This window comes from Anolis carolinensis, chromosome 1 (assembly GCF_035594765.1).
Source record: "Anolis carolinensis isolate JA03-04 chromosome 1, rAnoCar3.1.pri, whole genome shotgun sequence".
Lineage (NCBI taxonomy): Eukaryota > Metazoa > Chordata > Lepidosauria > Squamata > Dactyloidae > Anolis > Anolis carolinensis.
Genome location: NC_085841.1, coordinates 103,605,964 through 103,750,142, shown reverse-complemented (window position 1 = coordinate 103,750,142; position 144,179 = coordinate 103,605,964). Strand labels below are relative to the sequence as shown.

Sequence of the window (144,179 nt, the reverse complement as noted above, 5' to 3'; positions counted from 1 at the left end):
GCTGATGACCCAAAATGTAGACTGTGCAAGGAAGCTGACGAAAACATTGATCATATCCTCAGCTGCTGTAAGAAAATTGCACAGACAGACTACAAACAGAGGCACAACTATGTGGCTCAAATGATTCATTGGAACTTATGCCTCAAGTACCACCATGTTTAACTTGGAGTCCTCGTGGACAACAAGTTAAACATGAGCCAACAATGTGATGCGGCTGCTAAAAAAGCCAATGGGATTCTGGCCTGCATCAATAGGGGAATAGCGTCTAGATCCAGGGAAGTTATGCTCCCCCTCTATTCTGCCTTGGTCAGACCACACCTGGAATACTGTGTCCAATTTTGGGCACCACAGTTGAAGGGAGATGTTGACAAACTGGAAAGCGTCCAGAGGAGGGCGACTAAAATGATTAAGGGTCTGGAGAACAAGCCCTATGAGGAGCGGCTTAAAGAGCTGGGCATGTTTAGCCTGCAGAAGAGAAGGCTGAGAGGAGACATGATAGCCATGTACAAATACGTGAAGGGAAGTCATAGGGAAGAGGGAGCAAGCTTGTTTTCTGCTGCCCTGCAGACTAGGACACGGAACAATGGCTTCAAACTACAGGAAAGGAGATTCCACTTGAACATCAGGAAGAACTTCCTCACTGTGAGAGCTGTTCGACAGTGGAACTCTCTCCCCGTGGCCGTGGTGGAGGCTCCTTCCTTGGAGGCTTTTAAGCAGAGGCTGGATGGCCATCTGTCGGGGGTGCTTTGAATGCGATTTCCTGCTTCTTAGCAGGGGGTTGGACTAGATGGCCCATGTGGTCTCTTCCAACTCTACTATTCTATGATTCTATGATTCTATGACCTGCCAGCAGCAAAGAACTGATGGGATCACAAACCTGCAAAAGAACTGGAGAATGAGCATGCAAAGATACTGTGGGACTTCCGAATCCAGACTGACAAAGTTCTGAAACACAACACACCAGACATCACAGTTGTGGAAAAGAAAAAGGTTTGGATCATTGATGTTGCCATCCCAGGTGACAGTCGCATTGAAGAAAAACAACAGGAAAAACTCAGCCGCTATCAGGATCTCAAGATTGAACTTCAAAGACTATGGCAGAAACCAATGCAGGTGGTCCCGGTGGTGATGGGCACACTGGGTGCCGTGCCAAAAGATCTCAGCTGGCATTTGGAAACAATAGACATTGACAAAATTACGATCTGTCAACTGCAAAAGGCCACCCTACTGGGATCTGCACGCATCATCCGAAAATACATCACACAGTCCTAGACACTTGGGAAGTGTTCGACTTGTGATTTTGTGATACAAAATCCAGCATATCTATCTTGTTTGCTGTGTCATAATAAAATAATAATAAAATAATAATAATAATAATAATAATAATAATAATAATAATAATGATGATGATAATTTATTTATTTATATCCCATCCTACCTCTCTGAGGAAACTCAGGGCAGTTTCCAACAAAAACCGGCAAACATTCAATACTGCAATTAACTAAACAAAAACAAATAGGCAAACCAACTGAAACCCAGAAATAAGTCCACATCTATAACAAAGAAACAACAGATTATAACATAACCAATCTACCATTACACATCTGACATTAAAATGAAACACAAATCTAACCAGATTTAAAATACATTTTAAAATATTATTTTAAAAAAAATATTTTTATTTTTAAGCAGCCAACAGAGCCAGGGTGTGATGCCATTTCTGATTGATGATAACTATCTACAGTATTCTAATCCTCCTCCTCTATAGACTCAAGAGAACATGCATGCATTTTAGCTGTTTTTAAAAGAGAGTAGGGAGGAGGGCATTTTTATTTCTTTAGAAAGAGAGTTCCAGAGGTAAGGACAATCATGGAGAAGGCCCCTTCTCTCATTCCCACCAGCTGCACTTGAGATGGGGGTGGGACTGAGAGCAGGCCCTCCTCCACTGTCCATAGTGCCCAAACTGGTCTGTATGTGGAGATACAGTTAGCCAAATAGTCTGGGTTCAAACCATTTAGGGCTTTAATGGTAAGGACTAGCACTTTCTATTTATCCCAGAAGCAGATCAGCAGCCAGTGGAGCTGCCACAACATGGGAGTGGTTCTTTCCCTGTATGGCACTTTAGTTAGTAATCTGGCTGCCAATCTCTGGACCAGTTGAAGCTTACAAACTATCTTCAAAGTCAGCTCCACATAGAAAGCAATGCAGTAGTCCAAACTGGATGTAACTAAGGCATGGACTACCATGGCCAAATCTGACATCTCAAGTTATAGGCACAGCTGACACAGAAGTTTTAATTGTGCGAAGGCGCTCCTGTCCACTGCCAACACCTGAGGTTCCAGGGTTAGCAATGAATCCAGGATCACCCCCAAGCTGCGAACCTGTGTCTTCAGGGGGAGTGTAACACCATCCAACACAGACAATATGCCTATACCCTGACCTTCCAACTGACCAGGAGAACATCTGTTTTGTCTGGATTTAATCTCAACTTGTTAACCCTCACCCAGTCCAGTACCGATGAAAGGCACCGGTTCAGGTGTTGAGTGGAAAGGAGTAATAGAGCTGGGTTTCATCTGCATATATTTGACACCATATTCCACAACTCTGGATGATCTCACTCAGCGGTTTCATGTAGATGTTGAACAGCATGGGGGACAAGATGGAACCCTGAGTGACCCCACAGACCACCAGCCAGGGAGTCAAACACCCAGCACCACTTTCTGGGTCTGACCCTCCAGGAAGGACCAGAGCCACTGTAAACAGTACCACCTAGCCCTATCCCTGAGAGATGATCCAGAAGGATACCATGGTCGATGATATCGAATGCCGCTGAGAGGTCCAGGAAAACCAATAGGGATATACTTCCTCTGTCTAGTTCTCTTCATAGATCATCTGCCAAGGTGATCAATGCTGTCTCTGTTCTGTAGCCGGGCCTGAAACCAGATTGAAATGGATCCAGATAATCGGTTTCATCCAAGAAGCTTTGGAGCTGGAAGGCCACCACCTTCTCTTGTCCAGAAAGAGGAGATTTGATACCAGTCACTAGTTGTTCAGTCGAATGGGATCCAGTACCGGTTTCTTTAATAAAGGTCTTACTACTGCCTCCTTGAAGCTAACTGGCATTATGCCTCTTACACCAGCACCTTCACTCATTCTACCAATCCCCCTCTGGCCGATTTAATTAACCAGGATGGGCAAGGGTCCAGAGGACAGGTGGTCGCCATCATTTCTCCCAAGATCTTGTCCACATTATCTGGTTGAACAAGCTGAAAATAATCCATTAAAATAGGACAGGCAGATGTTTCAGTTACATCCACGGAGACTGTGTTAATACTGGTGCCTAAGTAGGAATGGACCTGAGCAACTTTATCTTCAAAAAACCTAGCAAACTCTTCACAATGAGCAGTCGATTGGGCAGGGATCCCTGGCTGAGTAGGATTTAAAAGTCCTCTGACCACTTGAAACAGCTTTCTTGGGCGATTCTTTGCAGATGCAGATTCTTTGCAGATGCCCAATTCAAGATGCCTATAAAAAAATTAAACTGTAAACATTTTAGATCCAGGCTCCTAACTCGCGTCAGGAAAGTAAAACTTGCTTTTTCTCAGCCTCATTGTAAATGCAAACAGTGGATGGATTCTACTCTTGTGCTGTGACATGGCATAAATTTTAAAAGCCTATTTTTCCCCCTGAAAGGGTAGAGGTGTCTCTGAAAGTTAATTACTTATGCTTTCTGCAAACTGACAGGTAGGGTTTCATAGCCAGGAGCTGATGTGAATATGCTTCTGACATTTAATCACAGGGCTAATAGAGATAAGTGGGAATATGCATCATTAAGACAACCAAATTACAAACAACAATTATGATTACCAAAGTTAGCACTTAGGATTGCTTTCCTGGGAGGTTTGGCAGTAGATTTTTTTCCCACCGCTATTCATTTAAGAAAGACTGCATTCCTAGCAAGGAGGCTCTTTAGTTGGTCTTTGCTTTTATCGTATGACCCCTGCTTTTAAAAGCTTGTGGCTTAATTACTTGTTAGGTTATGGCAAATTCAGTGAATTTAATTCAGTTTGAACGTTTTGTTCCCACACTATTCATCAGGATCAAAAATGTGCAAGCAAGGCTGTTAAAGAAGAGAGAGGGAGCACTCACTAGTTCAGTGGCAGATAAAAAAAATAGGGACAGCATGAACAACTCAAGTTTGTATGTATATTTTATACAGATGCATATAACAACACTTGACAGATGACAATTTGTCTCTGAATGTAGGAAATGACTTTACTGTAGAACTTGGAAAAGTTAGCTTCTTGGACTTCTACTAAAAATATCTGGAGTCCAACAAGGCCCCTGGCTTGTCTCACTGCTTGCCCACTGCAACAAAAAATGTGCTGGTATGTTGACTACTCACCTACTCACTCAGTCAAATGGGCAAGTAAGTGACAGAGGCAGCCAAGAGCAGCAGTCACCAAGCATGGCATTACAGCAAATGAAGCCTGCTGTTCCTTTAGGTACTATCATTGCTTACTCACTCAATTGAGCCAGCAAAACAAACAAAATAACCAGCCACTAGCAATTTCCTGTCTGTATTTGTGCACCAGGGGAAAGGTAAGGATTGCTGCTCCCAGTATTTGTGTTACAGTTCTGAGGGGGTAATCCAGGGAATGTTCCCACTCACTGTGGAAGAGTGAGCATATCCGGTCAGTCAGTGGTGGCTGTTACTCCATGTGGCCCTTCAGCGCATGATGTACCCTTAGTTGCTTTCCAAACATGATACTTTTCAACATTATATTGGACTAGATCAGTAGTTTCCAAACAGTATTTCAATAAACTAGGACCATTTAATAAGGGCTTGTCTCTATTACCAAACAGTAACAACTAATGATGTTCCACTGATGGAATTGCTTTCATTAGAAAAATCTAGTAATTTCTGGAAACTCTTAAAACACCATCAAAATCTTGTGTCAAGAGCTGTGGAAAGTTCTGGAGCATTTTCAGGGCGGTACAGAAGAAAGGAGAGCATATTAATGGGAAAGTGATTCAACATCAATTGCATTCCAAATTTTGTAGGAGGTATTGAAGGTATTGAACATTTAATAACTCCTTCAATAACTCCTTCAAGGTTTGGTCTAAAATTTAGAGCAGATTCAAATCCCATTGAATTGAAGGTCATCACAGATAGGAAGAAAGTGATCTTGAACGAGCAGGTATTTGGTAGCAGGATATTAGATTCATGTCTATATTATTAAAAACATTACACATACCTTTAGGTTTACATTATGAAATGCATGTCATTCAGCATTCTTCCCCCAATGGCCAAAGTCAAAGGATGTTGGTTTATAACAATATGGTATAATCTCTTACTATCAGATCTTTGAAATGTTCCCTCCAAAACCATCAGTCCTCAAGGCATAAAGTCATGCGGGCTGGAGAATTCAGCAGGTCTAGACCAAGTTAGAAACTTTCCCACACTCTGGGTACCATAACAATATGCTCATATTTACATCTTTTCTGCATATAATAAAAAGCCCAAATGAAGTTGTGAGCCATTGTAGTTGGAACAAGTTAACATAATACAGTACATAAATGCTATTGTGGATTGATTTCATGTGGGCACTCAATTTGATATGGGTCTGAAAAGGGAAAAATGAACAAGCAGCAGGGAACAGCTTGTCTTTCTCTTCTGTATTTATAATTTATTTTAAAATGTGTATCTGTAAATCACCACACCTGCTGACTCAAAGTTAGTGGGCACCAAGAAAACTACCACTCCCTGAAAAAATTAAGTTTTCCATGATACTCCTGAATTTCACATTATAAAAATTTATTTACTTTATTTCTACCCCGCTCTTCTAACCCACGGGAGGCTCAGAGCAACTTACAAGTTTTGGCAAAAATTCAATGCCAATGCTATACAATAAACACAAAACTCAATAACATGTAAATTAAAATTAAAGCCAACTAAAATATGTAACCAAATATAACAGTATGCTTTCTTGTATTTTTAAAAGACCACAAATCACTATAATCTACTTGCAGCATGACTGCTTTAATATACAATTCAGAGAACGTACTATTTCACTGAGTGCTTTTCTACATAGGCCTTGACCCTGAGCAATAATCATCACAAAAACTGTCCACATTCTCATATTATTAGGAGTCATATCAGCCATGCATCATTTTAAACAAACATTGACTTTATGCATCAACAGCACTCTATGCAGTATTTTTGAAAGCAAACAGAGCTCAAGATGAAAAAAGTAGCTTTTTTTCTACAACTTCTGAAGTAGAATAGATATATCTGGATCTCATTGGTGCCATGGGAATGCTGGGCGATTTGCATCTTTTTTGCTGTCACACAAATGTTAATCCAGCCATTTCAAAAGAGCATGCCAAACAGTCAGTCTACTGAAAGAGCAATGAAGATAAGCTGCACAACATACTTTTGTCTCTGGGTTTCTTACACAATATTTGCTTTCTTTTCAGATCAGAAATCCTGAAGCAAGTCACAGCACTTCCAATGTGCAAGGATATGTTATTGCACAAACTGCCAAGAAGTATTGCAAATGTAGGAGCCCTTCATTCCATATAATGAAGATACCAAAGTTGCACACAGGAATTGGACACACTGCCAGTCTACATGAAGCTTACGTTACCACTGGACTCAACTCTATTCCATAAGAGGGCTCCAGCAGTCACTCCATTCCCAAGAGGTAGGGCTGTCCCACCATAGAGCTCTGTAACACCACTCATTGTACTTCTTCCCCTCGGCCTCATGATGCATTAATTGTAAACCTATGCACTGATTATAAAAATCTGTCATTGAATTATTAAGGAAGGTAGCAGTGGTGGGTTCGTAAATGATTGTGGAGATTTATTCTGGATGCACATGATCTTTCGCAGTGAAAACATACATTTCCGGATGGGAGGTGGTCGCAAAAAGGGCTTGCTTGAGACACCTTCCTCTTGGTGCATTTCTCCCTTTTGCCCTCTATTCATGTTTCTTCAAAATCCATTGCACTGTTGGTAACAGCTGACCTCCAGTTAAAGCGTTCAGGAGTCAGGGCTTCCCAGTTCTCTGTGTTTATTCCACATTTAAAGGCTAGCCCATCTTTAAATTTATTTTGCTGTCCACCAACATTCCATTTCCCAACATACTGTACATGTAGCTTTATAGGAATTGAATATTATAATTTAGCAACCAAATCCTCCCCTGCATGTTCTGCAGTCCCCTTAGTGTGATCAGATGTCTGGGTTCAATGGTCCCGGAGCAAATGGCTGTGACAGAGAGATAGTTCAAAATTTTCTTTCAATAATATAGATAATGCAGACCCAGAATCCTTTCTATTATATACAGGCAGTCCCCAAGTTACGAACAAGATAGATTCTGTAACTTTGTTCTTAAGCTGAATTTGTATTTAAGTCGGAATAGGTACATTTATTAAGTGTAGCTCCAGCCATATATATGTGGTGTTTGTTTTCTGTTTGTGCCCCTGTTCAGAAGATTTCACCTCACTTTCTGCCCCTGTGATAATTGAATTTTGAAAAATATGGCTTGTGTGGAAACAAGAATTGGTGATAGAGTTTCAGTGGAAACACCTTTTTCCCCATGATAACTCTTTCAGAAGTAAATTTCCCTTCGTAGGGAAGACAGGAAAGCTTTGAAAAGATCATGATGCTGGGGAAAATGGAAGGAAAAAGGAAGATAGGCCAACCAAGGGCAAGATGGATAGTATCCTTGAAGTGACTGGCCTGAACTTGAAAGAACTGGGGGCGGTGACGGCTGACAGGGAGCTCTGATGTGGACTGGTCTATGAGGTCGTGAAGAGTTGAAAACCTCTGTGTGAATGAAGAAGAAGGGGTAGATATCTTTCACTTGCTGTTGTCTCACCCCCATTCTTAACTATGAGTTGTTTGTAAGTTGGATGTTTGTATTTCAGGGATTGACTGTATATGGGCACTTGCCCTTTTTATAATTGTTGAACAATTATAGTTTGTTATGCAAAATCCTTGTTTCAACAAGCTTCTTAGAAAGGCAAGTGGAGGTTTCCTCGTCAATTTAGTATCTCATTACAGTAGAGCATGGATCCACTTTAAATCCATTTGCTGCCTCCTGCAGATTTCTGGGGTTTATAGTTTAAGGAGACCCAGGACTTCTCTGGCTGAACAATTTAAAGGCTTCTCCCTAAACTACAAACCCCAGAATTCTGCAGGAGGCAGCAACCGGATTTAAAGTGGATCCATTTTTTAGTGTGAGTGGTCAAAGGAAGGGGCAACCATTTGTACCTGCCATCTGAGTTGGATGGACTTGCCACTTCATCACATAACTTAACTTCCACTGAGTTCTACACTTAAAATCTGGTATTCCACTGGGTTCACCACATTTGTTTTTATTAAAGTGCAGTTTTTGAGTCTTTTAAACATTGAGGGCAGTATGTTTTTCCAACGTATCAGGAAGAGGTGAGGAAATTAATTTTTCTCAAAACTCCAGATGTTTTGGCAAATTTCTAATGAAATAGCATTCATTGCTCTCAGGTTAGGATCACCCAATTTGTGAGAGGAGAAATTGGGGAGGAGTCAAAATAAACTTTTTGGGCAATTTTCTTTTGCTCCCCAAGAAGGAAGGTTTGGTTGTAAGCTACCTCATAATGCTTCTACTTTGCAAAAAAAAAAAATAGCCTTTTATGGTACTTTTATTCTTTCCTTCCATGATTTGTTTGTGTCCTGTGTTGGGAAGGCCAGTGCTGTTGCCTTTCCAAATGGGTTTCCCTCCCATCCCTTTTCTCTCTCCCCCTCCCTGCTATTGGGAATTGTGGAGTTGCAGTCCAAAACACCACCAGAACCTCTGCTGTTGCCGTTCCAAGTGGGTGTCCTTCCCATCCTTTTTCTTTCCCTGCTGTTGGGAATTGTGGGAGTAGCAGTCCAAAACACCACCAGAACCTCTGCTGTTGCCGTTCCAAATGGGTTTCCCTCCCATCCCTTTTCTCTCTCCCCCTCTCTGTTAGTGGAAATTGTGGGAGTTGAAGTACCAAAAAGCATGGAGAGTGATGGTGGGCGGGGCCAAATGTCTGCAGTGTGGAAACCTCTTCATTGAAAAATATGCAAGACAACTGAGTGCACTAAACAATGTGATTAAAAGATAGGGAAAAACTCAATTTTATTATGAAATGGAGTTAGACTAAATTTTCCTCTTCTGAACACTTCTGAATACTTCCCAACATAATCTGATGAAGTCCCTGAAACAGACCCGGATTATATAAATGATCAAAATTAATATAAACTATATTGAAAAAAATTATAGGATAAATTATACATACTATGTTTATTTATTATTTGTATTGGTTTATATACCATCTTTCTCCAAAGATGGAATTCAAGATGGTTTCATATATATGAATGCTAAAAAGAGCAAAAGCATAGGTGGAATATTGATACCACATCAAATAATGGCAGTCTGGGAATAGATCAGGGGGGAACACAGGAAATAAATCCCAAAACAAAGTTAGTACACAAATATGTAACAGAGAAATAAAAAAGTAAAGAAAAATATAAATCCTTTGTAATGTACAACCATTACCCAGACAGTTTTAATGACAAATTTTTAACTTGTATCTTATGTTTAATCTCTGTTTTGTGTATTTTAATATGTATTTGTGGAACTATGTGTATTTTAAAGAATGTTTTAGGTGAATATGTGTTTTTCCAATGTTGCAACCTGCCACGAGCTGTGAGGGAGGCGGGTAAGAAATAAAAATTATTATTATTACTATAACTCTAAAACAGAAAGAAAATGTGATGCTACAGCAAAGTCACAATAAAATTACATTGCCATATCTATATAATACTTTGCTGTGTTTTTTTTACTTCAAGGCACAATAAGTTTTTAAAGACCAGATGCATTTCAATGCACATCTTCAATAGTATGACACATACGACACATTTACACTTGCTTTTGATGACAAGTTGATATCACCTTAATCTTGCTGCAATATTCTATTTTTGTTGAGTGTTTAATGCTATAATTTCTGTTACACTTTTTGTATTTGTTTTCTCATTTATTTCTTGAATTGCTGTTTCATGTGCTAAGATTGCTGGCTCAATTGCTAACGTCAACTATATGCCCCAAAACCTCCTGACTTTTTCACCTTGTCTATTTCCACTCCCCTGCCCCAAATCTATCACGTTCAGTGTTAACAGACACTTTATTTTTCTATTGACAGCACATTCCACTGCAAAAAGATCAGAAAATTGAAGTTTTAGAAGGCTCCACTCTGTATGCAAATACCAGCCAACCAAGAAAATCATTATATGAGACATATACGAGCTGCTGAATTCTCTTCAAAAGAGGTGAACAAGACCCAAATAAGATGTGCATTGTTGAGTAAGAAGAGCGTACATCTCAGGATTGTAGGAAATAGAACCCACATGTTGCACCTTTATCCCTATTAAACCTTTAAGCTAATGGAGGTCAGTGTCAGAAGAATGAAGAAAACATAGAGCAACCTTTCAAACTCCAAACTTAAATTATTTTAATAGGATCATTCTCAAATACAGGGGCAAGCCACCGGAAGCCTTCCGGTGGCGCGAGCATGGCGACAGGTCGGGTTCGCTAAGGGCTCTTGGCGATCCAACCGCGAGGGGAGGATCTGGTAGAGTGTCAGCTCCCTCTCACCCCCACTGATCGAGTTGGGGGGAGACGCCAACACCGCTTGACTTTCGAAGGCCCCAAAGAGCTTCGACCCTCAAGGGCGAGGATCGAGTGGGTCCGAAAGCGGCGGCCGGCGGATCGCCCCGCGGGAAGCGAGCTAGACTCGCATCTACTGCCAGCCACTCGCACCAGCCAAGACGGACAGAATTAAGAAGAGGGAGGTAGGTGACCACCCCCCGCTGGAATAGTAATCCGGGATCGAGATTGCTTCTCTTCCATGCCAGTAGAGGACCAAGTAGTCTAAGTACTTGTAGTTTAAGATAAACCTCCGCTAGCGACACCTAGAAGGTGCGGCAAAGACGCAGGTCACACGGAAGAAGCGGAGTAAGGATTAAGCTGAATAACGATACCCAACATACAAATAAGTAGAGAGCATAATAAGGATTGTGATTTGCTGACCTTGGCCGCCATGCTGGTGGGGATTGTTATGTCTACGAGCCGCTTCTTGTAAACAATCTGTGAAGGAAGAGCCCCGGCAGGCGGAGCTAACAGAGACCGGAAGAGGGAGAAAGGTTCGCGCTGGGAACGCCAGGGAAGGGCGCTGCTTTGTGGAGGGAAGTAATTTAGTAACACACAACCTGGCAGCAGCTGCCGGAGGACAGTCTAAGGAGGAGCCAGCGAAAGGAAAGGAAAGAGTGCTGTTATCCTAATAGAGCATCGTATCAGCCTAAAAGAACACCGCGGGCGGCAACACCAAGCAAGGGGTAAGGAAACAAACAAACTAGACGGTTGCGGAGAAGGCAAAGCGTAACCCCTAGAGTATTGTTAATCTGAATTGAACCCGAAGAGTCCCACCCCGGCGGTATTAGGCCAAGGCAGGCTAGGGTATTAACTGAATTAAATTAAATGAACTCAAAGGCGGTGATTCGACGGGATGGGTGCAATGTACTAAATGAACTTAATTGGAACTAATCTCATGGGAATCACTGGAAAGCCCTGGTATCAATTGCTAAGGATTTGTATGAATGATTTTCTGCTGTAACCCATAGGAGCCGCGGACAGAGAAGGTTACGCAGTGTCCGGACTCAAGACTCCTTTTACATTGTGTCCAAAGGAGCATAGGGAATATTAATTTCATATCAAATCCAAAAAGGAAATAAAACGCCAGTCGACACCCCTCTAACCCCCAGCATCTCCCAAAGGGAACTGAGGGGCTGGTGGGGGGATTGAAGGAGATATAAGGTTGAGGCTCATTCAAACCCACCCGTCACAACTACTACACTTAGGCAGAACAGCAGCTAAGACTAAAATTAACAACCACAGTCAACACACCAACTCAGATAGGAGATCTTGACTGCTCACTGGACTTCGCTGACTTCGCTGACAAACTGATAAGATGGCGATGTCAAAATGGAAATCGGAGAAAGAAGTCAAGGATATGAAAATCATCCCGAACACTCGTAGAGGATCTTTACCGGACGAAGGATATATGAAGGATATTTTACGGGAGGTACAGAAAATTTCTGAAAAGCAGGATTTACTTCAAAGAGAAGTACAAGCTATGGCCAGGAAACAAGAACAGCAAAACAGGACACTTCAAGAGGAAATGTCTGAAATGAAAAGAGAACTGAGAGAGGAGATTGGATCAATGAAAAAAGTATCCTTGAAAAATTCAAATGATATAAATGATTTGAGATTGGAAAATAGGAAAATTGACAAAATCCAAACAAAATTACAAAACAAAATTGACAATCTAGAGGAGAAAAATAAGAAGTTAGAGAAAATTCAAGAAAAAATGGAGTTTCGGGAGCTAGAATACCAACTGAAATACAGGAACGTCCAGGAGGAGGTGAATGAAAATACTGGGTGGGTGATAACCCAGCTAACGGCAAAGCTGCTGAACTGCACTGAACAGGAAGCATGTGGACAAATAGACCGGGTCTACAGAATCCAAACTAACTATACAAAAAAAATAGAGCAATTAAAGATGTGGTAGTACACTTCTTAAAGAAAAGTACAAGGGACGAAGTCCTGAGGAGAAGTGTCACTAACCCAGTGACATATAAGGATAGGAGATTAGTGGTTTTGAAAGAAATCCCAAAATCTATTATGAATAGAAGGAAAAAATATTACTTCCTGACGGATGTGTTAAAGTCGATGCAAATAAGGTACAGATGGGATAAATTCGAGGGTTTGATGGCAACATACAAAGAGGAAAAGATATGGATATCTACAGAAGAAGAGGCGAAGGAATTTTATAAAACTCTGAAGGGAGACATGATCCCTGGTAAACAAACCCCACAAATAGAGTCGGGGAAATACCCCACCTCATCAAAGAAAAGAAGATTCTTTTCTCCGAGAAGCGAGGAATCAGTAATAGCCCAGCTGGAAATGGCTACGGATCAAGACAATGAAGACTTGGAGGTTGGAAGGGCCCTGGAAGACGTCGCAGACAACCCCAATGATGAGTAAAGTTAGTCTTTCTTGTTATTCCAGTAATGTGAACGGGCTGAACTTACCCAGTAAACGAAAAAGTTTATTTAACAAATTACGGAAAGGGAAATACAGTGTCATAGCCCTGCAGGAGACACATATTGACCAAAATCATACAAAATATTTGGAAAACACTCAGTTGGGGAAGGTCTTTGTATCAGCGGATGTACAGAAAAAAAGAGGGGTAGCGTTATATATAGACTGTAATATTAAAGCAGAAGAACAGTTCAAAGATAAAGAGGGCAGGGTAATTGCAGCCAGGTTAGATACAGAGGGGGAAAAAACCCTAGTTGTTAATATTTATGCCCCCAACGGGCCGAAATTTAAATTCATCAAAGGTTTAAAAGACAACATTAACAAAACGGAGTTTGATCACCTAATATTATTTGGTGACTTTAATGGGGTGGTGGACAAGATGATGGATAAAACTTTTAAGACAAAGAACAGCAAAGCAGCTAGTTCCCTACCAAAAAACTTTCTGGCGCTGATGGAGGAGTATGATCTGGTAGACTCGTGGAGAGAATACAATCGTGATGTAAAAGATTACACGTATTATTCTAGTAGACACCAGGCGTGGTCTAGAATAGACATGATCTGGTGTTCTAGATCAATTTTAGTAAAGATAAATAAGATCCAAATTCTCGCCAGAGACTTATCTGACCACTGCCCTCTAATCTTAGAAATTAATAGGAGATATACGACTAGGAAGTGGAGACTAGATGGAAACCTCATAAAGCAAGAAGAGGATATTATCAAAATTAAGGCCATGACCAAGGAATACTTTAAACTTAACAATACCGTTGGGATGAAACCACAAATAGTTTGGGATGCTTATAAAGCGGTGGCAAGAGGTTTTTTGATAAAACTAAAAGCAGAAAAGAGGAAACAGAAGGAAGCACTCTGGAATAAGTTAATTAAAGATATAGAGACAAAAGAAAAAGAATTAAAAGCCAACCCTAAAAATCTAAAAACTAAAAGAGGCTTAGAATTGCTAGTGAGACAAAAAAAAAGCTGGGAGTTGGATAAGCTGGCTAGGCAGATGAGATGGATTAAACAAAACAATTTTGAGAACGCAAACAAACCGGGGAAGTGGTTAGCAAGATTAGTGAGGAAAAAGAAATATAGCCAGCAGATCACTAAAATTAAAGCACATGATAGGGTTATCCTGTCAGACGAACAAATTAGAGAAGAGTTCAAAATTTTCTATGGGAAATTATATACCAAAGACTCAATAGAAGTAGGGAACATAACGGAATATCTAGGGAACCAAAAATTAGACAAAATCACAGACGAACAAAGATTATATTTGAACAGAGACATCTCAGAGACGGAAATAATTGAGGTTATTAAGAAATTGGTTAACAACAAAGCTCCAGGGCCAGACGGCTTTATATCAGAATTTTACAAGTTACAACAAGAGGAAGTGATCCATTCGTTGAAAATAATAATGAACCAAGCCCTCCATAACAAGATTATCCCTGACTCTTGGAAGGAAGCAACAATTATAATGATCCCAAAAGAAGGATCAGATCAAACGGAGGTGAAAAATTTCAGACCCATCTCTTTATTGAACAATGATTACAAAATTTTTGCGAAAATCATGGCCAACAGATTAAAAGACTTTTTAGAAGGATGGATAGGAGAAGAACAAACTGGTTTTCTTCCCTGTAGGAATATAAAGGACAATGTTAGGGTCATTATCGATTCAATTGAATATTACGAACAAAACAGCCAGAAAGAGGTGGGCCTTCTCTCATTGGACGCGGAGAAGGCCTTCGACAATCTTAATTGGGATTTTTTTAAATTGGTAATTCGGGAATTAGATATGGGATATTATTTTCAAAATGGAATTGAAAGCATTTATAATGATCAATGGGCTAAAATTCAAATTAATGGGCAAGAGACGGGGAGAATTACAATTAGCAAGGGTACTAGACAGGGTTGCCCCCTGTCACCCTTAATTTTCATCATGGCTCTGGAAATTTTGCTAAAAGCAATTAAAAAAGATGACAATCTCCAAGGGATTAGGATCGACAGGCAGAATTATAAATATCGAGCTTTCGCGGATGACCTAATATGTATTGTAGATAGTCCGAGACAAAATATTAAAAATTGGCTCAGGAAAATTGAGGAGTTTGGGGCAGTGGCGGGTTTTAGAATAAACAAAAATAAAACGGTGATTCTTACGAAAAACATATCAAAAGAAAATCAAGATGTGCTAAGAGCCATTTCAGGTCTTGAAACGCCGTCAAAGATCAAATATCTGGGAATTTGGCTCTCCGCAAAGAATAATCAATTATTGCATTTAAATTATATAACAAAATGGAAGGAAATCATGCAAGACTTAGGGAAATGGGGAAATCTAAAAAAACTCTCGCTGATGGGCAGAATAGCGATTATAAAAATGAATATCCTCCCCAAATTAATATATCTGTTCCAAAATATCCCGATTATTAGGAAGGCAACAATTTTTAAGGGCTGGCAAAAGGAGATTACAAAATTCATATGGGGGAAAAAGAGGCCGAGGATAAAATATTCGACTATGATATTACCTAATTCGCAAGGGGGTTTTGGCCTTCCAGATTTAAAAATTATACCATGAAGCCTGTGCGCTTCATTGGGTAAAAGATTGGATCAAATTAGAGAAAATTAAAATTTTGACTCTGGAAGGACATGACCTGAGAAGGGGCTGGCACAGTTATCTATGGTATGACAAAATAAAAGTTGAAAAAAATTTTGGGAATCATTTTATAAGATCTACACTATTTAGAACCTGGGATAAATATAAAAACCGTTTCCACACAAAAACACCTCTCTGGCTCTCCCCAGTAGAAGCACATCATAGAAGGCTTTTGGGATGGACCAACTGGCCCACCTATAAAGAAATCTTAAGTATTATACCAAATGCCAAAGACAATCCCCAATTGAGGGATTTAACAGAGATCCAATCTACATATAAAAATGTCTCGTGGTACCAATTTTTGCAAATCAAAGAGGCATTTAAAGTAGATAGAACGACAGGTTTTGATACAGACCCGAACTTTTGGGACAAGTTTCTTCAAATAGACAAGAAGAATATCTCAATACTATATAAGAAATTATTAACGTGGGCCACTGAAACAGAAGAAATAACCAGCTCTATGATCCAGTGGGCTCAAAACATAGGCAGACCAATATACCAGCACGAATGGGAATCGATTTGGAGAAGGAAAATGAAATTTACTTATTCAACAGACATGAAAGAAAATTGGTTAAAAGTTATTCACAAGTGGTATTTGACCCCAAAAAAATTAGGCTTTATGTATAGGAACGTTAGTAATAAGTGTTGGAGATGTAAAGATCAAACAGGCTCCTACCACCATATGTGGTGGAGCTGTAGAAAAATACAAAAATTCTGGGCGAACATTTTAGGGGAATGTAATATAATTTTAAAAACTAACTTTGAATTTAAGGCAGAGCTTCTCCTGTTAGGGCTTTATGACCCTCAGACTAAAATCAATAATAACACAGACAAATTGTTTACCTTTTTTATTACGGCAGCCAGAATGGTGCTAGCAAAAGAATGGAAATCCGCTAAAGCCCCTTCTAAAGAATCTTGGATAGACAAAGTGTTGGACATAAAGGATATGGACTACTTAACTCTGGTGATCAGAAGAAGCAATGGGAAGTTAACAAAGGCAACAGACTGGTCATGCTTCGAGGATTACTTGAAGTCAAGAAAATGAATATGATGTGGTATAAGAAGAATAATGTTTGAAGTCAGCTGGAAGTCAATCCCCCCCTTGCACCCCAATGTACTTTTCCCTTTACGTCCCCGTCTACCCTTCCCCTCACCTTCTACCACCCCCCTCCCTACCCCCCATTCTTTCCTCCCCCCTCCACACTTTCCTAATCCATTTTATTGTTATTTTCAAAATCTAATAAAAATTATTAAACCGTGAAATACAGGGGCAAGCTACATGTTGGAAGGTCTCCAGCAGGTTCTTTTTTTAGTTTTTTATTGAATTTTATAATCATAACAGTAATACTTCCCTTTCTTTAATATTTTTAACATTTGCCTTCCAAATCTTCTTGTATTTTTCTCCTCCCTCCCTCTCACAGGTACCTCCCAATTGTCCACAAAAAAATTGAAACATATAATGGGGGGTTTCTTTGCCATTGAAACCTGACCCATCAATGAACTGCTATATCCTCCCTAAATCAACAAGATTCACAGTATCTCCATATCTGGGACCCAGATTCTGGGTGGAATTTGAAAGAACGTGTCCCATGGAGATCACCTTCTCCAAGCATATAATTTAGTAGATAGTAGTAGTTCCACTTTCCTTCATATTGACTGTTTCCAAAGACCATATGCTTGTGAAGGATCTCTGCATCACATCTACATTAAAATGGAAGGTTTCTGCTACTTGGTGCCTTTAATAGTATTGCTTCTCACCCATGTCATACAAGTCACTTACTTGGGGAGATAAATAGGCAGAAATATTAATGAGTTGTGGAATAAGCAGATCATTCTGGGGGTTGGCAAGAAGTGGTCTGCTGAAGTGGGCAATTGAAAGATTTTCTTGATACCTGCCACGTATCCAGGAATCATGTTTTACCACACCTGCACAGAGAGAAGATATAGTCTTCCTACTTGTCAAATTCCTGATGTGAGTACAAGATGCTTTGCATCAGAGGAAGGGTCATGAAAAGATAAAAGGAAATGTACAATCATGCATGCCATATTGATAGAACAGGTAACTAAAAGTTCTTTTACTGCTTTCTCCTAGTCGTGTCAGCTTTACTGCTCTGTCAGGCTTGACTTTGCCTTCTCCTAGATATCTCTCCCACCATTGCCTTCTTCTCTCTTTTAGTCACATGACACTAAACATCTAATGATGATATCAAACAGTAGTTTCCACCATGACATGTTCCTGAAGTTTTAATAGATAATTTTGTTTTATGCATCTTCATGTTGTTTATGATTTATGGCAATGCTAAGGCAAGCCTATCACATGATTTTCCTGCAATCACTTTTTCAAAGGGAGCCTGTTATTACCTTTCTTTGATGCTGAAAGAATGTGATTTGCCCAAGATGACCCAATGGAGAGTAGATTTGAGCCCTGGGTCCCCAGAGTCCTAGTCCAACACTTAAATTGTGTAAGTTTTGCCAATTGTTAGTTTATACCTCATATTTACACACACACACACATATACACAATACTGTGACAAACTTCATAATTTTGGAATTACTAATGTATTTAGCATTTCTTGTATTTAATGCATTTTAATGATATAACTTTGGATTTCACATGTTTACTCATTAAGAGCTCTTCAGATTTAAAAGAGGATACATCCACATTGACAACATAAAATATTGTTGGAATTTTTCAGATTTTTTCCGTCTAAATATCTTTTACAACTTATATTTTATTTGAGTTGGTTCTCGCAGAAGCAGAGGCAGCAGGAGGACATTTTTGCTCCCTGGCTTCAGGTAGGATTTGGCTAAGATTTGGCTAAGATTTTAAACTGAGTGTGGGCTTGGCTCCTGTGGTCAAAGTCTAACTGTTGTGTGACTGTTGTGTTGAAAGAGAGCCAGGTACTTAAGTTGATTGACAGCAGGCATTGTCTCCTGTTAATTGAGTTTCTGGGAAAGGCACCTTTACTAACTATCCTTTGCAGTACATACAGGAAACAAAGCAACATAAACAAATACACAAAGAGGTGGTTTGTTGCAGTCTGCACATAAAGTGCGTGCATATTACTTAACTGTACAAAGATCCCACTTGGCCACCACGCTCACCAAGAGATGCAACAAAAGCAAAACATTCCCATCACATGCACCAGCTGTGGCATGTTCCGCTTTTTCACACAAAAACTAGACAACTACATCTGCTCCAAATGCAAACAGATGACTCTGATGGAGCAGAGGATCCAACAGCTTGAGCACCATATTAAGACCCTTAAGGACATTCAGGCACTCGAGCTCTTCTTGGACACTGCACAACACACTGCTGTAGATCTGCAGCCTGCATCACACCAACACCACCAAGACCATGATCAGGAACCTTATGGGGAGATCAACTCAAAGGTAGACAACCATCAGGCTTGGAAGGAGGTCACCCATAGAAGGAGACGCAGGACCAGGCAGCCTCCGCAGAACTCCTCTGCTCAGCTGCATTTACACAACAGATTTGAAATTCTTACATCATTAACATACAATCAGGAAACACATCTTGTGGAGGACCACAGTTTCTTAGATACCACTCAGTGGACCACCCTGGATCAATGCGCAGGGGATAGCCCTGACGGGGACAGTGCATCACCACAGTCACACTTATGTAATCATGCAAATGCTCCATCCCCAATCATAGACCAGGAGCAACAGGAACATCCTTGGGAGAGTAATGGGCTCTCGGATGTATCTCAATGGATTGTCATTGATGAATGCACTGGGGATGTTGAGGAGGAGGACAACACTTTACACCTACATGATTCACTTCAACAGGAACACTCTTCAGGGGACATACACACTGTCTTGCACAAAAGGGACCCTGTCAATCCTCAAAGGAAACAGGTCTTGGTAGTAGGTGACTCCCTCCTTAGAGGAACGGAAGCCATCATTTCCAGACCGGATGGGATGGCTCGAGAAACATGCTGCCTCCCGGGGGCAAAAATACACCATATCACTCAGAGGCTCAGCAGGCTCCTAAAGCCCCATCACCCTCCCCACCTTATGTTGATTCATGTAGGTACCAATGACACCGCTAGGCATACTTTTCAAAAGATCACAAATGATTTTCGAGCTCTGGGAACAAAGCTAAAACTGTATAATGTACATGTGATCTTTTCGTCCCTCCTCCCCATTGTAGGACACGGCTCTACAAGGGCCGGAAAAATAGTACAGGTCAATAACTGGCTCAGAAAATGGTGTCAAGAGGAGCATTTTGGCTTCCTTGGCCATGGTCTACTCTTCCAAGAGGATGGACTACTGGCAAGCAATGGGGTGCATCTCACACAAGTAGGAAAACATCTTTTTGCACACAGACTCACAAACCTCATCAGGCGCACTTTAAACTAGATCCACTGGGGGAGGGGAACAACAGCCTGGCGAACACTATATTACCCACGACCACAGGGAACCGCCGAAAGGCTAAACGGAGGGCTGCACAAACACAGCAAGGACCAAGTACAGAGAGCACAATAATCCCAAATAAACAGTTCGAGGGGAGGTCACAGGGGCTTACATGTCTTTACACTAATGCTCAGAGCATGGGAAATAAGCAAGATGAACTCCAACTCCTAGCACAGCACCACACATACGATGTCATAGGCATCACTGAAACCTGGTGGGATGACTCCCATCACTGGAATTTAACCATTGAGGGCTATAACCTCTTTCACAGAAATAGAACAAAGGGGAGAGGAGGGGGAGTAGCTTTATATGTCAAAAACAGTTACGTTGCAGAAGAAATGCAAGACTGTAATCCGGGAAACCAGCTTGAAAGCATCTGGATAAGAATCAAGGGAACCGGGACTCAAAAAGATCTTGTCGTGGGTGTCTACTACAGACCTCTGAGTCAGGATGAAGGACTTGATGAAGCCTTCTGTCAACAGCTGACCAAACAGGCACAAAGAAGAGATATAGTAGTCATGGGCGATTTCAATTATCCCGATATCTGCTGGAAAACAAACTCAGCCAAGAGTACAAAGTCCAACAAATTCCTCACTTGCCTTGCAGATAATTTTATGGTCCAGAAGGTAGAAGAGGCAACAAGGGGATCAGCAACTCTTGATCTAATCTTAACAAATGTGGAAGACCTGATCAATACAGTTGAAGTGGTTGGATCCTTAGGGGCAAGTGACCATGTGCTCCTGCAGTTTGCAATACAAAGGAATGCTGAAACTAAGACAAGTCAAACACGCATTCTGGACTTTAAGAGAGCTGACTTCCAAAAAATGAAGGAATTACTGAGCGGCATTCCATGGACGCCGATATTAAAAAACAAGGGAGTTAAGGATGGATGGGAGTTTTTCAAAAGTGAAATACTCAAGGCGCAAATGCAAACAGTGTCAACAAAGAAGAAAAATAAGACAAGTGCAAAGAAGCCAGAATGGATGTCTAAAGAAGTTCTAACTGAGCTAAAGCTCAAAAGTGACATGCACAAGAAGTGGTAAAGGGAAATCACCAAAGAAGAATTCAAACGTATAGCCAACACCTGTAGGGAAAAGGTTCGCAAGGCTAAAGCGCAAAATGAGCTCAGGCTTGCCAGGGACATAAAAAACAACAAAAAAGGCTTTTTTGCTTACGTTGGTAGAAAAAGGAAGAAAAAGGAGGCGATAGGGCCATTGCAAGGAGAAGATGGGGTGATGGCGACAGGAGACAGGGAAAAGGCAGAACTACTTAATGCCTTCTTTGCCTCGGTCTTCTCACAAAAAGAAAGCCATCTTCAACCTCAGCAACATGGAATGGACGAAGGATTGGGGGAAATCCAACCCCAAATAGGGAAACAAGTTGTCCAGGAACACCTGGCCACTCTAAACGAATTCAAGTCCCCAGGGCCAGATCAGCTACATCCAAGAGTACTGAAGGAACTAGCGGAAGTTATTTCAGAACCACTGGCAATTATCTTCGAGAGTTCTTGGAGAACGGGAGAAGTTCCAGCAGATTGGAGGAGGGCGAATGTGGTCCCTATTTTCAAGAAGGGAAAAAAGAACGACCCGAACAATTACCGTCCGGTCAGCCTCACATCAATACCAGGCAAAATTCTGGAAAAGATCTTTAAGGAAGTGGTCTGCGAACACTTAGAAACAAATGCAGTCATTGCTAATAGTCAACACAGATTTACCAAAAACAAGTCATGCCAGACTAATCTGATCTCTTTTTTTGATAGAGTTACGAGTTGGGTCGATACAGGGAATGCTGTGGATGTAGCGTACCTGGATTTCAGTAAGGCCTTCGACAAAGTCCCCCACGACCTTCTGGCAAACAAACTAGTAAAATGTGGGCTAGACAAAACTACGGTTAGGTGGATCTGTAATTGGCTAAGCGAACGAACCCAAAGGGTGCTCACCAATGCGTCGTCTTCATCATGGAAAGAAGTGACAAGTGGAGTGCCGCAGGGCTCCGTCCTGGGCCCGGTTCTGTTCAACATCTTTATTAACGACTTAGACGAAGGGTTAGAAGGCACGATCATCAAGTTTTCAGACGACACAAAACTGGGAGGGATAGCTAACACTCCAGAAGACAGGAGCAGACTTCAAAACGATCTTGACAGACTAGAGAGATGGGCCAAAACTAACAAAATGAAGTTCAACAGGGACAAATGCAAGATACTTCACTTCGGCAGAAAAAATGGAAATCAAAGATACAGAATGGGGGACGCCTGGCTTGACAGCAGTGTGTGCGAAAAAGACCTTGGAGTCCTTGTGGACAACAAGTTAAACATGAGCCAACAATGTGATGCGGCTGCTAAAAAAGCCAATGGGATTCTGGCCTGCATCAATAGGGGAATAGCGTCTAGATCCAGGGAAGTTATGCTCCCCCTCTATTCTGCCTTGGTCAGACCACACCTGGAATACTGTGTCCAATTTTGGGCACCACAGTTGAAGGGAGATGTTGACAAGCTGGAAAGCGTCCAGAGGAGGGCGACTAAAATGATTAAGGGTCTGGAGAACAAGCCCTATGAGGAGCGGCTTAAAGAGCTGGGCATGTTTAGCCTGCAGAAGAGAAGGCTGAGAGGAGACATGATAGCCATGTACAAATACGTGAAGGGAAGTCATAGGGAGGAGGGAGCAAGCTTGTTTTCTGCTGCCCTGCAGACTAGGACACGGAACAATGGCTTCAAACTACAGGAAAGGAGATTCCACCTGAACATCAGGAAGAACTTCCTCACTGTGAGAGCTGTTCGACAGTGGAACTCTCTCCCCGGGGCCGTGGTGGAGGCTCCTTCTTTGGAGGCTTTTAAGCAGAGGCTGGATGGCCATCTGTCGGGGGTGCTTTGAATGCGATTTCCTGCTTCTTAGCAGGGGGTTGGACTGGATGGCCCATGTGGTCTCTTCCAACTCTACTATTCTATGATTCTATGATTCTAAGACACAAAGAGTCTTAACAAAAAGAAATGAGTTGCACTAGCAATTGATTCTCCTTTAAGGACTATGTATATAGCAACCAGAGCCGGCCCTAGGTATTTTTCAAGTGTAGGCAAACAGAATTTTGGCACACACACACCCAAACCAATCACTGAAAAATAAAAGTGTTGGATAAGTGAAAATGTTTGATAATAAGGAGGGATTAAGGAAAAGCCTATTAAACATCAAATTACATTAAGATTTTACAAATTAAGCACTAAAGCATGTTTTACAACAAATCAACAAAAAAAGCAGTTCAATACCTTGCGAGGCAGGCTGCAGGAGACAGGAGTTGCCTCGATGGCGCCCCCAACAAGATGGCGCCACAGGCAACTGCCTAGTTGGCCTGGTGGTTGAACCACCTCTGATAGCAACTTATGTCATTAAGCAGTCATGTCCTGCCTGTACAGCCATTACCATTTGTAGGAGATCAGGAGAAAAGAGTCTGAGGGACAGAAGCACCAAGGTATTGGTTTCATTGCAGCGCCAATTTCTATATGTACTCCAGTCGATGCCTACTAATTTTTTCAAATGCAGGCTTTATGGCTTTTGTGCCAACCTACAGTTCAAAATATGAAAATGTGAGTAGATCAATAGGTACTGCTCTAGCAGGAAAGTAATGGTGCTCCTTGCAGTCATGACCTTGGAGGTGTCTACAGACAACGCCGACTCTTTGGCTTAGAAATGGAGATGAGCACCAACCCCCAGGGTCTGGCACAACTAAATGTCAGGGGAAATGTTTACCTTTACTATGAGGAGTGCACCTAAATAAACAGGTTGACATTACAATTATAATCAATTAATTAAAATCATTATGTGTATTCCCTGTGATTAGATTCTGTTGGTATTTTTCTTCACAAATATTTTTATTTCAGTGTACAGCACAACTCCCATATCCAATCCAAGAACATCCATGCATAATTGACACTGTGGATAATGGTGAGCCCTATAGTTTGACTACAATTGGGCTCCAGTATAATAGTACTGGAGGTCCTACGACTTCATCCTACAGGATAAATGAAGCATTTGGGATTGTTGGTTTTCCCTTAAGCTTCGCAAAACCCTGTTTGGAAATAAAACAGATTATTTTCTTACCTCCATCACACCTTTTCTCCACTTTCTTTAGGATTTATCCATTTGATTTGCCATTACACTGTAGAGATTTGTTTCCTCACATTCTCCCTCCAGGAATTGGATTATTTATCATTTTTTATTTTAAAAAATCACTCCAAATCATAGGAAGTGTTCTTAAATTAACCCTGATTTTTCGCCAAGCCTCTGCATTGTCAGTTAGAGAAATTGGCATTTCGACTCCTCCCACACACGGCTTCATCATTTTATTCATCCAATGCTTTTGGAGCAGAACAAACAACTCCTCATATGTATGCTTGCCCACAATGTCCTGCCTCATGCACGGAGGAGAAATTGTTTAAAGCTACGGACAATGCGATTGCTGTTGCCCGTTTTTGGTCTAAAACTATTTAGTTGCTTGTGATTTCCTTTTTTTCCCATCATTTTAAAATGTATTTGTTATGCAATGCTTTTGACACGAAATAAATAAATAAATAAATCATTTTATTTACAAATAGGCAATAGGGATTCAAATCACATGGTTTAAAGGACACCGTGGGTTGCCGTTTCTTAAATGTGTAGAAATACTGATTTTACTGTATAGGATGAAGTACCTAGAGAAGTCCACAAACAATTCCAGAGTTGTTGTTTTTGTTTTGATATCTGCATATATAAACCTTGGATATCTGTATTTAAACTCATTGCTAACATATTGGTACTTTCCTAAACTAGCATTTACGTGTTTGCAGTACAAAAAGGATGGAGATGTCTGTTTCTCAACCATTCTGCACTCAAAACTCTGTTTATTCCTGTTTCTGGAGGAAGAGGAGGATTTGATAACATTCTTAACTTATTATCTCCCACCGAATAGTGTATGTGTATGTTGGAATATAGGAGTCTTTGAGGAAAAGCTTGCTTTAAGGTATAAGAGAACTGAATAGCTTACAGCTTGAATGCAAATTCTCTCCACAGTTTTCCCACAGTTCTGCTGTATTTATTGTGCTAATAACAAATGATAGTCTTTAGGAGGAAAAAAAATCTTCCTCTTTTTAGTTCTTACTTCTAACCATGACAGCAGTTTCTTGTTTGAATATGTTATTAGCCTCTTCACTACCATAGAAAACAATTACATTTTATTACAGTAACGAAGTCTTCTATATTTCACACAGTACTCAGACAGATGCCTTCTGCAACAGTAAATACATCATGGCATTTTCCTGCTGTAGCTTGTAAAGGAGAAAATATTTCCTCAAGACTGTTCTAATCCAGCACTTAAACAGGCAACGTGTACACATGTACACGAAATGTGAGGTGCTTAAAATATGCAGCAGTGACAACCCTAAATCTTACCTTACAATTTCATGTCATTTCACATGTGAATCTGAAGCTATTTTAAAAACTTTATACTTTTCATATATTTTAGAAGATTTCTGCCTCACCTTTCAGCCCTGCCCAAGGTGACTTTCCAATTAAAGCTGCAAAAATATAATTTAAAACATCAACATAAGCAATAAATAATTGAAACAAGAGCAAGGGAAAGACTATAGGGTCAGTGTGTTGTGTGTGTCCTTGCACGTGCACTGGTGTGTGTGTGTGTGAGCAACTCAGAGGAAGCTTGCCAAAGTCTCCCTCTAAAATATAGCCTTCAGCAATTGGGATTCTCTGACCGTTCAACTTCCATATTACTAACCAGAACTAAATCTGTTTAATTTCCAAAACGAGATAGGTAATCGGGCCTTTCAGTATGTATATAATAATAATAGTACTAATACTAATAATAGTATTACCCACTTCTCCCTGCGGCTCAAGGTGGGATACAACATCATTAAAATAAGAGATAAAACTATTAAAAGACATACAACAAGATACACAAAGTTAAAATACAAGTTAAAATTAAAATCCACTAATAAAATCCAGATTAAAATTAATAATTTAAAATTGACAGGGCAGACCTGCCAGAAGAGATGGGTCTTCAATTGTGTCTTGAATTATGCCATATATACTTATGTATAAAGACTTCATCCCACAAGGGGGGGAAGTGTGTGGAATCTTCTTTGCATGACGTTCCATGTTGTTCCATCTGTCAAGAAGACAGAGAATCCACTCACCCACACTACACAGGATTGCCTCCTCCCGTTTCTGGCTCAACAATCCACTTCATTTCCCATCACATAGGTGGGTGTGGCTCCCTTCTCCCTCCTGCCTTCTTGTAGGTAAGGCAGTTTTTAAAAAGAAATACAAATGGATCCAGTTAGATCCTCTCCCTCTTGTTTCATCAAAAGTGAGAGATAGAGGGTCCCAGATCCAGTCAACTCCATATATATATTTATTTTTTAAAAAGAATGTCTTGCCTCCAGGCTAGGTCTGGAGCTTTTGCTTCTTCCTCCTATCTCCTTGGAAAAAAGAGAGAGAAAGCCCCAGATCCAATTCCTCCTTGGTGGCAAGAGTTTTTAAAAAGAAATACAAAGGGATCTGGCTGTGTCTGGGGCTTTCCCTCTTTTACATCTGAGAAGGCAGGAGGGAGAAGAGATTGTCCCAGACCCAATCAGCTGTAATGCACATGAAGAAAGGAAAAATACCTATGGGGGGGGGGGGGGACTATTATGCGGTGCCAACGACAATGCGGTAAATTACTATAAACCACTTATTTCAATGGGACTCACGCCATCTTTAAACGACTAATTGCAACAGAAGGAGCATCAAGGGACATTAGCAGACTGCCCACACTGAAACTTCACAAAATAAAGTATAAACTGACAAATCCACCTCTTCCCATCCCAAGGAAAAATACCCATTTTAAAACATTTCCCACTTCTAAAATCTGTGGAGAGGGAATCCCACAGGCAACCCATGGAATGGGCCGTTCATCATTTGATGAGAGCTGTGGGATTCCTTTTTTTTTTTTTTTTTTTGGTCTGGTGGCGTCCTAAGTCGACCTCATATATAAGTTGAGGGCAGGTTTAGAGGCCACAATTGTGGATTTTTATATGACCAGTGGATAAATTGAAAGTCATTCCACTGAGAGGGATACATCCTTGAAGACAGCCATCTCTGGCCATTACTACTGCCATTTTCCCAAGCAGGCATTCACAGTGGTCAAAAACAGCAGAGAGACTAGAGGTTGTAGGTACTTCTTTTGGAATTTTTTTAGAATTCTCCAAGGACAGACTAAGCTCTCATCTTTCACAACTTTACTTAGAGATGGCTAGAAAGAGTGACTCTACAACAGAAAGGAAAGCTGACCCAGAAGCAATCTGAGTGATATGACCACCTCAGGCAGCAGATTTGGAAGTCACCCAAAAGCAACAACTTGTTGATTATTTAACATAATATGCTTTTTATTACTGGAATTGGGAAAGCATATGCGATCTTCCTGCCTCAACTTCCAGAAAAAAAATAATAACCTATGTGCCGTGCCTTTGACACTGAGCAGCAGGTAGATACAGCTGGATCTTGACTGCAATCATCATACCCACAGAACCAATGGCCCTTGTGGTCTCTTCCAACTTTACAATTCTATAATTCCAAGATTCTATACATACTCCAGTGTTAAAGGGATAGAACTAACTAAAATATATCTATTCTTTTGTGGCAACTGTTTTTAGATTAGTTAAAAGCAGATCCACACAGCAGAGCCTGAAAAAGATAGCTTTAGACAATAGCTCCTGGAATCTCCTGGTTGACATAGTCAATAACAATACTGACCAAAAGGATTCTGAATGAAAAAATAATAATCTGTCCTCATCTTTATCACACATATTGTTTCTCTTACATATAGGATTCCAAAACATTGAGGGTGATAGCCATGTCAAAGCAACAAAGTGCTAATATTAAGTTGCCCAGTCATTCATGGAGTGTTCCCAACTTCATGATGCAGATGCATAGGAATTATCAAATCATTGATGGGAAGTATCAGATCAAGGGCCTGCAGTTCATGCCAAACAAGGTTTATAGCCTTTAATGTGCAGCACATCTCCTTTAAAATCTGATTCTTGTGAATAATCTATACCTCCCTAACTTCTGGTCCAAAACATATGCTTTCTAGAAACTTACAGATGCCTACACACCAAAACCTACATTTTAGAAAGAATTTACAGCTAAGGATTTTAGGCCACCTAACCATATCAGTCCTATGTGGCTGTATGCATGCACACACATTGAAATTTACCTTTAAGCAGGTTTCTTTTCAATGTTCGGATGCACATCTCAATGCTGAAATTTTCACCTGGAGGTGCAATGAAACAAGAAATGCTAAAGGGTGTTGAAATTGCATTGGAAATTATAGTAATGGAGCTTCAAGAAAGCGGTGTCTTCCTCCCGCAATTATTCTGCGCCTTACATGGCAAGGCTGTCAACAAGACTGGCCTCTTCAAATTGTCATGCAAAAAGTCTGATTATTACTGGTTTCCCCTCACTGGCATTGAAGGGGGACAGGGAAAGACAAAGCTGTCAAACATCCTTTCTTTATTATTGTCATTTACCTTGGATTCAGACACTTTGCAGAGTGAGTAAAGATTAACAAACAGAAACAGCTGGCCTGTTCCATCACTCTTTCTTGAAGGTGAAGAGAATGGCAACCTTGATAAAACTTTGCTTTACAACTCAGAGGGAAACATGTCGGCTAACAACATTCTTAACTAAGGTAGGAGGGAAAGTGTCTCCATTGCTTCCTTTTGAAAGGCTACCACTGGCATCTACTGGCACGAGTTGAACATCTCTTATCTGGACTTCCAAAATCTGAAATAGTTCAAAACTGCTCACATGGGTGGCTGAGATAGTGGCACTTTTGCTATCTCAATGCATACAAACTTTGTTTAATGCCCCACATTATTACAAATATTGTGCATAAAATTGCTTTCAGACTATGTATGTGAGATATTTATGAAACATAAATGAATTTCGTGTTTAAACTTGGACCCAGTCTCAAAGATAGTCATTGTATATGAATATGCAAATAAAGGCAGTGTTCCCTCGCTACTTCACAGTTCACTTTTTGTGGACTCACTGTTTCTTGGTTTTTCTTGTGGTCCAAGGCACTCTCAGAATGCCTTGGACCATAATGCTTTCCAATCAAAAGTGGTATCTATCTATCTATCTATCTATCTATCTATCTATCTATCAAACTGTAACTAATCAAACTACTCAAAGCAACTCACAAAGGACTAGGCCATGGTGGCGCCTGCCTTTCGCGCATGCGCTCTCACCCCACCCCCTCTTCCAAGTCCTCCATGTGTCCCATCATGGAGTGGCCCGGCTGGAGCGGCATTCCTTCTGCCCTGGCTGCAGGAGCAGAGGCAGCCAGAGCAACATGGAGAAAGGGGAGCCGCTACTGGACGCCAACGGGAGGGAGGGCGTGGCAGGAGCTGGCAGGTAGGGAAGGCTTCACTGGCTCCCCAGGACAGGTGAGTTAATGCCAGATACCAAGGCTCAGGAATCCTGGGTGTTGCAGGTTCACAGCCTTCTCTGCCAAATTGCTAGGGCCCGCCTTACCAAACTAAAACAACTACAGTGCAAAATGGACTTGTGAAGGGGAGAAATGCCACCTAACTACTAAAATAATGCATTAATATTAAAATAAATATAGTGTCCCTACTTCACAGATTTTCACTTTTCGCAGGTGGTCCTGGAACATAACCCCCGTGATAAGTGAGGGAACACTCTATTCCAAGAGCCAAAGAAGTCTGAAATCCAAAATATTTACGATTCCCAGGGATTTCAGATAAGGGATAGTCTGCTTCTATAAAGTATATGGAATGATTTAAGGATGTTTCAAGCCATGATAAGTCACAGTTCTTGCTCTGGGGTGGTGGTGGGGGGTGATAGATTAAAGCTGGGCATTCTTATAAAATGCTGAACTGCTTAAGAAGGACCTATTCTTCTCATAAAGAACTAGGTTCATCATCTCATAGCCTTCCCATAAAGGACTATGTTCTCACTGCATAGTCTTCATGCTTCATTGTTCAAGGAGAAAAAAGAACATCTAATCTATTTATTTATGATAGTCACATTTGAAAAGTGTGTTTATCTTATGCAAGCAAGGCAGAGAGGGTGGGTGGGAGGGAAGGGTAGCGATGCCGCATGTCTACATCGGGCACCTCAGCAACCAAGCCCACAAGCGGAACATGGAGCCCTTCAAGGGTTATGGGAAGATCGTCGAGGTCGACCTCAAGAACGGGTATGGCTTTCTTGAGTTTGGTGATGTGTGTGATGCTGATGATGCTGTTCATGAGCTAAATGGCAAAGATCTTTGTGGGGATCATGTAATTGTTGAGCACACCTGGGGCCCTCGTTGCGACAGCAGTTATAGTTCTGGACGCAGTGGATATGGTTATAGAAGAAGTGGAAGAGACAAGAACGGGCCTCCAACCCATACTGAATACAGATTGATTGATGAAAATCTGACAGGCTGTTGCAATTGGCAGGACTTGAAGGATTACATGCATCAAGCAGGTGAAGTGACTTATGCTGACGCACACAACGGCAGGAAAAATGAAGGTGTGATTGAGTTCAAATCCTATTCTGACATGAAAAGAGCCCTTGAAAATCTGGATGGGACAGAAGTAAATGGTAGAAAAGTAAGACTAGTTGAAGATATGCCTGAGTCCAGGCGCCGCCGGTCCTATTCCAGAAGTCGAACTCATTCAAGGTCTCGCTCTTGAAGCAGGTAAAAAGGTAAAGGTTTCCCCTGACATTAAGTCCAGTCATGTCTGACTCTGGGGGTTGGTGCTGATCTTCATTTCTAAGCCGAAGAGCCAGCGTTGTCCGTAGACACCTCCATGGTCATGTGGACGGCATGACTGCATGGAGCGCCATTACCTTCCCGCCAGAGCGGTACCTATTGATCTACTCACATTGGCATGCTAGGTTGGCAGAAGCTGGAGCTAACAGCGGTCGCTCACTCTGCTCCTGGGATTTGAACCTGCGACCTTTTGGTCTGCAAGTTCAGCAGCTCAGTGCTTTAACACACTTCGCCACCGGGGTTCCTCTTGAAGCAGACACTCTCGTAAAAGCAGGAGTCATAGTGGCAGTACCAAAAGCAGTCATTTGAAAAGCAGATCATGATCCAGAAAAGCTTTGAAAAACCTGGTTTTTCTGAGCCACCTTTGACTGAGATGAACAGTTGACTGAGTCCCTACCTGTTGCTACATCCTAGTCTTTTGCACCTTATCACGGACGTTTGCGATTAGTTCTCCTAATTCATTGCACAATTACAATTTTATTCTTCTCCCCCAAGACTGAGGACTGAAGTGCCATGATATCGCCTGTTTCAATGGCCATGCTTTTGCTGTGAAGCTGTGTTGTGGTCTGTGGATTTCATATATTGATTTGTTGTGATTGTTATGCGTTTTGCATGTTGTACAGTGCTCCCTCGCTAATCCGCGGTTTGGGTTCCGTGGATTCGCTGTATCGCAAATTTTTCCATCCGGCCCTCCCTCCCTTTGCAGACACAAAAGGGCCCAGTTTAAGTCACGTGACCCAGCCCGCACTTCCTCCTCAGCTGCCTGCAGGCAGCGCCAGTAGGCCCTGCCTGCACCTCATCACCCCAGGAACAACAAGGAAGACAGAACAGTATGTTTAAAGAGGAAAAGAGGGAGGGAGGCTATATTTATTGGAAAAAAAATAGTGCCGCTATATCGCGGTTTTGCACTTTTCGTGGGCAAACCTGGAACCTAACCCCATGAAAAGTGAGGGGACACTGTATTTTATATTGTGTATTTTTATACTGCTGTATTTTATTGTATGTTGTTGGGCTTGGTCCCCATGTGAGCTGCCCCGAGTCCCCTCGGGGAGATATGGTGGGATACAAAAATAAAGTAGCAGTAGTAGTAGTTGTTGTTGTTGTTGTGTCATTTCTGGTTGCTTAGCCCTGCTTAGCCCTGCCTTATACAGAATAAATGATGTGATTTAAGTCCTATCTATTAAAGAGACACAGAAGAAGAGGGGGATTTTAAAGTTGTCATAGAAAAATATTCATTGGTTGTTTTTTTAGTCTCTTTAAAACTTTAATACTTGAATAATTGAATAATTGAATAATTATTTGTTTAATTTTATGGAGAGCTTAAAAAGCTAAATAGCAAGGTGGCAAAAATATAGGTTAAACTTTATGTATAAAATTGAATGTTGCACTATTGGAAGTGTACTTTCTCCTGCTAAGTTCCTCTCACGAACTCCCACTAACTAAAAGCTGCTAAAAGCACTTTATTCCATATTTTCCTGGTTTACTTGGCATATAACTAAAGGCTCCTTCTGGAACAGATTTTCTTTCACCATATTTCATCCAATGTAGAAAGATGAAGGGTGCTGGTAGAGGGAAAATCACTCCCTCTTCTCACAAAAACAGCTCCATCAGCAGAAAATTTAACACTCAACCAGACAGATTTTAAAAATATATCAAGTGATTTCGGGGAAAATTTTGATGCCACAGGAATACTAACACGTTTTGGGGAATAAACATTCCCCATGTGAGCTTTTCGAGGTGAAAATTGAAGAACTAAAAACATGTTACTATGGAGAGATACTTTCATTTGCAGTAGTTGTCAGACGAAATTTGCTGCCAAAAAAGAAAGCAATTTAATTTGGGTTTCTTCAGCTGAAATCAAACTACAACAAATGCCCTTTCCTGCAAACCCACCAAATCACAAAATAAGGTAGCTGTTTTTTTTAATCTCTAGGAAAAGCTCAAGAAATCTATTCCATAGAATTTGTAGAGATTCAGTTGAAGGAAGCAAAATTCGGAATTCCTCCATTAAACCTGGTTTTAATATGGTCATCCAGATGACTGGAGTATAGTACCAGACTGCCATAGAAGCCTTTGTAAACAGATTCCTCACATGTGTTGAATGTTTGCTAGTTTTCTTACCACCTACTCTGCTGCAGAAGTAAAAGAAAGGGGTTATAGAGCTTATTTTATTGAATTGAACCTTTGGCCAGTTCTATCCTTGTCTTTCACCATGTTTTACCATGGAGCCGCAGTGGCACAATAGTTCAAACCCTTGTGCAAGCTGAACTGCTGACTTGAAGGTTGCCGGTTCAAATCCGTGCAATTCGGTGAGTTCCTACCTGTCAGCTCTCTAGACAGCTAACGCATCCGGGTGTCCCCTGGGCAATGTCTCTGTAGATGGCCAATTCTCTCACACCAGAAGTGACTTGCAGTGTGTTCTCAAGTCACTTCTGACACGATAAAAAAAAAACCCATATAGTTCAACCAGTGCTGTTATCACACTGTATCTAAAATAACTGTCCTTCGGTGGTGTAATCAGACATCCACATTTCGTAGGATTTGGGCCTCAGGAGTCCCATGAAAGTGGAAAAACTACTATTTTACTGCTATAGGAATCTCTAGGCTAAACACCTATATGGAAATCTAGATATATTCAGTACAATTCTATAACCGACTTCTCTTGGAGGACTCATTATGGATGACCTAGGGTACTTTTAGACAGGGTTTAAATCCACAACAAAGCGGGTTTAAGAAAGGCCTGAGTCTAATAGGGTATCAAATTAACTTGGGACAAAGCAGGGTTTTCCTGCTTTGTCTCAAATTAATCCTCTTTGACCTGAGGAGTCATTTGGACGTTGTAGGTAAAAATCCAACAGAGCCCACATTTTGGGCCCTGTCTGAAAGGGCCCCTAGAAATTTCTAGATCATATTAATCAAATTTGCAAATAATTAAATCTGTAAAAATTAAACCCACAAATGAGGAGTGCTCATTGTACTATGCTACATACCCAAGTAAATATCTAACTTCAGAGAGTATGATATCTTAGCATCACAGTACTACCACATTTTGTTGCAAAAAAATTCCTGGTTTACTTGGTAAATAGTAGGCTTGAGCGATCCATGAAAAAATTGATTCTAAACTCGATTCAAAAGTAGGGGGTGCTAGCGTTTCGTTTCTGATGTCATTTCTGAATTTTGTCTTCAAACATTTTGAAATTTAACGAAAATTCGTTAATTTCAAAAGTAATTCAGCCTCTGAATAAGGAAATCAGTTCCTGGTTTGAAAGTGCTATTTCCTGTTTCATTGGCTTTTCTGGGGCTGAGAGTGTGTGACTTGCCCAAGTGGGTGGCTGAGTGGGGAATCAAGCCACAATTGGAGTCCAACACTCAAACCTCTCTCTCCCTCCCTCTCCCTCCCTCTCCCCCTCTCTCTCTAAACTTCTCATACCTTCCAAGAATTCACATACCGTATGAAAGTTTAGTCAAGATGGTCAGAGGAGGGCAACTAAAATGATCTAGTGTCTAGAGAACAAGCCCTATGAGGAGCGGCTTAAAGAACTGGGCATGTTTAGACATTATGTGAGGGGTAGTCATAGGGAAGAGGGAGCAAGTTTGTATTCTGCTGCCCTGCAGACTAGGACACAATGGAACAATGGCTTCAAACTATAGGAAAGGAGATTTCACCTGAACATTAGGAAGAACTTCCTCACTGTGAGAGCTGTTCGGCAGTGGAACTCTCTCCCCTTCTTCGGAGGCTTTTAAGCAGAGGCTGGATGGCCATCTATCGGGGGTGCTTTGAATGAGATTTCCTGCTTCTTGGCAGAATGAGGTTGGACTGGATGGCCCATGAGGTCTCTTTTGAAACAACATTTTTTTAAAAAAAAAATGCTAACAGAATGATGGCCACGCCTCTGCCTCCCTCCCTCTCCCGCTCTGATTGGCTTAGCACAAGGCTTCTGGGAAAGGGAGTTTTTTCTAGGCAATGGCGGCTTGCTTAATTTCCACTTAAATAAATGGTGAACATTCAGAGGCTTCATTCTTCTGCTTTTTGAAAGCTGTAGGGATGAGATTTGCCAGAATGGAAGCAAAAATTAACCACTCTTTGCCTATCAAGTTTCATAATGTTTGACCCATCCACTGATTTTTGGGGAATTTTCAAACAACATTTTTTTAAACGCTAGCAGAACGATGGCCACGCCTCTCCCTCCCTCTTCCTTCCGCTCTGATTGGTTGAGAGGCATGCCAACATGGCTTCTCTCAGAGGGGCTACAGCTACATCTGAAGACATCAGAAACAGACAAAAAAAGGTGCTTTTTGATTCAAATTCATAATATTAGGAAGGCAGTGAGCAGATGTTTCAAAAATCACTTCAAAAGTGCTTTCAAACCAAATTTGAAACGAATTTAATGGACTAAAAAATTTGCTCAACCCTAGTAAATAGTACTGCTAGAATTCAACATGCAGTTCCGTTAATCATTTGCTCTGTCCTTGGTGCAGTCCTTTAGAAGCAGCTCAACAAACATATTACACATATCCTGAAAAGTAGCAAGTTGATCCATGAAACTATGCTTGCCTCCTTGTAGTTGAATCTCAAGTACCTTGTGAGGGCACAACATCCTTTCAGACTCATCAATTGTAGTGCCACACAATTCTTCATAGGCTCCATGTTGTCCATGATAAGAAACAGCAGACCAAAATAATAAAACTATATATGCCAAGAGACTGCACAGTTGGCGACATTGTTGTATTAAGAATTTTTAAATTCATTTTAATTAAATAATTAACAACATACAGTGTGCTAATTGTTAGCAAGCTTGATTAGCATTGAGTAGCCTTGCAACTGCAAGGTCAACAGTGGGGTTGTTTGCATGGAGGTAGTCTAGCTGTTGTTTGCCTGGAGGTATCCTTTGTTTAACTGGCACTTGATTGTTTGCTGTCTGGAATTCCCTTTGATAACCTATGGGGAGTTGCTAAGTTGAAGCAGCTGAGCCCCCCCAGTTCCTACTATGGCACAAAATAATGATTTAGCATTCAAAAGCTGGGCTTTCTAGCAAGTATTGCCTTGCTTTGCATTAACTACCTAGTATTCTTAACTGTTTTAGCCACCTAACATTCTCAAATGGCTAGGTTGTTTTGGAATTTGAGCAGTTTGAAATGCCTTGAAGCTGCCTCTGACATAACATTTGGCATGCATGGGATGGCTTAGGTGATTCCTTGAGTATACATATATGGAAAATATGCCATAGCCAGTGATCCGTGTAACTTTGGAGGATGATCCTACAAGCAGGTTTCTGCATTCTCATTTGCATTGACTAAAGATTTGACATTGTACACATAACAGATTCAAATAACGTGAAGAGACTATGTAGAAGTTTTTAAAGTTATTTAAGTGGTAAGGATTTTGGAAATGCATATTACCTTTTTAAGAGTTTCTATGAACATAATAAAGAATGGTAGGACATGCTCATTTTTTATTTTAAATACAGGCAGTCCCTGAGTTACAAACATCCGAATTACAAATAGCTCATGTTTATTTATTTATTTCATACATTTATATCCCATCCTTCTCACCCCTGGGGAGGGGGGTGCTAATGGAGATGATACAACAAGTAGTGGGAGAAATCTACCCCTGTGAAAGGAAATTCACTCTTGGAAGAGTTATGGGGGGAAGTGTCTCGACTGAAGCTTTCTCACCAATCCTTGTTCCATAACATGCCAAATTTTTCAAAATCCAATTGTCACAGGGACAGAAAGTGAGGTGAAATTTTCTGAACAGGGGCACGGACAGCAAAACAATCACCACAGGGGTATTAACCTTTCCCTATGAGTATTTGAATATTCTGCTATGCTATGCAATATTATATTGCATAGCATAGCATATATATGGAATTACACTTAAGAAATGTACCTGTTCTAACTTACATAGAAATTCAACTTAATTACAAACCTACAGAACTTATCTTGTTCGTAACTTAGGGAATGCCTGTATACTATACATTTGTAAACTAACAGAAGCAATGCAGTTAAGAAACTATTTTAAAACACTGCTTATTTTTAAGCCTTCAAGAACAGTTTAAAACAATGTAAACAAAATATATGATTAATTATTACCTGACATGTTTAGAACTCCCTGAAGAACAAACAAACCAAACCAGCAATGAAGATGCCTACGGGGATAATTAAATTTAAAGAGAGACATAAATATACTTAAGCAGGCCCAGCATTTTAGTGCTTTCAGTCTCAAATGATTCTCATTGTAGAAAGGTCCAACAATATATAGTTGCATTTCAATATTGTCCAGATAAAATGTAAGGGTCTTTTTTTAAGGGCTGAATTTGTTTATTGACTTACTACTAATCAAGAAAAGAGATAAGCAATGTGTCTGTTTGCAGATGTTTACCTGAAATTTCCACCATCTTTCCCCAACGGATATACTTGCTTGCAGTTTAATAATATGGACAGCTGTGTGATTGGGACTTCCGGGTGGATGGCATGGAGGCAGGACGGGCGCCCTGAAGATCTCAGGACGCCACCACCCAAGCGGTCGGGTAGAGCCTGAAGGCTCCCTCTATCAGACAGAATCTTTTAGCCTGATAGACAGCCAATCCCAAGGGACCTGCCGACGGTCCAAGAGACCCTTGCCCCTCAAGGGTAGGGATCCACGGACCCGGCAAAGCAGAGGTACCCTACGGGTTAGCGGACCACTTGGAGTGCGATTCGGATTCAGTCTGTCTGACTGCCTACTCTTCCACTTTCCACATTTAAGAAGAAGAAGACACTCTGCACGAGTGAGTACTTCAAACAACTGAATCTCCTTTACTGGTTTAATACCCCTCTGCGATTCGGAAAATTTAATGTGCTGAAAGATTACACAAGATTGGAAGGGGAAAAAAATAAGACATAAAAGCGGACGGGTTTGAGGTGAAAGCAGGTCTTTAAAATAATATCCATAAAAAAGACCAGCGCTTTCCAAATGTTATATGAATAAAAGAGAACAAACGGTGCCTTTTGAAGGGGGGGGGGTGAAGGTGAAGAGGAAGAAAAAGGAGAAGAAGGGTCAGAGCCGACATTTTAAAATTCCATGGGACAGTTATCTAAAATTCTTACTGACCTTGGCTCTGGATTTGTTGTGTCTACCTTCCCCCTTCTTTAAACAAAGCAGAAAGGCAAACTGCGCAGGTCCGGGGGGGCCAAATAACGCGGGCAAAAGGACAGGAAACAGGAAGAGGAAAGACCCAAAGAACCATAGAGACAGGAAGGTATGAGATAGAGGGACAACGACAGAAGCCCATAGACTATTGTTCTATAGTCTATGTGAGAAAAGAGACAGAGAGCTCATAGAACTCATAGAGCAATCTGTACCAGTGACGGGAAACAGCAGTGTAATAGCAAGACTGCTAAATTAAATTGAGAAGGAGTTACGGCGACGCGGAGAGAAGAGATTAACGGATGACGACAGTAAACCAGACCTAGTATTGAAGAAGACAACGAAACGGACGGGGCGGCAAGGATCGTCTATTATTAAGAATGGCTACCCCCAAGGTAAAAGAAGACCCTAAGATGCTACAACGAAGACAATCTCTGCCAGAAAATCTGGGCCTCAAAGATATCATGAGAGAATTAATGAAATTGTCAGAAAGTCAAAATACGTTTCAGGAACAAATGCTGAACATGAGAAAGGAAATTACGGATGAATTTAGTAATATTGTCAGGACCCAGGCTGCAGAACACCAATAACCATGCGCAGAGGCCAGACTCTATCTAATATCTTTATTAAAGAAATATATAAAAACAACAAAAACAAGTGAAGAATATAGTTCAGAAGCAGACCTTTCAGATGAGGCCAAATATAGTCCAGAAATGTATTGTCCAATATAAGATATTAGAGTTCAAAGTTTTAATCCACTTGACCGAAACACACACTTTGCCAAGCAATAGTGTGGGGAAATGACAGAGTCTTTAAAGTCCAATGTAGCTTGACAACAAGGCTGGAAAATAAACTTGATTCTTGGCTAGATCAAAGACTTGAAACGAGGCAAACATGAAGCATGAAACAAAGTCCGTGGCAAAACGTGTAACAAGGCAAGGCTTGAAACTTGATCCGGGAAGCAAGGAACTGGGGTTACGAAGTCCACACACGATCTCTCTCCTCAAGCTGATCAATTGACTCCGCAAAGTTCCCCTTGCGACAAACACCTATATTGGGTCTCGTTTTCCCGCCAACAGAACACTTTCCCTAGAGAACGAGAAGCGAAACCCAACTCTGTCCAGATGCATGACTCCTTAGAATTTCCCAAGGGAAGCAGACCTAATCAGCTAGTTGTTTGGCAGCGATTCTCAGGCTCCGGCGATTAGCCTCTCTGACTCCTCTATCTCTAGTATAATTGTCCCTCCGGGAAAATGGGGGGGAGTTCTGCCCAAGGCCTGTTTGGCTGAATTCTTGAGGGCAAACATCCTCCAGGTGGAGAGGCTCCGGCTCTGGCTGAACCGGCGAAAATCCCATGTTTTCCTCTTTGTCTGCCACAATAGTACTAGGAACAGGACTACAAGGCCCATGAGTTATCACACATATCAAAAAAAAAATTTGATCAAGTACAACAAGAGATAAAAGAGATGAAACAAGAAAATAAAAAAATTGAGCAAACTCAAGAAGAATTGCAAAGGAAGATGAATAAATTAGAAATATTAAATACAAAACTGGAAGCAAGACAGGAAAGAATAGAACAAAGAGAAGCAGAGTTCCAGCTGAGATTTAGAAACATCCAAGAAGAAGCTAAGGAGAACTTAAAAGAGATCATAACTAAAATTACGGCTGAGATGACGCAGCGTACTGAAGAAGAGATGGCGGACAATATTGAGAAGGCATATAGAATTACGACAAACTATTCTAGAAAACACAAGGTGGCAAGGGGCATTGTTGTCCATTTTGCAAGAAGAAACTTAAGAGAAGAAATATTGAGGAGCAATAGTGCCAATCCGCAGCATTATAAAGGTTGCAAAATATCTATTCTCAAGGAACATCCAGCTTCCACCTTGATGAAAAGAAGAAAATACAACTTCTTGGCTGACGAGCTGAGAAAAAGAGATATTCGATTTCGATGGGAGAAGATTGAAGGACTGATGGTCTCGTATAGGGAACAGAAGATATGGATTACATCAGAGGAAAAGGCCAAATCTTTTTATGATAGGCTGATGAAAGATCAAGACGTCAGGCTGTCACCAGAAGAGGAAGAAGAGAGAAAAAAGAAGCAAGCTAGATTTCTCTCACCAACCTCCACAAATAAGAATGCACCTCAACCGGACTAGGTGTCACGACCCAGGCTGCAGAGCACCAATAACCATACACAGAGGCCAGAATCTATCTAATATCTTTATTGTAGGAATATATAAGGTTAATAAAAACAAGTGTAGAAAATAGTCCAGAATTAGACCTTTCAGGAAAGGTCAGAATTAGTCCAAAAAAGCAATGTCCAATAAGAAATATTAAGGTCCAAAGTTGTAATCCAATAACCGAAACACTCACTTTGCCAAGCAAAGTGAGGGGAGATGACAAGGTCCTTTAGTCCATGAAACTTGAGCGAGGCTAGGAAATAACTTGATACTTAAAACAAGGCTTGAACGTGGAACAAGGTAACTAAGAACAAGAACAAGGTCCGTGGAATAACTTGATAAATCCGTGGAACAAGGCAAGGATTGATCCTGGGAAACAAGGCAAAGTCCGTAGATAAACAAAGGCTGGGAAGCAAGGCGAAGGCTGGATAGCAAGGCAAGGCTTGAGCAGGAGCGAGGCTTGAACCGGAGCGCGCTGTCCAGACACAACTCGCTCCGTAGGCTGACGAAATTGACTCCGCGAAGTTACTACGCGGGTAAAACACCTAAATAGAGTCTAGCTTTCCCGCCGAAGCAGTTCTCTGGGAATCAGAACCGAAAGCTAACTCTGAGACCAGATGTGAGACTCCCCAAAGATTCTCACGAGAAGCAGTCTTAATTGGCCACATTCTTAGCTGCAATCCTCGCACTCCTGCGCGAAGCTGAATCCAAACTTCTCTGTTGTTTACAAAACTCCCGGCGCAAGAATACGGGAGAAGTAGGCTCTGGGCTTGTTTGACATACTTCTGGGAGACAACTTTCTTGCAGGTGCAAGGTTCCCAGATCTGCCTGGGAAAGATCTGGCTGAGAGGAATCCAGTTCAGACTGGGAAGGTAAAAAACCCAAGTTTTCATCTTCATCAGGAATTACAATGTCCTGTGCAGGACTACAAGGCCCATGGGTCATCACACTATCCCCCTCCTCAAGGCCCCTCCCAAACTGGGGCCCTCTCCCCGAGGCGCGAGGTCGTGGTTTGGTGGGATAGGTCTGATGAAAGCGACGGGTTAGATCAGGAGCATGGACTGTGGAGGCGTCTTCCCAAGAGCGTTCCTCAGGGCCAAAACCCACCCAGTCAATGAGATATTGTAGGCGGCGGCGGTGAAAGCGAGAATCCAAAATGTCCTCAACCTCGAACTCCTCCTCCCCATTCATCAAAACAGGAGGGGGGGCCGGTTGGTCTGTATCAGGTCGCACACCATCCGCCGGAAGGAGCAGGGAACGGTGAAACACTGGGTGAATGCGCATTGAACGCGGAAGTTGGAGTTTGAAAGTCACGGGGTTTAATTGCGCCACCACTGGATAGGGACCAATGAAACGGGCATCTAACTTCCGGCAAGGGCGGTGGGAGGGCAGAAAGCGAGTGGACAGGAAAACCCGATCTCCTACCTTGATTTCGGGGCCCGGCTGGCGATGTTTGTCAGCGTGGCGTTTATAGTCCTCCTTGGCTTGGTCCAGTTGCTGGAGCAAAAGTTGTTGCACCGCTGTGAGTTCCTGCAGCCAATCCTCTGCTGCGGGAACCTCTGAAGTTTCAATGACAGGGGGGAAGAAACGTGGATGGAAGCCGTAGTTTGCAAAGAACGGCGTTTCTTTTGTAGAAGCTTGAACTCCATTGTTGTAGGCAAACTCAGACAGTGGTAACAGAGAAGCCCAATTGTCCTGTTGATAGTTTACATAACAGCGAAGATACTGCTCCAAAGTGGCATTGGTGCGCTCCGTTTGCCCATCTGTTTGGGGATGATGAGCTGAAGATAAGCGAGAGTCTATGCCCAATAGTTTTTGTAGTGCCTTCCAAAAACGAGAGGTGAATTGAGATCCACGGTCTGTGACTAAACTCTTGGGCAATCCATGTAGTCTGAAAACATGTTGAAGAAATAGATCCGCAGTTTCCTTGGCCGTGGGGAGGCCTTCGCAGGGAATGAAATGGGCTAACTTGGTGAATAGGTCCACCACCACTAAGATCGTGGTGAATCCACAGGAAGGTGGTAGGTCAGTGATGAAATCCGCGGAAATTATTTCCCATGGGCGAGATGGGGTAGGAAGGGGGTGTAAAAGTCCTGAGGGCTTCTCCCTTCGTATCTTGGAGCGCTGGCATACTGGGCAGGTGTTGACATATTTTTCCACATCCTTGCGGATCTTGGGCCACCAAAAATCCCTTAGGATCAAATGCATAGTTTTAAATAGTCCGAAGTGTCCTGCTGGTTTGCAGTCATGACACAGACGAAGCGCTTTTTCCCTGCCCGGTCCGGGTGGGATATAAACATGATTTCTATAGCAGAGCAGCCCATCTTTAAGCGAAAAGGGGAAATGCAGACCTTGGCGAAGTTGGTCCTGCGCCCAGGCATCTGCTTGCTGACTAGCCCTGATTTCTTGAGCACAGATGGGTCCTGGAGTAGGGGAAGTTGAACCAATGGGAATGGATTTGGTGTTCCCCACCGTGAGCGTGGCAAAGTTCTCAGGTTGTAGCAGTTGGGATTCAAAGGTCTCCTTGCGTCCTGCAGCGTATTCCGGTTTACGTGACAGGGCGTCTGCTTGCTTGGTTTGGGCTGGGGTCACATAATGGATCTGAAAGTTGAAACGTTCAAAGAATAAAGCCCAACGTTGCTGCCTCTGATTTAGTTTGCGGGCAGTTCTTAGATGTTCTAGATTACGATGATCAGTGTGGACTTCAATGGGAAATTTGGCCCCTTCTAGCCAATGTCTCCAAGTTTCAAAGGCTGCCTTTATGGCCAGTAGTTCTTTTTCCCAAATGGTGTAATTCCTCTCTGGTGTGGTTAGTTGACGAGAATAAAAGGCACAGGGGTGGAGGTGATCTCCCACCGGTTGTAAGAGTACAGCCCCAATTGCCACATCAGAGGCGTCCGCTTGCACCACAAAAGGGGTTCCAGGATTTGGGTGCTGTAGAATTGGCTGGGAGGTGAATAGTTTCTTTAGTTGCTGGAACCCTTTCTCTGCTTGATCAGTCCAGCGGAAAGGCTGCTTTCCACGGATGCAGCTAGTGATGGGGTCGGACCAGCGGGCAAAATCTGGAATGAACTTGCGGTAGTAGTTCGCGAACCCCAAGAAACGCTGCACCTCTTTCTTGTTAGTTGGCGCCCGCCATTCCAATACTGCTGAAACTTTGGCTGGATCCATGGAAAGCCCTAGAGGCGAGATGCGGTAACCAAGGAAATCTACCTCTTGTAGATCAAAAGCGCATTTTTCCAGCTTGGCATAAAGTCCATGATCCCGCAATCGTTGTAACACCATTTTGACGTGGTTCTCATGTTCTGATTGTGATCTGGAAAACACCAAAAAATCGTCCAGGTAGATTATCAAGAACCTGTCTAGATAGTCCTGAAAAATGTCATTGACAAAATGCTGGAACGTTGCGGGGGCTCCGCATAAACCGAAATTCATAACTCGGGACTCAAATAATCCGAATTTGGTCTGGAAGGCGGTCTTCCACTCGTCCCCTTCCCTGATGCGAACTAAGTTGTAAGCCCCCCGAAGATCCAGCTTGGTGTAAACCTTGGCTCCTCGAAGCCGATCCAGTAGATCCGAGATTAAGGGCAGGGGATAGCTGTTCCGCTTGGTGATATTGTTCAATGCTCTGTAGTCCACCACCAAGCGTAGTTCCCCTGACTTCTTCTTCACAAACATCACTGGGGAGGCGGCTGGGGATTGAGAGGGTCTGATGAATCCCTTGCGAAGGTTTGTCTCTAGGAATTCCCTGAGAGCTTCTTGCTCTGGTTCAGTCAGGGAGTAGAGATGCCCTCGCGGGATCGGGGCCCCCTCCACCAAGTCAATGGCACAGTCATAAGGTCTATGTGGGGGTAATTTTTCGGCTTCTTTCTCATTGAATACATCCCAATACTCGGAGTACTTCTTTGGCAAGGTGATGATGGGCTCGGTGTCTGTGGCATGGCATACCTTGGCTACGAGGCAATGGTTTTGGCAGTACGGTGAAGCAAACTGCAGTTCTCTGTTGGACCAGGAAATGTTAGGGTCGTGGAGAGTCAGCCATGGAATTCCCAAAATCACAGGGAAATGGGGGACCTCGGTAACAAAGAAGGAAATCTCTTCCATATGTTCCCTTATCCACATCCTGGTGGGTTCCGACCACTGACTTACGGGGCCCGTCTTGAGGGGACGGCCGTCTATGGCTTGCACCACACGGGCATTCTTGAAATCATGATATTGTAATCCCAGAGAGTCGGCATACTCTCTATCGATGAAATTGTTGGTAGCTCCAGAGTCTATCATGGCGTGGATCATGACGGGTCCCCTTTTTGCTGACCATAATGTGACCACGAGAAGGAACAGGACCCCGGTTGGCGGCTCTTGGATGGATTTTTTGACCGGGTTGGCGAGCCTCTCTACACCCGGTCGTTGGCTTCCCCCGCCGGCTGTGTGCCAGTCGGCTCAGACGCCTTCGTCTCCGTGGAGGACGCCGCCGCAAGACGGGCGGCAGGCTTCCCTTTGGCTGGGCACTCTCTGGCGAAGTGGCCCCCGTTCCCGCAGTACCAGCAGAGGTTTAAGCGTTGACGACGGGCCTTCTCGGCGGCATCTAGTCTGGGACGCACATTGCCCAACTGCATCGGCACCTCCTCGCCTCCTCTGGGGTATGGGGTTGGCGGTGGGGGTCTCCACACCGGACGTGGCTGAACGCTGGCGGGAGCGGGGGGTTTTGCCCCGGCTCTACTGCCCTGGCCTCGAACCCACTGTTTCCTGTTGGCAATCATGACTTCAGCCCGTAAACATTGATCAATGAGTGCCTCGAGGGTCTGGGGAGGATCCACCTTGGAGATTTCTTCCAGCATTTCAATGTTGAGACCCTCCCGGAATTGTCCCCTGAGGGCTACATCGTTCCAGCCGGTGTTGTGGGCCAGCACTCGGAACTCGGCTATATACTGAGACATAGGTCTGTCTCCTTGGAAAAGGCGACGGAGTTTGTGACCGGCTGTCTCCAAATTGTCCTCGATTCCCCAAGTCTCCTTGAGGTGGTCCAAGAAGTGTTGCGCTGATCCTAGGTGTGGAGAGGCTTGGTCGAACAGTGCCGTCGCCCAGCTGGCCGCTGGCCCGTCTAGAAGACTGTAAACCCATGCCACTTTGATGTCTTCTTGGGGAAACTCGGCAGCACGGGCCTCCAGATAAGCTTGACATTGGCGACGGAAGACATGAACCTTAGAAGCTTCTCCAGTAAACTTGGTTGGCAACGCCATGGCCGGAAGACGAACTCCGCGTTCCTTCAAACCCCTTATTTCTCCATCCTGTGCATTGAGCTTATCACGGATTCGGTCCACCTCTTCCTTGTCGATGGTGTAGGTAATCGGCTGGCCGCTCGGCCCAGGTACGACTCCGGTAGACATTCTGGCCGAGGTTAATTGGTGCTTAGGGTGGCGGAGTCAAACTGTCACGACCCAGGCTGCAGAGCACCAATAACCATACACAGAGGCCAGAATCTATCTAATATCTTTATTGTAGGAATATATAAGGTTAATAAAAACAAGTGTAGAAAATAGTCCAGAATTAGACCTTTCAGGAAAGGTCAGAATTAGTCCAAAAAAGCAATGTCCAATAAGAAATATTAAGGTCCAAAGTTGTAATCCAATAACCGAAACACTCACTTTGCCAAGCAAAGTGAGGGGAGATGACAAGGTCCTTTAGTCCATGAAACTTGAGCGAGGCTAGGAAATAACTTGATACTTAAAACAAGGCTTGAACGTGGAACAAGGTAACTAAGAACAAGAACAAGGTCCGTGGAATAACTTGATAAATCCGTGGAACAAGGCAAGGATTGATCCTGGGAAACAAGGCAAAGTCCGTAGATAAACAAAGGCTGGGAAGCAAGGCGAAGGCTGGATAGCAAGGCAAGGCTTGAGCAGGAGCGAGGCTTGAACCGGAGCGCGCTGTCCAGACACAACTCGCTCCGTAGGCTGACGAAATTGACTCCGCGAAGTTACTACGCGGGTAAAACACCTAAATAGAGTCTAGCTTTCCCGCCGAAGCAGTTCTCTGGGAATCAGAACCGAAAGCTAACTCTGAGACCAGATGTGAGACTCCCCAAAGATTCTCACGAGAAGCAGTCTTAATTGGCCACATTCTTAGCTGCAATCCTCGCACTCCTGCGCGAAGCTGAATCCAAACTTCTCTGTTGTTTACAAAACTCCCGGCGCAAGAATACGGGAGAAGTAGGCTCTGGGCTTGTTTGACATACTTCTGGGAGACAACTTTCTTGCAGGTGCAAGGTTCCCAGATCTGCCTGGGAAAGATCTGGCTGAGAGGAATCCAGTTCAGACTGGGAAGGTAAAAAACCCAAGTTTTCATCTTCATCAGGAATTACAATGTCCTGTGCAGGACTACAAGGCCCATGGGTCATCACACTAGGGAACAAATCATAGCAAATAAAATATATAATAAAAATTTGTTATGCAAATTAAGTGTTGGAGTAACAATGTTAATGGACTGAACTCTCCGAATAAGAGGAGAGAATTATTTAATCAAATTAAAAGAGGGAAGTATGATATCGTAGCACTTCAGGAAACGCATATTTGTCAAAAACACGTCTCAAATTTAACTCAAAAAAATATTGGGAAAGAATTCTATTCCGCAGCTAATGAAAAAAAGAGAGGAGTGGTAATTTATACTAATCCGAGATTGGATTCCAAATTGGCCTTTAAGGATCAAGAGGGCCGAATGATAGCGATTAGTATAAATCAGAATAACCAGATTACGCTCTTTTGTAACATCTATGCTCCGAATGGCGCCAAAACATCTTTTGTGAGGGAGTTAAGAGAGAAAATACTGAGCCAACAGTTTGACAATTTGATAATTGTTGGAGACTTTAATGGGGTCTTGGACCCACAGTTGGACAAATCTTGTACTCAGAAAAATAGATTAGGAAATAAAACGAGTCAACTCCCAAAACAATTTGTGAATTTAATGGAAGAATATGATTTAACCGATATTTGGAGAATAACACATAAAAAAGAAAAAGACTTTACCTTTTTTTCCAGATAGACATCAATCGTGTTCAAGGATTGATATGTCCTGGGCTTCGAATTCTTTATCAACAAGAGTTTCTAAAATTAAAATCTTGCCCAGAATCATTTCTGACCACTGCCCGATAGAATTCAGACTAGACGAGAGGATAAATAACTTTAAATGGAGATTTAACGAGAATATGTTGAAATCCGAAGATGATATTAAAAACAATAGGGAAATTTTGAAAGAATATTTTCAGCTGAATACGTCCCAGGAGACCCCGATTCAAGTAATATGGGATGCGAGCAAAGCTGTTATGCGAGGACATTTGATACAGCAGAATGCCAGGAAAAATAACAATGATAAAGAAAGAAGGGCAAGACCCAAAAGACATGAGAAATTATAGACCAATTTCGCTTCTTAATGTGGACTATAAAATTTTCGCAAACATATTAGCCGGAAGACTTAAAAATTTTCTTAGCGATTGGATAAAGGAAGAGCAGGTGGGCTTTCTCCCCACACGCCAAGTAAGAGATAACGTTAGAACGATTTTAAATGTAATTGAGTATTACGAGAAAAATAACCAAGAAGAATTAGCATTGCTAAGTTTGGACGCAGAAAAAGCGTTCGATAATCTAAATTGGGACTTCCTAAAATTATTATTGAAAGAATTGGACTTTGGATACCAATTTACGAACGCTATAGAGGCCATATACGACCAACAGGAGGCAAAAATAACAATTAATTTGCAAGATTCGGAAATATTCAAAATAGGCAAAGGGACCAGACAGGGGTGCCCCTTGTCACCACTGCTTTTTATTATGTCATTGGAAATTCTGCTGAATGAGATTAGACAAGACTCTAGATTGAGAGGTCTAAAAATAAAGAACGAAGAATATAAAATCAGAGCATACGCGGACGACGTGATTTGTATTATTAGCAATCCATTGGAAAATATAATAAATTGGATTGAAAAAATAGAAGAATATGGCAAATTAGCAGGTCTCAAATTAAATAAAAGAAAATCAATAGTTTTAACTAAAAATATGTCAAAAGAGAAAAAAGAAGAATTATCTAAACTTGCTGGTCTTCAGGTGGTTGATAAAATTCAATACTTAGGTTTAACAATAACAGGTAAAAATTCCCAGTTAATGAAAAACAACTACGAACAAAAATGGAAGGAAGTCAAAAAGGATTTGGATAATTGGAAACATCTAAAGTTATCTCTACTTGAAAGAATTTCAATCATTAAAATGAATGTTTTACCTAAACTGATATATCTTTTTCAGGCCCTTCCGATTATAAGGAATTTAAGCATCTTTAATATTTGGCATAAAGACATTTCAAAATTTATATGGCAAAATAAAAAACCTAGGATTAAAAGGATAAATTTAATAGATGAGAAAAAAGGGGTGGTTTTGGCTTACCAGACTTATGACTTTATTATGAAGCTGCGGGCCTATGTTGGATTAAAGAATGGACGACTTTAAAAAGACGTAGAATCCTAACCCTGGAGGGATTTGATCTTCGGATGGGGTGGCACGCTTATACATGGTACGATAAGTCAAAGGTAGAAAGCAACTTCTCTAATCACTTTATTAGAGCCTTCCAAAGGAGAGAACTGGGTTGGCGAACATGGCCTACTTACGAGGACCTACTAATTAAACAAAAGGGGAAATTTGATTTAAAAGAGGAAAAAGATATTAAACTTTTATTTCCGAAATGCTCTTGGTTCCATTATAGACAGGCATATGATCTCTTCAGGCAAGACAAGGAAACTGGTTTTGCAGAAAGAAATGGTTTTTGGGATAATATAATGAAGACTGAGCACAAATTAATTACGAAACTATATAAAAAATTATTAGAGTGGGGTACGGAAACGGAGCAGATAAAGGAGTGCATGGTGAAATGGGCCCAAAACGTGGGTCATCCAATTCAATTAAAAAGTTGGGAGAAGTTATGGAATCAGGGCCTCAGGTATACTTATGCGTATGATATGCGCGAGAACTGGTTAAAGATGCAATATAGATGGTATATAACCCCCTATAAAATTTCGAAATGTTATAAAAATTCCTCAGATAAATGTTGGAAGTGTGAGCATCAAACAGGCACGTTTTTTCACTTATGGTGGACGTGTCCAAGAGCCCAACAATACTGGAAAGAGGTAAATGAAGTAATACAATCAATTCTGAAGATAAAGATTAGAAGAGAACCTGAATATTTTCTACTCGGAATGTTAGATATAGAATATGACAAAGACAAAAAGATCCTGTTCAACTATCTGGTTATTGCGGCGAGAATAACTTATGCCAGGAGGTGGAGACAAAAAGAGACCCCAAATAAGGAGGAATGGCTGATTAAAGTCATGGACGTGATGAACATGGATAGGCTTACTTACTGGTTATCTTCAAGTCAAGGTCTGCCTAAGAAAGAAACTAACTGGGACCTGGTAAAGGACTATTTAAAACAAATGAAATTTAATCCCATCTGCTGAATAAATTCAATCTTAGAATCTGATGAGGACGAAGGGGTATGGATTTGATTGACTCTCAGAATTTTCTTGCAGAACCAGCCAAAGGAAGATGGAAGTCAACATTTTTCTTTTTCTTTTTTTTCTTTTTTATAAAAACACTATTTTTATTTTTTTATTAACCTTTATTTTTTTATTTTTTTTCTTTTCTCTCCTCTCTACTCTTTTTTCCTACTTTCTAAAAAAAATAAATGTTCCCCCACTTTCGATGGAAAAATACCATTTTCTTATCAAGATACATATATAGATGTTTCTTTTCTTCATTTTTTATATATAAAACTTTGAATAAAGATAATTATAAAAAAAATAATATGGACAGCTGTCCTTTTCCCTACCACTGATCTATAGGATGCTTTAATCCAGCAATTCCCAACCTTTTTCAAGTTGCGACTCCATATTATAGAGGCAAATTAACCCACAACCCCAATACATTAGAACAGTGGTTCCCAACCTTTTTTTTTTTTTTTGACCAGGGACCACTTAGACCAGTACCACTATCTAACATTAGTACCAAAAGGGTTACAAATCAGTTTTTGGTCAACTTTAGATTTGGTTTGGTTATTTGGGGTGCTGATTCAGTGGATAGACCACATCAGCTCTAGTTTCTGATACAGAACATATGCCATCCAGTAGTTGACATCTACTTGCCCACAGAAAACCATATTTAATAAGCATCGGCACTATAAGAGGGTTTTGCAAGACCAGTCGTTCTTGTTGCAACGGTGTAGTAATGATGAGGCCACAGACCATATTATAGTTCTTGTGGATCACTGGTGGTCCAAGGACCATAGGTTGGGAACCTATGGTCCTTTACAAAACTTTACAAAAACTGTCCAGACCCTCCTGGAAAACCACAGCTTCTATGTGGAGTTTCAGAGCTGGAAAAGTAGATGGAGCAGGCAAAAGAATGGTTTACTCCAAGGCAGCGTTTTTGCACCGACCTTGTTTAACATCTTCACGAATGATCAGCCACAACCATCACTCACAAAGAGCTTTATATATGCTGATGACCTTGGCCTATCAACACAAGCAAAATATTTTGAAACAGCTGAAAACCAACTCACTAATGTCTTGAAATATCTTTCCAGCTACTACAAAGATAACCACCTGAAATCTAACCCTGCCAAAACACAAGTGTGTGCTTTCCACCTACGTAACCATGAAGCCAACGGGAAACAGAAAGTTACTTGGGAAGGCCAAGAGCTCAAACACTGTTTCCTTCCTAAATATCTTGGTGTCACCTTAGATCGAACACTAACATATAGGAAACACTGCATGAACACCAAGCACAAAGTAGCTGCATGCAACAACATCCTGTAGAAACTTATTGGTAGTGCATGGGGTGCAGACCCACAATTAATAAGAACATCAGCCTTGGCCTTGTCTTACTCAACTGCTGAGTGTGCCTGTCCTGTCTGGCATAAGTCTGCCCATGCAAAGCAGGTGGACATAGCACTGAACGAAACATGCAGAATAATCACAGGATGCCTTAAACCTACACCTGTTGATAAACTCTACAAGTTAGCTGGCATTCCCCCCCCCCCCCCCCCGAATGTGCAATGGGAAATTGCTGCTAACTGTGAGAGGTTGAACATTGCGAAAGGCATCCTCTACATGACTATCAGCCTGTGCCCACTAGACTCAAATCAAGGAAAAGCTTCATGAGAACCACCACTCCTCTTAATGTTCCTCCAGCAACAGCAAGAGTATCCCCTCTGGGCAGCTAAACCAGGCAATTCCAACTGGATGCCCCCCATGAGGGTCTGCCTTCAGGGGCAAACCAAGAATGGGCAACTTGGAAGTCCCTAAATAGACTGAGAAGCGGAGTGGGCAGATCAAAAGACAACTTGGCAAGATGGCACTACCTGGAGAAATCCTCCACCTTGTGTGACTGTGGAGCAAAACAAAAAACTCTGCATATGTATGCTTTCCCACAATGTCCTGCCTCATGTACCGAGGAGGAGTTGTTTAAAGCTACAGACAATGTGGTCGCTGTTGCCCGCTATTGGTCTAAAACTATTTAGCTGCTTATGATTCCTTTATTTCATCACTTTTAAACTTATGTATTATGTAATGCTTTTGAACAAAATAAATAAATAAATAAAAAAATAAAGGTTGGGAACCACTGCATTAGAAATAGGGTTTTTAATTAGGGTAAATGAAAACAAATCAAAAATAGATTTTTCACTATAATTCAAAATAATGTTAAGTTATGACATATTTAATGCAATGATTGAAATTGTAGATAAGCACCCTCATTCAGTAGAACTAATCACCAAACTGCACATGAACCTGGACCTCACAACAAGTTAATCTGACAAATGAAAGCTATTTGTTACACATTATTTACAAATCTCTGTGCAGAACACAATGACATGATTTTTTGTTTTTCCTTTTAAGAGTCTTATACCTCACCACTGCCCAGTGACCACACAGAAAACCCTTTGTGACCCCATGAGTTGAGAATCACTGCTTTAGAGGGACTTTCCATATAAATAATGAAGTGTAAATGTTGTCCGTAAAACCTATAAATAGACCATCTTACCTTCTTATCACAAAAATGGGAGCAGCTTCACAATAACCAAAATAGGAGGAAAAAGAAAAGCCCTTCCTTGTATATTATTCCTGTAGGAATGGTGATGGCACAGATAATGCTGAAATTTTGAGAAATCAGGGCCATGGCTTCCTTGAGTCAATCCAGCTGTAATGTGGTCTTCCTATTGCCTTTGCAGAGGATTGGTTTCAGTTGCCACTGTTATCGAATCTAGACTGTAATAATTTGAGGATTCTGCCTGGCAAGGTATGCTAGCAATTAATTCAGTTCCTAGATTAGAATTAACTTTGCACACAAGAAGGGCAGGTTCACAAGTGTTTGAAAACATGCAGAGCACTTTAGCACGGTTTTCAAACCAGATTACTATGAATGTAACTACCATGACCTCCTCCACCTCACTAATCTCCTTTTCAGGCAAGGTTGATATAACCTGTACTTGAGCAGTTTTCCGACTAAGAACCCCCTGATGTACTTGCACAAATTCTTTAGAAAGAGTTTGAAATCTAAAATGTTTCAAAATATTTATTTTTGGGTTGCTCTGAGTTTTCTGGACTGTGTGGCCATATTCCAGAAGCATTCTCTCCTGATGTTTCACCCACATCTATGGCAGGCATCCTCAGAGGTTGTGAGGTATATTGGAAACTAGGCAAGAGAGGTTTATATATCTGTGGAAGGTCCAGGATGGGAGAAAGAACTCTTATCTGTTGGAGGCTACAAGTATTAAAAAAACTCTAAAATCAGGACAGTAAATAAAGCTGCAAGGCCATCAACTGCTAATCAAGGTGATTACTTACAACATTCACACTTGCCTCCAACAGACAAGAGTTCTTTCTCCCACCCTGAGCCTTCTACAGATATATAAACCTCTCTTGCCTAGTTTCCAATATACCCTACAACCTCTGAAGATGCCTGCCATAGATGTGGGCGAAACATTAAGAGAGAATACTTCTGGAATATGTTCATACTGCCCGGAAAACTCACAGCAACCCAGAGATTCCGGCCATAAAAGCCTTAGACAACATTTTTTTAGCATGTATTTTTCCTGTTCCCCTAGAATTGCCAGATAGTACACAGATATGCATTTTGATACCTTTTGTTGTACCTCGCAGTGACAAAGGGACTTGTCAACAGAGAAGAAGCCTTGAGATACTGGGGTGGTATCAAAAAGAGGGGATGACAGGGATAAGAACAAGAACATCTGGAGATTACCTATTTTTCCAAATGTTTTCAAGTTCCTATCAGCCCGAGCCAAACTGGACAGTGAAGAAGCAGGATGGCACTTGTAGTTCAACATCTGGAGAGCTACAGTTCCTATATGACTTCATATATCCAAACAAAACTTACACACCTAATTGTCATTATACCAGATTGTAATCTGAACTTCCTCACACATTTACCTTTAGACCCAGATGTGAACATCTGATGCAAATATTCCAAATACTGTGAAGTGACAGCTTTTTGTTAACACTAAACAGAAGCAGATGTCTAGCATGTATTTCCACCTGGCCAACCTACCGAATGATTCTTCCGGCTCTCAGCTGCAAGTACTTTTTTCTTTCTGTGGGTAATTTGCTGCCACTTATAACTTACATTTCCCCATGAATGAACAAAAATCTTCCTGACCTTGTCAGCCTCTTGATAGCTCTAGAGAAGAAAGAACATCTCACATGCTGCAGCTGCCTAGTAAGTATGCAGTTATCTCCTCTAGAGCTGAAAGCTGAAGAGGTCCTGTCAACTTTTTTCAGGGTAACATTAATCCTCAATTCATTCAATGCTACAGCAGAACTGCTGCGTGGTTTGTCTACTTTCGGATTAGTACTTGCAGGAATGTATCACATGTTTTGAAATAGCTGTATCATTTACTTGATGTTAACGTGTATGTACATATCAAAACATTTGATGTAAAGCTTAAGAAAAGCACATTTTAGGATGGCAAACCTTTTAGAGAGGGAGCACCCAACCCCTATCCCTCCTGGTTTGGGTTCTTCCTCTCTAAAAGGTTTGCCATCACTGTTCTAGACTATAACTTGAAATCCCACAGCCAGTAAACAATCCTGTGGGATAGGTCAGAGAGAAAGGGAGACTTGTCCAATGCCAGCCAGTGAATTTCTTTGCCACTTAGGAACTTGATCGTACATCTTCCAAACCCCAGTTCAATCATACTCAGACTGTCTTTGTCAAGATCCTGTACAGGCAGTCCCCAAGTTATGAACAAGATAGTTTGAAAGTCAAAACAGGTACATTTTAAGTGTAACTCCAGCCCCGTGCTTTGGATAGCATAGGGAAAGTTCAACACTCCTGTGGTGTTTCCTTTGCTGTCTGTGCCCCTGTTCAGAAGATTTCACCTCACTTTCTGTCCCTGTAATAACTGGATTTTGAAAAAAAAATGGCTTGTTGTGGAAACAAGGATTGGTGATAAAGCTTCAGCAAATACACCTCTCCTCCATGACAACTCTTTCAAGAGTGAATTTCCCTTCCAAGGGATAGATTTCTCTCACTTCCTGTTGTCTTGTTCTGACTTGTAACTATGAGTTGTTTCAAACTCAGATGTTTGTAACTCGGGGACTGCCAGTATACCAAATATCAAAAATCAGTGTTTTTTTCAAGAGGCTTCCATTGGTCAATTTAGGTTTGTCAATGATTATAACATGTAGCATTACAAAAAAGTAGAAATGCACTCTACTGCCTTCTTATTTGAGGGTGTGTAAAGCAGAATTGGATTCCTTATAGGATTATTTTTTTTTAGTAAGAAGTAATCAATCTAAACTAACAAAGGTGTTTTATCAGGAGTTTAAGATATGAGTTGTATCTACTGCTGGTTGGTTCTCAGAAGACTTTGATTCGGCAAGGGCTTACAATTAACAGATGGGAGAAAGAAAGCAGTTTTCATTGATTTTCCCATTCTCCATAGAGTCCCCTGCACCACCTGCAGTCTGTTTCTTAGGGTTGAATAATTATTTGGAACAGCATGGGTAATGATATGAAAGGTATAGTTATTCTCTGGTAGATTAGAGAATCATCCACAAATGGAAGGGCAACTTTGATTATGACCCATTGTTATCCAAATTCGCTTTAGGGGGATAGGTGAAATACACCAAAAATCACTGTTTTGCTAGAATAAGTTAAATATTAATGGGTAGTTTCTAACAAATAGGACTGAAATATTTCCACAACCCTTATATTCATAGAAATATACTCATTCCACAAATGTATATTATTAGTAGACATTACTCTGCAATCGATTTTATCTCCAACTCTCATACAATTGGGTGGAATGTTTTATATATCAAGCAGTTCTATGGTTCTTTTTCCTTTCTCTGAAGTGTTTAAAATTCAACTAGACAGTAGCAATTTTCTTTTAATCTAAGCAAACTGATGTGTCAAAGGCAATCAGTATACTCAAGCGATCCCCAGAGAATCCTAATAATACTGATGAATAGCTGTGCTTTCTAGAAAACTCTGCCATTGAACTCTTGGCATCTGGTGTCACAAGCACTTTAAGCTGAGATAGTTGGAGTAGCACAAGTCTTATGCCCACTGTCTGCAGAGCCCACCATGCATCAATGAAAATATCACAGATAGTTGCCACAGAGTTCTCTACCATGTACATTTCAGGTGATGTTTTGGATATTCTGTATCGAGGAGATTATTTAGTAAACTAGATTTGCAGACCTAGGGTTTATTCATGCATACAGTGTTGTGAGCTTTACCAAACTTTCCACACACACGCACCCCACTAAATGCCACCAATATTACCGGGTGGTCCTGACATTCACATAGTACATGTTACAGTTCTTTTCCAAGCTAGTCTCACTTATCCTGGATACCTGAATTATGGTGATGTAAAAATGAAACAATGCACAGCCTTTTCTCAAACAGCTCAATGTCTTGTAAAGGAAGGAACTATGCTGTAAAAACTTTTTAAATTAATAGAGCATATTGTGTAATTGGTAGGAAAGACCTTCTGATATGAAGTACACATTCCAAAGCCTGTGCAATTAACAGGAGGTAATAATAATAATAATAATAATAATAATAATAATAATAATAGTAGTAGTAGTAGTAGTAGTGTGGTTTTCTGGCATTGTATATTTCTGCCGCTTCTGTGACTGTTGATTTGTATTTTGATTCCGTAGCCCACTTGTCAATGAATGTCCAGAATCAGCAGCATCCACTGCGGTCCTTTTTATCCTGGGCGACGACCGAGCCAGTATAGACTTCGTTTTGGTTTGATTCTCCGTAATGCTAATGGGTTAGGTGCTCTTAGTTCCACTCCTCAGCTGAGACCTCTCTGGCTTGGTTGGACCTGCCAGTAGTTACACTACCGCCAGCACAGTTCTCGGCATCATTGGAGCACTTAAGGCCCCCCAACCCCGACAAGGTGGCACCTAGGCTACAAAGACCTGGCTATGGCTAACAAATAGGACACTGAAGGGGACAGAAGGCCTGATCCTTGCAGCCCAGAAGCAAGCCATCAGAACAAATGCAATTAAGGCCAAGATCGAAAAATCAGCTGTTTATCCAAAATGCAGACTGTGCAAGGAAACTGACGAAACCATTGATCATATCCTCAGCTGCTGCAAGAAGATTGCACAGACAGACTAGAAGCAGAGGCATAACACCGTTGCTGAAATGATTCATTGGAACTTGTGCCACAAATACTATCTGCCTGCGACAAAGAACTGGTGGGATCACAAGCCGGAAAAAGTTACTGAGAATGAGCATGTCAAGCTACTCTGGGACTTTCGAATTCAGACAGACAGCGTTTTGGAGCACAATACTCCTGACCTCATGATCGTGTTAAAAGACAAAGTATGGATTGTCAATGTCGCAATCCCAGGTAACGGCAGGATTGAAGAGAAACAACTGGAAAAGTTGACACGATATGAGGATTTAAAGATCGAACTACAAAGACTCTGGCACAAGCCAGTCAAGGTGGTCCCAGTGGTGATTGGCACACTGGGTGCAGTGCCTAAAGACCTTGGCCTGCACTTAAACACAATCAGCGCTGACAAAATTACTATCTGCCAGCTGCAGAAGGCCACCTTACTGGGATCTGCTCACATTATTCGCCAATACATCACACAGTCCTAGACACTTGGGAAGTGTCCGACATGTGATCCAATTCAACAGCCAGCAGAGTGTCTGCTATGGACTCATCTTGTTGTGTTTCAAATAATAATAATAATAACTTTATTCTTATACCCTGCCTCCATCTACCCGAAGGGACTCAGGGCGGCTTACATGGGGCCAAGCCTAGATAAAAACAGCAAACAAGATAAAACACATCAAAAGAAATACAGACACACAAAAAATTGTACGCATTGACATAGTAAAATTAAAGTAATGACCATAATAAAACATGAGTTAGACACCTGTATGACACAGCATCCAAAAATTCTGTCCAATAGGACATACTAGATATTTTCTTTTCCTTTTTGTGTATTTTTAACCAAATTGTGAGCCAACAGTTAGTATGGGGACTTTAAAGAGACAAACACCCTTCAATACAAAGAATTTTATGAAACGGAAATTGTTTCTTCAACTAGGTCTCTGGCCATGGTAGGGAATATAGACAACGAAACTGTCACTGGATTTTCATGCATCTGAAGTATAAAATGCAATAAATTCATTTCTTTTTTTAAAAAACTTAACATTTTAATTTTAATAAAAGATAATAAAAGTTAATTACCATTCATGATTTATAGTATGATAAGACATTACATTCTTTTTTTTCCCGTATAATATAGATAGTAAATACCCTAATATATGCTGGGAGGGGAAATAAAAATTAGTCATGCTAAACAATAAAATATGTGCCTCAACAAGCTTGCCATTCTTTGTTGTTAATATGATACAGGTGTTTTAATACAGCATTTTTGATACCATTAAATTTCAATTTTATCATATATCAGTATCCTAGATACACCGGTTCCAGCACTGCTGATAAATTACCCCCCAAAATGCAAGTCTGATCACGTATATTTGTTTGAAAGACTACAGAAGGTCAGGTTGCTTACCTGTAGCCATGTTTCTTCGAGTGTACTCTGTGAATTCACACTAATGGAGAAGGCTGCGCCTGCGCAGGCTCCAATGGAAACTCTTCCAAGCTAAAGTTTGAATTTTAGCTGTAACCACGCCCCTCTCCCCGCAGGGCATATAAGGCAGCCCTGGGCACTCGCTCCCCAGTTCCTGCATCACAAAGGCAACAAGAAAGGGAGAGGTTTGCCAGCAGGGATGGAAGGACAGGTTTCTGTGAATTCACAGAGTACACTCGAAGAAACATGGTTGCAGGTAAGCAACCTGACCTTTTTCTTTGTGTACTCTGTGAATGCACACTAATGGAGACTAGCAAGCTGAGGTCCAGGACGGTGGGACAGAGCAAACCCAACAACGAGTTGAATGTCCAAACCCAATGTTTATTTGGTACAAAAGAAATAAGGCACAATGCAGAATGGGGTCGAAACCTGGACCCAGTGCACATAATGAAAGACATAACAGTGTCAAAGTGCATCCCCTGACATCATGGCCACTCGGTGTGGGCAGGGGACATGTGCAATCAGAAACAGCAATATCTCCAAAAGGAGAAACAAAGTGCAACCCGTCCCTAAAATAGGACACGAGGTAAACAGACCCCTAACAGTGCCCATCATTGTATGGGACAGAAGAGGAGTAATGTGAACAAAGTTTCATTGCCGTATACTCTTGTAAACCTCAAAAGGTGTAACAGAAATAAAACATTTTAAACCAGTAACAACACCTGGTGTGATTTTTGTTTCTCCTTCTTTTTTCTTTCTTTCTTTTTTAACCAGAGGGTAAGTGCTCCGTAAGGGGAACAGGGTCCCTTAAGACAGACAGGAAGACAAGACCAATCTGGAAAAAGCCAAGTCCTTTTGGGCCTTAGAGTCCATTCTATAGTGGGAGACAAATGTTAAAGGGCTTTGACCAGATCACCGCCTTGCATACAGAGTCGAGAGGGATGCCCCTGAGAAAAGCAGTCGAGGTAGAGGCCCCTCGTCGATCTCGGGGGGACCGACAGCTTAGCCAGCTGGTAAGCAAGTTCAATGGCTTGCGCAATCCAGTGGGAGAGCCTCTGGGAGGAAACTGGGTTACCCAGTTTGACCAGGGCATAAGCGACAAAGAGTCTCGGCGTCTTGTGTGTTGCTCTAGTCTGATCCCTATAAAAAAGAAGAGCTCTCTAGTAGGTGAAGTCTCTGTTCCAGTGGAGACGAAGGGTTAGGAAAGAAGGCCGGGATCACAATGTCTTGGTTAAGGTGAAAAGCAGAGACCACCTTAGGAAGAAAGGTGATGTCCGGATGGAGGATGGTCCGATTGTGGTGGAAGCAAAGATAAAGTTCGTCCATTCTAAGAGCCGCCAGTTCAGAGGGCCTATGGCCTATGGCCCTCTGAACTGCAACCAAGAAAGCTACCTTCCATGAAAGCAAATGGAGGTCTGCTGAGGCCAGCAGTTCAAAAGGAGAGGACGTGAGTTAGGACAACACAAGCTCAAGGCTCCAACCGGGTGTCGGTGGCTGAGTCGGCGGACAGAGGTTATTGTAGCCCCTCAAAAAGGTTTTTATGAGATGATCCGCAAACAGGCAAGGCTGGCCATGATGCTGAAAACACCAAGATAGGGCAGCTAGATAGGATTTCATAGAGGCCAGAGACACTTTTGCTGTGCGAGGGTAAGGAGGAAGTCCAGAACCACCGGTATCGGGGTTGGGAAAGAGTCGATGTTTCAGGACCGAAGGAAGGTATGAAATTGAGAGATCTTGTAGGCGTAGGCCTTGGTCATAGCAGGCTTGTGGGCTGTGCGGAGAACTGCCTGGAGGTTTGGATGGAGGGAGCTCAAGCGAGAATCCTCCATGCAGTGAGATGGAGAGACGAGATGTCTGGGTGGGGAATTTGCCCATTCTGCCTGGTCAAGAGGTGAGGGAGAGACAGAAGAGAGCGAAAAGTCCCTCTGGAGAGATGAAGAAGAGCCAGATATGATGGTTGGTGCGGCCAAGCTGGGGCTATTAGGATTGCTGTAGCAGAGGCAAGGCGGAGCCTCTCCAACAACTTCGGTATCAGAGGAAACGGAGGGAACAGGTAGAGAGGTTCCATCGACCAGTCCAGAAGGTGTCCCTGAGGCACCCGGGAAACGAAGCCGGAGGAAGTCTCGCTCCATATTGAGGAAGTTGCGTGTTTTCAGGAGAAGTGAAGAGGTCTAAGGTCAGCCATCCCCAGTCATGAAAGAGAGTGGAGAGTGTCAGGGTTGAGCTGCCACTCGTGGGAGGAGCTCATCATCCAGCTGAAGGCATCGGCTAGGCTGTTTTGAAGGCCTGGGAGGTGGAGTGCTCCCAGGGCAATATGTGGGCCCTGCACCATTGCCAGATCTGGAGAGAAAGAGACATCAGCTTTCTCAAACCCATGCTGTCCTTTTTGTTGATGTAGAACATTGCCACTGTGTTGTCTGTTTGAATCTGGACAGTCTTGTGAAGTATCAAGCGGGCAAAAGCTTTCAGGGCCTTGAAAATGGCAAGGAGTTCTAGAAGGTTTATGTGGTGGCCCTTCTTGAGGGAAGACCAGAGGTCTTGAATGATGAGGCCATCCATGTGAGCTCCCCAGGCATAGTTTGATGAGTCGGTGGTTATGGTGACTGATGGGAGTGCAGGGTGGAATGGTAGCCCTTTGTAGACATTGGCTCAAGACTTCCACCAGAGAAGGGACAGGCGGACGTGAGCTGGTACTGAGAGGAACCTCGAAGTGGAGTGGCAGAATGGCTTGAAAATGTCTATGAACCACTTTTGTAGGGGTCTGAGGTGCAGTCTGGTGAAGGGGTGACCAGAACTGTGGACACCATATGACCGAGAAGGACCTGGACGGATCAGGCCCAGACCCTCCGGTTTTGTTCGCAAACTGCCAGGTGATGACAGAGGGCAAGAAATCTGTTGGATGGAAGGGAAGCAGTCTGGGTGATGGAATCGAAGAGAGCGCCGATGAAGCGAATTCCCCTCGATGGAATGAGGTGAGACTTCTCGGCATTGAGCTGGAGACCAAGCAAATCCAAGAGCTGGAGCGTTTGGGCAACGTGGAGTTGCAGCACAGCCAGGTCGGGACCCACAAGCAGCCAGTCATCCAGATAAAGGAAGACTGTGATGCCTTGTTTTCTCAGCTGTGCCGCAACGACGGCCACAACCTTGGTGAAGACCCTCGGTGCCGTCACGAGGCCGAAGGGCAAAATGGTAAACTGGTAGGTCTGATCAGGACCTTGAAGCAGAGAAATCATCTGTGGGCCCTCCATATCAAAATGTGGAAATACGCATCACATAAGTCTATGGATGTGAAGTAGTCTCCTTGCTGGAGCATCGGGAGAATGGATGCAATGGACACCATCCGGAATTTTGTTGAGTGGATGAATACGTTTAGAGTTCTCAAGTCCAGGATGGGGCAAAGTCCTCCCCCTCTCTTCGGGACCTTAAAGTATCTGGAAAAGAAGCTTTGAGGGTCCTGTTCAGATGGAGAAGGCCAAATAGCCCCTTTGGCGAGGAGGGAGTCGATCTCAGCACAGATCTCCAGAGAGGGATCGGTTAGGGAGATGTAACCTGTAGGAGGCAGTTCCTCGAACTCTAAGGCATAGCCTTCTCAGACAATGCGGAGAACCCAGTCATCTGAAGTAATAGCCTCCCACTAGTGATAGAAGGAGGCCAGACGATCCATAAAAAGGCAAGCGTGTGGGGAGGGCGGGACAGAGGGTTGTGGAGACAGTATGGCAGCTGCAACGGTACCAGAGGTGGAGGGCAGACAAAGTGGCATGGTGTCAGTTCCAAGGGTAAGCCTGCGCGGGGGTTGAAGTGGCTCGCCCCCTTGTTTCGGAGTTTGAGCTGAACGGCGGGACTGCTGTTGGCCTTGGTGGCTCGAAACCGAAGACCGCCTGTTGGTGGAACTGGGCCAACTGCCGCCGAGTCGGATTGGGCGAGTCGAGATTCCTCTTGGGCCCTCTTAAAAGTGATCTTTATGGCCAAGGTCAAAAGCAGGGAAGCCACATGGGAGTGAACTGACGTCACTGAAGCCAAGGAGCTTGAGGTCAAAGAGGGTCCCACCCTGCCTGACCTAGTCGATACCGTACCTGTAGTCACTGTGCATGGTGGCTTCGAAGGCTTAGCCACCTTGGAAGATCTGAAGACCCTGGAGGAAACCGAAGGCGCCTTGTTGGCCACTGTCAACATCGCTCTTGGGGTGGAAGCTGTGGGATCTGGTGCAAGCGACTTTTCAAAGAGTGCCGCCCTAAGTCTGGCCGCTCTGTTTTTCCTCACCTGGGCCATGAGGGCTAGGCAGAAGCGGCAAGTAATAATAATAATAATAATAATAATAATAATAATAATAATAACTTTATTTTTATACCCCGCCCCATCTCCCCGAAGGGACTCGGGGCAGCTTACATGGGGCCTTGCCCGATAAAACAATCAAATATCAAAACACAGCAATAAAACAGTTATCCAATAAAAACATCAGCAAGTACCGACAACACAGGCCTTGCCAAGGCAAACAAGACACTTGGTGTGGCTGTCCGAGTCGGGAATCTTAGCAGCACACTGAGTGCAGCGCTTGAAGCGCGTGGTGGACATCAGAAGAAGGAAGAGTCTGAAGTGAGCTTTGCGGCGGAAAAAAAGGAACTGGGGAGTGAGCGCCATGGGCTGCCTTATATGCCCTGAGGGGAGAGGGGCGTGGTTACCGCCAAAATTCAAACTTTAGCTTGGAAGAGTTTCCGTTGGAGCCTGCGCAGGCACAGCCTTCTCCATTAGTGTGCATTCACAGACTACACGAAGCAAAAAACTGGGTTGCCTAATGATATGTGGACTGCATTTTAGGGCTTTTAAGAAAACCTACTCACTTGATTATTAAAAAATAGTCATATAAGGTATTTACTCTATAGACAGGGCACCAAGAATAAACCAGACTGTTGAATATCTCAGAGATATTCCTGTGAGAAGCATTACATCCCACATGTTACTGCTGAAATAGATGTGCAACTCCATGGAATGAGCAAAGGAAGTAATAAAATGCAGCAATGAAAATGTTGCACATTTCCAAACTTACTAAGAACTTTATTTCCAGGTGGCATCTTCTGCATCATATTTTTTCTGGTGGACTTTCTGAATGACTGCCATGTTGCAAAACATTTTGTGGCATAATCCAGGATGCACACAGTTCATGCATTGGCTGAAGCATTGTGCCTCACTGTTGTCCCTATAAATCACATTGCCAACTAATACCTTACTTATTCTTTAGAGAAAATTGCTTATGAATGTAGAAGTATCCACAATTCTCCTTACCCAATTACAAATACTGGCTGACACCCACAATCTTTAGCTTACGTACCTCTACTCCATATATTGCATTCAACTTAGGAAGCTGAAAGAATGCACCATATCTTTTCAGTTCTAATGAAGACCAGAAGTAGTTTCATTATTTTTCTTCTAACTCAGTAATTCCCAAATTCTAGTCCTCCAAATGTATTGGATTTCAATTCCTAGAAGCCTCAGCAACCATGGCCAATGAGGAATTCTGGAAGCTGAAGTCCAAAATACAAGAAGACCGGAGTTTAGGAAACACTATGAACAGTAAGGTCTTCCACCTTTATGTGATTACAAATTATATACAAAATACTATGGCTGTGTCATGTGGCTCCTATGTAGTGTTTATTCTGGAGCTGTGGAGAGATTACTACCTTTGCTTATTTGCAAAGTAGAAAAGCTTTTTACAAGTACTTATACCCCTTCTTGGGCTAAGTTTTGGCAATCAGAACATGTTTTCATTCCATCCTCATTGGTTAATAATAATGACAAAACTTTATTTATACCCCACCACCATCTCCCATAGGGACTCGGGGCAGCTTACAAAATAGCACACAAGGTATATAAATTGGAATAAACAACCTCTATTAAAATAGAATCAGTTAAAAGATCAATGTAGTCAATATAGCAGTTTAGCTGAATGCACAGAATGTAGATATAAAGTGATTGGCAATCAGTTCTGGTTACTGTCTAAATGTTATCAAATGCCTGCTGGAAAAAACAAGTTTTTAACTCCTTCCTAAAGTGTTGTAGTGTAGGGACTTGTCTAAGTCCCTGGGGAGGGCATTCCAGAGCCAGGGGGCCACCACTGAGAAGGCCCTCTCCCTCATCCTCACCAACCGTACTTGAGAAGGAGGAGGGATTGAGAGGAGGGCCTCCCTGGCAGATCTTAGAGCCTGTGCCGGTTCATAGGGGGAGATGCAGTCATGAAGATAGGCTAGTCCCAAACTATGTAGGGCTTTATAAGTGATAGCCTGCACTTTGAATTGGGACCAGAAATTTATTGCCAGCCAGTGGAGCTGCTTCAATAGGGGCATGGTATGATCCCTATAATTAGCTCCAGTTAGTAACCTGGCTGCCAATCTTTGTACCAATTGCAATTTCCAAGCCTTCTTCAAAGGCAGTACCATGCAGTCCATTCTGGTTGTAACTAAGGCATGGACCACCATGGCCAAGTCAGGCTTCTTGAGGTATGGTCGCAGCTGGTGCACAAGTATCTATTTTTGGCTATGGAGAGCATTCAAGATTTTGCAATCGAATGGGGCAATCTTTACATCTGCTATTCCAACATATAGATACATTAGGTAAACAATTGGACCATCTATTTGCCTATATATCTTTACTCACAAAAGACTATTTGGATCAAATATGCCTTAGGGAGGAGGGTGTTGAACAGATAAAATCTATCTCATATGAGCTGACTAGGGTCCCTTCTACACTGCCCTATATCCCAGGATCTGATCCCAGATTATCTGCTTTAAACCAAATTATATGATTATCCACTGCCGGATAATCTGGGATCAAATCCTGGGATATAGGGACAGTGTGGAAGGGCCTTAGATGCTGTCATTGGAGCATAAGTGAACCATAAGATGTCCAGTAACTGTGAGTGGGATTACTCTGGATCAGTTTCAATTAATGAGTACTGTTGATATGGGCAAGTAAGGAAAACAACTTGCTTTCTTGATCCCTGTCCCTCTTGGCTAGTTGTCCAGGTATTTAAAATACAACAAATACATTTGTTAGGGAAGAGAATTTTCCAGCCTGTTTAAAAGAAGCACTAGTTAGACCACTGCTGAAAAAGCCCTCTCTGGATTCCCTGGACCTTAATGACTTAACCATCCTTTTGGAGCAAGGTGATTGAGAAGGCAGTTGCTCTCAATGAAATCAAGGTATGAAAAAGGTATGAAAACAATAGCAAAACTTTGGAAGGGTGAAATAAAGTTAAGTATTCAAGATTGTAGGGAGAAAGTACCAGAGTATATCCAAATGGCCAAGCTAACTAATGGTATTAGAGGAGGAAATAATGAAAAAATTGTAAATAAATGGAAGCTGGCATTTGGATATCTGGAAAGGAAGACAAAGTAAAAGTAGCCACAAAGGGAATTTATTAAGATAAGAAATAAGGGTAGATGCTTGTAAGTTATGAAATCCACATTGAGTGGTGTCGGAGGTGATGGGTTCACAAGTGTTATTTCCACTCCCACTGGGCTCCCACTGTTAGCCCCAGCTTCAACCAACCTAGCAGTTCAAAAACATGCAAATGTGAGTAGATCAATAGGTACCTTAGACAGGAAAGTAATGGTGCTCCATGAAGTCATGCTGGCCACATGAGCTTAGAGGCGCCTACGGACAATGCCAGCTCTTAGCCTTAGAAATGGAGATGAGCGCCATAACCCAGTCGGACACAACTGGACTTGATGTCAGGGGAAAACCTTTAACTTTATTATATGATTTCAATTAGATGGCTATATAGAATATTGTTAATATTTTTTCTTTTTTATGTATTTTTTTCTTTTTTTTCCTTCTCTTTTTGTTTTTTTATTCACACAACAAAAATAAATAAAAAAATTATATGGGGGAAAAAAGAGAAGGCAGTTGCTCTCCAGCTCATGTCTCGGATGACACACACTTCCTTGATTCCCTTGATCCATTTAAAATTGACTTCAGAACAGGATACGGAGTTGAGACTGCTATGGTGGAATGGTTCTCAACCCCAGATGTTTTGGCCCTCAACTCCCAGAAATCCTAACGGCTGGTAAACTGGCTGGGATTTCCGGGAGTTGTAAGCCAAAAAACCTGTGGACCCACAGGTTGAGAACCACTGCCTTTGTGGGTGATCTCCATCTTAACACTGACAAGGGGTATGTGTCCCTGTTGATGCTTTTAGATTGCTCTACGGATTTTGATACCATCGACCATGGTATCCTTCTGAAATGCCTGGAGGGGCTGGGAATCAAAGGCACTGTGTTGCAGTTGTTCCAGTCGTATTTATCAGGCAGGTTCCAGATGGTGGTGCTTGGGGATAGCTGTTCCTCAAAAAAGGAGCTGCCAAAGGTTCCATTCTATCCTCAATGCTTTTTAACATTTACATGAAACCACTGGTAGAATGGGCATGGTTTGGGGTGCTATCAGTACGCTGACACCGAAATACATTTCTCCATGCCTTCTAAACAACTCTAGCTAAGGACAGCATGTTCTCTGAACAAATGCCTGAAGGAGGTAATGGGCTGGATGAGGAAAAACACATTGAAACTGAATCTAGACAAAACAGAGGTGCCTGCCATTAAGGGTCCTAACCTAGGGATGGAGGTTGTCAATCAGTTCTGAATGGGGTTACACTCCCCCTAAAAGACTATGTTCACAGCTTGGGAATGCTCCTGGATCAGTCTCTCCAAATGTCAGCCCAAGTTGATGTGAAAGTCAAGAGTGCTTACTATCAGCTTCTACTAATACGCCAGCTGCGCCCTTTTCTAGATTTGGAGGGCATTAAAATGGTAGTACATGCGCTGGTAACCTCAAGGTTGGACTTCTGCAATGCACTATCTATCAAGCTATTTCTGTACCAAGTTTGGAAACTCCACAGTTAGTTCAAAACACAGCAGCCAGATTGGTAACAGCAACATCTGGGAGTGAGCATATCACCCCTATACTAAAGTCACTCCACTGGTTCCCGATTAGTTTCAGGTAAATTAACTTCCAGGTTTTGGTCTTTAAAGCCCTACATGATTTGGGTCTAGGTTACCTACAGGATTGCTTCCTCTTGCACAATCCAACCTACACACTTAAGTCCTTGGGGGGCTACTCCAGTCTACCAGAACTTGACTGGCAACAGTCATCCGGAGAATCTTTTCATTAACCATTCCACAGCTGTGGAATGACCTGCCAGAAGAGATTCAACAGCTAAATCTGCTGTCAGAATTTAAGACACAATTGAAAATCCATCTCTTCTGGCAGGCTTACCCAGTCAATTTGAAAATGTGAATTTTAATCAGCATTTCATTAGTGGATTTTAACTTGTATTGTGTATCTTGTTGTATGTTGTCTTTTAATAGTGGGTTATCTCTTGTTTTAATGTTTTATCCCGCCTCGAGCCACAGAAAGTATAAATTGTGAGATGATAAATCCTACAAAGTGGTCTACAATTTATACAAAAAGTCAGGGAAATGTTTGGATGAGACTAGGGAGCTAATCTCTGCCAGCTTTGTCCAAAAGGCCTCTCTAAGCAGAAAGAAGTGAAACCAGGGCATTGAGAAAGTGGAGTTGCAATGGACTATTGGGATAATATCCTCCTGACCAGCCATCATATACCTCAATATGATGGGTTTATTTTAAAATGGCTGGGACAATTTAGAAATTCTCTTGGCGTACCCCCACCACACTGCTCAAATGTCTCCTTTTCTGAGCGAGGTAGCATAGTCTTGGAAATGGTGTTGTAGCATCTGCAGCTTGTGATCCTGGGGGACTTCAACCTCCATGCTGAGACTACCCTGTTGGGAGTTGATGGGGACTTTCTATCCTCCACAACAACCATTGATCTGTCCTAAACGGTATCTGGCCCTATGCATGCTGTTGGAACACACTCAGACCTTGTACTCTGTACAGGGAGTGGGGATGATACAGCAAAGGGGGGGGGGGGAGCTAGGAAAACAGTTCCATCTTGTCTACTGTGCCATTAGTTGAAGGCCCCTCCCCCCATCACCAATTTGCAAATGGGGGCCAGAGCAAAGAGGTGGATCCAGGAAGACAGTTCCATCTTGTCTACTGTGTCTAATGATTACATGGTCAGGTTTAGATACTTCATGCTGCCTTGGCAGGTGATCCTATCAAAACCCCGTTCTCTCTTGTATGTTGATAAAACATAAGAACAAACATAGAAAACACATCTAGTCAATACTTAAGTTACAATAAAATATTGAATTTTAATGCATACTTTTTATACAGCTCAGGCATGAGAAAGTATATATCCCAAATAAAAGGATTTATTCCTTTAAAATATATACACGCTTTGAGGAATGTGAAGTCATAAATACTTCAGTGGTTTGAATATGGCGCACATTTGGAATGTATAGTATAAATTATCTTATTTCCCCCTCCTCAAAAAAAAATGTACTCTGTAACCAACTAAGGAATAAACTTTTTAAAATGTTTAGGTAGGTATTAAAATACTATAAATCCTTTAAAAAATTATTTGTAACTTTTTCCAGTTAAGGTTAAAATGAGGGGAGGGATACATCACATATGGCATTTTGTATACTTATTTAGAACTGTCTGTACAATGTTCTCTGGAAAGAAAAATAAGGAAATATGCAGCACCTTTTGCATGCAAGAAGATACATGGCTGCAGCCTCACACCAGCTCCCCACTTGCCTCATTTCTTCAGCAGAGGCAACTGGGTTAATTGATAGAGGTTAATTAATAGTCTAACTATGGCTATAAGCCTGACCATAGAACATGCAAATCCCATACAAATAAATCAAAGAATGTAGCAACTTAGAGACAGCGTTCAAAGTTCCTTGTGGTCATGTACTGAAAAACCTTGATATGATCCAGTGTCTTGAATTGTAATGTTTATTAATAGTAAATGGCCTCTGTGTGGAAAGGCAAGCACAAATTTGCACTTTGTTAGAATAAGAATGAGTCATATTCCAGGTGGAAGGGAAACAACTCTAACTGGAGAGAGAAATGCATGCCATATTCAATAGAGAATCATCATTTTACAGCAATGTACTTTTAATTTATACCATGAAACAGGAACAATGTACTTTTAATTTGTTCAAAGGAACAGTCTCTGACTCAGGGTGACATACAGGAAGAGGAAATGCGAGGTCATTTGCAAATTGTGGACATCAGGATTGCAAAACCAAGGCTGTTTTCCAGCCATCACCATCCTTCTATTGACACACTTCTCAATTATTTCTGCCACTCTGAATTTCACATCAGTTACCAGAAATATGGTCTCTCTTCACTATGCCATTGTATAGCCATAGCTGCCACAGTGTAATGCCACAAGAAGCCGGTTCTTCAGGATCTCTTTGTTTGGATACTCAGGCAGTTTCAGCATGTTGATACTAAATGGGATGGAAATTGAAAGCTTTATTTTATACACACACACACACACACACATACACACACACACACACACACACACACCTGGGTACAAACGTTTATTTCATGTGAGTTGATTAATGTGATACCATACTCTCAAATCTGCATTCAGAGCCCGAACTCTTTGAAATGAAATACACTGGGAGAAAGAAACACATTGCTGCATTGCAGTCTCCTTTAGTATTCAGATGTTCTCTAGAAAAACACATTCCTTTCGGCTTAAAGTAAAAAGCAATATAGTAATTTAACATCAAGTGTCCTTTAGTGATGCTACATCGCTGCCCATAAGAATTATACTGCAGTACTTACAATTTATTTTTTCAATACTGTGGAAAATAATTGAAATACCTATAGTCTGTGAGTACAACAACTTGCTCTACATTGGCTAATTATACTGGCCAAGGGAATTTCCTTGATGAAGCTATGCAAAGGCATGCCTCTCCTCTAGAGGATCTCTCCTTTCTTCTTCCCCTAAGAACAAAACAATAAAATGTTAAACACACAACCAAAGTTATTTACCATGTGCTGGATGAAGGCAGAAGATTTGGTATATATGGCACAGCAGCAATTGTAAAATTTTGCAGTCCACTACCACCCATTATATGGGCAAAGCCACCATGCGGCACCCTGGAACTGAAAACATTTACAGATAAGATGTTAATTAGGGAGATTACAAATGTCTAAAAGGAAACTATTATCATACATGGTCAAACCCAATGATTAACAGATATTTCATCAGCATGTTTCAATCTTTTTTGTGAAAAATTAATCTGTAACAGAATGGTAGCTGTGACTACTGCTTTTATGTTTGGTTTTACATCGTGTTTTACTATATTTTTGTGATCTGCCTCTACACAGTATTTTCATTATTCTTTTTATCATATTTAACAGTTTTTAAAAAAAGTGAAACACACATACATTTACATGGAACACAGAGGTAGGAATTTTAAAGTTGTATGTACACAATCACACATTATATACACACTTATCACTACTATAGAAAAGACACAATAAAATAATAGTTGGAAGAGACAATCCTGTCCAACCATCTCCCATTTTCTTAAACAATTGGACTTTAAATGATGCATAAGTATAAGTATATCCTGATACTTCTTTTTAGTGTGTAATTATTTAAATTATTATTCTGTAAAGCAACTGAACTTCATTAATGTTGAATTTCAGGCTCAGTTCCAGCCACAAAGGCAGTAAGTTGCCTTCTTGGTCTTCAATTCTGAAAGGGAAAACATTCTACCACCATTCAGAACTGTGGGGAAAAATGAATAATAATAGGAATGTAAATTACTTATGACCTAGAGGGGTGCTTCAATTGCCATCATCTTCACCATGATTTCCTTTTCTGCAAGATTCATATTAAGCAATATAGACTTTTTTTCCAAGGGCAGACAATTATTAAATTTAACTTTGCACAGAACAGAAGGGAAAATGCATAGCCAACATCTCATATCAGCCCTTCTACATCTCACTTTGCTATGAAGGACTAACTAAAATCTGCTGACTGGAACCTGTTTTCATGTGATTTACAGTATCTAGATCAAGGCAACTAAGAACAAAGCTAGATGTGGTGATGCTATATTGTAAACAACTTTTCATGCCTCTTCTCCCTTGATCTGTATCTACAGAATCCAGCAATTTAATGTCACCATCTATAAAAACAACACAGAAAGATATTATAGACCTTTTTTTGCTGCAACAATCTATCTTGCTACCACTTTAGCTATTAGTACAGACGAAATTACAGATGTGTTCCCCCAGCCTCTTCCACATTACTCACTATTGCTAGAACTGGGGTAGAGATGCACTGGGACATACCATGTGATAAGGTTATGGCATACTTCTCCATAACAAATTACTCCATAACAAATTGCTCCATAACAAGACTGCTACTTTTATTGGCAACCCTAAACATCCCTCATCACATACAGGTCAAACTGCAAGCATTTCCCCATTACACACATGCTATTCTGCAGCCTACTAGGTTGTATAACTGTCACAAAATCACAAACAGAAAATTACAGCTATGTAAGGGCCTCTGCAGCCAAGCAATGCTTCTAGTTTTACACACAGGCAAAGTTCACATTTTAGCTTCCAGTGAAACTATTAAAATGAGTGCAACATGGAGCTATTACTGAAGAAAAGAAATAAAGTGAGGCATTTAAATACCACACAGGTGAAGCAATACATAGAATGCCAAACTGGTTGCAAATATGTTGGTTTTTCATATCTATTCATTCTCAATTGTTTACATACGATTTTGATTTTAAAAGAAGAACAAATGATTCAAGAAAAATGGCAATTATTCTTACTCTCACTTGCTAAAAATATTTTTCTTACAACTGTTTCTGGTGCCAGATCAGAGCTTTGCTTCTCAATAGAATTACAGAGAGCCGTCAACCGTCCTGTTCAAAGAACTCCATTGGTTGCCGATCATTTTCCAGTTCCAATTCAAGCTGCAGGTTATCACCTATAAAGCCCTGAATGGTTTGGGGCCCGCCTACCTTCGTGATCACATTTCCCCCTATGAACCCGTGCAATTTCTTCGATCCTCTGGGAAGGCCCTCCTATCTCTCCAACCTCCATCGCAAGTGCGGCTTGTGGGGACAAGGGAGAGGGCCTTCTCCGTGGTGGCCCCTCAGCTCTGGAACTCCCTTCCCAGGGAGATCAGGCAAGCACCCACCCTGACAGCCTTTAAGAAAGATTAAAAAACCTGGCTCTTCTAGTATGTCTTCAATAATTGATTATAAGAACCATCTCCTCAGTATTGACAATCATTGTGCCGATGTACTGCTTTCTGCCCATAGTTGGTATTAATTCTTCTTGTTTCCCCACCTCTGAATTTTTCCCTTTTCCCAGTTATAATGCAGCACTTTATTATCTATCTCCTCAGACTCCTAGTTATGCACTCCACACACCTTTAGCCCAGACTTTTATTATTTTAAATCGCTATTTTGCTCCTTATGGCTGTTCTATTCAACCACAACGTTATTGTTTCTATAGGGTTTTTAATCAGTTTAAATTTTTACCGCTGACTATGTTTGTTCTGATTGTATTTTATTCTGCTTTTATCCCCATGTCAGCCGCCCCGAGTCCCTGCGGGAAGATGGAGGTGGAGTATAAAATGTAAGTTGTTGTTTGTTGTTGTTGTTGTTATTCTTATTATTATTCAATAGATCTGCTTTATTTTTAGTTGTCTTTCACTCTGTGACCTGCTAAGCTATGGGCGTAGCAGGTGGTGGTTCATTTAAATTGTCTTCTGCTTGACGTTTCTTTTGCAAGATTTTGCCTGCTTGCACTTTAGTTAGCTCAGACTCCTATACCTATGCTGCTCATGCAACTGCATTTGCACTTTGTATTGTTGGAGGGGGGTGAGGAAGACTGGAGGGTTATGGGGAATGCAGGGTGGGGGAAGGGAATGGGTGTGAAAGGATGCCAATCTATAACAGAAAGCTAGTAAACCAAATAACATCGTTTGGACCAGGGGAAGAGAAAGGGAGATGACAACGTGATAGGCATGGAGGGTGTTCTGATGGGTGGGGAGCCCCTATAGAGGTGGTGTCTGGGAGGGGGACCAAATCGTTTAATTTGGCCTAGGGTTTTTGGTAGGACATTAATAGTTCCAAAACGGTCTCCTGACATAGCTAATCTAGGTAGTCAGGATGGCGGTCCCTCCAGGTTAAAGGTGATGCTGTTTAATGCCAGGTCAGTGAACGGGAAGACATCTTTCATCCAAGATCTCATCTTGGATGAGCATGTAGACCTGGCATGTATTACGGAGACCTGGCTGGACGAGATGGGAGGAGTTAATCTCACCCAGCTCTGCCTGCTGGGTTATTCCGTACAGCACCAGCGAGATCTGGAGGGAGGGGAGGTGGGGTCACGGTGGTCTATAAGGATTCCATCCCCCTGACTAAGAGCCCCGTCCCGCAGTTGACCATGTTTGAATGTGTCCACCTGAGGGTGGGAGAGATTAGGGATTCTGTTAGTGTACCGACCACCCCGCTGCACTACAGTCTCCCTGCCCAAGCTACTGAGGTGGTCTCAGGCCTGGTGTTGGAGTCCCGGTGGCTCATAGTGCTGGGGGACTTCAATGTCCATGGCGAGACCAGTCTCTCAGGTGCGGCTCAGGACTTCATGGCCACCATGGCAACCATGGAGCTGTCCCAATTAGTAACAGGCCCTACCCACAGTGCGGGACACACACTAGACTTGGTCTTCTGTCAGGGATGGAAGGTGGCGGTGTGGAGGAGCTTACCATCGCTCCGTTGCCATGGACCGACCATCACCTGATCAGGTTTAGACTTACCATGCCCCCCAACCCCTGCAGGGGTGGTGGACCTATTAAAGTGGTCCACCCCAGGAGACTTACGGATCCAGGATTCCTGACTGCTCTTGGGGAATTTCCCGCCTCCTCAGCAAGTGATCCTGTTGATGCTCTGGTCTCTCTCTGGAATTGAGAGATGACTAGGGCAATAGACATGATCGCTTCGGAGCGTCCCCTCTCAAGTAACCGAGCTAAACCAGCTCCTTGGTTTACCAAGGAGCTGGCAGCGATGAAGCGAAAGAAGAGGGAATTAGAGTGCATGTGGCGATCAGAGTATAACGGGTCAGACCGAACACGGCTAGGCTCCAATCTTAGGGCATATGCCATGGCAATCAAAGCCGCAAGGAGAGTCCACCTTGTGGCCAACATTGCGTCCGCACAGAACCGTCCGGCAGCGCTGTTCCGTGTCATCAGAGGGTTGTTAACTCCCACCAATCAAGGTGGGAGCCCTGATAACTCAGCAGCCCGCTGTGAAGCATTTGCTCGGTTCTTTGCAGACAAAGTCGCTCTGATCCGTTCCGACTTTGACACCATATTAAAGGCAGTCTCTGAGGATGTATCAAGTGCACCTGCTTGTCCCGTTTTGTTGGATTCATTTCAATTGGTTGAGCTCAAGGATGTGGACAAGATCCTTGGAGAGGCGAGACCGACCACTTGCATCCTGGACCCCTGCCCATCCTGGTTGGTGAGAGAAGCCAAAGGGGGTTTGGCTGAGTGGGTGAAGGTGGTGGTGAATGCCTCCCTTCGGGAGGGCAAGTTTTCAGCGAGCCTAAAAATGGCTGTGATCAAGCCGCTGTTGAAAAAGCCATCACTGGATCCCACTCAATTTGGAAACTTTCGGCCTATCTCCAATCTCCCCTATATGGGCAAGGTCTTGGAACATGTGGTTTCTTTGCAGCTCCAGGGATTCTTGGATGACACTAATTTTCTGGATCCGGCACAGCCTGGCTTCAAGCTGGGGCATGGTATCGAGACAGCCTTGGTCGATGATCTTTGCCGGGAACTGGACAGGGGGAGTGTTCCCCTGCTGATTCTGTTGGACCTCTCAGCGGCCTTTGATACCATCAATCACGGTATCCTTCTGGGACGCCTCGCAGGAATGGGACTTGGAGGTACTGTTCTGCAGTGGCTCCACTCATTCCTGGAGGGTCGGTCCCAGATAGTGTCATTGGGGGATGCCTGCTCGGCCCCACAACCATTGACTTATGGAGCCCCGCAGGGCTCTGTATGTAACATCTACATGAAGCCGCTGGGAGAGATCATCAGGAGTTTCGGGGTCTGGTGTCATTTGTACGCAGATGATGTCCAGCTCTGTCACTCCTTCCCACCTGTCACTAAGGAGGCTTGGCCGCTGTGTCGGACTGGATGAGGGCCAACAAATTGAAATTGAATCCAGACAAGACAGAGGTCCTCCTGGTCAGTCAGAAGACCGAACAGGGCATAGGGTTACAGCCTGTGCTGGATGGGGTCACACTCCCCCTGAAGGCACAGGTGCGCAGTCTGGGGGTGATCCTAGACTCATCGTTGAACCTGGAGCCCCAGGTCTCAGCAGTGGCTAGGGGAACCTTCGCACAGTTAAAACTTGTGCGCCAGCTGCAACCGTACCTTGGGAAGCCGGACTTGGCCATGGTGGTCCACGCTCTCGTTACATCCCGTTTAGACTACTGCAACGCACTCTACGTGGGGCTGCCTTTGAAGACTGTTGTCTACGTGGGGCTGCCTTTGAAGCTTCTGGCTTCAATTAGTCCAACGGGAGGCTGCCAGGTTAATAACTGGAGCGGCGTACAGGGAGCATACCACTCCTCTGTTATGCCAGCTCCACTGGCTGCCGATTAGCTACCGAGCACAATTCAAGGTGCTGGCTTTAGTCTATAAAGCTCTAAATGGTTCCGGCCCAACTTATCTGTCCGAATGTGTCTCCCACTACAACCCACCTCGAAGCTTAAGATCATCAGATGAGGCCCTGCTCGCAGTCCCGTCAGCCTCACAGGTGTAGCTGGCGGGGACGAGACAGGGCTTTTTGAGTAGTGGCTCCCCGCCTATGGAACGCCCTCCCCAGTGAAGTCAGGCAGGCTCCCTCCCTCTTATCCTTCCGTAGGAAGGTTAAAACTTGGTTGTGGGGCCAGGCTTTCGAATAACAATTAGCAGTGCTAATTATTATTATGTATTCTGGAACTCAATCGTCAGTCCTTTAAAACTGAACACACCCATCTGTATTTTAGAATGTGTTTTATGAATGTCCGATGTAAGTTAATAATTTTTAACTGTTTTATAGTGCATTGGACAATTTTTATATATGTGTTTTATTGTAAGTCACCCTGAGTCCCCTGTTGGGTGAGAAGGGTGGGCTATAAATATTGTAATAAATAAATAAATAAATAAATAAGATGGCATTTACAGATCACTACCTGCAATCTCACAATCAAGTATTTTTCTCCTTTTATTTATTTATTTTTGTAAATATTGAAGTGTAGAGAGAATAAAAAGGACAAGAGAAAGTGAAAATTTGGCTGCATCAACTAAAACTGATCCCGCAAAGTCAGGTAAGATGACACATTTTATTCCAGGACTTAGGGTGCATCTACATTATGGAATTAATGCAATTTGACACCACTTTAACTGCCATGGCTAATGTTACGGAATCCTAGGAGTTGTCATTTTACAATGTCTTTAGCCTTCTCTGCCAATGAGAAGTGTCCTCTGTGCAATAATGATGACGATGATGATGATGATGATATTTTATTTGTATCTCGCCCTTCTCCCAAAGGGACTCGGGGCAGCTTAAAACAAAATAGATAGGAAAGAGTTTCAAAGTGTATGAAAAACATATTCAAATAGCATAAAAAATAACTGAAACTGTATTGGATTGCTTTTAAAATCCCATCTTCCCTCACTTTATGACAATCCAATTCTTCCATTTTTCCAACATTCTCTTCTACATATTATAGAACTGTTTAAATTGTCCAGATATAAGAATATATACACATTAGACAAAGCTCTGCAACATCTCTAACGCATTTGAAATTGCACGCAAACAGCCTAGTAAATGTTTTCATAGTTGTACACACCATCATTAGATTCTTCTTGTGTTTAGTACATGGATTGCAAGTAAAGGGGGGCCTGAGGGAACCAAAACATAAACTATACCATCTGGCCTTGCAAGAAAATCAGTTTTTTTCTCCTCAGTAGTAATAAAGGTGTTTTGTAAAATTAATTTCATAGTTAAATAGTAAAGCTATGTGTTTGTATATAAATTTCAAGATGTCATAGTGGAAAAGAGAAAAAAAGTTTTAAAGAAACAGATAACCAAACAGGCAACCAAATCATGCTTTATACTCGAGGTGACCAATAATAGTTTCAAGGTTTTTTTCTTGAGAAGTATCAGTATCCTTGGCTCACTGGCTATTTCAAATGTCCCTGCCCATACAGAGAGAAGGCAGTTCTCTTTTAGCCCAGCAGAGATACAGGTTGAGTAACCCTTATCTGAAATCTTTGGATCAGAAGTTTTTTGGATTTCTGAATATTTGCACATCTATGATGTGATATCTTAAAGATAAGGCTCAGCTTTAAACACAAAATTTAAATATTTTGTTCATATATACTTTTTACATGAGGTCTGAAGGTATTATTATGCACGGTATTATTAATATGGACAGGTTGCTCACCTGTAACCATGTTTCTTCGAGTGTACTCTGTGAATTCACACTAATGGAGAAGCTGCGCCTGCGCAGGTTCCGACGGAAACTCTTCCAAGCTGAAGTTCAAATTTTGGTGGTAACCACGCCCCCCTTCCCAAGGGGCATATAAGGCAGCCCCAGGCGCCCGCTCTCCAGTTCCTACGCCGCCAAGGCAACGAGAAAGGGAGAGGTTTGCCAGAGGGGAAGGAAGGGCGGGTTTGTGTGAATTCACAGAGTACACTCGAAGAAACATGGTTACAGGTGAGCAACCTGTCCTTTTTCTTCGTGTACTCTGTGAATGCACACTAATGGAGACTAACACGCTAAGGTCCCGGATGGTGGGACAAGGCAAACTCGACAATCAGTGAATGTCCAAACACATGTTTATTAGGACATAGAAAAAATAACCGTCCCAAGGGACCAGTGCAATAAATTGTCCGAAAGGACCAGTGCAATGCAACATGAGCATCATAGAAGAAGAACATAACATGGAAGGAATTTTTCAATAAACATGATAGAGAAAAATACACAATTGCGTAGTGCATATAAACGCTCTCCCAGGGGGAGAGGGACAAACACATCTTGGTCTTTGGCATATCCGCCAGGGCCAACGAGGCGGTACAAAGCAACAGAGCAACTGCTCAATACAATCATGGGAAAAAAACATATCCCTAGAGGCAGGTATGGGGAAAAAAACCCCGTCCAACTTGAAGGAGAGGTATAGAGAGTCACCTGTGGGTGAATATGAAGAGAAAAAACGTCTGAGAGTCAGGAGAGGCAAGATGAGAGTACTGATCTTGCAAAGGCCGAGTCTTTAAGGGCCTTACTGTCCAGCCTGTAGTGAGAGACAAACGTGAGAGGGTTTGACCAGATAGCCGCTTTACATATGGAGTCAAGCGGAATACCCCTAAGGAAGGCGGTCGACGCCGAGAGGCCCCTAGTCGACCTCGGGCGGATGGAAGGAGGGGGAGGTCGCTTGGCTAGTTCATAGGCCAACTCAATGGCCTGAGCGATCCAGTGGGACAGTCTTTGGGAAGAGATGGGATTACCCAACTTGTCCTGGGCATAGGCGACAAAGAGTCTTTGTGACTTACGAATGTCCTTAGTACGGTCCCTGTAGAAAAGAAGTGCTCTCCGAACGTCGAGAAGGTGCAGTTTTTGCTCGAGAGGAGAGGAGGGGTTAGAGAAAAAAGCTGGTAAGACAATGTCCTGGTTGAGGTGGAAGGCTGACACCACCTTAGGAAGAAAGGTAATGTCCGGGCGAAGAACAGCGCGGTCATGGTGGAAACGAAGATAAGGCTCGTCGACTCTGAGGGCAGCGAGCTCGGATGGCCGTCGTGCCGACGTGATCGCCACCAGAAAGGCCAACTTCCAGGAGAGCAGGCGTAGATCGGTCGAGGCAAGCGGTTCGAAGGGAGCAGACGACAGTTGAGAAAGTACAAGTTCGAGGCTCCAGCCCGGCGTAGGTGGTAGCGACGGCGGGCAGATGTTATTGTAGCCCCGGAGAAAGGTTTTGATCAGGTGGTGAGAAAAAAGAGATGGCTGGCCGTGGCGCTGAAAAGACCAGGAAAGAGCTGCGAGATAAGCTTTTATAGAGGCAAGAGAAAGTTTCTTCTCGACGAGAGTCATGAGGAAGTCGAGGACCACCGATACCGAGGTCGGGAAGGTGTCGACGTTACGGGATCGAAGGAAGGCATGAAAGCGAGAGAGTTTGTAGGAATAAGCCTTGGTAGTAGACGGCTTATGGGCTGCCCGCAGGACGTCTTGCAGATTCTGCGGAAGAGAGGCTAGGTAAGAATCCTCCATGCAGTGAGATGAAGGGAAGAAAGGTCCGGGTGAAGAATTTTGCCGTCCTCCCGTGAGAGAAGGTGCGGCGAGAGAGGCAGAGGGTGAAACGATCCTCTGGAGAGGCGAAGAAGGGCTGGATACCACGGTTGGCGGGGCCAGGCCGGAGCTATGAGAATCGCCGTGACCGAGATCGAGAGAAGTTTTTCGAGAACTTTCGGTATGAGGGGAATCGGTGGAAAAAGATAAAGCATCTCCGCCGACCAGTCCAGAAGAAAGGCATCCCCTAGGCAGCCGGGGAAAGAGTTCGGGGGGAGCCTCGCTCCGTAGCGGGGTAGCTGAGCGTTGTGGGGAGACGCGAAGAGATCCAGAGTAGGGCGCCCCCAGAGGCGGAACAGACCGTCGAGGACCTCGGGATTGAGCTTCCATTCGTGAGAGGAAGAAGTCATCCTGCTGAGGGCATCCGCTAAGCCGTTTTGGGCGCCCGGTAGGTGGATTGCAGAGATCTGTACGCCGTGGGCTATGCACCAAATCCAGAGACGAGAGGAGAGGAGCATCAGTTTCCTCGAACCCGTACCACCCTGTTTGTTGATGTAGAATACTGCTACTAGATTGTCCGATTGAATGAGGATGGACTTGTGGCGGATGAGGGGGGAGAATGCTTTTAGGGCTTTGAGAATGGCGAGAAGTTCGAGGAAGTTTATGTGGTTGGCCCTCTCTGACGGGGACCAAAGATTTTGAACCGTTAGACCGTTCATGTGGGCTCCCCAAGCGTAGGTGGAGGAGTCTGTGGTTATGGTTAGCGATGGCGGGGCTGGATGGAAAGGAAGGCCCTTGCACACGTTTTGGTGAGACATCCACCATGAGAGAGACTGGCGGACGGACGACGGTACCGACAGGTATCTGGAGTTGTGGTGGTGGAACGGTTTGAAAGTGTCTATAAACCACCTTTGCAGGGTCCGAAGGCGCAGCCTGGCAAACGGGGTCGTGAGAACCGTGGAGGCCATGTGGCCTAGAAGGACCTGAATGACACGGGCTCTGACCCTCCGGGCAGATCGACAAAGGGCGATATGGTGGCGGAGAGCCAGGAATCTGTCGAACGGAAGTGACACAGTCTCTGCGACGGAGTCGAAGAGGGCCCCGATGAACCGGATTCGGGTTGACGGGGAGAGATTTGACTTCTCGGAATTGAGTTGGAGGCCGAGAGATTTTAGAAGACGCAGCGTGAAAGAGACGTGATTTTGGAGAAGAACCGGGTCGGGCCCGACGAGAAGCCAGTCGTCCAGATAAGGAAAGACCGTGATGCCATGTAGCCTGAGGTGGGCCGCTACGGCGGCGACAACCTTGGTGAAGACCCTCGGGGCCGTGACGAGACCGAAGGGCAAAACGGTAAACTGGTAGGTTTGGTCGAGAACTTTGAAGCATAGGAACCGTCTGTGCGCCTCTCGTATTGCCACGTGGAAGTAGGCGTCTCGTAAGTCTATGGAGGCAAAGTAGTCTCCCCGCTGCAGCATCGGGAGGATAGAGGCAATAGAGACCATCCTGAATTTGGAGGGGCGGATGAATATATTGAGTGCCCTTAAGTCCAGAATCGGGCGTAGCCCGCCTCCTCTTTTCGGGACTGTAAAGTATCTGGAGAAGAAACTTAAAGGGTCCAGTTCGGGAGGGGAGGGACGGATAGCGCCTTTGGCCAGTAGCGCTTCGACTTCGGCCAGTATCTCTGGGGAAGGGTTTGAGTGGAGAACGTGACCTGTAGGAGGGAGGTCCATGAACTCTAAGGCGTAGCCGTCTTGGACAATGCGGAGAACCCATGCATCTGAAGTAATAGAGTCCCATTGATTGTAGAAAGGGGCTAGTCGGTCTGCAAAGATACCGAAGGGACGAGGCAGCGTGGGCTCTACAACGGTAGCGGGCGAGGAGCTTTGGCAGGGGTTGGCGTCAGGTACGCCGATTAGGCTGCGGAGGAGCAGGGGTGGATCGACCGCGTTGCTTTTGCGGATGAGGTCCCCGGCGAGGTTGGTGATGGGCTTGATTGTTCGAGCCCGAAGGCCGCCTGAAAGAATGGTGTCTGAAAGATTGCGGCGGGAAACGGCGGGAACGGTGCGGGAACCAGCGAGTGCGCTGAGGTTGAGGTTGGTCGCCACATTTAGACGCAAGAATTTTAAAGTCATGATTAGACTTGAGTTTGTCATCGGTACCGGCGTGAAACAGTCCGAGCGCGTCAAAGGGAAGGTCCTCAATGACCTGTCTGGAAGATGAGGAGAGACCCGAAGACCTCAGCCAGGCGTGGCGGCGAATGGAAATCGCGTGGGCAATCATTTTACCCGCAGTATCACCTGTATGCTTCGCCATTTGTATTTGGTGGTGAGCGAGCGAGTCTGCCTCCTGTTGGAGGGTAGTGAGGACGGAGCGGTCTTCGTCCGACATCTTAGCGAAGAAGGGCTGCGCCTTCTCCCAGATAATTTGTTGGTAGGCACCCATGCAGGCTCCATAATTCGCCATGCGGCAAAGCAAAAGGGCTCCGGAATAAAGTTTTCGACCCACGGCGTCGAAGCGCTTCCCCTCTCTGTCGGCCGGAGTATTCGACTGACGACCTGAGGATTGAGAGGCCTTAACGACCAGGGAGTTAGGGTCGGGATGGTGTTTGAGCCACTCCAGGGTATCATCGTCGGTACGGTACCAAGTCTCGATCCTCTTCGAGGTCGGAGGAATGGAGGAAGGGTTTTTCCAGGAGGCCTGGATAACGTCCAACAGATAAGGCAGAAAGGGGAGAAGCGTGGCCGGCGGAGCTTGGGCCTGCACCCTTTTGAAGACTGGGTCAGACACTGCTTTGGAGGTTTGCTTGATCTCCAAACCCAGGGCGTCGGCCATCCTGACCATTTGCTCAGCGAAAGCGCGAACATTGTCAGTAGGAGAAGGCGGGTCCGCCTCATACGCGTCGTGGGGAGGAGAGAGGTCGAGACCGAGAGAGACCACCGAGGCCGAGAGGACAGAGTCTGGGCGGTCGACATCAGCATCTTCCTCCTCAGCCCCTTGGGGGGACTGAGGGGGAGAAGACAGCACAGTCTCGGGAGGAGGCAAGGCCTCGCGGGAAGAGAGGGCCGGAGGCCGAAGGTCCTTAGAGGCTGAGGCCTGGGCTGCCCGAGCCAGGCGAGCCGTTTGTCTGCCACGCTCCGGTGTCGAGGTGGGAGGGAAGAGCTGTTGGCGCGACGAGCGAGGCGGCGCAAGGGGCTCCGGCACCGGCACCCTGACCACCGTTTGGGTAGAGTGGTGGGGTGAGTCCTGCAGCTCCCCATCAGACAGGGGGTGCAATGGAGACTGAGAAACATCTCTAGGCCTCTGGGCTGGTACAATAGGAGAAGACCTTCTCGAGGAAGTTGTCGAGGAAGATGGCGGGTCTTTCTTTGAGGAGGCCGAGGAGGAGGAGCGCTGAGTTAGCCGTTTCTTCGCCGGCGGTTGCTTGGATGCAACCCTCAAGGACTTGCCAGGTGTGGGAGGAACCACAGCTGAGTCGGATTGCGCTCGACGAGACTCCTCGTGAGCCCTTTTAAAGGCTATTTTGATAGCAGAGGAGGACGGAGGGGAACCGATACGAGAGCGGATCGAGGTCACCGAAGCCAGAGAGCTCGACGTCGAGGAAGGTCCCACCTTTCCGGAGCGGGTCGACACGGTCGCCGTCGTCACAGTACACGGTGGTTTGACCGGTTTAGCGGCCCTGGAGGTCTTGGACGCTCTGGACGAGACCGAGGAAGCCTTGGCTGCCGGAGGCTTAGTTGGTGGTGCCGACATAGCTCTCAAAGCTGAGGACGCCGACGTACCCGACGTCGACGGAGTCGGTTCTGGCGCGAGAGATTTTTCGTAGAGCGCCGCTCTAAGCCTAGCGGCTCTGTTCTTTCTGGCCTGAGCCGTGAGAGCTAGGCAAAAACGGCAGGTACTGACCACATGAGCCTCGCCAAGACAGAAGAGGCACTTGGCGTGGCCGTCCGAGTCAGGAATTTTAGCAGCACACTGCGTGCAACGCTTGAAACGAGTAGTAGACATGCGAAGAGTCCGAAGTGAACCTTGCGGCGGAAAAAAAGGAACTGGAGAGCGGGCGCCTGGGGCTGCCTTATATGCCCCTTGGGAAGGGGGGCGTGGTTACCGCCAAAATTTGAACTTCAGCTTGGAAGAGTTTCCGTCGGAACCTGCGCAGGCGCAGCTTCTCCATTAGTGTGCATTCACAGAGTACACGAAGAAAAATGTGTATAGTCAATGACCAGAAAGCAAAAGTGTAATTATCTCTATCACCCATGTGAACAAATTTGGATTTTGGAATTCAGCTTTCTGAAGAAGAGATGCTCAACCTGTAATGACATTTTGCAAGTCTGGGTGTGACCAGATCTGAGTTTTTGACAGCCTCCTCTTAGCCCGAAAAGGAAGACAGCCAAGCTTTGAGAAGGTCCCCACTGTGTGTGCATGTGACAGAAAGAGGTGGTGATCTTAATGGAACTGCTTCTCATTTATCTTTCAAAACTAAAATCTAACAAATATAAGATATTGGTGGATCTTAAAAGAAGTGGTGGCTGTACCCCCAGCCACAACTGGCTTAGAGCCCCCCCCCCTTAACACTCCTTCAGAAGAGAAAATGGTTCTGATTAATATAAATAAAAATTATACTCATAAAAGAAAAGTTTTAAAAGAAATGGCCACAAGTTGTCTTCTCCTGATATTTATGGTAAAGAAATCCATGACAAATTCACACATTAAAAACAAAGCTTCTACTTCATCCATCATGGAAATACAAGAAAATAAATTCTCATTACACATGATAATATCAGAATTAAAAGGAGGAGAAACACAAAATACTCTTAGAGGATGCCTGAGAAATAATACCTGCCATCATTATTTGTTTTTCTAGATCAATAAAATTATTGTGACATATATATGATTTTCACTCGAGTGGCACTAAACATTTACTCAGGTTTTAGAAGAAATGTATAATCCAGATTCTGAAGAAAAAAAAACACAGCCAAACAGCTAATACTATATTTGAACACAATTCCTCATTAAATATATACATACATGGCTTTTAGAGAGCAATTTAACAGGGTTATGGAAAGTCAAACTTGACAAATATGAAGCAAAACATTTGATACATTAATGGCAATAAGCAAATGGGACTTACAAAGCACAATTTTAAATGAAACATAAAAAGAAAGTAGTAAAATATCTCCACAGACAACTCTAAATCTGCCAGTTCAAGGGGGCGGCAGTTTATAATATTCATAAAATGTCAGTGAGTTTTAATTCCATTCATATCTGATAGAGATATCATGGGCTGCTCTTTATTAAGTGTATTGTCCTGTTTTGTCTTTCAAGAACAGCCTTTAAACAATGTGGTAAGTAAATGAAAATTGCTTTACTTCAGCAAAACATAAAGAACAGCACACTTAGTGGTGTAATGCAAAAGAAAGCAAGGAAGTCTTAGGGCAAACACAGTTCTTAAGTCTCTGATAAATTCCCAAATCAAGCAGCTGTCTTTCTTCAGACAAAGAAACAGCAATAAGGAGCAGTTTCCCAGATGCAGACTTGAAGCAGGCACAAGGAGAACGAAAGCTTAGGGATTAAAGTCAGTTTGTTACCAGCAAAAGCTGATTACACCTGCTTCTGATTTATAGCTGCTAGGGTGGTTTCTAATTACTCGGCTGCATTTTTGGCAGCTATTCTAGCTGAACAACATCTCTGCTGTGTTTCCTTTCACTTTTCCTGAAATGTGGGTACTTGCAAAATCTCCTCCTCAGATTCCGACTGCCCCTCTGACTCATGAACACTTTCCTGGTCCCCTTCCTCTTCTAAAGAAGAGGAATCCCTAACATGTATACAGGTTGGGTCTTGTTGTGGCTCAGCCATCATGACCCAGGTTTCACCGAGAGTTAGAGTTGGAAACAGATGAGGCAATGGATTTCGAAGGCATTCCTGCTTCAGTTCCAGGCCCCATGGCCTTGCAAGTGCCGGATATTGTAATATTACAGGATCCACTAATTGACGAACATTCCAAAGTCTCTCCAGTGTTACCCGTACCAGATGGTACAGACGTGGGGGAGAATGGAACTTTTAATCGGAGAGATTTTGTTACAAAAGATAGAAGCAAGAAACAAGGGGTGAGAAGAAGTCAAAGACTCGCTCTCAAATTGGATAATTATTAAATTTCCCATGAGAACTTTGTGGATCCTGCACTCCCTAATTCTTGCAGACTTGAGATTGTTAAAAGTACTCCTCACTCTATGCTGATTGCGGTGTCAACTTTGCCTTTCCTCAGAAGAGGTTCCAGTTTCCTGCTTCTTGCCTAGTGTTCTAAATCCGTGCCGAGTTTCCAGTTTCAGGAGAGCCGAGCCGCGACTCCCGAGTAGACCTTGCCTTGTTACCGCGACTTCCTTGTTCCTGAATCGAGATTGACTCTGCTTTGTTTATCTTGCTTCGTTGACTTCGGGACTTTTCAAGCGGATTTGCAGTGCTTTGTTTCTGCTGTTGTTTCATGGACAAACTTTGATTTTTTAAAGGAAGCTATTGAGCTTCACTTGTGGATTACAAATTGGACATTGATAAACTCTTTCTGAATTGCGATAGACTATATATTATGGACTATTTCTTACTCTGACTTTCCACCTTAAATGTGTGTGTGTGTGTGTGTGTGTATGTATGTGTGTGTGTGTGTGTGTGTGTGTGTGTGTGTGTGTGTGTATATATATATATATATATATATATATATATATATAAAAGAGTGATGGCATCAGGGCAGTGGACAAAACAACAAAACTACAGGCCCCCAACCTCGAAATTTGACAACACAACCCAACATCCACGCCTCTAGGTTGATACAACAAAAAGAAAAGAAAAATAAAGTCCTAATTAGAGGGAGAGCAATAATTTTTTTATCCAATTGCTGCCAGTTTAGAGGGCTAATCTCTGCCCACTTCGTTGCCTAGCAACCAAGGGACAGCCAGGTTTCAGTTAGGGGACAGGCAAATTTAGGCCTCACTTAGTCTTCTTCCACAGATTATCTAATTTGCACTGGATTATATGGCAGTGTAGACTCAAGGTCCTTCCACACAGCTATATAACCCATTTATAATCTTATATTATCTGCTTTGCACTGGATTATCTTGACTCCACACTGCCATATAATCCACTTCAGTGTGCATTTTATACAACTGTGAAGAAGGGGCCTCATATAATCCAGTTCTAAGCAGATAATATAAGATGATCAATATACAGTAGACTCTCACTTATCCAACATAAACAGGCCGGCAGGATAAGTAAATATATTGGATAATAAGAAGGGATTCAGGAAAAGCTGATTAAACATCAAATTAGGTAATTGTTATACAAATTAAGCACCAAAACATCATATTATACAACAAATTTGACAGAAAAGGTAGTTCCATGCGCAGTAATGCTATGTAGTAATTACAGTAGAGTCTCACTTATCCAACACTCGCTTATCCAACGTTCTGGATTATCCAACGTATTTTTGTAGTCAATGTTTTCAATATATCGTGCTATTTTGGTGCTAAATTCATAAATACAGTAATTACTACATAGCATTACTGCGTATTGAACTACTTTTTCTGCCAAATTTGTTGTCTAACATGATGTTTTGGTGTTTCATTTGTAAAATCATAACCTAATTTGATATTTAATAGGCTTTTCCTTAACGCCTCCTTATTATCCAACATATTCGGTTATCCAACATTTTGCCAGCCCACTTATGTTGGATAAGTGAGACTCTACTGTACTGTATTTACAAATTTACCAGTAAAATATCACAATGAATTTGAAACACTGACTACAAAAACATTGATTATGAAAAGGCAGACTGTGTTGGATAATCCAGAACATTGTATAAGCGAATGTTGGATAAGTGAGATTCTACTTTGATATGAAATAATTTCTAGGATAGAATAATGCAGAACAATATAATCTCTAAAACCAGGACAGTAATAAAGAAATAAAGAAAGTAAATAAAGCAAGGAAATTGGAAATTCCACAAAGGAAACAATCAGGGCCAGCTAACACCTCCCAAGAAAGGATTCTTCCAGAAAGGAAGCTGAGAAGGCAGTGAAGCACTATGTATTACCAAAGTCATTATTATTACTATCATTACTATCCTTACTATTATTATTATTATTATTATTATTATTATTATTATTATTATTATTATGTTGCAGTCAACCGTGAAAATGAATACAATCTGGCTCCAAGTATTCAAAAACACTAAAATCAGAATATATAAAAATTAATGTGGTATAATAAAACAGAACAATACAATCTCTAAAATCAGAACACTAAATAAAGAACAACACTCTGAAAATAGGGGAATTCCACACAGAAAACAATCAGGGCCAGCTAACACCTCCCAACAAAGGATTCCCATCATCAAAGTCTGGCCAATCCTCTGTTTTCTCAGGGCCACAGACAGTAGAAGCATATAAAATATCGCAAACAACACCACTCTGAAAACAAGGTAATTCCAGACAGGAAACAATCAGGGCCAGCTAACACCTCCCAACAAAAAAATCACTCAGGGAGGAAACAGCTAGGCTTTAAATCTGCAAGGCCATTACATCCTAATCATTTTTCCTAATTGCAGCATTCATACTTGCCTCCAACAGACAAAAAAAAACCAAAACAATCAGAAATATTGTATATTCACAACCTTTAGGAAATAATGTCCCCTGATGGCACAGCATGTTAAAGCGCTGAGCTGCTGAACTTCTGGACCGAAAGGCCGCAGGTTTGAATTGGGGGAACTGACAGAGCCCCCACTGTTAGCCCCAGCTTCTGCCAACCCAGAAGTTCAAAAACATGTAAATGTGAGTGCATCAATAGGTACTGCTCCGGTGGGAAGGTAACGCCGCTCCATGCAGTCATCCCACATGACCTTGGAGGAGTCTACAGACAACGATGGCTCTTCGGCTTAGAAATGGAGATGAGCACCAACCCCCAGAATCAGACACGACTGGACTTAACGTCAGGGGAAAACGTTCACCCTTTACCTTAACTACCACCAATTCCTCAATACTTTATTTCCCATACCACCATTCTTCGCCACAGCAACGCGTGGCCGGGCACAGCTACTATATATATATATATATATATATATATATATATATATATATATATTCTGCTTCAATAAACAACATGTGTGTTATATTGGCTCCAGTCTGGTTTTCGAGTGCTCGCGCTGCTTTGGGGTGCAACAGGTCTGCTTTATCCAGAAATCTGAAATACCTTTTGATATATATTCTTGCCACACCCTGGACTCTCCACAGATATATATTCTTTCCTTTCCTTACTTAGTTTCTCCATACCTCACAACCTCTGAGGATGCCTGCCATAGATGTGGGCGAAATGTCAGGAGAGAATACTTCTGGAACATGGCCAGGCCACACAGCCCGAAAGACATACAACAATCCTTTCACATATTTATACATGGCTATCACGTCTCCTCTCAACCTTCTCTTCTACAGGCTAACCATACCCAGCTGTTTAAGGCATTCCTCATAGTGCCTGGTCTCCAGACCTTTGATCATTTAAGTCACCCTGGACACTTTCCAGCTTGTCAACATTCCTCTTGAATGGTGGTACTCAGAATTGGACACAGTATAAAAGATTCCAACCTACCACCGCAAGCTACTCAGTTTGTTAATTAATATTAATCAATTAATTAAAATCCATTAAATCAAAGTGACACCTTTATTGCCCTGAAGAGTACTTTAAAAGGAGTCATACCTTCTAGAGCAGTGATGGCAAACCTTTTAGTGACTGAGTGTCCAAACTGCAATCCAAAACTCAATTATTTATCGCAAAGTGCCAACATGGCAATTTAACCTGAATATTGAGGTTTTCATTTAGAAAAAACAATACATACATTAATATATTTTGTCTTAAAAGAAAAGCACAATAAAAGAGCTTTCAATGATACAAATAACGTTTTATTGAAAGGTAAAGGTTTGCATTTGGCATGCTTTTGAACAATTAATGTAATTTTTGCTGTTGTATGCATGTTGGTAATTTGTTTAACCTTTGCTCATACTTTGTAAGTTTGAGAGCAACACATACAGCACTCAGGTCACCTGTTAGTCTGTTTCTTGTGTCAGATTTAATATAATTCAAAGCTGAAAACAGCTACTCACAAGTATAAGATGATCCAAACAAAGTAAGGAAAGCAATCACAATTGTTTTCATTGACTTAAAAATAGTTGGCAGAGAATTCCACATTTTATAGATTTCATTTTCCAGAACTAACTGTGCTATCCTCTGTCATCCCTTTTATCTTCTCAAGTGTTTCATGCAGATCATACAATTTATTTTTCCAGATAAAGCTTTCTTGAAATTCCAATAGTTCCATTTCCAGATTTCCTAAATCTAATCAGTGTAAGCAGGAAAGGGCAAGTTCTTCAAATTTGAAGAATGTTTAAGTTAAATGTGTATGTCAATCAGAACAGGTACATTTTTAAGTGTAACTCCAGACCAAAAAAAATAGTTTTGAAATGGGTTAACCCCCCTGTAACACTTATTTTGTTGTCTATGCCCCTGTTAAGACTTCATCTCACTTTCTGTCCCTGTGATAACTGGATTTTGAAAAATTTGGCTTGTTGTGGAAACAAGAATTGGTGCCAAAGGATTGGTGCCATAGGTTTGCCACCACTGTTCTAGATGGTAAAGGTGGTAAACCAGGTGTACAGAGGTGCCACTAATTGCTGATGTCCTGGATGATCTAATGAATATCACAGCAAAAAATGTAGAACTACATCTGAAACTCAAATGGAGTGAAGCAGCAACTGTTCTGCCAATTACATGTCAGAGATGCCCAAAAGAAAATATTAATATCTATAAATTTTCCGTAATCTCTGCTTCTTTTACTGCAGGCTCTCACTATGCATCAGACCATAGAAGTAAGAAGGACTTTTAACTGTGTTTCTTATTATCCTTTCAATTCCAGGCTTTATGTCTTTTCCATATAAAATATTGACCAAGTTCCCCAAAAACACACTTTCATGTCACTGCTTTTCATCAATATCTTTTACAATTTGATTTGATATGGGCTAAGACATTGTGGAAGAACTAGAGACAGAAGGATCACGTGTGGTTGGTATTCTGCAATTACAGGGAATCTTATAACACCTCACTTCCAGCTGAGCCTGGAGGTCTTAGAAACTACAGTCTAGTTAAGTTCTGCCCTGAAGCATTTAACCGCTGTGTGTGATCTACTTTTTTATATAATCTACCCCAGTAACCAAACATACACAAGATTTCATGTTGGGATATGATAATAAAAAAAAGCTAAGAAGGTTTAAGAATGTTGATTACAATATGCAGATTGATAGTGGCTAACATAGTTATAGGAACTGAAATTTATAGCATGTTAAGATCTAAAAGAGAATTATTTTTAAACGAAGTATTGCTGGTGCAACAGGTTGGAAGAAAAATATACTATTGTAAATGATAGGTTCCTTTTATTCACAATATACAGAGGTCATCTTAAGATTTTAAAGAGAACTTTAAAAAATATGGAATGGCGTATGGTGGCAGAAAAAAATATAGTACTATGGCTGGGAAGCTGCTATAAGTGAAAAGGGGGAGTTTAATACCATTTATATTAAAGGTCTGTAGTCGCTAGCTTTGTAAGAAATAGGTAAATTGTTCAGTTTCATTAGAAATGCATATCTATAAAGATTTGACCTTATAGACCTTTTGTGGGGGAAAAGGTTAATAATAGGATTTGATAACTAGAAAGAGTAGCCAATTGAAAGAAAGACATTTGATATAACTTGTTTTGAAAAAAGGAATGAAAAATCTATTTTGTATGTATGACTGCCAGAGGAAAGGCTGGAAAACACTGCATTTCTCATTTCTTCTTTTCCTGTTATCTCTTTTTTTCTTAATTTTTGTAGTTTTTTATATATTGTAAAAACTTTAATTAAAATATTTTTAAAAGGAAGTCCAAGAACCTGGAGAAATTATAAAAGCTGTGATTATTCTATCAGAATGACAAGCGTTGGTGGATAACTGCATTAATGCACAAGTTGAGGATTACTAAAACACAGTGTGTGTGTGTCACTTCAAGCTACATGTCAACTTGTAGCAACTCCATGAGTTTCATATGGCTTTCTAAGGCTAGGAATAATCAGAGATGGTTTCGCCAGTTCCTTCCACTAAAAGAGCATATCGCATATGATATTCATTGGCAGACTCCCATCAAAGTACAGACCATACTGGCTTCAATTCCAAGACAGAATATGATGCCTTTAGGGTATTTAGGTCCTCCAAATATTCTAACATGTATAAGATCTGAAATGTTAACCACTTTTGATATGTTCAGCTGTAAAACTGACATATAAACAGGTAGCTGACATTTCAGATCTTAACCACATGAGATGATTGTATATATCAAGTTGAATGATGCAATACATTTTAACAGTATTTGCACCAAAAAGTTACAATTTTTGAAAGCATCACCAAACAAAAGGATACTCACCTGCCAGTGACAAACTGTAACAGCAAAACCCGTTCTTCCTGAGACAATTCTTCTACAACTTCCCAAAACCACTAGATGAAAACAAAAACAGCTTGGATTTTTGTTGAATATTAAATAGAAATCAGAAATAATCATGCTTCAAAAGATGAACATGTGATTTAAGTTATGGAAATTAATTTCCACTTGACTCAAACAACTCTATTATGCTTCATTCCCAGGATACCAGAGACTTAAAGAGTTTTGTTTCAAGCATATAAAAAGCAAGTCTCTGAAATTCATAATTGTATGCAAACATCCCATGGAGATATTACCTGAATAACTGGGTCATCTTTTTCATAACCACTTGTGTATTCTGTATTTTTTATCCAATCATTCACATCGATTTCTGGCATGCCTGAAAGTAGGAGTTCCTTTTAAAAAGAAGGCACAGAAGCAAGAAAATGAAGACAACTCCCAATTTTTATTTCAAACCAATTCACTATCAGTCTAATTTTTGTATTAATCTGTTGTTGTTTTTAGGAAATCAGCTCAGTACTATTTCAAAATTATAACCAAATACTATGAATTCAAATCAACATAAGATTTTCTCATTACTGAAAACAGACACTTGAGTCATGCATCAACTCAACTCCTGAACTTTCAACAAAAGCCTTCAACAAAAAACTCGTGAAGCCTTCCGCCCTAGGGGAGATATGGCGGGATATAAATAAAGTTTTTATTCATTCATTCATTCAACAAAATTAAAAATAAAACCCTCTCCAAGTTAATAAATGTGGTCTTTCGAAGTCACTAGCTTCTGCGTCATTTACTAAAAGGAGTATTTTTTTTCAGTGTGAATGCTTTAGTTTGCTTACCAGTTCATATTCATCAAATAGTTGTATCAAAGGTGGTGGAATGAACATATGGAAGCCTTGCAGAAAAGCATTTATCTGTGGTTGAATGGCTCTTGTCATTCGAAGCTCAGTAACAAGTTGAACATATTCTGCCTGAAAAAAAAAGTTCATATCACACTTTTGGTTGAGAAGGGCGGGATACAAGTGTTGTAATAATAATAATAATTTCATGAATCCAGTTTAATTAGAGTTCAAATGCTTTACTCACTAATTTAAAACCATTTCTATTCAATTTGAAATCTAAATGCAGAAGAGTCTGAACAAAAGGATGCTTAGAACAGGATTTTTAGAAAAACTACAAAATCCCACTGAGTGGGAGAGGTAGTCTGAAATAATTTTAGTAAAACTACAAACAACTACAACTTCCAAGAAAAAAAGTGATTGAAGTTTGATTTCTAGAAGGAAAATTACAAAATGAGTTTTGAGATCCATTAATGCTATGTTTTTGTGGTTCTTAGCATTTAAAAACTATTCTCCAGTGTTATTCTTCACATGTTACTTGAACATACATTTTCGTAATCTTGAATTGAGAGCAATACCTTCACTGACTTTAATTGTAATGGAAAACATAATATGCATAGATAACTGCAATGAGCAGTTAGAAAAAATAACAAAAGACTGGTGAAAGGGTTCCCCCTGGAGCCTTAGCTTCACATAACAACTTCATTTCTGCAAGGAGCAATAAAGGGCATACCCACATTTGCTGATATTTCTGAACAGAAAGATATTTCTGAAATACTGCTAACAGATAATAAGTAGTACATTCTAACAAAAAAAACTACTTCTAGAAAAATACCAACTTGAAAAACCTGGGTCAACTTATCCACAGGTCAATGTGACTACTCTACCTCAGCTCTTATAAAAAAAGTATTCCCTTCTCTGAGTAGAGTAGCAAAAGGCACCAATGTGTCCCATGAGAAACTAAAAGAACCACCAACCCCTCTATCTCGTGGTGCCACTTCTAAATAGAGAAATTGTAATATTATGCACGGACCTCTGGCCTGAGGCAGGATCAGTGCTTTCCCTCTCAATAGAATGACCCTCGGCATATCCATGGGTCATATCAAAATCCATAATTAAGGTCCCAAAACCTGCCATCGACTTATACATGAGTATATATCAGGCCTAGGCAAACTTCGGCCCTCCAGGTGTTTTGGACACAATTCCTAACAGCCAGTCGTTTGCCCATGCCTGGTATACCGTATATAATCGAAGATAAGATGAGTTTTTCAACCCTTTTTATGAGCTGAAAAAGCCTCCCCCGGCTTATAATCAGGTCAACGTCAAGCCGGTTTACTTTTCCAAAGCCTCCCTTCGCTCTTAACCAAGGGAATGTTTTGAAAAGGGAAAGAAGTCCTTGCAAGTCAGGAAGAATATATATCTATACTCATTAATCTTATAAAAGCATTTCCCCTGAAATATTTGTTAATCTCTGCTACAGATATATAGGCATTTCCCCCTGCAAGCCTTTGAAATCCCTATGTACCTTTATATTTGTATCTATCTAAATACATTAATTTTATATATGAATTCCCCCCTCATATGTTTGAAAGTCTTAGCAAATCCTACATACATACATATAGATAGCTAGAGATTTCCATGTACCTGTATATCTGTATCTATGTGTATACATTATTTTATATTTCAACTTTCACCTCATATGTTTGCAAGTCTTTGCAAATCCTATACAGATATAATTATCTATAGATAGAGATGTCTAGATAGATAGGCATGAATACAGGGCTATGAACATAGGGCTTGCAAATATTGCAGGGGAAACGCACGCACACACACATACACAGATTTCTAGAAAGATATAAACATAAATATATAGAGCTTGCAACTGTTTCAGGGGAAAATGCCTATGTGAAATTACTATATATAATTATAGATCTATATCTAGCTCTGCATTGAGGAAGCAAGAGTAAATGACAAAGTCCAAAAAACAGGTCCAAAGAACAAGGTCCAAAGTCACTAGGTAATCTTGGATATCAAGGCAGGAACGATACGGAGTTAAAACCAATCTTGATTCAGGAACAAGGCAAGGAAGTGAATTTACTCCGGTTTCAATTGGGAGTCGCGGCTCGGCTTGGCCGCCAGGAACAGAAGGCTTGGCTTGGTGAAATCAGGGAACTGGAGTCGGTGAAGCGTTCTTCAGAAAGCGCTACGTTGACACCGTAAGATGTTTGCAGTGCAAGACACTTTTATGGAACGAAGATCAGATCCCAACAAAGGGAGACCAAACTCCCCAAAGGTTCCCAAGGGAATCTTCTTATTCACAATCCCCTCGAGATGCCAAGCGGTTACTCCTTCTAAGTTCCTGTTTCTCTGATCTCTGGCGAAACAAAAACTCCTTTCGGTTGAAGGGCACATTCTCTGGAGAACTCTGGGCATCTGGTTCGGCCACGGGAGTAACATCTCCCATATCTCTCCCAATTAAGGAAGCATCTGAATTATCAACAGCCAGCAGCTGTAACTGAAAGGAGCTGGGAGAACTGGGCGAAGAGCCAAAATAAGCTTCATCCTGGTCAAAGTTCATTTCTGAATCAGGTTCAGAACCCAAAGGTGGCTGGGGTATAACACTTCTCTTTCATATTTTTCAGGTTACTTGCATCTGATCTAAGTTTTTTGATTTTCTACTCTAGCCTGACCTTCCACTTTGGTTTTCCAGTTGATGGTAATTTGCTTTGTAGATTTTCTGAATTTCTTCAAGTTCAACTTCATTGAACACTTTGTTTCTGATTATGAATCTTCGTTGGTCAGCTAGTTGGGATTCTGTTATCTGTGAGTAAGGATACTCTTGTTTCCACAGTTGATGTATCCTTTTTTGGTAGCCACGCTTTTGAGGTTCAGATTTGTAACAGCATTTCATAACTGTGCGGTTTTCTGGCACTGTATATTTCTGCCGCTTCTGTGACTGTTCATTTGTATTTTGATTCTGTAGCCCACTTGTCGATGGATGTCCAGAATCAGCAGCATCCACCACGGTCCTTTTTATCCTGGGCGACGACCGAGCCAGTATAGACTTCATTTTGGTTTGATTCTCCATAATGCTAATGGGTTAGGTGCTCTTAGTTTCACTCCTCAGCTAAGACCTCTCTGGCTTGGTTGGACCTGCCGGTAGTTACACTACCGCCAGCACAGCTCTCAGCATCATTGGAGCAGTTAAGCCCCCTCACTGCGACAAGGTGGCACCTACGGGGGATTATTAATTATTATTATTATTATTATTATTAATAATAATAATAATAATGATAATAATTTATTGTTAATACCATATTGTTTTTGTTGACCCTACTTTTCCACTTACAGAGCAAGTTTACTGTTTTTCTTTGAAATACGGTAAATATTCAAAAATCTTTAACCTCCTGATGCCTCAACATAATTTCATTGGGATCTATTTTCATTTTGAAATTTACCAATAGCTGCTGCATTTTCCACTCTCAGCTTATACTTGAATCAATAAGTTTCCCTGGTTTTTTGTGGTAAAATTAGGTGCCTTGGCTTATATTAGGGTCGGCTTATACTCGAGTATATATGGTATACGGTACTACAGAATGAATATTTATAGCAGCCTTTCCCAATGTGACTTGCCCTTAAAATGTGGAGTACATCTGTGTTGTCGAAGGCTTTCATGGCCGGAATCACCGGGTTGCTGTGAGTTTTCCAGGCTGTATGGCTATATTCCAGAAGCTGCCAGGCTATTCAATGCTAATCAAGCTGGCCAATTGCAACATTCACACTTGCCTTAAACAGACAGGAGTTTTTTCTCCTACCGATATATAAACCTCACTTGCCTAGTTTCCAACAGACCTCACAACCTCTAAGGATGCCTGCCATAGATGTGGGTGAAACATCAGGAGAGAATGCTTCTGGAACATGGCCATACAGCCCTGAAAACTCACAGCAACCCTGTACATCTCCTTTATTTCCTGCTGACATGGCTAGCACGAGAAGCCAGAAGTTGTTGTCCACAGGCATCTGGTTAGAGAAGGCTGAGCCAATTTTATTATACAGTGAAAGAGATCTAAGACAGTAACACAATCTGGATGAGTTAAATTTTGCTTTAGTAATTTGTACTATGTCCACATTCAGATTGGCAGTTCAACAAGTTATCACATTTCTCACATTTCTTTCATAATGAATAGGATGGAATAATATTATAAACTGTACCCTAATGCCTTGACCTTATTGCCATCTTCAGTCAGAAAGGCAACCACAGTGTGTCATGTTTATGGCATGTCCTTTTTTAGATTTGAAACTAACACATTTAAGAAAATGGTTGGCTACATACCATTAAAATTATGCCTTTCACCTCTCCCATTGATACTATGACCCTTATAAGAAATGCAAAACTGAAATGAGATCATGTGCAATTTTCCTATGTGACGAGCAGAAATCTGTTCCCAAAAAGCTGCTACAAGAACTTGACAGGAGATCAGAGATCTCCTTGCTATTCACAGTGGAGGATGAAACTGCCATATGTTGACATTGATGGTATGCTTTTCCCTACTCATCTTGATACACACTGTTGATTATGTTAGCATAACGTTTTCACTTGAGAATAAAGAATTCAAAAAAAATTAACACCCATTTTCAACATATTAATTGACAGTGATTCATAATTTTTTTTAAAAATCACTCCAATATCAACATGTCTAATTTACATTAATTCTTACTCTTTGTTGACTACAAAAAATCTTTTTAGTTTTAACAGTGTTGTTCATATATTTTAAATCTACCTTTTTCTCTGGTCTTCATCTGCTGAATTCTGCTACAACTATACCCAATTATTTCTTTTTTATGGTTAAAAGGTACTACTATGCAAGTGGTACAGCAGCAGGAGACCACTGAGAGGACTGAGTTTCAGTACTCCCTCAGATTTAATTTGACACGGGCAGACTTCCCAACCTGTAACAATCTCATTCTATCTGTAAAATTCCTTATCACCAATAACATTTCTTATTGCTATAGCTTGGTTCTACATCTAGAGTCATGGAGAAATGCAACAAAAAAAGTTTCTAAGAAACCTGGTCTCCTTTTAAACAACATAATAAAGAACATGAAGAACCTGGGTGCCTATCGGAGACAAACTCTGAAGAAGCATTTGCTAAAATCTGACCAACTTGGGAATTCGTAGTTTCGTTTTCAATATTGATTTTATCTCCTTTGAATAATCTGCAATGAAATAGTGTTCGCTGCTATCCTTAACAATGAAGTTTCAATTTCATCCATTTTTGTTTTTTGTTTTACTGTGGAAGCAAACTTTATTCACAGCAAAGACAATTATGCCACTTAGGAATTTCTCTTTGCTTTTAGTTAACTCCCTCTACACTGAAACACTTGTTGGAAAGAACATTAGCATTAGTGTTGTTATTTCTATAACTGCATTAAAGTGGAGCTTCACATAAAAAGTCCTTGCCCAAGTTGCAGGAAAGGGAAGAGAAGTCTTGGTGCAGCTTCAACAGATGCTGATGAGTATCTATACATTCAACTGGCAATAATAGTACTCTGTCATGGATCCTTCATTCTTCAGGACTCTGGGAAACCAGTGAGCCTTGGTTAAGTCTGATGAACACAAGAAAGGCCTTTTCATCCTTCGATAGCATTGCATTTCAGCAAAAACCCATCCATGGCATATGACACAAGACAGGCAACATACTTCGGCTTTATGGCCCTGGATGTTCAAATTTTTACTTTGTATCCCTTACTTCTAAACTATGAAAGTTTGGCAGTTGAGAAGCCTGCTTCAAACAACTCCCCTGAATAACCATGAATTACTAAGCTCCAATGTGTGTATATGCCTTCAAATCGCCTACTGACTTACAGTGTCACATGAATTTCATCAGGCTTTCATAAGCAAGGAATGCACAAAAGGTGGTTTTGTCAGTCTATTTCTCTGAAATGTGCCCTGCAACATCTGGAATTCACTGGTAGTCTCCCATCCAAGCACTAACCTAGTATCCAACAATTATTTTTACTGGCAAGCAATGTATTCTTCCTGAGGGTGCCTCTGAAGGAATTCAACGAGCCTTTCCTTTTAAACTCAACAAAGCAATTCTGTCCCTTTCACATAATAAACAGCAAAAGTTAATAACACTAAAGGCTGACTCCTCTCCTTCTGAAAATTAACCCCACTTCTATGATATGCCACAACACAGTAAAGCAAACATCTGCTTTCAAAACCAGAACTGAAAGAGGTGTGAGACACTTTCTCCCAAAGAAATTAATATTTCTCTCTTTCCTGCAGCATCTTCCCTTCACTATTCAGTCTCTTTGTCATCTTAATCAAGCTTTAATCCTTCTGTAGAAAAGCTGAATAAGCTGATGTGGGTCTAAGGAATGAACTGCAGAGACAGGAATGCAAAGGGGAGCAAAAGGGGTGTGTTTAAATTGCCTTAAGTCTTTCCCATCAAATCATATTCCACCCTCCCATCCAAACTAGTATTCCAGGAAGCTAGCAATAAGAAAGTCCAGGTTAAGCAAATATATTAATTAAAATTGAATTATGTGTTTTTCATTGCTGTTTTTCCCCATAACCATACACGTAAATGTATTGGGGTGGTCAAGGACAGAAGTATGTGCAGCTACACAAGCATACATCCGTCTCTTTGTGAAGCTCAATCGCACATTTTGTTTTGCCATAAAGGCACGGAACGTTCAGAACACATTTGGAAAAATCCCCAGAGCCCCACTTTTATAATCAACAAGATGTTCGCATTTGAAGAACACCTGTATTTCAAAGCTGTTTGAAATGGGAGCATTTTTTATCCTCCAACAGCTTAACAGGTGCTGAGGTAAGCTATCTGAAGGAATGCAGGACATAATTAAAAGAAGATAGGAAAATCCCTGAGGTAATACAATTCTGACTTATGATTCTCAAATATTCTGTTACTTCTACTAGACCCAAAAGGAGTTTTTTTTAAAAAAAAATCACATGGCAATGTAATGGCAAAGTCAAAGGAGCCGAATTAAAGGATATAGGATTTATACCAAGCTCTTTTCTGAGACTTCATTTTTCATGGTGCAAACTCTTTGCTGTATATATGATACAGGCTCTTCAGAGGAAGGTTGATACTGAAATAAGGGCCAATACGTATTCTTCCCCCATCCTACTATTCCCAATGCACATGATGTCCCTTCTCTTCATGATTTGTTCATACAAATCACCATGGTTTTCAATTTCTCAATTCCTGCAAACATACGGTTTTTCTATCTGGCAATGAAAGAGTAATCAGTCACCATGCTGGAAAAATTCAGTGGCTAATTTCAAATAAGCACAGAACATCTTACACTCAAGCACTGCTATACAGCAAACAGCATATTTATAGAATCTATGTTGAATGAACAGACTAATTACACATATATAGTTTTATCAGTTCTGCAAAATACACTATCACCAAAGTTATTCTACAAATGACACAATCATATTTCCTCAAATGCTAATTTAATCTAAAGCTATAGCCACACTGGCAAAGAAAGGACAAAAACCTCAAGGGGAGAACCTCATAATTTTAATGCTACTTGCAAACAAAATGCTTACCCAAAGGGTCACTTATTCTTTGATGTCAAGATTTGGAATTCTTCATTCCAAAACAATTAAATAACCACCACAAATGTTCTCCAGGATTGGACCCCTTGCCTTTTCTGCTCACTTTACCAAGTATTATGCTTCTTTGACTACAGCAGAGTCTCACTTATCCAAGGTTCTGTATAATACAAGGCAGTCTGCCTTTTAGTAGTCGTTGTTTTTGTAATAAATGTTGCAATGTTTTGGTACTGAATTCGTAAATACAGTAATTACTACATAACATTATTGTGTATTGAACTGCTTTTTCTGTCAATTTCTTGTAAAACATGAAGTTTTGGCGCTTAATTTGAAAAATAATAATGTAATTTTATGTTTAATAGGCTTTTTTCTTAACCCCTCCTTATAATCCAAGATTTTCGCTTATCCAAGGTTCTGCCAGCCCGTTTGTCTTGAATAAGTGAGAATCTACTGTATTTAGAGCTGTGAAGAACATGAGGTGGCTCTCCCAATCTGAAGTGGGCCACTTTAAAGACAACTCTACATTTTATTGGTTGTATGATGCACTTCATTTCATTCTTCCACACATACAATGATATACAAATTGCACAACAGATGGGCATTATATCACAGGACACCAACAATGTAATTCTCCAATGTCCTGATGGTTTATTTTCACACAGATTTTGCATAATGCGCTACCAAATAGCATAAAATATTTGAAAGATCATGATGAGATGTTATATGTACATGATGCGATATAAAAAAATACCAAAATGAAAAAGCAAAAGTAAAGTGTCACCAAGTGGTCAATGGCTAACATGACAAACATTTTCCTAATCTATACATCATAGACCAAAATGAGTAATACATATTAATGAATATCCCCAGAAATACAGTAAAATCAGCCACCTCTATCTGCTACTGCCATCTCCCCAGCAAGGCATTCAAAAGGATTAGAAAACCTTGCTCAGAGTCATCATCAATGGCTGTGCTTCAAAGTGGAATGAGGTCTCAAGTGGAGTGTCCTTGAATTCTGTCTTGGTTTTACATGCAAACAGAGACCAGCATTATTATAAAGCAAATGCAGTTATACCCTGAGTTTAAAGCTGAATTTGTTACATGAATGAGCGTAGCTCAAATCATTCTTATCTCAAAGAAAATTCCCATTGAAGTGCATTGAAATGCCAGTACTCCATTCTGGGCCCCCAAAAGCACCCCCCCCCCTATTTTTGTTACATTGTTTTTAAATTAGAAAATGTAATAACAAATAATGTATTAATGCATATTCACATGCAACAATAAAGAAATGGTAGAAGCACAAAGTTGTGGCATGGAAGCACAAAGTGAAAAGGCAGAAGCATCATTTTCTTCATACTGTACTCATTCCAGCTTACCTCCCTTTCTTGCTCTCTCACCCTCTCTCTCTTTATGAAGCCAAACGTACCAGGAATAAAACCCATACAAAATCAACTAACCCAAAGCTCCTCAAAGCAGACAAAAGAAAAGCGGACAGCAATCTCCCAACGTGGACAAAAACATAAAGCATTGATGCACGAGGCACGGAGGCAGCTCCCTTGAAGCATTAAAAGCCCTGTACTCTCTCACGCTAGCGCTTCCTCTTGCATTAGCTCTTAACTCAAAACTCTGCTTGTATGTCAATGTGAATCCCAGGCAGAGCAACAGCGCTTAACTCAAAATGCTCTTGGATGCTATTAAGTCAAGGTACCTCCTTACTGTACTATTTTAGTATGCATTAATATAAGAATAGTTTCTAAATCAAGGAAAGTAATATATTCTGTGCTAGTCAGGCCTCATCTGGAGTATAGTGTTCCGTTCTGGGGACCTCCTTTAAAGAAGGATAAGAAAACAAAACATATGAATAAGGTTGACAGAGCTGGGCATGTTCAGCTATATGAAGAGAAAACTGATGGGTGAATATGACAACACGCTTTAAATGCCTTAAAAGGTATCACGGGGTTTAAATGACAATTAGTTCCATTATAAGAGGTTTAATGGTTTGAAGTTAAAGAAAAGTAGATTTTGACTGGACATTAGAAGAAGCTTCTTGATAGCAAGAAGGATTCAATGAAGGAGCTAACTGCCCTGAGAGGGTGAGGTGTCCTTCTCTGGACATCTTCAAAACGCAGCTGGAGAGCTATCTGCTGGGGTTGCTTCAGGTGGAGATCATGTATTGAACAGGAGGCTGGACTCAATGGTCCATGAAGCCTAAGTTTATAATTCAATAACTATACACACATACACACACACACACACACACACACACATGCTACTTCAACTGCATTACCTGAAGGAATATGTTTCAAATTAATTAATACATGGCAGTACTCACTTCAAAAGCTTTATTTCAGTGTAGTAGCTTATTAAGTTTGCATGTAGCTTCTTTACATTTAACCCGTGAAATTTCCTTGGCAATGATTTCACACTAACTCTTAGGTAAGGTTGACAGTTCTAAGTTTTAAGAAAATAAGTATACAAGCCACTATCCAACTCCGACATTGGTGCTTGCTTTCAAAGAATAAACAGACTGAAACTATGTGCCAGTGTGTGTCTAAGTGTAAGAAGTCTCTTTTAGCAGCTTACATTTTAATACGTTTAACATGAGTAACAGATGGGAAGGAATGGGAAAGGAAAGTGTGTGTCCATCTGTCTTTATGTGGGAAGTGTGTAAGAGCGTATATGTAAGAGAGTATGCACTTGTCAATAAAACATGGTCAGATTCAGTATGTATATGAAATGAAGTTTCACATGCTACTTTCGATAGCTTTTGTTTTTTGGAAAGTCAAAGCAAAACAAAAGAGTTACAGAATTGCTGTTACAGGCCTTATTTTGCCAGGCACCAATATTCTTTATGGTGAAAGAAATTACTTACATTCCTTTCATCTTGACAATATAATTCAAAACAACTCACTTTGTTTTCCTGTGTGACGAGTATACTTGCACCCCCTGGTTTCAAAGGCACTTCTTCCATTGCTCCAAATACATCTGTCTCAACAGAGAAGGTCAGTTCTAGCCCCAGGTCACTGATATCATTATCTAGAATCCACTGCAAGTTCTTCCCATATTCTGGATCGATATATGCCACATCCTGATAGTTTACAGGAATGCCTTGGAGAACAGACAAAACAAAAACATTTTGTTCATATTAGTTCATGAACCAGTTCTATTCATGGTAAAGGACTGCCCTCTACAGACACAAGGAAACAGTGCAGGATGAATAGGGGGAAACACTGATTTTGTTATGAGGTGTTTTGTTGCCACAAAATGAGGCATATATTGAATGTTAAAGCTGCATCCACAAAACAGCACAATAAGTGCTGTAGTTAAGAATATGAACTGAGCCCTCCAAGAGATTCCAACTTCTAATAGAAAGCCTTCAGCCCTTACAATGCGGTTGTCACACTTGACTTCCTTCATCTATATGTAATATTGCAAGTCAAATTGGTCTATCTTAGAGAGAAGATGTAATATCTAGTGAAATGTGTTCTATATAAATGCTTTCAGAAATCTGCCATGACACTAGTTTAATGCTAGTTTATAATGTCAGATTATTTCCTTATTCTGTAGATATACTGGAAAGCTGAACCTTTATTTGAAAAATAACATTGCAGCTATTGCTTTGCTCAGAAATTGATGGAAGGTAATCTTTTGTCTAAAAAATCAATGTAGCTGGACTGATTATATATCGCATGTATACATTTAGTTGCATAATAAACATCTAGCGAGAAAAAGTAAAAGCATAATAGAAACATACCAAGAATATGCTTGTAGAATGACCTTGTGAAGTAAATGTTTACCAGTTGTCTGTGATTCAAGGCTAAACCTAAAATTTGCCCAGCAAATCTAAAGTAATTCAAGTGGTCAGGATTGACTGAAGAGTTGCTATTTGGCTGGAAAGTGGTTCCTACAAAAACAAGAAGCATTATGGTTAACATGTTGGTTTTCAAAATTGTTTACAGCACTACTCTTTATTTTGCTTTCTGCAAAATTAATCACATGACAAAAGGCACTCAAAATTCCTATATTTCAGCACAGACAAAAAAATTAAAAGGAAGTAAAATGTATTTAAGACATATGTAGTTTGTATCCAAAAGGTACCAAATCAATCTGAACACACTTTACAACAATTGAAAAAATGTGCTGATATGCATTTTCCTTCTATAAAATGCAATTTTCCAGGCCCTATGCCAAAGTGATTTGACATGTTAATAGTTTGATCCGTATATAATATTCTACTCCTAGCCAAAAATGTGCTGCCAGCTATAATAGGTGTTCCAATTTTTTTTAATTTGGTACCTTTTGGAAACAAACTCCAGAAATAGCCTTAATTGAAAATCAAAATTTCACTTCATTAGTGAAAATACAAAGCTAAATTTGCAAAAAAAAAACTGAACTAAACAGAAGTTATTTTTAATTTAAAATGCAGTGCTCTCTTGAAAGCCCGGAATATGTAAAAACAGATTTCTATCAATCTAGAGAAATAAGCACATCAACTTATTGTAGCAAAAAAAAAAAAAAAAAACCTAATAAATATATTGTGGCATAGGTCTTCATGGACGGACTCCACATCCTTTATATTTTGTAATGTAATCCTAAATCAGAAAGTACTGCTGAGAAACATCTTGCATGGATATAAGCTAAGGGGATGTTCTTGATAAGAGTAATTCCATGGGTAAATTCTGTTTGGGCATTGTGAAAACAGGTAAGACTAAACATATGATGAGTCAGAGCAACTTTCTGAAATGGAAAGTCTCCAGAGAGGCTTTCCTCTTCCGAAAGTTGGCTTCCATGGGAGGAAGCAAAAACATTGATGTGGGAAAGAGTGCATTTCTTTTCCTTGCTTGTTTAGTCTATCTACTTTTCTAACCCCTAGCCATTCAAGCTGGTTTAATATGAAAAATGAGGAACCCAAATTCATGACACATGTAATCAAATAACATGACACATGTAATCAAATAACAAACTTCAAATCCCATACATGACTTTCTATCATTTCATTTCTTGCCTCATAAATTATGGGCAATTCAGGTTAAAATAGAAACTTTTTGAGTCCAAGAATATTTTTAGGAAGAGACTAAATTTCCTGTTCTATATTAATCTAGATGAGCTGTGATGGTTTTAATTTTTTAACCAATATGCAAATCACATTTAATTCTATTGATTTTTTTTCCAAAATGAGCTTTTTATCTATATGTCTTTCCATTTCTGTAGTGCTTCCTTGTAGCCAAGCACAGGGTGAAAAATAGGACATAAATAAATAAGCAGAAACAGCAAGTGAGTAGGAATAACAAAGAAAGATATTAGCTTACCATCAGCTGATTGAGTGAAGAGAGCATAGTCTGGGTTAACTATCTCATTGGATAAGATATCAAACCACTCACGCACCACACCTTGACCCTAAAGATACAACAATATAAATGTCTATGGTATATATATTTGTGGCCTGCCCAGGTGTCTTCAGAAACATTTCTGATTTGATCTGATTTGATCTCTGCTTCCAAACCTGACAAGAAGCCTGAAAAGGTTTTAATTCTATATTTAGAAAAACTTGCTATGACAGCTTCAGAACTGTTGCTATCAAGAAACTATTCTTAAATGCATCTCCAAAAACCTAAATTTTAGGAATCATGAAATAGGTACATACTCACCATGCCTTCTTCACCATGGAAACGCACAGCAATTCCTTGTTTCAGCTTTGCATAATTTGCTTTAGACACAACTTCACAGCTGCTCCTAAAAATAGAATCTAAATATGAAAACCAATTAATTTCTTAACTCTGTCAACACAGAAAAAATGTACACAAAGAAAAGGGTATAGGTGAAGTTGCATACCTCTGTGGACCAACAGAATGTCATTTTCATTGACTGGCCTATGAACCATGTCCGAGTCTGGTTGTCCAGAATGCAAGTGCTCATAAAACCATTCACAGCGATCTTTGAAAGGCTACGGGGGGAAAGGAAAAACATACACAGGACCAAAACAATTATACATATTATGAAACAGAGTGGAATCCAAGGTACAGCTGTTTAATTGGACACTGAGACAGACAAGCATGGAATACACATAGCTCTTTGTAGCAGCATGAATTCGTAAACCTATCATGAATTTGTAGCAGCATGGATTCCTAAACCTATCATGAATTTGCTTTTAAAACATATTCCCCAGTTGGAAAAAACTTTTCCACACGATCACAGAGGGTTGCTGTTTATGATACAAAAGGGCCTTGACTTTGCAAATCTGGGTAAAGATAATCTCTGAAGCCAACTCCTATTTTAAAATCTGGATGGCAGCCCTTCCCTTTCAAGAATACTTCTTCATTAGAAGCCTATAATGCTTTGTCTCCCATAGACAGTTTATGAAGAAAAGCAGAATTGTAAATGTCGTCATTCATTGAAGTGAGGTATGTGTGATAAAATTCAGTGTTGACTTAGTGGATCTCTTCCTGCAATGAACAGATAAAATTCAGTGTTGAATTAGTGGATCTCTTTCTTATCTTTCCTCCAGAATGCCTGTTTGTTCATGATCCAAATATGCCTGTTATGATTGAGCCTCATGGCTCTGCTTCTGGCAGACGTGGACGTAAGACTCCTCGAGAGTCAGATACTCTCGAGGAGCGAGAAAGAAAGAGGCTGCGAGATATCTTTGCAGAACCATCTGACGAAGAGTCTTTTAAGGGGTTCACGGAGAGAATGGAGGAAGAGCTGGTTAGCTCGGAGGAGGATGAGATGGATTGGACTCGGGTAAGGGAGGAGTTGGGTGCCACTGGCAATAATGGGATGGAAGATGAATGGGGACCTTCAGGATTAGACCCATGGACAAGCTGGAGGGATGGGACGGGATCCACAGCTGGGGATGCTGTGGGGCATAGTCAGAGGTGTTCCAGCTCTGATGAGGAAAGTGATGAGGAAACGCCCGGGTTAAGGAGGGCAGCTGATAGTGATGAGGATTTGTAACTGGCATAAAATGAGGCTTGGGAGCAATTGCAAATTGAGTTGGGCAAGGTAATCTGGACGAACGCTTGGGATCTGTGTGGGACGCTTTCCTGAAGACTGGTGTGTTTTCGTGTGCTGATACGTAAGTTGTTTTGGAATTTGGGTTCAGACGGCGGGAGGAATTGTGTGGGCTTTTGTTTGTGCAAACCTCTGCTTAATCTCAATAGCTTTGACCTTCCGTCGTCTTCTTGACGGACGCCATCTGCTACTCTGGATTTACGGACTGAAAACTGACTACGGGCTCGCTTTCTCCTATTGAACTTGGAAAACTGCAAACGTCTGATTCTGCCTCTCGACCTACGGAACGAACTGGGACTACGCTACTGCTTCAATCCTTGGCTGCTGAGTTTGTATTGGAAATTTGCCTTGCTGTGTGAAGGAGTGACTCCTAGTTACTCAAAACATAGTGCTGGCAGCAGAGAGGCAATCTGCTGCCAATTAGTTGCATTCTTTTGAACTCTTTGTTTCCCAGCTTCTGTTTGTTTTTCCCCAGGCTGAAGCAAGCTGTTTTGATTTTACTCGGATTAAACTCCGGTTTAATCCGGTTTATCTTTTGAACGTTTTTCTTGCCCCTTTTTGTTTTTAAAGGCTAAAGTTGCCTTGCCCTTGTCTTTTACGGGCATTTTGAGTTCTGTAAATCCAATAAACTCTGTTATCTTTGATCTTGTGGCGTTTTGTCCTTGACAATGCCTTGTTGGAAACCCCCATGAAGTGGGGAGAAGTAGGCAGCACAAGGAAGTGGTCACTCATTCCTGCCATTGTAAACATTCCCCTTCTTTCCAGTTTATTTAAATATGATTAAGCACTACAATGTGCATCAACACTACATAGAAGTTAATTGTTTGGCATTCATGCCTATACCACAAGACAAAAAGGCAATTTGATGCACAAGGTTTTTAATTGTTAATGCCAGATATTGTATAATTGAGAACCAATGTTTTCTTCTCTAACTCATGAGGCTTTTACTAATCCATCTCACAGAATTATTGCAAAGATAAGAGGGGGGGCTATCAGGTAGGCAAAGTGGGACATCTCCTATAAAAATAATAACAGAAAGGGAGAGAACAGGAAAAAGCTTTCAGCATCTACATAAATCCTACATTTGCATCATATTATTATAGAACACTAGCACTGTGGAACAGCCAATGTATACTCTTGTCAAAATTTCTTAAGGAACAATAAAAGCAAAGGCTAACTTATTTTTTGGAAAAGTTCTTTAGATTATGCCAACAGGAAGACAAAAAAAACCTGAATCTAGACCCACAATATTGATAGCAGATAGTAATTGAAAGTGCATAATCTCCCTGTGATGGAAACATTTCACTTAACTATTTTAATCAACAGCCCAGCATGCAATACTTCAGATGTTGTGGACTGCATATCCCAGCAGCCATAGCAAATATAATGCAATCTAATAACATCTGTAGGGCCACATAATACCTATCCCAATCTTTTAAATAATTCTACCGCTATTCCATCCACTACACCACAGTAACTAAATTGCCTGACTCTGTGACTGTGGTACTCATCTAGTTTGTTCTGATATGCACTCCATGTTGTACGCATGATATCACACTCACTTGGTGATTTTTAATCACAGGTAATTTAAAAAAGAAACACCTATTCAGTAGAATTTTAATGACTTAAGGATTAACATCTCAATACATCAGACATGTAATTAAAGAGAGCAAAGTAGAAGCATCATGACAAGTGACTGAACACCACCATTAACACATACTGAAGTGGATTACATTGTAATACTTTGGATTCAAATCAACTGATTTAAAAGGCAAGACAATATATTCAGAGACAATGTGCGTAAGTGGTTGGATCCTTAGGGGCAAGTGACCATGTGCTCCTGCAGTTTGCAATACAAAGGAATGCTGAAACTAAGACAAGTCAAACACGCATTCTGGACTTTAAGAGAGCTGACTTCCAAAAAATGAAGGAATTACTGAGCGGCATTCCATGGACACCGATATTAAAAAACAAGGGAATTAAGGATGGATGGGAGTTTTTCAAAAGTGAAATACTCAAGGCGCAAATGCAAACAGTGCCAACAAAGAAGAAAAATAAGACAAGTGCAAAGAAGCCAGAATGGATGTCCAAAGAACTTCTAACTGAGCTAAAGCTCAAAAGTGACATGCACAAGAAGTGGAAAAGGGGAGAAATCACCAAAGAAGAATTCAAACGTATAGCCAACACCTGTAGGGAAAAGGTTCGCAAGGCTAAAGCGCAAAATGAGCTCAGGCTTGCCAGGGACATAAAAAACAACAAAAAAGGCTTTTTTGCTTACGTTGGTAGAAAAAGGAAGAAAAAGGAGGCGATAGGGCCATTGCAAGGAGAAGATGGGGTGATGGCGACAGGGGACAGGGAAAAGGCAGAACTACTTAATGCCTTCTTTGCCTCGGTCTTCTCACAAAAAGAAAGCCATCTTCAACCTCAGCAACATGGAATGGACGAAGGATTGGGGGAAATCCAACCCCAAATAGGGAAACAAGTTGTCCAGGAACACTTGGCCTCTCTAAACGAATTCAAGTCCCCAGGGCCAGATCAGCTACACCCAAGAGTACTGAAGGAACTAGCGGAAGTTATTTCAGAACCACTGGCAATTATCTTCGAGAGTTCTTGGAGAACGGGAGAAGTCCCAGCAGATTGGAGGAGGGCGAATGTGGTCCCTATCTTCAAGAAGGGAAAAAAGAACGACCCAAACAATTACCGTCCGGTCAGCCTCACATCAATACCAGGCAAAATTCTGGAAAAGATCATTAAGGAAGTGGTCTGCGAACACTTAGAAACAAATGCAGTCATTGCTAATAGTCAACACGGATTTATCAAAAACAAGTCATGCCAGACTAATCTGATCTCTTTTTTCGATAGAGTTACGAGTTGGGTCGATACAGGGAATGCTGTGGATGTAGCGTACCTGGATTTCAGTAAGGCCTTCGACAAAGTCCCCCACGACCTTCTGGCAAACAAACTAGTAAAATGTGGGCTAGACAAAACTACGGTTAGGTGGATCTGTAATTGGCTAAGCGAACGAACCCAAAGGGTGCTCACCAATGCGTCGTCTTCATCATGGAAAGAAGTGACAAGTGGAGTGCCGCAGGGCTCCGTCCTGGGCCCGGTTCTGTTCAACATCTTTATTAACGACTTAGACGAAGGGTTAGAAGGCACGATCATCAAGTTTGCAGACGACACAAAACTGGGAGGGATAGCTAACACTCCAGAAGACAGGAGCAGAAATCAAAACGATCTTGACAGACTAGAGAGATGGGCCAAAACTAACAAAATGAAGTTCAACAGGGACAAATGCAAGATACTTCACTTCGGCAGAAAAAATGGAAATCAAAGATACAGAATGGGGGACGCCTGGCTTGACAGCAGTGTGTGCGAAAAAGACCTTGGAGTCCTTGTGGACAACAAGTTAAACATGAGCCAACAATGTGATGCGGCTGCTAAAAAAGCCAACGGGATTCTGGCCTGCATCAATAGGGGAATAGCGTCTAGATCCAGGGAAGTTATGCTCCCCCTCTATTCTGCCTTGGTCAGACCACACCTGGAATACTGTGTCCAATTTTGGGCACCACAGTTGAAGGGAGATGTTGACAAGCTGGAAAGCGTCCAGAGGAGGGCGACTAAAATGATTAAGGGTCTGGAGAACAAGCCCTATGAGGAGCGGCTTAAAGAGCTGGGCATGTTTAGCCTGCAGAAGAGAAGGCTGAGAGGAGACATGATAGCCATGTACAAATACGTGAGGGGAAGTCATAGGGAGGAGGGAGCAAGCTTGTTTTCTGCTGCCCTGCAGACTAGGACACGGAACAATGGCTTCAAACTACAGGAAAGGAGATTCCACCTGAACATCAGGAAGAACTTCCTCACTGTGAGAGCTGTTCAACAGTGGAACTCTCTCCCCGGGGCCGTGGTGGAGGCTCCTTCCTTGGAGGCTTTTAAGCAGAGGCTGGATGGCCATCTGTCGGGGGTGCTTTGAATGCGATTTCCTGCTTCTTAGCAGGGGGTTGGACTAGATGGCCCATGTGGTCTCTTCCAACTCTACTATTCTATGATTCTATGATTCTATGATTCTATGATTTGTTTTTATTAGATGAAGACCTCCTAGAGAGAAACTCATATCAGGCCTAGGTACAAGAGACACAGATAAATGATTGTTTGGTTTTATTTTATTTTATTTTTTAATTCTCCTAATGTTATGGCCACATATGTTTAAGGACATTATAGTGGAAATGTAACATTTTGCAGACATCTATTATTATTATTATTATTATTATTATTATTATTATTATTATTATTAATAATAATAATAATAATAATAATAATTTAATTTATACCCCACTTTATCTCCCCAGAAGGGGATTATTAAATTTTATTAAAATAGAATGTGAAGCTTCACACCTTGTTTGTAGAAATTTTGAGCGGGTTCCACAAATTACATTTTAGTCCACAAATTTTCTTCATAAACATGGATAGAATTCTATATCATACATATGCTTACGATTACTACTAGAGCAGAATGTAAGGCTTCACAGCAAGCACAGTAATTTTTAAGTTTTAGTATGAGCCAAGTCTGTTTTGGCTGTTACAGTTAAAAGTTTTGAGAGGAGGTGTATTTTTAAAAAAACTATGGCTCCATATTACTTTATCAACAACTAGGCGATAGGTGCAAGCAGTCAAATAAATAGGAAAATATACAAATACTAGCTGTGCCCGGCCACACGTTGCTGTGGCTTATAGGAATCATTTGTTGGCCAGATGGAATAGCAGTTAATAGCCTTGCAGCCTCAAAGCCTGGCCGTTTTCTTCTTATGCAAATCCTTGTTTGGTGAGCTGGAGCACAATGGAATAGGCTTGCTGCTTGGAAAGCTGAGTACTTATGTTCTAGGGGAATGGTTTTTTAGCCAATTTGAATTGCACTGAATAACCTCGCTGCTTCAAAGCCTGGCCGCTTTCTACATAGGGCCATTCTTCGTTGGCCAGGTTGAATGGGACGGAATAGCCTCATGGCTTCAAAGACTGGGGGTTTTCTATCTAGGGGAAATCTTGTTTGGACAGGTTGAGCAGCACTGAATAGCCTTGCTGCTTGCAAGCCTGGCCACTTTCTACCTTGTAGAATTCTTGGTTGCCCAGGTTGAATGGCAATTAATAGCCTCGGTGCGGCAAGTATGAATGCTGCAATTAGCCACCTTGACTAACGTTTAATGGCCTTGCAGCTTCAAAACCTGCCTGCTTCCTGCCTGGGGGAATCCTTTGTTGGGAGGTGTTAGCTGGCCCTGGTTGTTTCCTTTCTGGAATTTCTCTGTTTTCAGAGTGTTGCTCTTTATTTACTGTCCTGATTTTAGAGATTATATTGTTCTGTATTATTATACCACAGTAATTATTATATATTATATTTATAATCGGATATCATCTGCTTAGAACTGGATTATATGAGACCCGTTCTACACAACTGTATAAAATCCACACTGAACTGGATTATATGGCAGTGTGAACTCAAGATAATCAAGTTGAAAGGAGATACTGTGGATTATCTGCCTTGGCATTCTGGGTTATATAGCTGTGTGGAAGTGCCTTGAGTCTACACTGCCATACAATCCAGTTAAAATCAGATAATCTGTATTTTATAGGCAGTGGCCTGAGTGAAGAGGCCCTGGCACCATTGGGGCTTAGTGGGTTGCTAGGAGACGAAGTGGGCGGAGCCTACCCTTCTAACTGGCAGCAAGGGGGGAAAAAACAGTTTTCCTCTTCCTCTTCCTCTAATTTGGGCTTTATATTTTTAGGGTTTTTCGTTTGAAAGATATAGCTTGGATGACAATGTATTTTGTGGCCAAATTTGGTGTAATTGGGTTCAGTGGTTTTGCTGTTTACTCCATAATAAAGGGTCACATTACATTTTTATATATAGATTAGCTGTGCCCGGCCATGCGTTGCTCTTGTCTGGTGGTGTTGGTGAGAACTTGTTGAGGTAGTGGTGGTATTGAATGTCTGTTGTATGGTTGTCTTTATGTTTAGTATGCATTTGGTTGTTTGTGTACTGTAAAAGTGGTGAGGGTAGAGGAGGTCTATGTCCCTGTGTAGTATTTATACGTTGTCCGTGTGTTGTGAATGCTTGGATTGTGTCCTGCTGCATAGTAGAAAGGGTTGGGCTGGATGGCCCTTAGGGGTCTCTCCAAACTCTTGGATTCTATGCTTCTATTATTATTATTATTATTATTATCTTCATCATCATTATTATGTAGAGGCTGGATGGCCATCTGTCAGGAGTGCTTGGATTGTGTCCTCCTGCATGGTAGAAGGAAGTTGATCTGGATGATCCTTAGGGGTCACTACAAACCTTAGGATTGTATGATGTTGTTGTTATTATTATTATTAGTAGTAGTATTAGTATTGAGAGGCTGGGTGGCCATCTGTTGGGAGTGCTTGGATTGTGTCCTGCATGGCAGAATTGGGTTGGACTGGATGGCCTTTAGGGATGTCTCCTAACTGTCTGATGCTATGATTCGATGTGTATTATTATTGTGCAGACATTGGATGGCCATCTGTCAGGAGTGGTTGGATTGTGTCCTCCTGCATGATATAAGGAAGTTGAACTGGATGATCCTTAGGGGTATCTGCTAACCTTGGGATTGTATGATATTCTTATTCTTATTATTATTGAGAGGCTGGCTGGCCATCTGTTGGGAGTGCTTGGATTGTATCGTCCAATGGCAAAGTTGGGTTGGACTAGATGGCCTTTAAGGGTCTCTCCTAACTGTCTGATTCTATGATACGATTTGTATTCTTACTGTGCAGATCGTGGATGGCCATCTGTCAGATGTGCTTGGTTTGTGTCGTCCTGCATGGTAGAAGGAAGTTGAACTGGATGATCCTTAGGGGTGTCTCCTAACCTTATGATTGTATGACATTCTTATTATTATTATTGAGAGGCTGGGTGGCCATCTGTTGGGCGTGCTTGGATTGTGTTCTCCATGGCAGAATTGGGTTGGACTGGATTACCACAGTAATTATTTCATATTATAGTAGAATGTCACTTATCCAACATTCGCTTATCCAGTGTTCTGGATTATCCAACGCAGTCTGCCTTTTGGTAGTCAATGTTTTTGTAGTCAATGTTTTAAATTCATTGTGATATTTTGGTGCTAAATTTGTAAATACAGTAATTACAACATAGCATTACTGAGCATTGAACTACTTTTTCTGTCAAATTTGTTGTATAACATGATGTTTGGTGCTTAATTTGTATAACCATTACCTAATTTGATGTTTAATCGGCTTTTCATGAATCCCTTCTTGTTATCCAACATATTCACTTATCCAACGTTCTGCCGGCCTGTTTATGTTGGATAAGTGAGACTCTACTGTATATTTATAATCTTATATTATCTGCTTAGAACTGGATTATATGAGGCCCCTTCTACACAGCTGTATAAAATGCACACTGAAGTGAATTATCTGGCAGTGTGGACTCAAGATAATCCAGTTCAAAGCAGATAATATAAGATTATAAATGGGTAGTATAGCTGTGTGGAAGGGCCTTGAGTCTACACTGCCATATAATCCAGTTCAAATCAGATAATCTGTATCTTATAGGCAGTGTGGAAGAGGCCGGAGGCCTAATTGTGCCTATCCCCTGGGCTGAGTAGGTTGCTAGGAGACCAAGTGGGCAGAGCTTAGCTTTCTAACTGGCAGCAATTGGATAAAAACAATTATTCCTCTCCCTCTAATTAGGACTTTATTTTTCTTTTCTTTTTGTTGTATGAACGTATAGGCATGGATGAGGGGTTGTGCTGCCAAGTTTAGTGTTTCTGGGATGTGTAGTTTTGTTGTTTTGTCCTAGGCCGAATTTTTTTTATCCTTTTATATATATAGATGAACAATTACATTTATACATGGAATGCAGAACATCAAGCACAAGCAATCTGGTCCAACACATTCAGAATGGTGTATTTAAGGCTAAAGATTTAGGACCAAACACAAACCAAGTCAGGGATATATTAGACAGTGGAAGAAATCTGAATAATGGCTATTCAGAGGTAAATTGGCTAGAACATGTGGGAGTTGCAGTCCAATAACATGCATAATCTATCTGCTAGTCCCCACTAGATTAATCCTTTAGAATCAGTGGGATTGACTTAAGTGTTGACTCACTTTTGAAAGCATCTTGACTGGCAAAGACTAGTAATTGGATCTGAGCCAGTATCTAAACAGAAACATATTTAGTGTTCCTAACGAACATCATATTTACAAGTTTATTAAAGCCATGTCATCCAACAGTGTTACCTATCTTGAGATATATACACATGCACCAAGAGAAAGAGAGAGAGCCACATATAAATACACCCCTCAGGTGTATTTAGCCACATGCAATTTTAACAATTAAAATTAGATTTTCAACACTCACTTGTGCTTTTATGATGTGCATGAATCTGGACATAAGCTCAGGACATTCAAGAAGAAAGTGGAAATGGTCAAATATAATCTTTGGATTTCTAGGATTAAAAAAACAAGTTGATATGAAGGTAAAAGACCACAGTTTTATTCAGATAGTGTACATCACCAGACTTTGAAGGATTAAAGCAATGCAACATTGCTTCAAACAACAGTATGCACCAGTACCAGAAGTATTGATTCATACATTTTTCAATCAGTAATATCTGACAAATCAATAAAACAAAATGCTTGACTGGATAAAATATTTTGTCTAAGCAGAACCAATAATTCAAATATGACAAGCAAAAACAACAAAATCAGATTTATTTATTTTGTTTTATATCCCACCCCCTCTCCCTCATAGCGGGACTCAGAGTGGTTGAGATATGCCCCTAACATGTGTACCTCCCTCATTCAATGCTACCATATCGCAGCCAAGGAATGTTCAGTATGACACTTTAAGCATTTTGTCAATTTGGATTTTATTTGTTTTTTTTTATTTTTGAGACACATTTTGGTCCTAGTTAGTACTACCACAGTGATATCCAGTAAAGCCAAGAAAGAAAAGGGAGGAAACTCCACTAAAACAAGGAAAGCATTTTTACTGCCTCCGTCCATCAGGGATAGCTTAAATAGCACTGGGCACTATCAACAATTTTTAAGCAACAAGACAGGTTTTCTCTGAATGTACAAAAATACTGAATTCCTGAAGACTTTGTAAAGATCTGCTTACACAGACAGAATGAAAATTTAAATAACATTGCGAGCCATGATTTATGTGAACTATAGTTTATATACACAAGCCATGGTTTGATATTCTAAACATGTGACAGTTTAGAACTGCTTACCCATTTTTCCCTTGCCTATGTCAACTCAATAAGATAGTGAAAGCACTCAAAAGTGCCTCATTCTGGAGAAGGTAATCTTGGTGTATCACCCTTGAACTGAGTCAATGAAGTAGCTTCAAATTTAGGTCAACTGTCCTAAAATTCACTTAAGATTCTTGGTCAAGTGTTCATAAACAGTCACTATTCATTTAAGTTGTTATGTCTAACTAAGCCTCAGATAAGAATACTGTTTTATTTATCACTTGACAGATTAAAACTACTGATGTATCATGAAACAATTCATAAGATTTATTAATTTCTGATGACATACCGGTTTACAAAGCATTTAAGAACATTATCATGTTTGCAGACAAATTCTATGAAGCGAGGAGATGTCATTCTGCAATAAAATGTTCAATCAGGTTAACAAGGCATCCAAATCAGTGTTCTCTTTCCTAGAAGGCAATGCAAACAATTTACTGTCGAATAGCTTCATTAAAATAATTTACACCAGATCCAACTTTTTTCTCTAGTGTGCCCATTTACTAGAATAATATAGCTTCAAAAATACCACATACTCAAACACCACTACACACAATGAAGATAGGCTGCAAAAACACTGAATTATGAAAGCTGCTTTTAGGAGAAAAGGGCAAACACTTACAAGTTTCATAACAGCTATAATGTAAAAAGATATGAAAATGTTCAACCAGATTTTTTCTCAAAATATCATCTACCACAAAGCCTCTTTGTGACCTTACAATAAGTAAAGCCAAAGTAAGCAACACTGAATTCTTTGAAGGAATGTGACAGTCTCTTTGGCTTTTAAACTAGACATTCTAGAAATTGCTTCTTTATTTGTCAATTTCAATTTTCCAAATTCTGTCCATCTACTCAAAGGGCAATGCTTAATGCCTGAAAGATTAGACTAACATCTAACTTGTTTACAAGAGAACCTTCCAATACTCCCCCTAAGGTGATACTGTATTTTATTTCTAAATACACTCTATAATGGTTTTGATAGCATGCAATTGTAGCTATGCTGACAGTTCTAACCAGAATATCAGAAGTATGGGTTTCAGCAATTCAGTATTCACAAAGCTGAAATGTAGGTTACATTATTCTAACTTTGCTTTCTGGTGATATAAATAAAAGAAACCAGGAGAATGGACAGCATATTTCCATAACAGGTTAAAGTCATAAAGATACATACATAATCCCCCCAAGAACAGTATGCAGCTTGGGTCAATACTATGTTCCCAAGCAGATCTGGCCTCTATTTCCCTGGATAACATTATTTTCAGTTTGCATTATCACTGAGTGAACAAGGGCCATGAAACAAATACGTTTTTCTAAGCAATGTCAAAGTGTATATAAGCTAGTTAAGTGAACACGCAATATAAGTGAGAATTCCAAACTATCCAGTGTTTCCTGTTCTCTATAAATCAAGCAATTTACTTATGTTTTGTTCTCTCTTTTTTAATCTCAAAAGTGTTCACATAACAATTAAGAAACAATTCCGTCTCACAGTTGTGCTACAGAAAACATGATGAAACAATTGGCTAAATCTTGACTTTATTAAAAGACAAAATTCTTTCAATACTGGCTTTACACTGAGGATAAATGTCCATGTAGATATATTCTGTTGTGCTGTTATCCCTACAAGCTGGTCAGTCCTATAATTCAGCAAAGATTAGTTGTCATTAGCTTGCTGCTCCCTGTGAAGCGGAATTATAACCCAGAGACTCCAGTTCAGACATCACTTAATAAATTGTGCATAGAGCATGGGTGCTCAAGTGCACATGGTCAAATGTTAAAACAAGGGTGACATAGTATTATTAACAAACAAACAAAAAACCTTAGCAGAGATTCACCTGATTTGGGGAAATGCAGAAATTCAAAAGTTGTGAGAAACCAATGACTATTGGTCAAATATTCTGGGATCTTTTTTAAAAAGTAAAAAGCCATTGTAGGCGACTGGAACCTATTATCAAAGAACTTGCTGGTATGTTCCCTTATCTAGTGTTATTTATATCCCATGTTTCTACCAATAATGGACTTAAAATAGCTTCAGAGTATTTCCATCATTAGATTTATACAATTATTTCCCATTTCATTTTAGTAATATTTTATTACTTAGAGTATATTTCATAGCTGAAGCCATATTCCATGTACTACTTTGGATTTTTTAATTTTAAAATATATATGCTGAAATTTTAATTAAAAAACCCAAACAACAAAAACTGGATCAGCTTATCCATAGGTCAATATAAGTATTGTGCATTAACTCTTAACAGGAATAATCCTCTTCTTTGAGTAGAATGATGAAAGACAAGATCTTAATCTACCCCTGGAGAACATAAAAGAAACACTAACCCCTTCATACTCTCTCCAGTTTGACACTGCTTCTGTCCTTTAATTCTTGGGTGGGGAAATGGCATTGACGGCAGACAGGGGCAACTGACCCAGTGAGTTGGCATTAGTGCTTTCCCCTCTCTGCAGAATTATCCTCTTATTCACAGGTCATATCACAATCCAAACTTTTGGCTCCAACACTCTTGATTTATATAAAAAAAGTCAAACTATATATGAGTATATCTGGTAGCTTGTATTGCTTGTATAAATTATCCCAAATCATTATCAAATTCTCAACATGTTGCTTTAGCTTTATGACTGCCCTTGAGATTCCCATTTCAAAATATATGCAAAAGGTTTGTAGGAAGACAATTTCTTCACTGAAGCGCATTTTCAATTCTCATCAGCATCACTGAGGGGGGAGAAAATAACATCTACAAAGAAAAGGAAATGCTTGAAAACTAGATTCTCCTTACCCTTGAGGCATCTGACAGGAGCAACACATATAAAAAGCTTGAATGACAGCACTGAGCCGGTTTGCTGTTACTGAAATAACATCCTGGCAATCTGCATATGTTTCTTGTGCACTGCCAATTTCATACACTTTAGACTCCCCTACATCTGCAGACAGAGTTCTGCCCTTCTCAGACGGCGCTACATCAAAAATGTGTGCCGGAGCACCCTCGTGCTCATCTGGTCCTTTCTGCTTCAGTAAGATGGAAGTGATATTGGCTGAATTCCTTTTATTTTTTATCAGTTCTGCTGATATTAAAGCTAACCATTCATCTAATGAGTGCCAGAGTAATTCCAGAGGCTGCAAAGCATAAGACAGATGGGGCAGGGTGAGAGAGAGATGGAGATATACATGAACACAAAACAGACCATTAGATATATCTCTAAATGACAATACTGAAATTCTTGCCATTCCAATGCTCAGTAATGAAGTGAGACAAGGCTCTTCTTCCATTCCCTTATTCTATTTCTGGCATGTCATCAAGGAAAATAGCCTATTTGATTAAAACATGGACAGAGAAACATAGGAGCAGCTGAAAAATGATTTTTGTCAATATTCAATTTCATTTTACACTAAACCAAAGTGCTACAGTGAACTGCAAAGGCATAAATCAAATCCTTTTTAAAAATCTGGTGGTGGTGGTGGTGATTATTATTATTATTATTATTATTATTATTATTATTCCTTGCTTTATCTCTCCTGCAGGAGACTCAAAGTGGCTTAACATAAAAGCATCAGGATACTATTAAAATATACAAATATGAAAACATTAAAACAGGATTAAATATAAGCAGTATTTTAATATTCCCAGTTAAAAACCATTAAAACATATTCAAAGCTCAAAACCCAAAGGCTTTCAAATGTAGGTGATTTCAGTAGCTGTGGAATGGAGACTGGCAGCCTGCAGCCCTCTCCACGTTTTCGGACTGCTACTCATATTCCCTTATTACTATGTTGTATAAGTCTGGCAGAAGTTACTTTCTAATAGTATCCCAAGGCCCATATATCCTCTATGCCTGCCTAGAGACATCCAAGAAACAATCAGTATTACACCTTGTTGTGTGCCTTCAAGTCATCTGACTTATGGCAATCCTAAGGTGAACCTAACACAGGGGTTTCTTGGCAAGATTTCTTCAGAGGAATTTTGCCTTTGCCTGCCCCTGAGGCTGAGAGGGTGAGTTGCCCAAGACCATCCAGTAGATTTCCATGGCCGAGCAGGTATTTGAAACCTGGTCTTCAAAGTCATAATCCAATGCGCAAACGACTATGACGCACTGGCTGTTTTTGAATTGATAGATTTGAATAAATGAACCGTGTAATTCTAGGCCTTATTTTCTGGTGAACAAAGCAAAATAATAGTAGTTAATGAAGTTTATTTGGTAAAGTAAGCCAACCTAATTTTGGCTACCAAAAGATCAACCTTACAGGTGATACACACAGATGCTTTAAAAAAAACCTTCATTATGCATAGGTACATTATAGAATTTGTTTTAGGAATTATGAGGAAATATAACTTTCTTGAAGGTCCTATAATTGTATTCGATGAGATAGCATTGTTGGTCGGAAGAACTGCTATCATTGCAACATGTGTACACTGCTACACATTACAAGGAAAGGGACAAAATAGGATTTATTTCCACTAAAGGTAACAAGGACAAAGTTTCCGAAACCACTTGGTTGATCAAAACATATATGATCAGCCCATCTATGCATCTGAAATAATCACATAATTCCTGGGAGCATGGGATCACATCAAGATCCAATTCTTGCACCACAATGCAAGAATGTGTGTAAGCAGTACACATATGAAAAAGAATCTTTAATTTTGTGCAAAGCAGGGGAAATAATTTAAAGGAAAAGAAATCAAGAACTTAGCTCCAATATTTCATCCCCAACACCCCTATCTCAACCTTCCTCTAAGCCCAACAGAGAAGTTTTCCAGAACTTTAAACAAAAAGAATTCTCAATATATTCTATATGCATGACCACCATGTCAAACACAGTTATAAAAAGTGACTAAATTAATACAAGCTGGAAAACACTATAGTTTAAAAAATAATAATAACACTGCAATATTTTAATACATTATGAACATATGAAGTTCCCAGAATGAAATTCAAGCAGAACAAAATCAAAAATGATATAGTGATCAATTAAATCATAAATATAGACACACACAAAAGAACCCACACCAATTAAACACATCCTGCTGAGAGAAACCTGATTAATAAATGCATGCTTAGTGAAAGTCATCTCATGAAGATCTAACTTCCCAATTACATCAATTACTTTCCCGACCTTGAACACTTGGCTTCTTGGTGTTTTGTTGCCATTGTAGCCCATGTCATTTCCATTATTGGGAGTGGATGGGCCAAGGCGAAAGACATGACAAAAAATCCTCACAATCCTCAATAGACTCTTCATCTGAGCTTCATAATTACTTGACAAGCTGGAATGAACAGAACATGAAATGGTTTGACATAACAGAGGATTAAACTACAGTCTGAATTAAAGCAACCATAAAAAATATTCAAAGTAGTTACAAGCTAGAGACTCGTGCTGCCTATTAGAAGTAAAATCCTTGCAGTTACAGACTCATGCAGTCAATTCTCCAGTGACATATTATTACAGCTTCCCTCTCCATCTGGCAATACACCCAATACACCCAATCTGGACATCTTAACACACATTTTCTGGTAAGGGATTTAGAGAATAAGATAAGACCACACAATCATAGAATCATAGAGTTGGAAAAGACCTTGTGGGCCATTCAGTCCAACCTCCTGCCAAGAAGGAGGAAAATAGCATTCAAAGCATCAATAGCCAATGCTAGTACTGTTCAGTAGTTAAGACTTAAACAAAGAAGACTCAGCCTCTAGAATCCCCTGAACAATGAAAGGCAGTGGGTTACCTTCAAACAACCACTCTCACCGCAACCTTGTTACCCTGTATCTTCTCTTTTGCAGCAGAGAAGACAAAGGGAAGAAGAGAAGCTCATGGAGAAAAGATAGAATAGAGATGTAAGAAATAAAATAATATGCCCTCATCTACCTAATAATGACAGGAGAGCATACGGAAGGACAAATATATATTTTGTTATATACAATGTAAACTCAATATGCATAAATGCCACCAGTGTAGTTACACGGTAAAGCCACCCGTTTAGCTTTGACACCTATCTTCTGACATACTGTAGTACTATCCCTTTCAAACAGGCCTAAAGCAGGAAACCCCAGCTATTGGATTCAAATTTGGTGATGCTCCAAATATTTAATTTTGCAAAAATAATGATATTTGTTGGTGATATCTACATTACCTGAGCAGTTTATGGCCATTTGTTGTAGCCACCTCAGCAAGACTGGTCAATATTTTAAGGTACTGGTTTTCATTTTGCTGAGACAAATGTTCTAAGACTTGCCGCAACTAGAAAAAAGATTATCATTGAATTTTCACAAATTAATGAAGAATTTTACATGCAATATATATATCAAGAGAGAGATTCAATAAAATATTTTAAAAATATTAACTTCACCAGACTTTAAAAATACATAATTACCATATAAATCTATGTAGAAGTAACCACATGCATATGTCAACCACAAGGGCAGGTTTGGGAGCCATAATATGAATGAGCCATGAATAAGTGGAAAGTCAATATATAGAGAATGGACCCCAGTACTGCCTCCGGGGGGGGGGGGGGGGGGGGGTTAGCCACCCCTAGCTGTCAATGCCATTTATTTCCCAGCCTAGGTATTTTAAAAGGTCAGAAGTGGTGCCACAGCAGACACGGTAAAAAAGTAGGTGCTTCTTTTAGGTTCTCCCGATCAAAATAAGCTCTTGCCTTTGGCTCCAGGGAAGGAAAGGATACCATTTTTCTTGTAAGCCGCCCCGAGCCGTAGGGGAGTGGCGGCATATAAGTCTGAATAATAAATAAATAAATAAAATAATGTAAAGTACTCACACTGACCCATAAATAAGTTGACACGGGATTTTGTTTTGGGGGGGGGGTGATTTCTTTTAATAAAATGTCTAGGCTTATACATGGGTCTATAGGGTAGCTCCATAAGACACTTAACACATTCAGTTTAATGAGATGATATCAGATGGGTCAGACCTGGTTAGTATTTGGATGGAAAACCATTAGGGATGTTCAGATAGGCCTAGGAGAGAATACTTTTGGAAAATGTGGATGCTCCAGCCAGCCAGTCCACAGTCAACACTACTGGCACAGATTGAACAATGGTCTGACTCACTGTGTGGCAACTCCCTATATTCTTATGCAGTTGTACAAATTGTAATCAATCAAGTTAGAATATAAACAAAACCAATAATTCTGAAAATAAAAAGCTTAGATGAAACCACAATTATCCATAAAAATAAAAGAAGCATAGAAACTTCTAGCTGTTCCAATTTGTGACACAAAAATATCTTTTTTGGTGATACTCAACAAAAGCTACCTCAAATCTTTCTATCTGAAGGGTGAGAACTGTATAGCCATCCAGATGATATTGGACTACAGCTAGCATCTTTCTTTAGGAGCAACAGTAGAACCATCTCACCCATAACATTTTAGAAATTCTTCTACTAACAGTGCAATCGTATGTGTGCCTACTCAGCAGGAAATTCCATTGACCTGGATGGACAACTTCAGGTAACTTGTGAAAACATGGCAAGCTAGAACTATAAACAATGCACATTTATGTGAAAGTAAGTTCCATACTTTGATACTTCTAAAAAAACACAAATGAGATCAGGCTATAAAAATGGTTCACTTTTTAGATGTGTGGAAAGCACATATCTAGTCATACGGTAAGTTTGGAGATTTAACAAAGTGAAAGTGGATTTACCATATTTTCTCTGAGTTCCTCATTTTGTGTCATTTGAATAATTGTTTGGAAAAGTCTAGGATGGTGCTGTATTAGAATTTCACAAGTCTCTCCATAGCCACCCTGAAAAGGACAGTATTTTTATTTAAGCAATTAGTATAAGCATATCTTTCAAAAAAAAAGTAGTTTCTTAAATGAAATCAATTGATTAGATTGAACACATGAAGGTGCAGATTTTAAAATGGTTATACAGGTAAGGAATGAATGTCAATCTTTTTTTTAATCGGTGGCAATTGCTGCCAAAGAAATTGTTCAAAAATTATGTCAACTTTCAGAGGAAGTACTGATGCCCATAACAAGCTGTCTGAGGGAGAGTGTGTGTTAATTTGCCCTGGCTCACCACTACATAAAAGAATTTCTATTCCAAATTACTGTGCAAACTAGCTTTGAATCTGAGCCTCATGTTTGCACTCAGGTGAGAAGCTTAGTGAGTATAATAAGCACACTGAACTTAAAATTCCAAACTGACATTTTATAGTGAACAAAAATAGTTTTCTACTTCAAAAAAGGTGATTAGTATGTAATAGTTCTGTCAACAGACTATGGCAATATGAACTAACTGAAAGCAGAATACTATATACAAGTAGTCCCCCCTGAGTGCGCCCTTGGGGGTGAGAAGGGCGGGATATAAATGCTTATAATAAATAATAAATAAATAAATACAAGTGACAACTGTATTGATTCAAATTTTAAGAGTTACTTAAACAAAAATTCAAAATTCGCCCAATTTCATTGTAAGTGCTTTATAGAACACTAGCTAGAATTATCCTTAAACATAGCAGTCAATATGGAAATGTATTGTGATCCAAATTTCCCAAGTTTGTGGATTCTCCTATGAAGAAAGAGACCATACGTTTTCATGTAGCACCATGATTGTACTTATCCCTGCATCAAACTCATCACACATTCTCTTTAGGCAGATAAAAAGTCTGAAGAGAGAGTGATGCAGCTTTTTCCATAACACAGAAAGAGGGCAGAGTAGCTGTTCATCGAATAGCACATCTACATAACAGAAGACATCCTCCATCAGACAGTCAAAATTAAAGTAACAGGGAAATGTGGTTTAAAACAACATATTCAAACTTTGAGTCAGTTTCTACCTGTACACATAGGTCAAGTGGCGTGACTCCATTTTTGTCTGGCAAATATTTGGCTCCCCTCAACAGAAGGATCTGTGCAGTGTCTCTTTGGCCATGGCTGTATGAAACATGGAGAAGACAAATTTTCTGTTTCATTGCTATTCTGTTACAAGTCAACTCCTTTGATATAAAACAGCTTCAATAAGATTATTGATTTTGTGTTACCTGAAATATTCATAGTGCATTGGAAACAAGAAACAAGAGTGAATCTAGTGAACTCTATCTGCACGAAATTGCTTGTTCATTCAGTACAAGAATTTGGTTGTTCTCTCAATGTAGTAACAGGATTTTTCTGTATCCTTTAAATAACTATTTAGGCTGAATGACTAAAGTAGTCTCAAAGTTTAAATCATAGGGTAAATGAGCTGTTCTAGAATTAATGCACCATAAAACTATTCTTAGTAACAAGAACAATATTATTGGTTGGAATTCCATTAGGGAGATACAAATGCATAATTCAAAGTTATACATTTGCAACTGTTTAGTATTCACTATCCTTATGTATTCCCTAGACACATAGCGACTGTGAAAGTCTCCCAGTTCCCACGTACTGGAAAGCAGCCACTGCAATCAACAGGGGTTCAACCCCTGTCACTCAGGAAGCAGATTACTGATGTTCCCACCCATGAACAATATCTAGTGTGAGGTGAAATTGTACAAAGATACCATCTTGTGTATCAACATAGGCCCATCTACACCTGCTGTAAAATCCAGAATAATGTGGATTATAAGGGGGGGCTAGAAAACACACACCCCTAATGTGTGCTGCAATACGCATCCATGAGGAAAACATGTATTTAAAAAAGTCAGAAGAAAGTCCAAAATCAGTGATAAAATGTGCTGCAGCTGATCAGTGTATGGACACTGCAGAGCAGAAATTCAGGAGAAACATGTGCAACACTCGTGCAAACAGCATCAACTCTGGAAAGGTCCATGAGTCACTATGTAGCCACATAATTCTGGCAATTACACATTTGTAACTCCTCAACAGAATTACAACCATTATTTTCAGTAACCTTAATAATATTGTAGCAGGTATTTTATAAGGAGCCCCCGATAGCGCAATGGGTAAACCCTTGTGTCGGCAGGACTGTTGACTTGAAAGTTGCCAGTTCGAATCCGGGGAGAGCGCGGATGAGCTCCCTCTGTCAGCTCCAGTTACCCATGAGGGGACATGAGAGAAGCCTCCCACAAGGATGATAAAAAACCTCAAAAATCTGGGCGTCCCCTGGGCAACGTATTAGCAGAAAGACAATTCTCTTCCACCAGAAGAGACTTAAGTTTCTCAAGTCACTCCTGCTACGAAAAGGTATTATATGTAAGCAATTTGCCCGAATCCCTTTCACACTATAAAGTGTTAGAGCTATGATTCCACTTTGGAATCCTAGCATTTGAAGTTTAGCCATTTAAAATTATTTAAAATTATCACCCAAGTGCTCTAGGATTCCACAGAATGCAGCCATGGCAGATAAAGTGGAATCCTAGTACCATAATTGTATAGTGTGAAAGGGCACCGAATTAAAAGTAAAGTCAGGTTTAATTCAATTACAAGTGAAAACAGAGTAGGAAAGTGAGCAAGTTAATGTCCTGCAGGATTATCATAGGTCAGAAACCCAAGTATTACAGAGCCAAGGATGTTTTCTCACTCACCAAGTAACTGTATTATCAAATCAGATCTCCTTTAAAAATTCCTCACTTTAGTCTGGGTTGCATCACGAGTAAGTGAGGATGTATGCATGCTTGCATAAGGGAGCATTTTACAAGATGTTAATTTTTAATTAATAAACCATTTGTAAGATTTCTCTTCTGTATCTAATACAGATATTTCAGATAGAGAAATAATGAATACAGCAAAAGCACCTCTACCCAGCCCCAACTTAGCTCACAGACCTATTCTGAGGAGTTTATGTCCAAATCTTCGTAACTCCTTGGAAGAAAAGTCAAACACAAATATGACAAATTTAAAAAAACAAAAAGAATCTTCTATTCTAAAAGGCAATATTTGGATAAGCAGGAAGAAGCGAGTGGTTTATATAGTTTTCTGGTTTTCAGAAAGACAACAGTAATTTTGTAAAACAACTTTACTTCAAAGAAACAATGCCTTATTACAGTCTCTTTACACTTGTAAATTATAGAACATCACTAATTGAAATAGCTGAGATTTCAGTTGCTGGTATGAAATCTACCTTAACACCAATGCATGTACAGTATTTGAAAGGAGCATGATGAAAATGCTGACAGAGCAAAGATATCGGAAAATTGCTTGCTTTGCTAATTCTATATTTGCAAATCCTTAGTCCTGTTGAAGGTTCCACATTTCATATAAGCAATGACATAAAATAAAAAAATAGCTTTCAGCTACTTTGAAACTGGATCATAGAACAAATATTAGTTCATTCTGAATGCGGGAAAGAATGAGCCCTTCAACTTTGTTTGCAGAAAATAACCCTGATCTCTCAAACTTAAAGAACCCCAGTTGGTGCAGCCAGGAAAGACGTCTGTATCCATCCATCTATATATATAAAAATGTTCTGACAATTTCTGCCTTAAAGTAAACAGCAAAACTAAACACCCAAAACCCACAAAACTTGGCCACAAAATACATGGTCATCCCCGCTGTGTTTAGACATCAAAAAACAAGAAAAATAAAGTCCTAATTAGAGGGAGAGAAATAATTATTTTTTTCCCATTGCTGCCAGTTAGAAGTGTAAGCTCCGCCCACTTTGTCTCCTAGCAACCCTCTCAGCCATTTAATGGTGCCCAGGGCCTCTTCCACACTGCCTATAAAATACAGACTAACTGATTTGAACTGGATTATATGGCAGTGTAGACTCAAGGCCCTTCCACACAGCTATATTACCCATTTATAATCTTATATTATCTGCTTTGAACTGGATTATCTTAAGTCCACACTGCCATATAATCCACTTCAGTGTGCATTTTACACAGCTGTGTAGAAGGAGCCTCATATCATCCAGATCTAAGCAGATAATATAAGATTATAAATATACAGTAGTCTCTCACTTATCCAAGGTAAACACCCTGGCAGAACGTTGGATAAGCAAATATGTTGGATAATAAGGGATTAAGGAAAAGTCTATTAAACATCAAATTACGTTATGATTTTAAAAATTAAGCACCAAAACATCATGTTTCACAACAAATCTGACAGAAAAAGTAGTTCAATGCGAGGTGATGCTATGTAGTAATTACTGTACTGTACGAATTTAACACCAAAACATCACAATGTATTGAAAACATTGACTACAAAAACACTGACTACTAAAAGGCCGACTGCGTTAGATAATCCAGCACATTGGATAAGTGAATGTTGGATAAGTGAGACTCTACTGTAATATGAAATACTTACTGTGGTATAATAATACAGAACAATATAATCTTTAAAACCAGGACAGTAAATAAAGAGCAACACTCTGAAAGCAGGGAAATTGGGAATTCCAGAAACAATCAGGGCCAGCTAACACTTCCCAACAAAGGATTCCCCCAGGCAGGAAGCAAACAGGCTTTGAAGCTGCAAGGCCATTAAATGCTAATCAAGGTGCCTAATTGCAGCATTCATACCTGCCACACCGAGACTATTCATTGCTATTCAAACTGGCCAACCAAGGATTCCGCAAGGTAGAAAGCAGCCAGGCTTGCAAGCAGCAAGGCTATTCAGTGCTATTCAACCTGGCCAACCAAGATTTACCCTAGAAGAGTCCGCAAGCTCTGAAGCCACAAGGCTACTCTGTCCCGTACAACCAGGCCTAGAAAGAATGCCCTATGTAGAAAGCGGCCAGGCTTTTAAGCTGCAAGACTATTCAGTGCAGTTCAAGCTGGCCAAACAAGGATTCCCCTACTAAGGAAGTAGCCAGGCTTCAAAGCGGCTCTTTGATTGAGGGTGCTACTCCAGCTACTCCAGAAAATGGCCAGGCTTTGAGGCTGCAAAGTTATTCACTGCTATTCCACCTGGCCAACAAATGATTCCCATAAGCCACAGCAACGCGTGGCCGGGCAAAGCTAGTATATATATAGATACAGATATAGATAGATATATGTATGTATACACACACACACACACACACACACACCCCTCCAATTTCAGGATGTACTCAACTACTCAGACTAAGAGTAAATCAAAGTAACGCAATTTCATGCCCTCAATAAACTTAAATTGTAATCTGTTTAAGGTTATCCAGCCATTATGTTGAAACTATAAGCCAACGTTCTTCCCATTTTCTCAGATGATTATGAATTTAACACAATACATTTTCATGTAAGAATTTTAACATGAAATAAGCCATACCTGCAAGCGAAGTAGAGTGGAGTTGCTCCTGAAACATTGGGACGGTTAATATCTGCCCCACTATCTAAAAGACATTGAACTGTCTTTTTGAAAGGAATAAAAAAATGAAATAAATCTACAAGATGCTCCATAGAATAGGCAACATATAAAAACACATTTTATGAGGCAATGTTTTATAAACTGAAAATCACCTTGTGAAAGGCATATTCCTAAAAGACTTTGTGATATATGGTATAATATAAATATTTTAACAATAATTAGATAAGACAATTTTTTTAAAAATTAAGTTTTTACACAGTCAAAAGTAGCAGCAATTGCCCTGAATTAGTAAGACTAGTTAAGATTCAATAATTCATCAAAATCCTGCTACTGGTACTTCCTGGTAGTTGCTTTTGCCACAGAATAATTACAGTGGGCCCTTGGTATCTACTTAGGTTTGGTTCCAAGACCCTCCATGGGTACCTAAATCCATGGATGCCCATTATATACTATGATGTAGTAAAATGGTGCCCCTTTTTAAAATGGCAAGAGCAAAGTTGGCTTGAGGGAGGGCATAATTTCAAAGCCATGGATGGTTAAATCTCTATGTATAGAATCTATGGCTATAGAAGGCTGACAGTATATATCTAATTCATGGATGCTCGGGTCTTATTATATATAACAGAGTAATAAAATTGTGTTCTTTTTATAAAATTGCAAAATCAAGGTTCAATTTTGGAGATAGAGATATAGATATATTCAAGCTATAGACATGGATGCTGAACCCTTAGATATGGAGTGCCAACTGTAGCTTGTTTGGTATTAGTGCAAGTGAATGACTTACCGTCTTATGACCATTTTGGCAAGCCACATGAAGTGCTGTCTGCCCCATTGCATCTTCAACATCTATATTTGTAACATGATGTACAAGATCATGAAGCAATTCTGTTCGGCCATTAACAGCAAGCCAATGAATCTAGGTACAAATAGCAACCAAAAAAACCAACACCTTTCAATAAGCAAATAAAGTGAGTAAGATTTGATATGAATGTATTTATTCAATTATTTCATTGGATTTATGCCCGATCTTTCTCCCAGACTAGGATTCGAAATTATAAAGAGTGATATCAACCTTATTTAAATGCAGTTACCAGTCAACACAAAAATATTCCAGAACACAAAATAGGTTATTTCTATTAGCTACTGATGACTACTGTATTAGTAAAAGATCAAACAATGAAAAAAACAAGATTAGTAATATTATGAAAGAGCAATATTTAAATACTTTAACATCAACAAGATTACTGACTTACTGCTGTCAGGCCTTCATTATTACAAATGTTGACATCAGCACTATATTCTAGTAGCTTGCCCATACATTTCTTCTGGCTGTGTAGAAAATAAATACCAGCTATAAGCACATCAAAACCATTCCTTTCCACAGCTCCTTGTGCTTACAAAAAGTATTTTTTTCAGAAAACCAAATTCTTGATGATTTTCACTTTATTACATATGTTATTTATACCCTATTTTTTCCCAATAGGAGTTTCAAGGCACCTTACAACATGAATTTAAAAAAATGTACAAGGACATCACCAAAAGATCACATGTTGTTATCTGGAGCACAATTATACAGACAGGGATTCCCATTAAGTTTCCACAAAGAGAGCAAATGGCAATGTACACATATCAGCTCTCTACACAGATAATAAGAAAGCTGGCCAAGGCAGAGATCTGTATATATCTCAGAGCTCCCAAGCTAAAACTTATGCCTTGGTTGAGGCAGTAGAGCACATTATTAGCACTAAAAGCATTGTCTTTTCTTTCCCCAGTGCCTCTCAGTCTCACAGACTACTAGAAGTACACTGGCATGCATAAATAGAAAGCAGACCCATCAAGATCTGTAAAACATTTAATTTGAAACAGGCTACTTGCTTAGTTAGCAGAGAACTAACACACTAGATGCTGCCTTTGCAAACAGCCTGATGGTCCATCTTGCTTGGAAGGCAAGAGAGCTCAGTCTTTTCTGCTCAAATATTACAGGGATTAACTCTAAATCTTTTTGTATACCAAGCAACTACTCTACTGCTGTAGGCCCTTCCTTATTTTGTCCTTTAAAAACATCTGAGCACTCACTAATATTTCACTATAGTTTAGATTGGTTCTTGTAGTTTTTGCCTTTTACTCTTGTTTTGTAAAACTCATTGATACTCCCGATGGCTTTAAGAATACTTATTCAAAGGTGCATGCAATGAAATTTCATATATACTACTTCACACAAGTAATTACTACAATGCAGATTTTTTTAAGCTTCTATAGATAAGCTATCACAAGTCAGTACTACAATCCCATCATCAGTGGGAAGGGAAGGCAAACTATGAGACATCCAAGGGGATCTTGTAGCACCATTGAGATTAACTGACAGAAGTTGGTAGCATACGTTTTTGTAAACTAAGTACTTTACTTCCTCAGATGCATGGAGGGAAATGCCTAGGAACAGATCTGTGTAGGCAAATTATATATATGAACAGGAAAAAATGCAAAGCTTTTGGGTATGGTAATGAGGTGATGAGTTCAGTTTTACCAGTGCCTGTGAGGAGTCAGTGAGGAGGGGTAAAAGACTGGAGGAAAGATGTTGCCTAAACCAGCAGATAACCACATGAATGACGGAGAGTTATTGGGATGTAATGTTATGCTGAATGGCAACCAGAAGGGAGATACAAACAGAAAAAAAGTGAAAAACTGGCCAAGAGACCCTGCACGAGGCTGGGGTGTTAACTAATGTTATAATATGTGTTGTATGCCAGGAAACCATTGTTTCTGTTCAACCCATTGTAGATGGACTGGAGTTTGTAGACATATTCCAATTCTGTTGTTTCTCTTTCCACTCTTCCTTTGTAGTTTTTTTGTTCAAGGACAGCCATTGACGCTAGAGATACCTAGGAACACTGAAGTCTTTTGCAAGTTGTTTTTGTGTATTCACATTCCTAACATCTGATTCACAGAATCTGGCTTTAGGCAACATCTTTAGTCATGCCTTTAATGACCATCTTTAAAACAGCACTCGTCACCTCACTACCATACCCACAAATTGTGTATTTCTGTTCCTACTCACATAGTTTGCTCATAAAGAAATTCCATGCATCTGAGGAAACTTATGCAATCAACTTCTTTCACTGAGTTAAGTCTGAAAGGTGCTATAAGATGTCTTTGTATAACAATATTCAAATCTAACATAGCTTTGTCTTTGACTAAGGTGCTATAAGATGTCTTTGTATAACAATATTCAAATCTAACATAGCTTTGTCTTTGACTATGACACTCAGCTATGAAACCTTTTTTCTAAAATTTGCTTTTCCTATTTAAAAAGAAAGCACTTTTTCAACACTTTCTTTGAAAGTTCCTTTGAAACTTAAATGTGATATCCTAATATCTCAAACAACACCTTGCATAGTATTTAGTATGCTTTAATGCATGGTCGAAATCCGGCAAGAATGGCTATAGCATAACCTCTCTTCATTTAAATGGTTCTTCTACAGGACTTTCTGTGCAATTCTCAGAGACCAAAAAGAAGTACAATAGCTATTCTTAATTAACTGCTCAACCTGTTTAGAACTCAGGAAAGCTGACCAAAATATCCACATCTCTTACCCATTTCTAGCAGCCAAATGAAGTGGAGTGCACCCAGAAATATCTTGATAGTTTGGGTTTGCACCTTTCTTTAACAGCAGAACTAGACATTCAACTGATCCACAGCTGGGGATGGGAAAGAAAGGTAGAAACATGTTAACAAAATGCCAAAAAGCTGGACTTGGAAAGGACAACTTCCAGAAGAACCAACACCATAATGCTGGATCAAATTTGAAAATGTTAGTCTTTAGGAAGTATTTGAAATAAGCAGCCAAAGCAGCATTTGAAGCAGCCCCCCCCCCCCACACACACACACACACCTTACCCGAGGTGTGTCAAACTCATTTTTACCAAGAGTCAAATCAGCCTTATGGTTGCCTTCAAAGGAACAGTTGCAACTGTAAGCCTAAACCAAATGTAACTATGTTGCCCTGGCATTGAAATAAGGTGGCAGGCTGCATTTGGCCCAAGAGCCTTGTGTTTGACATGTGTGCCTTCACTGAAAGATGAAAAGGATATTGGGAAATCCCCCTCCTTTTCATTGTCAGAAAAAAGTAACTATTATATTGAATGTGATGGGTAGGAAAGCTGTATTTGGAACATGATGCCTTTGGGAAATAGTGGTATTTTCTATGTTCCAAGACATGAAACACAAGAATTGCCATCACAGAGAAAAATTGCACAGCTTGGCCTGTGTGCCATTGCTCCCCATTACATTCTACACAAAATAAGCCAAAGCAAGCTTATTCAACAAAAATATGGAAAATTAATATAAATCTGTAAGAGACTTCTAAAAGTTGTCTTTTGTTGTTGTTGTTTTTTCCTTCAAATCATTTCCAGCTTAAGGTGAACCTAAGGCAATGTATCATGTCAAGATTTGTTGAAAGGAGAACAGTTATCTTACTTAGCTGCAATATGAAGCAAGCTCCTCTTCTCACATCCAAAGGCATAATTCACATCAAACTTTGAATTTGATAGTAACTCAGAAACGGATCTAAAACAATGAAAAATTTAGATTAGTAAAAATGCTCTGCTTTTCATTACTCTGAGTGGTGGGAAGGTGCCCACTGCAAACACCACACTGCTAGAGAAGAGAACAAGATGTTCAATTTTTCAAAATGATTTTTCCTGGAGAGCCAGCTGAACTCTAACTTCTTTAGAAAGAACAGTTTAAAGTCGAATAGATGACATAAATGGACCACATACACATAAATTCTACTCACATCATTGGGGAAATAAACCCATTCCTAAATATACTTTGGAACTTGCCAGGTGAAAAAGACCACAAAACTTCTGCACCTTCACTAACTGAAGAGTTAATGTCAACAGGAATAGCATAATTGTTTAAATTTCTTCTTCTAATTTTTTTAAAGGTTTCATTAAGTATTCTCCCGTACCCTCCACCAGCAAAAACAGCTATACCAATTGCAAATAGTAGTTTTAAAATTGGATTTAAGTCTTCAATGAGTTCAACAGAATTTATTTAAAAATAAATTTAAGATAAAGTAATGTATCATTTTAATGAAGATACATCTGATGACTGGAATAAGCTTTATTTTTATTTTAAAAACTAAACTGACACTGAACATTAAAAACAATCCTAAAAGGGCCATCAGTTTTACATCAGTACCAAGAGTCAGAAGATGTATTTCTATGTTTAGCTTATCATTCCTCTTCTATGCCTTCTCCCCGAGCATCAATTCCCTGGGAAAGTAGGTTGGGATGGGGGTTGGGCCAGGAGACATTAAAATATAGTTAACTAAGGAGCGGATGTAGAATATCAGCCATTATTTAGATTATGTATTTATATGTACAGTCGACCCTCCACATTCTCGGGTTTGACATTCACAGATCTGAATATTCACAGGTTTTCCACCCACCACCTTTTAGCAGATGTGACAGTGATGATCTGAGTCGTCACCCAAGGCCTGCTTCTTCATAGACTCAGGGCAGGGGGAAGCTCAGTTCGTTGTTGCTCTGTTCTCTGCAACTTCAAGGGATAGGACAGCAACTATCTGAGTCTTCAACCACAGCCCTCCGAAAAGGGAGGGAGGGGGGGAGAGAGAAATTTGGAAATATTCACAGCTTTTCTACTTTCATTTCTATGCTCCTAACCCCTGTGAATGTAGAGGGCTGACAATAATAAAATAGTTTTTGCAGGTCTAGACATAAATACTCACCTATGTTGGTCAGCCATTACCATTGGCATTAAAGTGTAGAGGGCAGTTTCGTTATCTGTGGAGAAATTAATTATTCAGCTATTAAAAGTAGAAACACAATATAGCAGATCACTATAGAGATATTATCAAAGGTGTTTGCATGTGAAAACAAGCTTTTTGTTAATTCACCACTTCCAATCAGATTAATTTCAGCATTCCACACATTTAGTATTTTTAAAGAAAAACAAACAAAGCACTTAACTTGATGCTATTTGATTCTGCAGTAAGCATCCTAACTAACAGAGAAATGGTTGTGAAATTTGGAACAATTGTAGAAGGTGACTGTAAAACTAACAATTGTGGCTCATATATTTAATGGGCATCACATTTGTTTATTGGTTTTTAAAAAAATCTTTCTCAGAATAGGGCTCAGGGGAAGGCTGCGACATATTTCCCAATGAAAGGTCATAGTGATTGATAGCACATTTTTAAATATGTTTGATAGCCACACAGAAGTTTGACTTCAGCAGAGTCCAGGACTACAGTCTGTGTTACTTAGGTGATATTGTGTAAATATATGGGCAGTAAATGCTGATGACAATGACTGAGAAATATTCCTGGTAAACTTCCTCTTTCAACACACCATCACTTTATTATAGTATCATTATTACATCCCCAATACCGTAAGTATGTGATAAGTCACTCCCATATTCACTGACTCCCTGGGCTACTAGTCAACCATGACTCAAGTGGGCAAACATACTTGGACATGATGCAAAACAGCAAATGAAAAGGAAGGCACTGTGATCCTATTGTGGATCTACCATCCCGTTGCCTCACTACATTAACTTCCTCCTGACTATTTCAAGGGTCTCTTACCTGAGCCACTGTGCTATCTGAAAGTCCCCATTAGAAGAGGTTCACAACAGTTTTAGTTTTCTCAATTGCCACCTTCTTGAATATAGATGTTGGGCTTAAAAACCCAGGGGGAAACAGTACCCTATATATTTATATATAAATCTAGAAATGTTAGTCAAAAAGTCAACCTAAATAACCCTGGTTCAACTTGTCTACAGGTCATTGTAAGTACTGTATCTTAACTCTTAACAAAAAAAAAAAAAAGGAACCATCACCTTCCCTGTATAGACCGGTGAAAGGAAAGAGCTTAGTCTCTTGTTGGGAAAACCTTTTAAAAAGCATCAACCCCTTCTTCCCTCTCTGCTATGGTACTGTTTTTAATGCATTGGCAGGGAAATTGTAGCAGCAGTGACAAGACACCACTGGTATCATGTGGAAGCACTGGGGCTTTCCCTTCTCCATGAAATGATCCACGGCTCATATCAAAATCAATACATTTGGTTCAGAAACCTACCTTCAACTTATACATGAAGTCAACATATACATGAGTGTATATAGTACATAGTTTCCTTAGTGAGCAAAGGTAAGACTAAGCCTATACAATACACTGCTCCTCAAATAAGTAACTGGAGTAAAAAAAATGACTACATATTCTCAAGGGCCCCTTTTTATTATTTCACTAACTTATAATAAGCAGGCTATTTCGGTCTAGCAAGGCTCACATGGCCAAAGATTTGGAAATTCGAGATTTTTTAGGACAATGTTTTATGGATAACCTCAGTGGCCTGAGGCCCAGGAATTTTTAATAATAATGATAAATGTCATTATTTATTATGCTTATTTTATATGGTTTATGTAATGTGTTTATGCAATTGTATTGTTGTGTTCTTGTATTATAAAATTTTTATTTTTAACTATTTGTTGGAGGCTTTGAGTCCCATTCATGGGAGAAAAGTGGGATAAAAATAAATAAATAAATACATTCTTATTATTATTATTATTATTATTATTATTATTATTATTATTATACTGCACTGGAGCATCAGAGAAAATGTACTACATAGTTACCCAATTCGGCATTGCTTTACTGCTAACCGCTCCAAGTGATGCACTCCTTGGCCTGAATACCATGTGCATACATTCCTCTTACAGCATAATTCAAAAGCCCCCTACAAACAATGATTTGACATAGGATTTGAGCTACATTAGAACAATAAAGACAAATACTGTATCACTTAAGTAAAATAAACATTAAATATTAAATAACCATTACAATCACTGCCTGCATTAAAAACTGCTAGTTTGTGTATAGACTATTACGGAATGTATTGGACGTCACTGAACTTTCAGAATGGGACAATCTTGAAGACCAAAGCAGTGAAAAGTAACATGGAGTTGCAAATTGGACAGAGCATGAAGAGACTGCTGTCCTACAATTTAGTAGGCAGCCAAATGATGTACTGCAACCCCATATTGAACACTAGTGACATGAAGGGCCACAACAGGACTCTCAATTGGGTGCAGAGTACCAGCTACTAGAAGGCCTGGGCCAACTTGGACCCTGCAGGTTTTGGACTTCAACTCCCACCATTCCTAACAACCTCAGGCCCTTTCCTGAGGAAGGGGCCTGAGGCTGTTAGGTATGGTGGGAGTTGAAGTCCAAAACACCTGGAGGGCCTAAGTTTTATATTGTTTTATATTGGTTTGTATGGGCATCTAATTGTTGCCACTGTTGTAAGCCGTACTGAGTCCCTTCGGGTGAGAAGGGCGAGATATAAATGTGAGAAATAAATAAATAATAATAAATAATAAGTTGGCCCAGGCCTGCTAGATGCAGCTGGAGTTCAAGGAAGCCTCCCCCATCAGAGCAGTTGGGCTTCACTGTCCTTTCTTCTCCCTTTTGACCCCTCCAGTCATCCCTCCTAGTAGCCCCAAAATCCACTCCCCCTCCCCAGTCTTCCCTGGGTGCGTCCTCACTGTGGAATTAATCCAGTTTGACACCACTTTGGCTGAATGAATGCTAGGGGATCCCGGGAGACTGAGTTTGGTGAGGCACCATCACTTTTAGGCAGAGAAGGCCGAGAAGCGTGCTCCCGTGATTCCACAGCACTGAGGCAATGGCAGTCCCAGCGGTGTCAACCCGCCTTAATTCTCGGTGGGTCCCCGCCTCCCCCTCCGTTGACCTTCGGGCAGCTCGACGGTGCGGGCGCGGCGTAAGGAGCGAGTGAGGCGGTTGAGCTGCTCCATGGCTCTCTCCATCCTCCGCCGCCAGAGCGCGGCGCCTCGCCGAGGCACGCTCGCCTTCTACTGCGCATGCGCCCCGGAAGCGCCATAGCGCGCGTGGGTAGACAACGCCGCTTCTGCTGCTGCTTCAGAGACACTTCCGCCCTTGCTTTGCCCACAGTCCGCCCAAGCTGATTCCATGGAGAGGAGGGAGACTCGGATGTTTTGTCTAGCCTGTATAATTAACCTTCTTTGATACTTTTCACTGCCATGGCTAACCGAGATGGAAGCCCGGGGCTTTGTAGTTTGGCAGAGAATGGTGAAGACTTTGCAAATCCTAGGATTCAAGAGCATTCGGCCAGGGCACTTAAAGTGGTGTCAAACTGCATTCATTCCGCGATGTAGATGGAAACATACGAGCATGTGGACAGTTTTAACAGAAAGGAGGAAACCATGAAAATTGTTCCTGCCTGGGGAGAAGCCTTTGTTGGAAGGTGTTAGCTGGCCCTGATTGTTTCTTGTCTAGAATTCCCGTCTTCTGAGTGTTGTTCTTTATTATGTCATGCTACACAGAGAAGCCATTGAAATCCACAAGCATATGGACAATTTCAACAGAAAGGCAGAAACCATGAAAATGAACAAAATCTGAACCAATATTTTTAAAAAACTCTAAAATCAGGACAGTAAGTAAAGAACCACACTCTGAAAATGGGAATTCCAGACAGAAAACAATCTGAACCAGCAAACACCTCCCAACAAAGGATTCCCCAAGCAGGAATCAGCCAGGCCTTGAAGCTGCAAGGCTTTTCAGTGCTAATCAAGGTGATTAATTACAGCATTCATACTTGCCTCCAACAGACAAGAGTTCTTTCTCCCACCCTGGACCTTCCACAGATATATAAGCCTCACTTGCTTAGTTTCCAACAAACCTCACAACCTCTGAGGATGCCTGACATAGATGTGGGCAAAATGTCAGGAGAGAATGCTTCTATCTAGAACATGGCCATGCAGCCTGGAAAACTCACAGCAACCCAACATACATAATAACTGCAGGGTTCTCAATAACCTTAGGGCAAGCCCTGGAAAAAATATTTTTTTTAAATAGTAAGAACATTACTTAAAATAGTAGTAGTAGTAGTAGTAGTAGTACTATCTCCCCAGGGGGACTCTGGGCGGCTTCCACCATCATAAAGGCAAACATTCAATGCCGGTACAAAACAAGAAAAATATAAAAGCATTACAATTACATTACAACACATTATACAATGAATTAAAACAAGTAAATTAAATAATTATCCTTAAATAAACATCATTTAAACCATTAAAAGCCAGCTAAAGTAAAGTGCTAATTAGCTGCACTTTGCATTCTGGGCAGCAAATGTCGGAATATGTCAGAATTACACTTAGCCTTCCCATTTGCTTTGGCCTGCCCACAAGACTTAAGGCAATGGACTCAGACAAAGAAAGAGACAATAAATAGAACTTCAACTATAGATTTACTTGGTTGGTTGTCATCAAATGCTGACAAAGTTACAAACTATATTCTTGAGTCAGGACATTCAATATATAAACTGCTATAAAAGCCCAATTTTCCCCATAAAGTGATGCCAGCTTGTTTTCTGCTGTCCTGGAGAGGAGGACACCGAGCAATAAATTCAAATTGCAGGGAAACCAAGTCCACCTGGGAAGCTTTTATTCATTGTTGACTTTATCTCAAGTGGTACTTGGACAGGGAGCAGCCCAGAAAAATCAAGTGCTGTAGGCCACATTTCTGATGAAGACAGTCGCAAAAACTCTGAATTATCCATAGTCTTGGAGTTACCATAACTTGAGAAGTGACTTGAACGAACATACACATACAGATATATAATAAATAATGCTATAAAGATTACCTTTATAACGGTGTATTTCCGACCCATTCTCTGTTCAGATATCAGCCAGCATGCCAACGTCTTAAATCAAGAAACAGCTTCCTAAGATCCACAGAGATACTTGCAGGAACATCTCAGGAAGCGAGAGTCCAAAAGTGGCAGGTTAAAACCTGGAACCTCACTCCATGGCTTATACCAAATGAGAAACTCCTTCCTGGGCACACAGAAGACTGGGCGACTTGGAAGGCACTGAACAGACTGCACTCTGACACCACGAGATGCAGAGCCAACCTTAAGAAATGGGACTACAAAGTAGAGTCCACAACATGTGAGTATGGAGAAGAGCAAACCACAGATCACTTACTACAATGCACTCTGAGTCCTGCCACATGCACAATGGATGACCTTTGTACAGCAACACCAGAGGCACTCCAAGTGGAAATCTAGTATAATGCCACGTTTTTAACTTTGTGTTTTTAATGCATTATAACTGTATCCTCAATTTGCTTCTGACACGATAAATAAATAAATACCTTTACAACCTTATAACGGCAAGAGGATTTCCCCATATCATTTATTTCTATAATTTCATCAAGGAAAAACAAAAAGTATGGCACACTTCACATTTTGTCTCAAGTTTCTTTTTAAAAGAAGCTTTAAAATTATTTCAGATATTTAACTGAAATGCCCACAGCCTAGGATCTATTTACTATAGTTGTTTAATGAATATTCAAAGATAAGCATTGTGTTTGTGTGTGTGTGAGAGAGAGAGAGAGGGAGGGAGGGAGAGGGAAGAAAGAAAGTGCAAGGAATTCAGCTGAGGGGGTCATCAAATGCTGACAAAGCTACAAACTATATTCTTGAGTCAACATATACAATTGGAATTCAATTGATATTTAGAATTGGGCACCCAATCCTGGTTTACACAGTCGGCTCAAATAGGCTGAAACAAAGTACAGTATAGGCAATCCCCAAGTTATGAACAAGATAGGTTCTGTAGCTTTCTCCTTAAGCTGAATTTGTATGTAAGTCGGAACAGGTACATTTTAAAGTGTAACTCCAGCTACACAGAGCCCATCTACACAGCACCTAAGACACAGGATTCCCCATGTTAAAAAGGACAGTATGCAAGTTTTAAACAGGCAAAAGTATTGCAGGCCACCACAGAAGCCTGGACTTCCAGGTTCAATGCTGAGTCTAGGAGTGCACCAAATTTTGTCTTCACTGAGAGTGTAACCCTATCTAACATAGATTGAATCCCTATTCCCAGATCTGCCTTTCAACTGATCAGAAGCACCTTTGTCACAAAAAACTAGCTTTGAAAGGCAGAATCTCATAGAAACGTCCCCTGAACCAATCTTGCTGACAAACTCCATTATAGGTTTGCCTTTGGTTTGCTATGAGTCCGAAACAAATTGAGGGAACACAACAAGAAGACATTTCTGTTGTGTTTTTCCAAAGATTGCTGTTTATTATTTTACTTAAGAACATACTAATAAAGCTTTGCCATTGAAAAAAATCCCAACCCCGTTTATAATGGAACAAGAAAATAATTCTACATAATTATATATGTGAATATACTTTGTTACATACACTTTGAAAACTGAGCATTTGCAGAATTCATTTTTATTTTAGATTAGCTTTCTTTCTCTTTGAAATCTGCCTTTAATCTTCCAGTCAATGGTATTGATCATTTGAAAATGAAAGTTCAGCTCTTTTGATTTTGTTCAGCTTACCTAAAAATCAATTGACCTGGAATACAATCAATGAAATTTCACTCTGATGTCAGTGGGACCTTTCTACACAATTAACTATTCCTCTGGACTATGTTCATGTCAATGGGTACCGCTAATTGCAATTTGATCTGATGCATTGCAGAACTCCAGTCATCAATTCTTACATTCAAAAAAAGTCACTTCACAGCCAAGGGAACTGACCTGAAAGTGCATATACTGTGTAGGGTGCCTGAAGCCTTTAGAATTATAGTACAACACCTTTTAATTTCTCCAACTGTTACAACTATATCACTGCTAGGTTTATTACAAAATGTAGGCATGCTCAACATACCTTATTAAACAACCTAGCAAACTTTCTCAGAGACTCATTAAATTCCCAGTATTCTTAACAATACTATAAAACAATAAAGAGTAATATAGCACCTTTCATAACCAGATTGATTACATTATCAGCTTTCGTGGATTACATACTGCCACCAGAAAGTAGTACGATTTTAGAGACAGACAGTCAACACACATACATACACACTTTGTTAGGGGTGAGATTTGAATGAAGAGTGAAACTGGATGCATAAAATGTTTACAGTAACAACTCTATTATTAACACCAGCCATTAAGAGAGCAGTGAGCATTAACACATATATCCCCTGGCAGATTTTGATTGACTTAGCATTTGAGACTGGAGCTTAGGTGAGGAAAGTATTAATTAAATGATGAACCTTTGTGTTCAGTTGGAAGAGATCAGAGAAGAACAAATGCCAACCCATTTCTGGGCACAATTCAAAGTGCTGGTTTTGACCAGAGCCCTATACAGCTGTGGTCCGGGTTATTTGAAGGACCGTATCTCTCATTTGGTGGGAACACAGGAGAGGGCCATTTTGGTGGCTGCTACCAGACAGTGAGACCAGGATGGCTCCAGCCCTGCTGGCCTTTCATAGGCAAGGCAAGACCTTTCTGTGCCATCAGACATTTAAGGGAGGATGAGGAGCACACTGCTGGGAAGGGTGTGGTTAGATTCTGGGGTTACTGGGAGTTTTAAATAAAACTTTAGCTGTATTTATTAGGTCTTAACTGTATTTTAACTTTATACCCACACAGTACTATTTAATTGGTTTGGGGGGGGGGGGGGTTGTATTCGCTCTGTTATAACCTGTGACCAAATTATGTGGTAGTTAGCCGCTTTGAGTCCCCACGGGGAGAAAGACAGGGTATTAATAAAGTCAATAAATAAATCAATACATTCACAAAATTAAGAGCAGCCTCCTCCCTGCTCTTAATGAGGAAAAATCCTGCAGCAAAAGGAAATCACAGGCCCCTTCCACACAGCTGAATAAAATCCCACATTTTCTGCTTTGAACTGGAATATATGACAGTGTGGACTCAGATAACCCAGTTCAAAGTAGATATTGTGGGATTTTCTGCCTTGATATACTGGGTTATATGGCTGTGGGAGGGCCCGCAGAGTGACACTTTTATTGCAAGGGGGGGAGGGGCAAATCCACTTCATTTACCTTGCATGAGCTACAGACTGATGCAGACCAAGGCCAGTTAACACAGCGTTGAACCATGTTAACAGATGTCACAGGTTCCTC

At 40.8% G+C, this 144,179-nt stretch overlaps 2 protein-coding genes across 7 annotated transcripts; one reads left to right on the top strand and one right to left on the bottom strand.

The window, feature by feature from the left end:
- Positions 1-30,349: 30,349 nt before the first annotated feature.
- LOC100562311 (serine/arginine-rich splicing factor 4-like) lies at positions 30,350-31,047 on the top strand. The gene has a single exon (XM_003226938.4). It carries the CDS (start codon positions 30,391-30,393, stop codon positions 30,976-30,978), a length of 588 nt encoding a protein of 195 aa, XP_003226986.3. The 5' UTR covers positions 30,350-30,390; the 3' UTR covers positions 30,979-31,047.
- A 37,645-nt stretch (positions 31,048-68,692) lies between these two features.
- Positions 68,693-139,082, bottom strand: hace1 (HECT domain and ankyrin repeat containing E3 ubiquitin protein ligase 1). Of its 6 annotated transcripts, XM_016997128.2 has the most exons (25): positions 138,941-139,056; positions 137,826-137,926; positions 135,921-135,975; positions 134,645-134,734; positions 133,762-133,866; positions 131,424-131,499; positions 130,955-131,086; positions 130,132-130,214; positions 125,787-125,883; positions 124,648-124,749; positions 123,117-123,223; positions 122,099-122,249; positions 119,763-120,100; positions 117,263-117,331; positions 116,076-116,163; positions 106,499-106,610; positions 106,315-106,412; positions 105,976-106,063; positions 104,421-104,570; positions 103,578-103,774; positions 93,079-93,210; positions 92,536-92,634; positions 92,225-92,295; positions 70,423-70,536; positions 68,693-69,866 (listed from the first exon to the last, which is right to left on the bottom strand). In XM_016997128.2, exons 3-25 carry the CDS (start codon positions 135,947-135,949, stop codon positions 69,764-69,766), a joined length of 2,631 nt encoding a protein of 876 aa, XP_016852617.1. In that variant the 5' UTR covers positions 135,950-135,975; positions 137,826-137,926; positions 138,941-139,056; the 3' UTR covers positions 68,693-69,763. The 6 variants fall into 6 exon arrangements, 5 of the variants coding, with proteins under 5 accessions (XP_016852617.1, XP_003226987.1, XP_016852618.1 ...); XM_003226939.3 differs by lacking the exon at positions 137,826-137,926 and having other exon boundaries at positions 138,941-139,082; XM_016997129.2 differs by lacking the exons at positions 70,423-70,536; positions 137,826-137,926 and adding an exon at positions 70,252-70,374 and having other exon boundaries at positions 138,941-139,082.
- Between the last annotated feature and the right edge of the window lie 5,097 nt (positions 139,083-144,179).

What these genes read in the sequence shown, in the direction of transcription:
- LOC100562311 (XM_003226938.4), top strand. Translation starts at nt 30,391, where the DNA reads ATGCCGCATGTCTACATCGGGCACCTCAGCAACCAAGCCCACAAGCGG.
- hace1 (XM_003226939.3), bottom strand. Translation starts at nt 139,016, where the DNA reads ATGGAGAGAGCCATGGAGCAGCTCAACCGCCTCACTCGCTCCTTACGC. An exon ending in AGGAACTCAGAGAAAATATG is followed by an intron (nt 123,224 to 124,647) that starts GTAAATCCACTT and finishes TCTTTTTTCTAG; the next exon opens with TTGCGGCAAGTCTTAGAACA. An exon ending in TGCACATCATAAAAGCACAA is followed by an intron (nt 106,611 to 116,075) that starts GTGAGTGTTGAA and finishes TTCCCCCCGTAG; the next exon opens with CCTTTCAAAGATCGCTGTGA.